The sequence below is a fragment of the Coffea arabica genome, chromosome 4c (genome assembly GCF_036785885.1).
Source record: "Coffea arabica cultivar ET-39 chromosome 4c, Coffea Arabica ET-39 HiFi, whole genome shotgun sequence".
Classification (NCBI taxonomy): domain Eukaryota; kingdom Viridiplantae; phylum Streptophyta; class Magnoliopsida; order Gentianales; family Rubiaceae; genus Coffea; species Coffea arabica.
The window spans coordinates 26717585-26861763 of NC_092316.1; positions in this window are offsets into that span (position 1 = coordinate 26717585).

A 144179-nucleotide genomic window follows, 5' to 3' on the forward strand; every position below is an offset into this window, starting at 1 on the left:
CCGGCAAGGGCCTGGACGATTAGATAACGAACCACAGTAGTCTGTTTTGGGATCTTTGGGTATTGAGACCCTTGATTCCGGTATACTCGAGTATTACCATTTCTGTTTCTGTTGAGGTGAGCGGGCCCGGTAAAGGGGTGTTTGGTGGACGGAATTTGGTGTAAAGTGGGGTCTACGGACGTGTTGGTTCTATATACGTTGACGGAGAGTCAACCGGCTTGGATCAAGTACTGCGCTGGAAAGCTGGCTCCTGAGAGCCACCTGTATCCTTCCTATTTGAGTTCTTGTGTTTACCTGTCTTACTTTATTGCGAGCATGTGTATCTGATTTGTAAAACGTGAAATGCCTGATTTTTCTGCTACATGTTTGGTACCTCATTGGGCGTAAGCTCACCCCCTCCTCGTTATCTTTGTTTTCCTTACAGGAACCTCTTTTGGAAATCATGATTTTGAGAAGCGAGTTGAGCTAGTTAGAAAATCTTTTGTTCTTTTGTATAGCTCCTCGAGAATTAGCAAACTCTAAATGTATTTCGTTTCACTGGTTCCATTTGAATTGTAAACCTAGCGACATGTATATATGAAAGCGTTTTCCCCATGTTTAAGCTTGGCGGTCTTCAATCGTTCATTTCTTTTGGGTCCTATCTCGCGTAATATCGGATTTGTGTGATTCGACTCCGTAGTCCTGGCGAGAGCTGGGCAGGCGGTCCGCTGAACCCTTTGGTTCACCTTAGGGTGAGGTGGGGCTGTCACATTGAGTCACAAGCTCGGGTCACAAACTTGGTTCACAACTGGAACCTATGAACTTGGTGACCTCAGACTAGGTTGGACTAGCTCCGACCGGCTCGAATAGTCCATCTAGATCTTGAGATCGGGCCCACAACTTCAACATATTTCACAAACTCACGAAAGTCACCCCGAGCTCCAAGCTCAAGGGGTTCAGCACCAAAATAATTCATATATACACATCTCATGGAGAAACATAGGTACAAACTAGGGTTTAGGTCGAGTGTGATAAAGTACACCCTCGCCTAAGTCCCCCTTTTCACATTGAAACACATAAGCAGTTTATACACATAAATGGCCTGAATACTTACTCAAAATACAAAAGTGGTACAAGAGCAAAATCACTTCGCGCGTGTTCGTTAGTAGTGGGCCCCACCGGCTCTGCCTAGCTCACCACTGTCTGAAATAGAAAATTGTATCACATATCATCACAAACGGACACTAACATGCCCAAAACAAGCAAAACGGCAAAATCGGCACATGCAAGTGCGGAAACGGCAAAATGGGTACACGCACGCGCGGAACGGCAAACGGAAATGGCGAAATCTGCCATCTCAAACCGTTTTGATCAAAAGTTAGGCTAGGAATGCCAGATCAAGGTGACCGAGACACCGTTTCAAAGCTATGAGGAAGGGATACAATTATCCTGCAGACACCTTAATCTAGATCTGAATGGAAGCAGGTCGAAATTATGGAAAACAGTACCAGAAATTTACGTCGTAGGATGACGAACAGGTTTTGTTTGCTGGACCATAACTCACAGCTCACAAGTCCAAATCAAGAAATTCCAAAGGTGTTGGAAAGCTAGGACATAAGGCTATAACTTTCATGTTTGGATCAAAAGCTGAATCAATACAGAGCATGGAGGAAAATGGATCCAAACATTCCTGTCAGAACTGTCCAATTCGAAGGCAGTTCTGACAACTGATCTTGTTTTGGTCATAACTAAAGCTACAAAACTCGGATTTGGATGCACTTTATACCATTTCGAAGCTAAGACCAAGATCTACCTTTCTTATGAAGACACAAACACCCAGTTTGTGACAGCCCCACTTTCCCCTAAGGCGAACCAAAGGGGTGAGCGGACTGCCTGCCCAACTCTCGCCAGGACTAACGATGCAGACCAGAACTATCTATAGCGATCCGGAACTTACAAACGAGCGTAAACAAGTCAAAATGGTAAAATAACCCAAAATAAAAAAAATGAAATCCGGAGTCGACCATGAATAGTAACCGACCCGTCAGAACCCAACCGAAATAGCTAACAAACATTCACATCTGAACTTTAGCGTTTACAAATCAAAATGACATACAAAAGTTTTCAAAAGTTAATATATACACATGGTTTGCCAAATCAAAAGAGAAAACGCCCCCAAAAGTACACTTAGGGTTTTAATACATGAGCTATACAAAAGATATGTTCGACTAGCTCAATTTGGCAGCCATTTGTCAAATCCAGACCAAAAGGGGTTTATTTTCCTGTAAGGAAAACAAAAGGAACAGAAAGGGGTGAGCTTGCGCTCAATGAGGTACCAAACATATAGCAGAAAAATCATGGCATTTCACATTTTACAAAATCAGATACACATGCTAGATGTAAAGCAAAGGAATCAAGGATTCAAATCAGAAGGATACGGGTGGCTCTCAGGAGCCAAATTTCCAGCGCCGTACTTGATCCAAATCGGTTGACTCTCCGTCAACGTATATAGAACCAATGCGTCCGTAGACCCCTCTTTACACCGAATTCCGTTCACCAAACACCCCTTTACCGGGCCCGCTCACCGTAACCGAACAGAAATGGTAATACTCGAGTATACCCGGAATCAAGGGTCTCAATACCCAAAATCCCCGAACAGACTATGTGAGAACCCGTAAATACCCTAAAAATTTTCCTAGGGTTTTAGTTCCCTTAATTGCATAATTTTTGCATTTTCTGGCTTAGAAACATTTTCTGGGTTGATTTTATGAGCAATTATAGTTTTTAGATGATTTTTCTAGTATTGGTGAGTTTTTAGAAAATTAAGAATATATACTGGACGTGGGACCCATTAGTGCGAAAAGTTCGAAAAAATTCGGCCAATTAGGTTAAATTCCGGATACTGTGTAAATTTTATCAGGTGTTAAGAGATAAGTAGAGTGTGTGAAGTGATTGATGTGAGAGAGAAAAGAAGTGATAAGAATGCATTAAATAGAGTGACAAGTGTCACCATGTTATTGGTTTTCCTTTAAGATTTACTATTCACAATTTTGACTTTTTTGACCAAAGGATTAAATATCCAAAAATTGCATAAAATTCACAATTTTTCTTCTCTTGTTGGCCGGCCCTCTCTCTCAAGTTCAAGGAAGGAAGAAAACCTCTTCAAGTCTTGATTTCTTCTTGCTTCAATCCATAACTCAACCAACTAAACTAGTTTCTACTCCATAAAATCTTTCTAGTTGGTGTTAGTGGTTGATTTGGTGAAGTTTTTGGAAGAGCTAAGGTGTCCAACACCTCTACCTCTCTTGTTACTAGGTGAGTGGTGTGTGTATCTTCCTCCTACATCTAATGATGCTTAAGTTATGCTTATTAGTGATTAAAGTGCTGAAATTTCTGGTTTTTATCTTGACTTGAAGTGATTTGGTGAAGTTTTCCATTTATTGATGATTTTTCTGGTTTAATTGGATTATGATGGTGTGGTTGTTTGTGATGATTGGCAATGGCCTATAATAACTCTAGTGGGTGTGAAATGTGGATAAATGCAACCAATTTTGGATTTAGAATGAAAACTGAAAAGTTAGGGTTCTTAAATCCCCAATTCTGTCCGGTTTTGGATCATAGGGTTATAGGCCGAATTTGACTTTGCTCAAAACATGAAAGTTGTAGGTATTGATGTGTTTGAGGTTCCTGTAAAATTTCAGGTCATTTGGATTAATGTGGAATGAGTTATGACGAAATTACTGTAGCTGTTCTGCTTTGGACAGAATGCGAAAACTGTACTGGTTATTGGCCATTTTGACTGGAATTGGTTTGGATTTAGTTGTTGGTGTCTTCTGATGAAATGTAGCTGGATGTCTTAGCTAACATATGCCTTTGGAATTTCGGCATTTGGACTTGTATAGACTAAGTTATAGTAATTACAGTTTTGTGTGATTTGCAAACCTGTTTTGGTAATTCTGGTATAGTATTTGGCATTTTCGACCTTTTTAAGCTAGGAACTGGATTGAGTGACCTTCTTCATTGTTGTAACCCTGTTCCATAGCTTCGAAGCGGTGGGTCTTACACCCCCATCCAATAATCGTAGTGAGAGTTGTGCCATTAACGCATTATGAGGTCGAATCCGGTTTTCTTTCCAAGGCCTAAGTTTAAGGCCTTTCTTAATTCCTGGTTTGCTATCATGCTTGTATATGTTTATAAAACCCTATTGGGGTTGTGATTGGCATTGCTATATGACTCGTTATCGAGTCTCATTGCATTTGTTTACTTGTTCTAGGGCGTGACGGTGGTTCACGACATTCCCCTGACGGAAGTGCATGAAATAGCACTTATTTGATTTGTGAGTATACTACTCACTTAAATGTTACAATGTGGCTTTGTTATATGTGTAATTGATGCCTTGAAGGCTTATTTGCTTATTGGAAGTGATTAAGGTGAGGGTGTACTTGACCGCCCTCACCCCTTGTGATTTTATTCATGGTTAATGACTGTTCACTGAAATACTGTACTGGTTATATGAAATACTGAATTCCACTCATGGAAACTGATTTGGTGTCGTTTGGATGAATGTCCAACGGCTTTACTGTATCACTGAGCTCAACCCCGTTTGGTAGTCAATTGGATCGATGCCGGCGAGGGCTTGGTCGTGAAAATTGTCTTGCCACGGGGACTGTACTGAGGAACCTTGTAGTAATGAGACTCTTGGTTCCGGTATACTCGAGTATTACCAAAAGTGACTGAATGGAGTGCGGGCCCGGTTGGGGTATGATTGGTGGAAGGAAAGGAAGTAAAGTGAGGTCTACGGTTTTGGTACTTTTAACATTGACGGAGGGTCAATGAGGTTGGATCAAGATTGCAAGTGTGGAAATGGGCTCTTGAGAGCCAACCGTATCCTTTCACTGGTTTGATTTATCTCTTAATTGCATTTTTGAACTGAACGGTTATGATTACGTGATCTTGACTGCTTTTGTGTGATAGTTGCTCACTGGACTTTAGCTCATACCGTGCCATTTGTTTTCCTTACAGGAAAATGACCACTTTTGGAAAGAATGTGCTAGTTGGTTCAAGTTGAGCTCATGTGAATGTATATTTTGAATAGCCCCTTGAGGGTGAAAACCCTAAGTGTTTTGTTGCAACCAATGGTTGGCTTGTAAATGGTTATTTGTACATGTATGAACTAGTTGAATATTTGATATGCCGTCTTGGCTTGCAAATGTTGGTTTCCAATGTATATATATGTTTGGTCGATGCTTGGTTGGATTTCGAACTGATACGCGTTTCAAACGAAAAAGAAAAAAAAATTTGGAAAAGGAAAGGGCCAAATCCGGCCGGATTCTGACGTGTCCTCTACTGTTCATCGCGGCTTCGATTTTCGTTTTTTTTTATTTTGTGATTTTGACCTATTTGCACGCATTGGTAAGCTCCGGAGCGCATTAGATCGACGTTAACTGATCCGTAGTCCTGGCGAGAGCTGGGCAGGCAGTCCGCTAACCCCTTTGGTTCGCCTTAGGGGAAAGTGGGGCTGTTACAGACTACCGTGGTTCGTTATCTAATCGTCCAGGCCCTTGCCGGCCCGACTCGAATAACTTAGCCACAGGATTGAGCTCATAGGTCATAGAAATCCGAACAGATGCAGACACAGATAACAGATTCAGATACAGATACAGAATAGCAGATTCAAATAGCAGATTCAGATAGGCACTCAAAATTGGCATATGGACAGACAAGAGAACGAGTGTGATAAAGTACACCCTCGTCTCCAACAATTAAACAGATTGCAGAGCAAAAATCAAGTTAAACAGCAATGGAGGGGAGTGGTACACTCACCGGCTCAACTTCAAAAGTTTTCACTTCAGATTGGCCTTAATCGCCAAGAAACCCTAAAATAATCAAAATAAACCAATTGAAGGTTTTACTTCCAGAATCGAGTAAACAGAATGCACATGTGAGGCTCGACTACTAGTCGTATGCCTCGCCAAATAATTACTAATGCAAGGGTGTAAAACATGATTTTCTTGGAAACGAAAAGGTAGCATGAAGACCTAGGCGCAAACAACCCAAAAGCCTTTCATTCTACCAAAAGGCAAACCCAACTTAAATGAACCAAACGGCCTAGAAAATCGGGCAGCACTTCCCCTAAATTTCTTACTTTTCCAGCCATTAAGGCTTCATTCTATCCTCAAATCAGTCCCAACATCTCACACAAAATTCATCTCATTTCCCAAAAGCCGTTCACTAGGCTCAAAGTGGTACAAGTACAAAAGTTAACTAGGAAACAACCGAAATGAAAGCAAGCCCTAAAAGAGACTCGATAACGAGTCATAAACCAATGCCAACCACAACCCCAATAAGGTTTCATATGCATATATAAGCATCATAGGTAACCAGAAATTAACAAATGGCTTTAACTTAGGCCTTAACAAAAAAACGTATTTGACCTCATAATGCGGTAATGACACCACTTTCACTACGGTTATCGGATGGGGGTACAAGACCCACCGTTTCGAAGCTATGAAACAGGGATACAACAACGTAGAAGGTCACTCAATCCAGTTCCTGGCCCAACTAGGTCAAAAATGCCAAACACTAAACCAGAATCACCAAAACAGGTTTGCAAAACACAGAAAACTGTAATCGGTATATCTCAGTCTATACAAGTCCAAATGCCGAAATTCCAAAGGCATAAGTTAGCTAAGACATCCAGCTACATTTCATCAGAAGACACCAACTTCAAAATCCAAACCAATTCCAGTCAAAAGGGCCAATTACTATCGCAGTTTTCGCATTCTGATCAAAACAGAACAGCTACAGTAAAAACGGCATAACTCACTCTACACTCATCTAAATGACCTGAAATTTTACAGGCACCTCAAACACATCAATACCTACAACGTTCATGTTTTGAGCAAAGTCTAATTCGGCCTCTAACCCAGTGATCTAAAACCGGACAGAATTGGGATTTTATGAACCCTAACTTTCCATTTTTCACACCAAATCCAAAATTGATTGCATTTAACCACAATTCACACTCACTAGAGTCATTTCCAACCATTACAATTCATCATACAAGCCCCCAACATCAAGATCATATTAAACCAGAAAAATTCCCAATAAAATAAAAACTTCACCAAAACAAGCCAAATCAAGAGATAAATCACATTTTCAAACACTCAAGCCACTTCTAAGCATCATATAACCATTATTAGAGGTAGTAGGGTATTCAAGCATAACTTACCAAGAAACAAGAGATGTAGAGAGGTGTTGGCCACTTAGCTCTTCAAACAAACTTCACTACAACCCTTACTAGCACTAGAAGATAGGATTTTATGGAGTAGAAACTAGTTTAAGTAATTTTCTTGGAAGATTTGAGCTATATGGAGGCTAGAATTTGGAAGAGTTTTCCTTCTTTTGAGCTTCAAGGTGGCCGGCCAAGAGGGAAGGGAGAAGAGTGAATTTTTTTGTAATTTTTGAGATATTTAACTCAAGTGGTAAAAGTCAAAAAAAATTGTCAAAAGGTGAATAGTGTTTCTTAAGTCACAACCAACCATATTGTGACACTTGTCACACTCATTAATGCATTCTTATCTTTCTTTTTCCCTCTCACATCAATCACTTCACACATTCTACTTATCTCTTAACACCCGATAAATTTCACACAGTATCCGAAACTTAACCTTATTGGTCGAATTTTTCCAAACTTTTCGCACTAGTGGGTCCCACGTCCACTATTTACTCTTAATTTTCTAAAATTTCTCCAATGGTAGGAAAATCATCTTAAAACTATAATTGCTCATAAAATCCACTAAGAAAATATTTCTAAGCCAGAAAATGCAGAAAACATGCAATTAAGGGGAAATAAACCCTAGGAAAATAATTAGGGTTTTACGGGTTCTCACACAGTTCGTACGTTATCAAAACGGACAAAACAGGGTCAGAAGCTAAATCCAGAAACACGGCAGAATCCGAAGTTTAGAATAGATGCGACCATTTTGGCCATAACTCAGGCTACATAGATCCGTTTGAGGTGTTCTTGGTGGCGTTGAAAAGCTAAGACCGATTACTGAAACTTTCATGTTTCGCCAACTGTCGCGCCCCATTTTTTGATAAATAAAAATAAATGGTTTGAGAAAGATGTTTTTGATTGAATTTTGATTGAAAAAGATATGGGTCTAATATGGGACTTGAAAAAGCGACGATTCGACCCAAAAATAGTTTTTAAAAGGGTTTTGAATGAGAAATTGGAGTCGCCACTTGGTAATGATTAAGGTGTACCAAGTCACCTAAAAATAAATTTTTTAAAGACAAAATAGTAAAACCCTTTTAAAAACGACTCCTAGTCCACGTAAGCCAAAGAAAAAGGTTCGGGGGTCACGTTTGACAAAGGGGAAGGCAAGGATAGAATCCAAGGCACCCCTTTGACCTAGCCAAGGCTAGTTGCGCGACTTAACCTTACCTTTCCTAATTTTCTACCAAATGTATGTATCGCACGTTGGACATGACTATATGAATGCAAAACGAAAAGGAAAATGCAATCCTAAATTCTATGATGTCTCTTGTGAGGCTTTTGGTCCCAAACCACATGAATTGTGGCGGCCAACAAAGGAAAACCTCATAGAGGTCGATTAATGCAAATGAGAGTTCAAATTCAAGTGTGCAAGTGTGAAAGTGTATGAAAGATGCAAGAAATGTAAGTGCAAGTGTGTGAATGTATAAAAAGGTGCATGTGTGAAATTGTATAAAATTCAAGTGTTTTGTGTGTGCATGTGAAGAGAAAGTTCACGTGTGAATTTGGATGAAAAATCAAAGTATTAGTGTGTGAGTGTGTAAAGAAAGTGCACGTGTGAATTTGGATGAAAAATCAAAGTACTAGTGAGTGCAAATGAATGAAGATAGAATAGTACATATATAAGTGAAACTTGAATTTCATTTGTGAAATAAAGTAAATAAATGATAAAGATGTAGTGAAAAAATATGGATTGAGAAATGTAAGAGAAATGTGATTAAAAGAGTATGGAAGTGATAAAAATGAAAGTATGACCCTAGGGGAATGCAACAAGTCGGGTACGGGGGTTGACTCCTAACTTTTCGACTTCTATTTTCCCTTTGATTAGAAGGCAAAACTAGCGTGCTAAGGCTATCGAGTAGCCACACTCGCTCGTTTTCCTTATCGGAAGGGGATACTCAAGCAAAATGAACCCTATAGCTAGCATGAGATGCAAAACCTAAAGTGAAGAGAAAAGGGGTTCGAGGCTCATGCCAAATGATAAAACTAAGGAAAATGCGTGATATGTGGTGAACAAGCAAATGATGTACTAACAAGGGAAAAATCCTAAGGGTCTAGCGTTGGACTAGCCCATTCTATGAATTCCGACTAGCGTTGGACTAGTGGAAACGATAAAAGAAGCCACAACTAGTGTTGGACTAGTGTGGTGACGCACATTCATCCATTCCATTCATCCACACTATAAAAAGCGAGTAGACATGCGAATCACTTATAAACACATAGCACATAACACTTAACATGCTTGACTAGATGCAAGGCCCTAATAACGCAAATTAACACTTAACACGTAGGCATGCAACCAAGCTAATGGACCTATTACATTCACTAACTAAAACAAAAGGGGAAAGGGAAAATGGACCAAATTGCTCGCCACAGCCCTATCTATTACAAGCCAAGAGGTGTACACATACCCCATTAAAAGAATAACTTAATGAAAACAAAAAGTAAATGACATAAGTAAAAGGAATTAAAGAAAAGCTAGGAAAGCAAAGTAGGCATGCAATTCACTTAACACGTTGGGTCACATAGGAGAGAAACAAAAGGGATAAAAGAAATTATACCGCCCCTTTGAATGGTGTCCAAATGAAAGAAAAATGGCTTCAAAACAATAAAAAGGTCAAGGTACCTCAAATAGTAAAGTATAACAAAGTCACCAAATCTCTCCTAATTGTAATTTAAATGGAATCAAATAATACATAGTTTCCAATAAAGGGATTCACCAAAGACCCAATTGCAAGCATTAATCAACCATTCAAAGCCAATTGAAACATTTTAAAAGCTTCAAAGGTCCCAAAAGATAATAAAAAGTCAAATAACGACTCAACTTGCATCCACCTTAGGACCTAATTGCAAGAAAATGGAATGTAATTGGGTCATAATGCATTGCTGCAAAAGTCACAGGGACCCAATTGATTGATATTCCAACTATTTGGTCCATGGTAGGACAAGGGGAGACTTGGGGGGTCAAAGGGAATTTTCTAGAAATTATTTCATGCAATCTTCATGCAAGCTACGTGAAAGAACAAGAATGAAGGTCTGCTGCATTTCTCATTTCCAAGCTTTGATCAAGACCATTCCATCTAAGCATATAACCATTCCAACATTACAGGATTAAGACAACAACGCTTATTGCAGGATTAAGACAGCAAATTTGGGATGATGGCTGCTAGGGGGCAACGGCAAAACAGAATGCAGCAAAAGACAGGATGATACTAGCAGACTTGAACTTATTCAGGGATGCATTTCTGCAATGTTTGCTACGCTTTTATTCTCAGCATTTCGAACCCAAAAACCACAATTTCAGTCCAAATTCTTTCAGCCAGGCAACAAAACTTTGACTAACAACAAGATTCACGACTTCAATATCCAACACAAGCCAAAACACAGAAGGGAAGTCACGCAAATGCTGGAGAAGTTTGTGCAGAAATGGTTTAGCAATCATGACTCGTTTCTTTTCAGCAAGCATTTGATTATAGCCTAAGCATTCTTTTAAACCCCAAACACGCAAACCCGATACCAAATCATTCCATTCCCTGCCCTCCACACCAGATTTAGCATGCAGCTTAAGTATAAGAACTCGATGAACAGCTACGGAAAAGAAAAACAGAATAGAAAATGCAATCTCCTTTTCTCTTTGCTGCGGAATTTTCTGCTGCTAAGGGCATCAAGTCTATTACACACCCATTACACCATGCTACTCCAAAATAAGAGAAAGGACCAATGCAACCCAGGAAAAACAACAAGTTCTCAGAATTGAACAAACAGAAACAAACTTTAGCAACCCAAGAGAAATAAAAAAACTGTTCGCTAAGTAGCAATATGATCGAGAGGACTTTTGATTTCTTTAAGCTTTAATGTAATGTCTTAAAAGGGATTAAATACAACTCCTAACTCACTCCAGCACAAAGCTTGGGACAACGGGGAGAGGGAAGATTAAATGCAGCAATGTGACACGAAATGCAGCAGGGAAAATCAAGACTTGCAGCGCGCATAAATAACTCACAGCAATAAAATACCCAACAAGGATGAACCTTTCAAGTATGTCAAAACTTCAATGCAACAGAGGAAAAGGAAACTATGACATGATATTTCAAAATGGTTGGTAAATCAAAACCTCCACCTAAACATATCAGCAATTAAAGAAAGAGCAATCTGCCCGTGCGTATTGCTGCCACAAAACCCAGCATTTCAAGTTTGTGGTGGCAGACTCTAAAGCTGACTCTTAAGGGTCCTAACAGCTATAACAAATGACGTTCCAGACCATTACTTGATCAAATCAAGGGACAAGCATAAAGGATGCAGGGGCAAAAGTAGTTGGCTTGCTTTTTTTTTTTTGAGGAGACCCATAATGATATCATCGGAAACTGACTGAAAGTTTACAGCTTTATCATCAGAAAAACCAAGAGGATATTCATGACACAGATCCATCATCTCCCAAGATGCACAAAAGATAGTAACATGAAGGAAGAAAGCTCACTACAAGTTTTAGCTACAATTCCATTTAAAACCCAGATGAATGGCCTGATGCTTGATGAACGAGAGGGCAGAGAATGAAAGGTTACCTGCGCTCCCTTGAATTGCAGAAAGACGGCGTCGGGATGGAGGAACAATGAATCTCAGCGCAAGCAGAACAAAGCTGGGAAAAGTTTCATCTTTTTGCTGCAACTGCCTTCCAGATTCCGCATCACCCCTCTTCTCGTTGAGTTGCCCGTTTCTTTCACTCGGTAGTTTCTCTCTCGGCTCTTCGTTGTTGCCCGTCGCTATTTTCCTTTTTTCCTTTGCTCAGCCTCACTCTCCCTTTCTATCCAAAACCCTCGGCTCTCCTGGTAAGCTTTCCTTGGTCTTTCTACCTTAGCCTCTCTCTATCTTCCCCCCTTGCGGCTGATGCTTTTCTTTGCTCTTTTATATGGAACTCCAAGTTCCTTAAACCCTCCACTGAATGGTCAGGATGAAGGCCAGCCTCTGCCTTCATCTTGCCCCTCCATGGCACGCATGAAATGTCCTTGGCAAGCTGCAAAAACAAATGCAGCCTGCCTGCCGCAAACGTTTTCTCTTTTTTTTTTTTTTTTTTTTTTTAAGAAAACAACTTGAAGATTACAGAAAATATAAATAATAAAATAACAATAACAATAATAACAAAATTACACAAACCAGGTAATAATAAGAATAACAAAACAAAAATAATTTTAAACAAAAGAAACTAAACAAAAATGGCCATTTTTAAAATTTCCAAATTCTCATTTTTCATCATTTTCTTTTTATCAAAATAACTTAATAAAAATAACTAATGTGCCCAAAGATTGAATTTAAAGAAATAAACATATTTTTATGAACAAATTTTCCTTTTTTTTCTTTTTCTCTTTTCTCATTTTTTATGATTTTTCATTTTCATTTTTCTTTCAAGAAAGCATTGAATAAAAACAAAATGACTAAAATGGTTTTTCTTTTCTTTCTAAAACTCTATAAACTTAAAAACTAAAAAACTAAAAAACTAAAAACTAAAATCTAAAACTTAAAAGTAATTAAAACCTGAAATGACAAAATAAAAATGAATAGACAAACTAAAAGGGCAAAAATGAATAAAACTAAAATAAAATAACAACTAAAAATGCAAAACACTCAACAATGAACTAAATGCAAGCGATCTAAGATAAAAATCATGAAGTAGAAGCCACATACAAATTATTCAAAATTTGGTGTCTACAGTTTGCCCCTCTTTGTCTGAATTTTGAAAAAACTTGAGACAAAGAAATGGACACCAAATACTTACCTGTGTTATTGGGCTGCAAAAAAAATTCGACGAACAGGAATTCTAATACGAGACTAACCTGAACATGAAAAATAAGACGGGACTGACCCGAACAGGAATTTAAACGGGACTGACCCGAACATGAAAAATAAAACGGGACTGACCCGAACAGGAATTTAAACGGGACTGACCCGAACAGAATTTAAAACGGGACTGACCCGAACAGAAATTTAAACGGGACTGACCCGAACAGAATTTAAAACGGGACTGACCCGAACAGAAATTTAAACGGGACTGACCCGAACAGGAATTTAAACGGGACTGACCCGAACATGAAAAATAAAACGGGACTGACCCGAACAGGAAAAATAAAACGGGACTGACCCGAACATAATTTAAAACGGGACTGACCCGAACAGAAATTTAAACGGGACTGACCCGAACAGAATTTAAAACGGGACTGACCCGAACATGAAAAATAAGACGGGACTGACCCGAACATAATTTAAAACGGGACTGACCCGAACAGAAATTTAAACGGGACTGACCCGAACAGAATTTAAAACGGGACTGACCCGAACAGAAATTTAAACGGGACTGACCCGAACAAAAATTTAAACGGGGCTGACCCGAACAGGAATTTAAAACGGGACTGACCCGAACATGAAAAATAAGACGGGACTGACCCGAACAGGAATTTAAACGGGACTGACCCGAACATGAAAAATAAAACGGGACTGACCCGAACAGGAAAAATAAAACGGGACTGACCCGAACATAATTTAAAACGGGACTGACCCGAACAGAAATTTAAACGGGACTGACCCGAACAGAATTTAAAACGGGACTGACCCGAACATGAAAAATAAGACGGGACTGACCCGAACATAATTTAAAACGGGACTGACCCGAACAGAAATTTAAACGGGACTGACCCGAACAGAATTTAAAACGGGACTGACCCGAACAGAATTTAAAACGGGACTGACCCGAACAGAATTTAAAACGGGACTGACCCGAACAGAAATTTAAACGGGACTGACCCGAACAAAAATTTAAACGGGGCTGACCCGAACAGGAATTTAAACGGGACTGACCCGAACATGAAAAATAAGACGGGACTGACCCGAACAGGAATTTAAACGGGACTGACCCGAACATGAAAAATAAAACGGGACTGACCCGAACAGGAAAAATAAAACGGGACTGACCCGAACATAATTTAAAACGGGACTGACCCGAACAGAAATTTAAACGGGACTGACCCGAACAGAATTTAAAACGGGACTGACCCGAACATGAAAAATAAGACGGGACTGACCCGAACATAATTTAAAACGGGACTGACCCGAACAGAAATTTAAACGGGACTGACCCGAACAGAATTTAAAACGGGACTGACCCGAACAGAATTTAAAACGGGACTGACCCGAACAGAAATTTAAACGGGACTGACCCGAACAAAAATTTAAACGGGGCTGACCCGAACAGGAATTTAAAACGGGACTGATCCAAACATGAAAAATAAGACGGGACTGACCCGAACAGGAATTTAAACGGGACTGACCCGAACATGAAAAATAAAACGGGACTGACACGAACAGGAATTTAAACGGGATTCACTGGGGAAGTTTGAGACAATGAGTTGAATTTTTACCTGAGAGTAGTTCAAATGTTTGTACCTAGAGGGAGATTGGATCTCTGTAGTTGAAGCGATGGCTGGTGTTGGTCCTTATAATCCAACTTTGCAAATAACATTGCTTTAGGTTTGAAAAAGAGAATGATCGCTTTCATTTGTGACCGCAGTGTTCCTGCAAGAAAAGAATAAATAATAATGGACTTGCCACCATTATTTGATCCGGTTTGCCTTGAGAATCGTGTAAACATGAGTCTTGTACTATTTTTGCCTCTGTTCTGCGGCATCCGTCTTGGTCGAACTTGTGACTTTGCAAATTCTAAGACTGATAAAATACGGATTGACCACGTCACCCAATCCAGGTGGTAGCTTTGTTGCATGTTACTCCCTGTATCTGATGATTGAATCCCCTACTTTTGCTCAAACCTTTGGGTTTATCACTCATTTGAATTCAATGGTAAAAGAATGATGCGTGAAAATTTGTCATATAACAATCAATGTACATGCAAGATTATTTCCTATGTCGGGCAAAGATGAGCATGCAAAAGAATGTAGACAATCATAAGCAGTCATACACAAATAATTGAAAACAACCAAAAGATTCATAAAGATACATTTTGCAAAAGAATATTTGTAAAGAACAATACAAGTTTAGCCAACGAATATCATATTCAAGACTTTGGATATTTTGCTTCGGAATCCGATACTGACAAAAGTATCACAAATATGAGGAAAACCCTAAATGAACCAGGTCACCAGCTGTTCCTTCTTGAGCTCGACCGTTGTAAAAAACCCGCCTTGGCGCCCTTTCGGGTTTTCACCAAGGTTGCCCCTACCCTTTTGTTTTTGCTTTTTCTTTCTTCTTTCTTCTTTTCTTTTTTTTGTTTTTGTTTTTTTTCTTTTTTTTTTTCTTCTCTTTTTCAAGGCGCCCTTTCGGGTTTTCACCTAAAGAATAAAGATACATCTCGACCATGATCGACTCAGAAATATGAGTTAAAGGTTTCAGGCATCAGTAAAATGCACTTCCCTTGTAGATTAGGCGAAGGCATTACGGACATCATTTGCCAGTTGATTATCAAATCTTGCTAATAGAAATGCAACAAATGACGGAAGCCAGGACTTTGGGTTTTGTAATGAGGTCAGGTGGGGTGTTTTTCCAGAAAGGTTAAGGCTTGAAAGCAAATTCGATGCCAGGGGTAAAATAAACTGAGATTGCTCTATTCTGAAATCATTTCCGATTTTGAACGAAACCGGGGAAAATTTACCCCAGTTTGATCGGATTTTCACTCTTTGCATTTTCTTCATTGCATTTTCCTCACTCTTGCATTTTTCTTTGAAAACTAAATTTGCCCCAGTGTAAGGGTTCTTTCTTCTCTTTTTTTTTTCCGAAATAAATTTGCCCCAGTGTGGGGTTTGCAATTCTCAAGGGTTATCAAACGAAAATTTTGTCAATTCTGATGGCTCAAAGGGGACAAGTAGGGATAAAATATTTTAAGTGTAAAAGAAGATGGCCTGACTTGCATTTCGCCATTTGCATGAATTTCTGAAGAAAATTTGCATTATCAAATGAAAAACTTTTTGCACATATCTGAGTTGATAGGTTGAGGAAAAGTTCGTCCATCCATTTCTGCTAAAATAAGCGCTCCGCCAGGTAATACCTTTTGGACAATGAACGGCTCTTGCCAATTTGGAGCGAATTTGCCTTTAGCTTCATCTTGCATCGACAAAATCCGCTTCAGTACCTTATCACCTTCTTCAAATGCCCGCCGATGGACTTTTTTGTTGTAAGCCCGGGCCACACGTTTTTGATAGCACTGACCATGACAGATAGCATTGAATCGCTTTTCATCGATCAAAGTCAATTGTTCATGGCGCTGCTTGATCCAATTAGCTTCTTCCAATTTAGCTTCCATAAGGATTCGCAACGAAGGAATTTCAACTTCGGCTGGTAATACAGCTTCCATTCCATACATCAGTGAATATGGCGTTGCCCCAGTCGATGTCCGGATAGAAGTCCGATACGTCATTAGTGCATAAGGCAACTTGTCATGCCAATCGCGATGCCTTTCTGTCATTTTGCGGATAATCTTCTTCAGATTCTTGTTTGCAGCTTCTACGGCTCCATTCATCTGAGGCCTATAAATAGCAGAATTGCGGTGTCTGATCTTGAACTGCTCGCATAATCCATCCACCATGTCATTGTTCAAATTCTTGGCATTGTCTGTGATAAGTGTTTCAGGTACTCCAAATCGACAAATGATATGATCTCTCAAGAAATTGGCAACTACCTTCTTCGTAACATGTTTAAACGATTCCGCTTAAACCCACTTGGTGAAGTACTCGATCGCCACCAATATAAATCGATGTCCATTTGAAGCAGGAGGATTGATTGTACCAATCACGTCCATACCCCACATTGAACAGGGCCACGGGGCGGTCATGCTATGCAACTCAGTGGGTGGAGCGCGTATAATGTCACCGTGCATTTGGCATTTTATACATCTTCGGACAAAGTCTATACAATCATGCTCCATAGTAAGCCAGAAGTATCCGGTTCTCATGATTTTCTTCGCCAGCAAATGGCCATTCATGTGAGGTCCACAAACGCCACTATGCACTTCTTTCATCATATATTGAGCTTCATCTTCATCAATGCACCTTAAAAGGTTCAAATCCGAGGTTCTTTTGTACAAGACTTCTCCATTTAAGAAAAATTTTGAAGCCATTCTACGCAGAAAACTCTTGTCTTTTGTACCAGCATGCTGAGGGTAGGACCCAGTTTTGAGAAACTCTTTAAGATCATTAAACCAAGGAGTAGTATCCGAGGACTCGTCTGCAGCCCAGCAGTGGGCTGGCTTGTTTTGAAGTTGAATTTGGATTGGTTCGATCTTCAATTCATCTGGATATTGGATCATGGAAGCCAAGGTGGCCAAAGTATCAGCAAATGCGTTTCGGGCTCTCGGGAGATGTCTAAACTCCAAATTTTGAAACTGCTTGGCCAAAGTGAGCAGACTACAATGGTAGGGTAGAATTTTCGAATCTTTGGTTATCCATTGCTTCAAAGTTTGGTGTACGAGCAAATCTGAATCACTAAAAGCTATCAACTCCTTGATTTCCATCTCCAAAGCCATTTTGAGACCAAAAATGCAGGCTTCATATTCAGCCATGTTATTCGTGCAAGCGAATTGCAATTTGGCAACGGCAGGGTAGTGCTTCCCTTCGGGTGACACCAAAACAGCTCCAATTCCGGCTCCGAGAGAATTCGAAGCTCCATCGAAGAAAAGCCTCCATTCAGGACTTTGTTCACTTATATCATCTGCAGCGCCTACAAATAGGACCCTCTCGTCAGGGAAATAAGTACGGAGTGGTTGATAATCATCATCCCTTGGATTTTCCGCCAAATGATCAGCTATAGCTTGCCCCTTGACCGCCTTTTGTGAGGTGAAAACAATATCGAATTCTGAGAGAATTATCTGCCATTTCGCCAAACGCCCAGTCAGCATCGGCTTCTCCAAAAGATACTTCAAAGGATCAGACCGGGAAATAAGATACGTGGTATGACTCAACAGATAGTGTCTCAACTTCTGGGCTGCCCAGGCCAATGCACAGCAGCTTTTCTCAATGAATGAATAATTAGCCTCGTACTGCGTGAACTTCTTGCTTAAATAGTAAATGGCTTGTTCTTTCCTTCCAGAGTCATCGTGCTGACCTAGAACACACCCTACTGCTCCTTCAAGCACGGATAAATACATAATCAAAGGTCGGCCCGGTTTGGGCGGCACTAAGACTGGTGGATGCAACAAATAATCTTTAATCTTGTCAAAAGCTTGTTGGCACTCCTCATTCCAATACAACGGCACGTTCTTCCTCAATAATTTGAACAACGGCTCGCATGTGGCAGTTAGTTGGCCGATGAACCTCCCAATAAAATTGATCTTTCCTAAAAAGCTTTTCACGTCCTTCTGAGTTTTTGGCACTGGCATGTCTCGAATTGCTTTGATTTTCGCCGGATCTATTTCTATGCCCTTCTTGCTAACAATGAATCCCAACAGCTTACCCGCAGGTGCTCCGAAGGCGCATTTCGCAGGATTCAGCTTTAAATTGTACTTCCGCAACCTCTCGAATAATTTCTTCAGATCAACCAAGTGGTCCTCTGCCCTTTTAGACTTGATTATAATATCATCCACGTAGACCTCCATCTCCCGGTGGATCATATCATGAAATAGGGTTGTCATGGTCCTCTGATATGTTGCTCCAGCATTCTTTAAACCGAAAGGCATGACTCGGTAGCAAAAGGTACCCCAAGGGGTAATGAAAGCAGTCTTCTCCCTATCCTCCTCTGCCATCAAGATTTGGTGGTAGCCAGCAAAACAATCGCAAAAGGTTTCAATCTCATGTCCGGCAGTATTGTCTAAGAGAATGTGAATATTTGGTAGAGGGAAATCATCTTTAGGACTGGCTTTATTAAGGTCTCTATAGTCAACGCAAACTCTCACCTCTCCACTCTTTTTTGGAACAGGGACTGGATTTGAAAGCCAAATTGGGTAATGGGAAACAATGATAATGTTGGTTTTGAGTTGTTTTTCAATTTGCTCTTTTATTTTGAGGCTTATATCTGGTTTGAATTTTCTGGGTTTTTGTTTTACGGGTGGAAAAGTAGGGTCTGTGGGTAACCGGTGCACTACCACATCAGTTGAAATGCCAGTCATATCATCATAGGACCATGCAAAGACATCCTGGAACATGGTCAAGAATTCAAGCATCTCCTTTCTCTGCCTTTCATTCAAATGAATACTTATCTGCACCTCCTTAACTTCATCCTCAGTGCCAATGTTAACCTTTTCTGTTTCTTCCAGGTTCGGTTTTGGTTTTTCCTCATATTGTTCAAGGTCCTTTGCAAAAGAATCGAATACCTCCTCATTATCACTCTCGCTTTGGAGTTCGGATTCACAGACCTCCAAGTCGTGAGTGATATAGAAATTGCCATTATCGTATTCCAGAACTGTGATATCCAAAGGGTCAAATAATTTTATTTTTGGCCATCTGAAAGAATTAACGAATGTGGGATAATAAGCAAATAAGCATACAACAAACAAATGAACAAACAATATGAATATAAACAAGCGAATAAACAACAATGACAAGAACAACTTGTGCATTTTCATAAAACCTTTGATTGAAAGCAAATGGAAATGAAAACTTAACAATATTTACATGCACAAACGTTAGTCAAAAAGGAAAATTATTTTCATTGGCTATTTACAGATGCAAAAGTATTTTCATGAATTCACATGAATGATAAACCCCTTTCAGTTTACCGAAACTCCTTCCGAACGGGCAGGGACTCGGCTGTCCAATTAGAAATTGACCCTTCAGGGATGTCAGGAAAGTCAGCCTCATCTGGAAAACTATCTTCAAATGTTGCCCCTACGAACAATTGGGCCAAACTAGCTTCAATTTCTTCAACTGGATTAACCTCTGATGTGACAACCTCTGTTGGTCGTGGAAAAGTATACCACAGTGGTGGAATGTCAAAAACCCTTTGCCTGCCCTCTTTCTCTGCTCTTTTGCGCTCCTTCATCTCCTTGAAATCCTTGGCAGTTGGTCTGAAACCCAAACCGAAGGTATCCCTCTTTTCTACTATTTTCACTGGCTTCAGGATCCCTTGCAGTTCACGCCCCAACCCCTTGTCGAATTTGTATCCTCCACGAATCATTTCTCTGGCCATCATTACACTGGCCTTTGAGAGAGTTTGTTCCTCCGTGGTTATCCAACTTACGGAGACTATATCGGATGTGCTGTGAGGGGACATGGTAACACTTTGACTACCCTCCTCTTTAACTCCAGAATCGGTGATCACCAGGCAGTCCTCTTCAGCAAAGATAGTGATTAGTTTGTCATTTACCACGAACTTGAGTAATTGATGCAACGAAGACGGCACGGCCCCAGACTTGTGAATCCATGGCCTTCCAAGTAAGATATTGTAAATGCTCGGGAAGTTCATGACTTGGCAAGTTATTTGAAATTGGGCCGGCCCCATCTCGATTACTAAATCTGCCTCTCCTATTGGCTCCCTCTGCGCTCCATCAAACCCTCTAACGATAGTCCCTGAAGGCCTCAACTTAATGTCTTGCAATCCTAGCTTCTCCAAGGTACTCCAAGGACAGATATTAAGTGCGGACCCGTTGTCAATTAGCACCTTCGGCAGCATTTTTCCATTGCACCTCACTGTTATGCACAACGCCCTATTATGTCCGATGCCCTCCGTCGGCAATTCATCGTCAGAAAAAACAATTTGCTTGTTGAATAATACGCTCCCTACCACGTTTGAAAAATTATCAACAGAAATGTCTCTCGGAATTTGAGCTCTTGTTAATACGTCGATCAATGCATCCCTATGCACGTCCGAAGAGAAAAGTAGGTCCAACATGGTTATCTGGGCAGGTGATTTGCTTAGCTTTTCCACTATGTTGTATTCACTTCTCTGGAGTCGTTTAAGGAAATCCACGGCTTCTTTCTCGGTGATTGTTGGTTTGATGGGTGGCTCAGAACTATTGGCTTGAATTGGAGTAGTAGTCTCAAATGGATTTACAGTCTTCCCCGATCTGGTAACTACTGACACTTCCTTCTTTGCGGTTGAATTCTCCCCGATCTGTATGCTAGGCTCATCGTAATTCCACGGCACTTGTTGCAGACTTAATACGGGCTCCTGCTTCGGGAATTCGATGACTACCGGTTTCAAAGCTTCATTCTCTGCTGGCGTGAGGTCCAAGACAAAAGGCTTGTTATCTTCTTCGAATGGCAACTCTATGACAAACGGTTGGTCCGTGACCCCAAACACTTCAGCTTCTATTGCCAATTTCTTGATTTGTTCCTCGTACTCCGCATCGTCCATAATAACCCCAACATGCTCTGGCAAGGGGTTTTGATTTACGTTTGGCCCTTGTGGCTCCCTCTTTCTGATCACGATTTCTCCAGACTCAACCATATCCTGAACTTTATGCTTTAGCGCCTTGCAATCCAAAGTTGCATGCCCAGGGGCCCCCGAATGATATGCGCAAACAGCTTGCGGGTTATACCAGGCGGGCATGCCATACGGATAGGTAGGAGGGGGTACTGTGCCAATTTTTCCGGAGGCCCTTAACTGGTCATATAATTGGTCTAAAGGCCTGCCTAAATTGGTAAAAGTACGGCTTGGGGGTCTGTTGTAGGGTTCAGTGGGTTGAGGATAGTTGTAAGCAGGTCTATTTGGAGGAGGAAATCTTGGGTTAAATGGAGGTCGAGGTCGGTTTTGGGGTGGATTTGGTTGAGAAATTTGAAAAGGGGCTGAAGGTGGGTTAGTATAGTTTGGGCGAGGTCGAGGGTGGTGGATGTTGGTAGTATATACAGGGTGTGGGTTTGAGTAGTAATGGTAAGGTTGCTGGTAGGTTGGGTTGTGTTGGTATCGGGGTCGGGGTGAAGGGTTGTGGTTCCAAACAAAGGTTGTATCTCCTTCTTTCTTTTTGAATTGTGGTTTCTTTTCACTGCTTCCTCGCCCTTGCAAAGCTTCCACTTGCGATTTCAGGGCAGACACATTAACAATTTTCCCGGCTCGTACAAAGTCGTCGAATTCTTCAAGTTTATTTACAATTGCCGCGAATGAACATCCAGTCATACGGAAAATTTCTTCAAAATATGGAGGATCATGGGCCTTGATGAAAGTACGGATGATTTCTTCCTCGGTCATTGGAGGCTCCACCTTGGCAGCTATTTTCCTCCACCTCTTGGCATAAGTCTTGTGATCTTCGGAGGGTTTTCTTTTGGTTCCTTCCAAGGTGGTTCTAGTCGGTGCCAACTCACAATTATACTCATATTGCCTTACGAAAGCCTTGGACAAGTCAATCCAGGTTCTTACGTCTTCAGGTTTTAGATTTGAATACCAGTCAAGTGCGTCCCCTTCCAGACTTTCGGGGAACAACCTTAGAGGCAGGTTTTCATCGTCCACAGGCTTTCCTAATTTGTTTGCAAATAGTCGGAGGTGCGTCTTGGGATTACCCGTCCCATCGTACTTGTTAAACTTAGGAGTTTTAAACCCCTCAGGCAGTTGCACATTCGGAAAGAGACACAGCTCATCGTAATCCAAAACTCCTTGCTTGTTCAGCACCTGACTCTTCCTCATGAATTCATCGAAACGGTCCAGGCGCTTTAATAACTTCACATCAATGGGAGCAGAGGATCCTCCCACCTCTGGTTTGGTTTGAATAAAATGGTCTGGCAGATAAGGCTCAGTGGTGGGGTAATAAAAAGCTTGTGTCTCAGGTGGTATATTTGCAGTGACTTGAGGTTGTGGGCCTTGCATATGAGTAGGGAAAAATGAAGGATTAGGAGGGTAAGTGTATGGCAGATGAACGGTGGGGTAGGTGAAAGTCCCTTCGGGTGGACCTTGCATGGGATCAGTAGTTTGAACTGTAGGAATAACAAAGGGTTCAGATTGCAGTTGTATTACGCGCGGAAGCTCCGGCTGTACCCCGCTACTGACAAGCTCATCTATTAATTTCTTTTGGGTGGCCATTTCAGAGGCCATTTCCCCAAACTTAGCAAGTAACTCGGCCAACTGGACTCCAGGACTCGTGACTTCCGGCTGTGTAGTCGCTGTAGTCTTATCGGATGATTCTGGTTGAATATTCATGTTTACACGATTCCTTTGAGCTTTACTTCGGGATCGCGTAATAATGGGGCTTTTCCGGAAAGCTATTTTTGGAAATTTTACCTGAGAATGTAAAAGACTGCTTTAGATAAACCAATCGTTATTGAATTTCTGCAATTCATTCAAAAGAGAAAAAGAAAAAGAAAAAGACATGAGTTAGTAACTATTTGAACAATTCGGATGCATGTCCTATTTGGGGGGCCCTTTTGTGCCAAGGGTAGGCCTAGCATGATGCAACACTTTCGGAATGAGACCCATTAATCAAACCTGTTATTTGACAAACACTTTGTGAAAAGAGATTCATTTCATTGCAGAAACCAAATACATCTGTTTACATCATATCGCGAAGGCGATTTCGTACAAGATCACCAAAGTTCCTAAGTCTATCCAACACAGAGTCTTTACTTTCTCTAGCATATGGCATCTGGACACGGTCGGCTTGATCATATAATTCCCCACATTTCCGCTTCATCTCTTGGCGCCTTTCTCGCTCCTTCTCATATAACCTCTTGTTTTCTTCTGCCTTTCCTTTGTGCACTTCGATGGATTTCTTTAACTGTACCACCTCCATGTCCTTGGCTTTAATGATGGCTCTCAGCTTCTCAATTTCCTCATACGGCTCATGTTGCAACCCTTGCGTGGTGGAATCTTTCAACCAATCCTCGTATGGTGCGGTCATTACCCTTTTACCCTTTTAGGGTGATTTGGTCGATTTTTGCATAAATCATCAATCTCCATTTTATTCATTGGACCAATTTACTCATTTCTTAGGTCAATTCAATCAATTTTGAATAAGTCATCCGATTTCATTTGACTAGTTTACCCCTTTTAGGGTGATCTAGTCAATTTTGAATCAATCATTCGATCCATTGGACCGATTTGCCTAGTTTTAGGGCGAGTTGGTCAAATCATCATTTCACTCGATCTGTTTGATCAATTGACTTCATTCAATTCATTTGATTAGTTTAATTCATTCTTAGGGTTATCCATTCAATTTTGAATAAATGCATTTGACCATTTTACCCTTTTATGAAGGCGATTCGGTCGATTTTTGAATAAATCATCCATTTTATCCAATCCATTTTGTCAATTCATTCATCATTTGACCAATTCATTCATTTGACCAATTTACCCTTTTTAGGGTCATCAGGTCGATTTTTGAAAAATCATCCATTCATTTTGACCAATTTACCCTTTTTAGGGTCATCTGGTCGATTTTGAATAAATCATCAATTCATTTGACCAATTTACCCTTTTTAGGGTCATCCGATCGATTTTGAAAAATCGTCAACTCATTTGACCAATTTACCCTTTTTAGGGTCACCTGGTCGATTTTGAATAAATCTTCAATTCATTTGATCAATTTACCCTTTTTAGGGTCATTCGGCCGATTTTTGAATAAATCACTAATTCAATTGCATTCATTTTGCCAATTTACCCGTTTTTAGGGCAATCTAGTCGATTTTCTGAATAAATCACCAATTTTTCCATTCTTGGGGCGATCTTATCGATTTCGAGTAAATCATTAATTTCGTCCGATTCGTTTGACCAGTTTACCCTTTTTTGGGCGATCCGGTCAATTTTGAATAAATTCTCGATTTCATTTGACCAAATCCCTTTTTTAGAATGATTCGGTCAATTTTGAGTAAGCTTTTAAATTTCACTCAATTCATTTGACCCGATTCCCTTTTTAGGGTAATGCGGTCGATTTTAAATAAAATTGTCAATTTCGTTCAACCCATTTGACCAAGTAGGGTTTCAATGACGAATTTCAATTTGGAAACCTAGTCGGTTTTGAGAAAACCATTCATTGCATCCAGACATTTGATCAGTTGGAGTTTTGACCCGTGCTTCACTGAGAAAATTTTATCAAGGAATTCCAATCTCTTCGATAGGAAGTTCGTCAAGGTCAAACCCGTGCGTTTTTGCAAATATCGATCAAAGGTGATCAATCCCTTCGGACGAGGTCCTCTTTTTGACAAAGTGTCTTTCGTCTCTCCAATTGACCAAATTCTTCAAAATTATTTTTCACTCAATGAATTGATCAGATCCATCAGGTATTGTATAGTGCCTACTTTAGCGGATTGCATTTTCATGCTAGGCCTACCCTTGGCACAAAAAGGGTTCCCCCATAGGACATGCATACCGATTTTGCAGTTTTGCCTACTAACTCTAGGTATTTTTCTTTTGTTTTCCCCCTCCCCTGCATTCATAAAAATGTTTCAATAAGACGAAAATATTCTTCTATATCTGATGCTAATTTTAATCCCATAAAGTTTGAAGATTACAAGTGTTATTTGATTCTTGGGCAGATCCTACGATTAAAACATAAATGATCCATCTGGAAGCTCTACGCTAAAGCCTCTGAGAGATGTCGTAATTGTTTTCCAAAGGGAAATTCTGTTTATTTGATTTGTTAAATTTTGTTCCAAAAGAAAAGGAAACAATAAATTCTCTTCTCATTTGTATCATAATTGAACGAGAAATTTTGTTTCAAATTGTTTTTCAGCAATAAAATTTTTGGACAATTATTGTTTTATGTACATTTCATTTTTTATTCTTACTCATTGGAGATTTCATGATAAATTTTGAGAAATAAGACCAAATTGAGATATTTTTAATCTCCAGCCTGAAAATTCACAAGTGAATGTTTCCTAAGATCCTTACACTCGATTGGTGATCCGAGTTATACAATAAGAATGCTCAGGAAAAAAAGTAAGAGGTCACTCGAAAGGCCCAATGAGATACCTTTTCTCCTTCATTTAACCCCAAAATAAAATCAGTCACATTGATTGATAAATTGCAAATTGGGACAATCTTTACTTGAAAAATGTCCATTGTGTCTAAATAGATTCAATCTACATCTCAGTGAAAGCAAAATGGTGCACTATCCTTATCTATTTTTGGGAATTTGGGATGATATTTCAAGCGTTTGTTTCTCTATCCATATAGCTTTTATCATTTGATCTCCCATTTGAGCCTTTGAAAGAATAATTTCGTTTCAAATAAGAGCCTTAATGATCACTACCCTACACGGGAAAATTTTTCAAATATCAAAAAAGGGAATGAATTTTCAATGAGCAATTCGTTACTTTGGTTGTCATGGAGTGTAAGAATGATACTTTGGCCATCGTTTCTACAATTTAAACACAATTTACCCATTGCATCCTCATTTGAGCTAAAATCGGTGGTTCTTTTCAAAGCACTAATGATCGCACCCCCACATTGGGGAAGGAGATTGGAGAATTTTCCAAAAGGAGAAAAAGCAAAAATGCTAAAATTAAAAAAAGGAAAAGAGGGAATCATAAATCGGAGGAATTTGATTCTACTTGAGCTTCAATTTTGAAAGAAAAGAAAAAAAAGAAGAAAAAGAAGAGTTTTGCCCGACGAACCACTTATGGAGAGTCTTCCTCAGTCAATTAATTCAGATACATGCAAAAAAATTTTCGCATTGACGAAAGTTTCCTTTCAGAGTTATTGTAAGGGACGGAACAAAGGTCAGGCCCTCTTCTTTTCCAATCGAACATTCTATCCCTAATTATCCCTTTTGAGCTTTCAGAATAAATTACTTCGTTTGGCAACCCCTGAGAATCGCAAACCCCACACTGGGGTAACTTTGAGTTGGAAAAGGAAAGAAAAGTTCCAAGAGGTGAAAAGTGCTAAGGCAACAAAAGCAAAAGAAAAGAGAACCTCAGTTCAAAATAAACTGGGGCAAATTTTTGAAAAATTTCAAAGGAATGGCAAAAGGCCGAGGAAAAAACGAAATGAAAGAGAAAAAGCCTCAATTGAGCATAAACTGGGGCAAATTCTGATTTAGCCCTAAAATAGGGTTGGCGCAGCAATGCGATCTCAGATTATTCAAACCACTTTTGAAATCCGCTTTCAAGCCTTAACTTTTCTAAGCACCCCACCAGACCCCATTACAAAAGCTGAAAAGTCCTGACTTCTGTTCTTTGCAATGGCCCTGTCAAGAAAATTTCTGATGCCGAAAATTTTAGCTGTATTTCTGAATTGTTTGGGTATGAGGTTGACGCTACTCACCATGGAAAACCCACCAGATCAAAGGAAAAAACGGAAAAGCAAAAAGGAAAAATGAAATACAAAGGATTCGATGGTGAAGTCCCTATTGAGTGATCGAACAAAGTTCAGAATCTTCGAGTTCAAAATAGGGGCAATTTTGGGAAAATGCGATCTTCGGTGCAATGTCCTTGAAAGACTTATCCTTCAGCTATCGTTTCAAGCCACATTACAAGTTAATAAAGTCCATCGTTGACTTATTCCTTCATGACAATCCAAAGTGAGGATTATGCTCGTAAGAAATCCATCAATCATTTGTGATCATGGGGGTATAACCAGTTTCCACATGTTTAGCTATCACTTCTGCCCATACGTTGCATGCCTAGAAAGCTTGTATGTTGACTAAGTTTTCTTGAAAATAGGGGTGACAAACTCTTTGCTTTCACTAAGATGTGGTATTGAAGGAATTACAATTTTGGGCACAAGAACCAAACAAATCTCATCTTCTCATTTCCCTTAACCCCCTCAAAAAATCAAATCACTTGATTGGTCCTGACAGAGGAACCAACAAGAAATAGTGACCCATTACCTAAAGCATTGATGCTAAAGTGGGGAAGAAATCTTTCGTAATTTGGCATTATTTTGAGAAATTCATATATCAGTTTAAGCAAGACATTCAATTTTCTTCATGTTAGAAAAAGCAATTGCTTACCCTGTGCAAATAAATGGAGAAGCATCCAAACCAATTTTTACAATCAAATGGGCCCATACTGGGGCAAATTTTTATTCATGGGATTTCACAGAATAAGCCCACACTGGGGCAAAATTTTTATAGTTCATTTGAGGATTTCGTCCAAGAATCAAATAATGCAAATCAATCACGCTGTTTCTTTTCATGAAATTCAAGTGCATGTCATATTCTGGTAAACCCCTGTGCAGGTATTCATAGTTGAAATCGACGAAGGAGCATCTGGCGATGTGGAAAGCCGACGCCGAAGAAAGAAAAGAAAGAAGGGAAAAAGGACCCTACACTGAGGGCAAATTATTTTGAAAAAGATTCTCTCGAAAAATCTGAAAAAATTCAAAATTCAAAAAATCAAGAAATCAAGTTCAAATTCTTGTTTCTTGGAAAATCAAATTTCTTGTTTCTTGACAATCACACTTAATTTCTTGACCAATTGGAGGCAGGAGTGGGTCTTATCCCACTGGCCATTCACAAATATCACATTGGGCCTGGATTTCGTGCCGCCAACCTTCCAAAAATCAAGTTGGGCCTGGATTTCGTGCCGCCAACCCTCCAAAAATCACGTTGGGCCGGGATTTCATGCCGCCAACATCACAAATCACGTCGGGCCTGGACTTTGTGCCGCCGACATCCTATTGAGTCTGAAATTTGTGCCGCCAGTGCAACCAAGGCAGGCTTGAGTGTAATCCCACTAATCAATTCATCATACTGGGGCAAATTATTTTGGGAAGTTTTTCAAAAATCAAAAAATCAAATCAAAAAAAAAAATCAAAAAAATCAAGAGTTTATTCGGGTCAGTCCCACGATCAAAAGTTTATTCGGGTCAGTCCCACGATCAAAAGCACTTTCGGGTCAGTCCCACGATCAAAAGCATTTTCGGGTCAGTCCCATGATCAAAAGCTTATTCGGGTCAGTCCCGCGATTCAAAGTTTATTCGGGTCAGTCCCGCGAGTCAAAGTCTGTTCGGGTCAGTCCCGCGATTAAAAGATTATTCGGGTCAGTCCCGCGATTCAAAGCCTGTTCGGGTCAGTCCCACGATTCAAAGCTTATTCGGGCCAGTCCCGCGATTCAAAGCCTGTTCGGGTCAGTCCCGCGATTAAAATCTTATTCGGGTCAGTCCCACGATCAAAAGCTTATTCGGGTCAGTCCCACGATTCAAAGCTTATTCGGGCCAGTCCCGCGATTCAAAGCCTGTTCGGGTCAGTCCCGCGATTAAAATCATTTTCGGGTCAGTCCCCAGATTCAAAGCATTTTCGGGTCAGTCCCATGATTCAAAGCTTATTCGGGTCAGTCCCACGATTCAAACCTTATGCGGGTCAGTCCCACAATTCAAAGCCTGTTCGGGTCAGTCACGCGATTCAAAGCTTATTCGGGTCAGTCCCGCGATTAAAGCTTGTTCGGGCCAGTCCCATGATTTGAATTTCCTTCTCTAGTCAGTCCCAATTTTAATTTTTCTGTTCGGATCAATCCCGTTTTAAATTTCTGTCTGGGTCTATCCCATTTAAATTTCTGTTTAGGTCTATTCCGTGGGTCTATCCCATTTACATTCCTGTCCGGGTCAGTCCCGTTTTCAATCCATGTTCGGGTCAGTCCCGTTTAAATTCTGTTCGGGTCAGTCCCGTTTAAATTTCTGTTCGGGTCAGTCCCGTTTAAAATTCCTGTTCGGGTCAGTCCCGTTTAAATTTCTGTTCGGGTCAGTCCCTTTTTCAATCCATGTTCGGGTCAGTCCCGTTTAAATTCCTGTTCGGGTCAGTCCCGTTTAAATTCTGTTCGGGTCAGTCCCGTTTAAATTTCTGTTCGGGTCAGTCCCGTTTAAATTCCTGTTCGGGTCAGTCCCGTTTAAATTCCTGTTCGTTTAAATTCCTGTTCGGGTCAGTCCCGTTTAAATTCTGTTCGGGTCAGTCCCGTTTAAATATCTGTTCGGGCCAGTCCCGTTTTCAATTCTGGTTCGGGTCAGTCCCGTTTAAATTTCTGTTCGGGTCAGTCCCGTTTAAATTCTGTTCGGGTCAGTCCCGTTTAAATTCCTGTTCGGGTCAGTCCCGTTTAAATTCTGTTCGGGTCAGTCCCGTTTAAATTTCTGTTCGGGTCAGTCCCGTTTAAATTCCTGTTCGGGTCAGTCCCGTTTAAATTCCTGTTCGTTTAAATTCCTGTTCGGGTCAGTCCCGTTTAAATTCTGTTCGGGTCAGTCCCGTTTAAATTCCTGTTCGGGTCAGTCCCGTTTAAATTCTGTTCGGGCCAGTCCCGTTTAAATATCTGTTCGAGCCAGTCCCGTTTTCAATTCTGGTTCGGGTCAGTCCTGTTTAAATTTCTGTTCGGGTCAGTCCCGTTTAAAATTTCTGTTCGGGTCAGTCCCGTTTAAAATTCTGTTCGGGTCAGTCCCGTTTAAATTCCTGTTCGGGTCAGTCCCGTTTAAATGTCCGTTCGGGTCAGTCCCGTTTTAATTTTTGTTCGGGTCAGTCCCGTTTTAATTCTTGTTCGGGTCAGTCCTGTTTAATTTCTGTTCGGGTCAGTCCCGTTTAATTTCTGTTCGGGTCAGTCCCGTTTTAAATTTCTGTTCGGGTCAGTCCCGTTTAAATTTCCGTTCGGGTCAGCCCCGTTTAATTCCTGTTCGGGCCAGTCCCATCTTCAATTTTTGTTCGGGCCAGTCCCGCTTTTAATTTCCTGATCTAAATCAATTACACTTTAAAGTTCTGTCAAGAGAGGTCAGTCCCCATTTCTAAAAACGTCCACCGTTCATGACGTTCGCCACCAAATAAAGCAGGTAGGTATTTGGTGTCTACTTCTTTGTCTCAAGTTTTTTCAAAACTCAGACAAAGAGGGGCAAACTGTAGACACCAAATTTTGAATTAATGCTTTGTGTTTAGATGATTTGCGTTTTAGTTCATTATTTGTTTGTCTAGCCCTTTTAGGTTTATTTTATTTTAGTTTTATTCCCTTTTTAGTTTTTAGTTGTTCTTGTAGTTTTTATTTTGTAAGTTTAGCGTAGAATTTTTAGAGAAAAAAAGAAAAAAAAAGGAAAAGTGAAAAATGAAAAAGGGGGGGAAAAGAAAAGAGAAAAATGATGAAAAATGCAAAATGAAAATTGCACTTGTTTTTTATTGTTTCTAGTTGTTTTTATCCAGTGTTAATTTTACTATTATCATTTATTATCATTTTTGTTAAATTACTTTTCAAAAAAAAAAAAAAAAAAAAGCCGCGAAATGCAAGCTGCAATTTTTTGCAGCTTGCAAAGAAGGACCTGTGCGGCTCCTTAGCTGCAAATAAAGTTGGAGTGTTTGAGGGTTTAGAGGGTTAGGATTTCCGATATAAAAGGAAAGGAAACAAGCAGCCGCAAAGGAGAGGAAGAGGATTCTAGGTTTCACGAAAAAGAGAGGAAGAGAGGAGAGAAAGTGACGGACGAACAAAAGGGGCTGAGAAAGAAAAGGTTACGGGAGGGAGCAAAAACAGAAAAAGAGAAAACAGAGGAGTTTGGCGGAGGTTTTTTGACCAAGGAAAAACACAACGGAAAAAAAGAAAAACAGCAGAGGGAAGAACCGAGAGGGGTCTTCGGCTGAGAAAATGGCAGAGAGGGAGAAATTGAGGGGCGGCTAGAGAGCAAAACAGAACAAGAAAAACAAAGAGGAAGGCTTCGGCCACGCCAGGGGGGGAGGAATAGAAAAACAGAAAAAGAAAAATCAAAAAAATGAGAAAACAAAAAGGGAGAATCGGGGATGGCCGGCTAGGGAGAAACAAGGAGGTCAGAGGCTTCTGTCTGATGGAGAAAGGAGACAACAAAAACAGAGAAAGGGAAGCTACGGACGAACCATAGGGGGGCCGCGGATAGAAAAATGGGAGATTTGGTCTGGGCTTGGGAAGAAGAAAAAGGTCGGCTGGCAAGAAAAAAGGAGAAAAAGGAAAAGGGTTTGAGAGCTGAAGAGGATGGCGGCAGAATTCTGGGGGCGGCTGGGGTTCTTGGCCATGAAAGCTTCGGGGGAAGTGTAAAGGAAAAGAACTGGGCGAGAAACAGAGGAGCCGCCGCCATCCGGAGTCGTCATCACTGGAATTTGCCGCTGCCGCCGTCAGAATCTACTGCCATCACCGACGAACCGTCACTGAGAGGATAAGGTAAACTATCCCTTTCCTTCAAATTTCATGCTCAGACTCTTAAAGCTCAAAGCAGATTTGTTTTACCACAATTTTCCAGCGATTATCCGCAATTTTGGACATGCCTGTCTTATGTATTGATTGGATTGAAATCTTTTTGTTCTAGAAATTTTGGGCTAATCGTAGTCTCAATCGAGCAAAACAATTCGATGAAATTTTGATGCTCCTGACCTGTTCGATGAAATGCCCAACTAAGATTCTTAATTGAAAGATAACTTGTCTGCAATTTTTGCGTGAAGAAACTGGACATGTTAGCAAGTTCAATTCTTTGCATTTGAGAAACTCTGATGAATTGGTGTTTTTGCATTTTCTGTTTTTCTGTTCTACTCCGAATTAATATTTGGAGATGAAGCTTTCGCTTAGGCGAATTTTGTTACATGTTGGGACTGATTGCAATTGAAACTAGATTTCCTGGTATTGCTGCCCGAAAAGGGAGCTAAAATGCTAAACTGATATCGAGCTCGGTGGAGAAGACAATCAATTGTCTAAAATTGCATTCTTAGCCCCTCCGTTTTTGCTTCCGCTGTGATATAACCCCAAAGTTGTTAGAACTTCATAATTTGCCCCCCGAAACTGTTGTAATTCCTTCAATTAGATCCCTGTTTTGTTGCGTTTGAACCCCTCAAGTTCTCCCCTTATTCTGATATGACCCAAAGATTAGAAAGGTTGAACTTACCTCATCCTTTTGAATTTTAATCATCATCTCATTTTTCTTAAGTAGCCTTTTGGGCTTGATTAGTTCTTGTTTATGGGTCATAATTGTGGCTTAATAATTTTAATTGATTTGTTCATCTTGTTGGGTTTAGTGAAATAAGTGTTGTGGATTGAGAGGTTATTTTGTTTGGGTTTTAGAAATGGGTTGTTGACTTGTTTTCTGGGTTTTGATTTGGGCTTAGAAGATTGACATCTAACACTTTTTTTGGTTGGGTTTTGATGGTGAGTCTATCTGTGTTGATTTGGGTTTAGTTTATTATTCTTTTGGGCTCTGGTTTGGGCTAGGGGGGAGAAGTCCACCAATTTTGTTGATTAATCTTTGTGTCAAAATAATAGACTGGCCCACTTCTTTTACCCTGGGTTCTCCGGTTGGGCTTGGGAAGTCTTAGCCCACGAAAATAAATACAAAGGCCCAATGGCCTATCTGACTAAGGATCTGGTAACCATATTTGCAAATCAGTCCCTGGACTTCTTCTTAACTACACTATGGCCCTACAAACTTTCAATGCTGTCAGTTGGGTCCTTAAATTAATTGCAAATAGGTCCCTGAACTTTATTTTCCTTTGATTTTGACCCCAAGACTTTATTAATTTTTGCAATCAAGTCCTTTCTTCTTTTGACTTCTTAAATGTAAGTTGTCTACATGATTTAATTGATTCAAATTCATGTTTGTTTTTGTCGTTTGTGATTATTTGTCAAATAAATTGGCACCTTGACTCCTTTATTATTTTGGAGGGTAAATAAGTTGATTTCACTCCATTAGAGCTTCATTTCAAGGGAGGTATAATTGCTTTTATCCCTTTTGTCTCTCCTATGTGATCCAATGTGCTAAGTGTGAATCGCATGCCTAATTTGCTTTCATTACCATTCTTTAGTTCCATTATTTCATTCATTCTTGCTTTTATTAAATTACTCTTTTAAATGGGGTATGTGTACACCTCTTGGCTTGTAATAGATAGGGTTGTGGCGAGCAATTTGGTCCATTTTCCCTTTCCCCTTTTGTTTTAGTTAGTGAATGTAATAGGTTCATTAGCTTGGTTGCATGCCTACGTGTTAAGTGTTAATTTGCTTTGTTAGGGCCTTGCATCTAGTCGAGCATGCTAAGTGTTACGTGCTACGTGTTTATGAATGTTTGGCATGTCTACTTGCTTTCCATAGCTATGAATGAATGTGATGGATAAATGCACGTCACACACTAGTCCAACGCTAGTTGTGACCCCTTTTTCCGTCACCGCACTAGTCCAACGCTAGTTGTGGTCCCTTGTTACGTTCCACTAGTCCAATGCTAGTAGAAATTCCTAGAAAGGGCTAGTCCAATGCTAGACCCAATAGGCTTTTTCCTTTCTTTTCATTAGTGCATCATTTGCTTGTTCACCACATATCATGCAACTTTCTTTAGTTTTATCATTTGGGCATGTTCCTCGAATCCCTTTCCCCCTCACTTTAGGTTTTGCATCTCATTCTAGCTATAGGGTTCATTTTGCTTGAGTGTCCCCTTTTGATAAGGGAAACGAGCGAGTGTGGCTACTCGATAGCCTTAGCACGCTAGTTTTGCTTTCTAATCAAAGGGAAAATCGAAGTCGAAAAGTTAGGAGTCATTCCCACACCCGACCTGATGCATTCCTTTAGGTTCATTCATTCTCATTTATCACTTACTCATTTTTTTCAATTCACATTTCCTCATCACTTTTCCTTTCCTTATTGTTCATTTTGATTTCTACTTCACAAAATTGCACTTAATTACACCTATATGCAATTATCACTATATTTCATACACTTGCACACAAACACTTGGATTTTTCATACAATTTCACACGTGCACCTTTTTGTACACTTGCACACTTGCACTTTAGCCATCATTTGCATTAATCGACCTCTATAAGGTTTTCCTTTATTGGCCGCCACAATTCATGTGGTTGGGACCAAAACCTTACAAGAGACATCTTAGAATCTAGGGTTTTGCATTTCATGTAGCACATCCAAATGTAATAAATTCTTTGGTTAAAACAAGAAAATCTTTGATTAAATCACGCAACTAGCCTTGGCTAGGTCAAAGGGGTGCCTTGGATTGTATCCTTGCCTTCCCCTTTGTCAAATGTGACTCCCGAACTTTTTTTTTTTTGGTTTACGTGGACTAGGAGTCGTTTAAAAGGGGTTTCTTACTACTCTTTCCCATTTTTTCCTTTAAAAAATTCATTTTTAGGTGACTTGGTACACCTTAACTCATTACCAAGTGGCGACTCCGTTTTTTATTTCAAAAACCCTTTTTAAACCATAATTTTTGGGTCAAATCGTCGCACTCTCAAAACCCCCATTTAGGCCCATTTTCCTTTTAAATCACAATTCATTTTCCAAATCACAAATTGAATCAAAAAATACATTTTTAAACCATTTATTTATTTATCAAAAAATGGGGCGCGACACACTTGTAGCCTATATAAGGCACCATATTACATCAATAAAGGTAGACACTTTTGTGAGAACCCGTAAATCCCCTACTAATTTTCCTAGGGTTTATTTACTTTAATGGCATGTTTTCTGCATTTTCTGGCTTAGGAAAATTCTCCTGGTGAATTTTATGAGTAATTATAGTTTTTAGATGATTTTTCTAGTATTGGAGAGTTTTTGAAAAATTAAGAATCTATTGTGGACGTGGGACCCACTAGCGCGAAAAGTTCGGAAAAATTCGGCCAATTAGGTTAAGTTTCGGATACTGGTTGAAATTTATCGGGTGTTAAGAGATAAGTAGAGGTTGAGATGTGATTGATGTGAGAGAGACTTAAAGGATGGAAATGCTTTAAATGTAGTGACAAGTGTCACTTGGTGAGTGGTGGCACTTGTAGGACAACTATTCATTTTCTTGACTTTTGACCAATTGCTTAAATATCTCAAAAATCACACAAAATTCATTCTTGTCTTCAACTTCTTGGCCGGCTCTCTCTCTAGGAAAAGAAAGAAAACTTCTCCAATTTTCAAGCTTCCAACTAGCTCAAATCCTCCAAAACAATTGCTTAAATTTGTTTCTACTCCATAAAATCCCTCCATTTGGTGCTAGTAAGTGATTTTGTGGAAGTGTTCAAGGAAGCTAAGGTGTCCTACAACTCTCCCTCTCTTGTGTTCTCGGTAAGTGGTGTTTGAACTTCCTCCTACACTTAATGAAGCTTAAGTTGTGCTTAGTGGTAGCTAAAGTGCTGAAATTTGTGGTTTATTTCTTGGTTTGAGATGAATTGGTGAAGTTTTTAATTTATTGGTGATTTTTCTGATTTAAATTGATCAAGATGCTGTGGCTATCCATGATGATTGAAAATGGTATATAATGATTCTAGAAGGTGGGAAAAGTGGAAGATTACAAGTAATTTCTGTTTTGGAAGAAATCTGGAAAATTAGGGTTCTTTGGTTCTTCATTCTGTGCGAAATTTTAGGTCATAGATAGAGGCCGAATTGGCCTTAGCTCAAAACATAAAAGTTGTAGGGAATGATATTTTATAGGTGTCTACAAAATTTCAGGTCAATCAGAGTAGTGTAAAATGAGATAAGTCGAAATTACTATTGCTGTTCTGGTTTTACCCGAAATTGGGATTTGCTTCTGTAATTGGTTGTTTTGGTCTGGATTGCTTCCGAATGAGTTGTTGAGGCCTTCTGATGAAATTTAGCCCTGTTTCTTAGCTTTCAACGGGTTTTGGAATTTCTGGATTTGACCTTGTAGAGCCTGAGTTATGATATTTCCGCTAAAATGCGTTTTGGTGAATCTGTTTTACATTTTGATGTAGTATCTTGCATTTTTGACCTGTTTGCACTCAAAACTGGGTTGAGTGACCTTCTGTGATGTTGTATCCCTGTCTTTTAGCTTCGAAATGGTGGGTCTTATACCTTCATCCGATAATTCTAGGGCATTTGGTGCCATTACCGCAAAAAGAGGTCAAAAACTGTTTTTTCAAGGCCAAAGCTAATTGCATTTCCGAATTTTCTGGTTTTCTCTAATGTTTGTATATGTTTATGGAACCCTATTGGGGTCATATTTGGCATTGATTTATGATTCGTTATCGAGTCTCATTGTACTTGTTTACATGTTTTAAGGCTTACTCTTATTCCGGTCATTTCCTAGCTAACTTTTGTACTTGTACTACTTTGAGCCTAGTGAACGGCTTTTGGGAAATGAGATGAATTTTGTGTGAGATGTTGGGACTGATTTGAGGAAATAATGAAGCCATGATGGCTGGAAAATAGGTAAAAACAAGGGATATGCTGCCGAAATTTTACTTGAAGGCTAGTTGGATTTACTTGTGATTTGAGCAAAGGGCTTTTGGGTTGTTTGCGCCTAGGTCTTCATGTTACCTTTTCGTTTCCAAGAAAATCATGTTTTCCACCCTTGCATTAGTATTTATTTGGCAAGGCGTACGACGTGTAGTCGAGCCTCACATGTGCATTCTGTTTACTCGATTCTGGAAGTGAAACCTTCAATTGGTTTATTTTGATTATTTTAGGGTTTCTTGGCGATTAAGGCCAATCTGAAGTGAAAACTTTTGAAGTTGAGCCGGTGAGTGTACCACTTCCCTCCATTGCTGTTTAACTTGATTTCTGCTCTGCAATCTGTTTATTTGTTTGAGACGAGGGTGTACTTTATCACACTCGTTCTCTTGTCTGTTCATATGCCAATTTACTATACAAAATTTGAATCTGTTATCTGTGTCTGCATCTGTTCGGATTTCCATGACCTATGAGCTCAGTCCTATGGCTAAGTTATTCGAGTCGGGCCGGCAAGGGCCTGGACGATTAGATAACGAACCACGGTTGTCTGTTCGGGGATTTTGGGTATTGAGACCCTTGATTCCGGGTATACTCGAGTATTACCATTTTGTTCGTTTGAGGTGAGCGGGCCCGGTAAAGGGGTGTTTGGTGGACGGAATTCGGTGCGAAGTGGGTCTACGGACGCGTTGGTTCTATATACGTTGACGGAGAGTCAACCGGTTTGGATCAAGTACTGCGCTGGAAATTTGGCTCCTGAGAGCCACCTGTATCCTTCCTATGTGAATCATTAGTTACTTTACTTTACATCTGGCATGTGTATCTGATTTGTTAAATGTGAAATGCCATGATTTTAATGCTATCTGTTTGGTACTTCATTGAGCGCAAGCTCACCCCATTCTGTTCCTTTTGTTTTCCTTACAGCAAAATAAACCCTTTTGGTCTGGATTTGACAAATGGCTGCCAAATTGAGCCAGTTGAACATATCTTCTGTATAGCTCATGTATTAAAACCCTAAGTGTACTTTTGGGGCGTTTTCTCTTTTGATTTGGCAAACTGTGTATATGTATTAACTTTGGAAATCTTTTGTTTGTCATTTTGGATTGTAATCGCTAAAGTTCAGATGTGAATGTTTGCGTGCTCTTTCGGTTGGGTTCTGACAGGTCGGTTACTATCATGGCCGACTCCGGATTTCATTTTTCTTATTTTGGATTATTTTGCCATTTTGACTTGCTTACGCTCGTTGGTAAGTTCCGGAACGCATTAGATAGGTCTAATCTGCACCGTTAGTCCTGGCGAGAGCTGGGCAGGCGACCCGCCGAACCCTCTGGTTCGCCTTAAGGGGAGGTGGGGCCGTCACAACTTTTATGATAAAAATATTGAGAGAGTTTTCTCCATAGCTTTCGAGCAAACCTTGAACAACTTAGAGTTATACTCTAGTGTTCTTGTTCGGCTTATCAATTCAAGAATCGCACTTGAATTGTGGCACTTTCTACACTTGCCTGAGGTTCACTAATTCGTTTGGTTACGGGTTGATATAATATCAACAAGTTCGTAGTCACGAGGATTAGAGGGGTCGTAGGGTTTCCGCTGCTACCGTTCTTGCGTTCGAAGTCAAATCCAACAAGTGATCTTGGGTCGCGAATCTTCTCTCCAACGAGATTCGTATCAGCTTCAAAAGTTTCCTTCCAAATGATGACTTTGGTCATCGTCAGATCCTAATAACAACCCAGGTAAAACAATTATGGTTTCCCCCATCCAAAACCCCAGGAAACGGAATACACAAATGAGGCTCGACTACAAGTCGTATGCCTAGTCAAGTTAACTACTAGGGCAAAGAAATAACAATGTGGGTTTGGAGTAAAAAGGTAGCGGTTGGTCTTAAAACATGAACAGCCCTAGGACCTTTCATTTCTAGCCAAAATCAACCCAAACTCAAAGGAATCAAGTAACCTTAAAATTTTGGACAGCATGCCCTTTGTATTTAGCTAATTTCTAGCCATTTATGACTTCATTATTTTCCTCAATTCAGCCCCAAAATCACACATAAGAAATATTAACACAATAGCCCTTCAACTAGGCTCAATGTTATCCAAGCACAAGACAAGTCTAACAATGTGACCGAAAACCAATTTTAAAGGCAAATAGCTAAACAGCAGATTTGACGTCATATAGCATTTTGGTCACAACTGAAGCTATGCCTATCAGTTTGGGGTACACTTTATACCATTTTGAACGTAAGACAAAGGGTTACAACTTTCATGAAGACAACTCAACCCAGTTCATAGTTGATCTAGGTCTAATTCGCAGATTACAGAACCAGAATTTCATTGTCAGTCTGGTTGTCAGCACTGGATTTAAATGGCAATAAGTCAGGCTACAAAAGTACGGTTGAGGCGTTTTCAGATGCATTGGAAAGCTGAAACATAGGACTACAATTTTCATGTTTTGGCCAAATGTTTATTTGATACAGATCAAAGTGAAAAATGAAGCCAGAAATGTGAAATCTCAAAACTGTCCGTGAAATAGGGCATTTGGCAGTCAGGGGTATGTTGGTCATATTATATGCTACAGTACTCAGATTGAGCTGAAAATTTGCAGGCAACTCTATAACTCCATTCCCTACAACTTTTATGTTTTAACATAGGCCTGATTTGGCCTCTAACATGGATGAACTACACAGGTCAGAAACAGGACAGCTAGCTCCCTAAAGCTTGAAATCAACCACACAAGCTGGAATTTTTGTAAGCAACCAAAACCAACATATAAAAAGCTTCAATTTTACACATAACAAAGCTATCATTCCATGGTCATCACTAATCATGACATGAGGGCAGAAAATTCACCATAAAAACTGAAATTTATCATAACACTACAACCCATGAAATTTCTTACAAAACTACATATTTAACAACTCTACTTCACTAATTTGTAATTATTAAGAGCAAAGAGGGATTTCTAGACAAGTTACCTTGGAACCTTAAGAAAGATGGTAGCTTAGGGTTTCTTCTTCCAAAATCACTCCACCAAAAGCTCTAAACCTTCTTAGTGAGTAACTTTTATGGAGTAGTTTGCAATTAAATCAGTTGGAACTCAAGATTTGGACAAGAAATTGAAGAACAAGATGGAGTTTCTCTCCCTTTCTCTCCCTCAAAGTTTCAGCTAGCACAAGGTGAAGAAATAAAGGAATTTTGGTCAATTTTGGAGTTTTAGGAAAGGTAAGAAACCTTGGGTCAAAATTGGTTGGATTGCCGCCACTTGTCACAACAAGATTGAATCTTAAAATTGTCTTTTCTCTCTCTTATTCTTGGTCAAAGATTGTGGCTGGTTTAAGGGATATTTTAGGGTTAATTAGCTGAAATAAAAGCAAGGATATTAAGGTAATAAAGTAGTGTTCAAGTGGTGTACTCACTCGGTAGCAAACGGTGCATGTCGGTTGAAGCTTATTTTCCTTAACTCGCGTGTACTAATGTTTTCACTTATGATTCACTCACTTATTATTAACACTTCTAATCACACATTTTTTCTTATATAAAACTCACTCGTAACCACCAAATTTAGTACACACACCTTACCAAGTGATCACACGGCCAAAATACGCGAAAACCCTAATTTACGCTAACTATAAAACTAAAGGTACAACTCTTAAATCTTTTATTCATTACAACTATTGAGGGAGTAAATGAGTAGTAAAACTATCGTAAAGTAATTGAGTCAAAATAAAAGGAAATTTTAGTCACATTTTTGTATTTAGTAGAAGTAAAAAGGTCTTGGTCAAAGTCCACCATCCATTGGTTTCGCGACAAATGGTGCACTAGGGTTTATTCTCATCCTTTTGGCTACCAATGGTTAATTTACCTAACTAACCTCTAATTATCCCGGAGCACCTTGTCAAAATAATATTCCCTAATACAACTTCACCTAGTCGTCAAAATTTTATCGCACTAACGGGTCCCACGTCCAATATACACTACTAACGTCACATAGACTAACTTGTACCGGAAAAATGTCATAACAACTAAATTTCCTTATAAAATCTCTCAAAAATTAATATAATAAAGAAATTTTCAGGTTCTCACAGATTATCCTTTCTTATATGTATATATTGATGATATCCCAATAGCATTAGATTCAATAGATGAACATTTAGAGCATTTAAATATATTTTTTAATTTATGTCTAAAACATGGAATTGAATTATCAGAAAAGAAAGCAAAAATTGGATTAAAAGAAATTAATTTTTACGTCTAGAAATAAATGGTGATGGAATAAAGACGCAACTACATATTTTAGAAAAATACAAGCATTTCCTGATAAACTAGAAGATAAAAAAATTGCAAAGATTTTTAGGTACATTAAATTATGCATCAGATTTTATCTACAATTTAGCGAAAAAAAGAAACGAACTACAAAAATTGGTGAAGAAAAATAATAAATATGAATTTTCTAAAAATCATATAGCTCTAGTAAAGGAAATAAAAGAGTAATGTAAAAATTTATCATTTTTTATTTTATGATATGATGAAAAGAATTTTATACTAGAAACTGATGCTTTCGAGGAAGTATATTATGTAGATATGTTAATTGAGTGCAGTTTTAAAGACAGAAAATAATTTATTATGTAGATATGCATCATGAATGTTTTCAGATATAAAAAAAAGATATTATATAAATGAAAAAAATGCTTGCATTAATAAGAGGATGTTATAAATTTTACCTCCTTTTATTATCAAAGAAATTTTAAGTTACGAATGGATAATTCTCAAGTAAGAGTGTAAAAACCCTCACTTAAATTATAAATTCTCCTAAATCACTTGCATTACCCGAAGACTAAATAAATTGTAACATTTCCTTGCATTGCATTGTATTGCCTTTCTACATGAATTGTAACATCTCCTTAAATTGACATCATTTTATTTCATTATATGCACTAGAACCAAATACCTTTTAATTGTGTTTTAAACCTTATGTGAAAGTTTAAGGGTGCTAATTAGACATTTGAAGCACTTGGAGGGAAGAAACATTATTTGGCAAAGTTTAAGGAAAGGATTGGCCAAGATAGGTCCAAGTGTCAATGTCCCAACCACTCAAACAAATTGACCAAGGAAATTAGCAAAATTTAAGCCTTTTGGCTCCATTTTTTTCTTTGCTTGGTTGGTCCTCTTGAGCTCCAAAGAGAGAAGAAAAATTCCATTTCCTTGCTTGAAACCCTAGCTTGGACTTTGAGGAAAACCAAAAAGAGAAGGAACCTTAGTTAGTTTGAGTAAACTATCTTCAAGGCTTGCTTGTGATTCAAGCTTAGAACTCTTTCTTTGGTGGAATTTTGGGTGGTTCAAACTTCATTTAAGAGAGCTAATTGATCCTTAAACCCTAGCTTTATTGTTTAATATCAAGTGTTTAAGGTATTGATGACAAACTAGAAGTTGGGTTGATGTTGTTTGTGGTTAAATTCTTTGAGCTAAGTGGAAGTAAGGTTGGATGTATGGCATGCCATGTGTTTGATTCTTTGCCTAAACTTTGTTGTGATTTTCCTTGATGTATTAGCATGTTAATGAAGCCTCTTAATGTTAGAAATAACTCTTGAAATGTTGGTTAAGTTAAAAATAATGAAAGGATGGAGTTTGGTGGTGAATGTGAGCTTGGGACTGTTCTCTTTTCTCCTTGCTAGCTGGCCATGGATTGGATGTAACAGCCCCACCTCCCCCTAAGGCGAACCAAAGGGTTCGGCAGACCGCCTGCCTAACTCTCGCCGGGATTCACTACAGTTCTCAAATAAATGTGAAAACACATAAGACCACAAGAACAAGTGTAACAATAATTCCAAACTTAAAACATATACTTGTATACATTTCTATCTCAAAAGGAATACAACTCAAATATACAAAGGTTCTCAATTCTTCACACATCTAACCCTTGCCAAGCGCTAGGGCGAGAACCATTACAAAAATTCAAAAGAACTAGACTAGGCTAGTCTGTACAGATCTCTCGTCCTTGCTCGCATCCCCTGTTAAGGAAAACAAAACTAATGGAATGAGCTAAAAGCTCAGTGAGGTTCCAGACACATAATCAACTTAAACAAGGATATTAGTCATGTAATAACAAGTAATCCAGGAAACATTTACAATATAAAGCAATGATAACACATTTATTAAAAGGATACATGCTCACATGGAGCCTTTCATTCTTTCATTCACCTTTCTTTTCTTTATTCTTCCAATCATTTTAAAATGCATTTTGTAAGTGAAAACCCCTCCATTGACATTGTCACTCGTTCATTCATTTCATTCTTCCTCCTTCTGGACATTGGCCAGACTCCACCTGACAACATGGTAATACTCGAGTATACCAAACTTTCACCCAAGATCACCAAATCACTCGACCGAGTCCTCTTCTGGCTCGAGTCGACCGGCAATGAATGGCAAGGGCCCAGTTCAACCACAAGGCTTACATTCATGCACAACTACCGTATAATCAAGTAATCATTGAAAATTTCACATTTATTTAGGTCGAGTGCGATAAAGTACACACTCGCCTAGCAAAACTCAATTGCAGCAATCATTAAAACAATTAATAGTTAATTAATGGTCAATTTGCTATTTGGAACATCACTGAGTTTTAGCTCACTCTATTAGTTTTGTTTTCTTTACAAGGGGTACGAACGAGGCATGAGACGTGTATAGACTAGCGTAGTCTAGTTGTTTTGAATTTTGTAATTGTACTTACACTAGTCGCTCGATTAGGGTTGAATGTATTGAGAACTTAAATATTTTGATGTATTTGGAATTGTATGGATGGTTGAGATAGAAAAGAATGTATTTGTATGTTCGAAACTTGGGAACCATTAATTCGTTTATTATTGAGGTTGCATCCTATTTTATTTGATGTGAGTGAGTGAGACCTGGCGAAAGCTGGGTAGGCGGTCCGCTAAACCCTAGAGTACGCCCCAAGGGGAGGTGGGATCGTCACAGATGGTATCAGAGTTCTTAATGAGCTCAAGCCAAGTCATAGATGGTATCAGAGTTCTTAATGAGCTCAAGCCAGGAGAGGGCTCTCGGACTGTGGGGAATGGCCTATTTAGTGTTGAATTAATTACTATTGTTAAGAGAACTAGATATGTATGTCAGGTAGGAATCTCAAATATAGGTGAGTTACTCTTGGGACTGGCCAGCCTGAGCTGTGAATTATCCTATTGTCAGATTCTTGTACCCGAATACCAGATATTTCATTCAATGGTGTATTTGCAAATTGTGAAGAATTTAGTATATTGCATTATGATGGGACTAGAAAGCATGATTAAATTTGGCAAAGTAGAATCGAAAGGACCAAGTCTAGTTTTTGAAAGTTAAAAGTGAAGAGCCAATAGTGAGATCTTGAAGATTAGTGCCAATTCTATTTTTAAGATGAATAATTTTAATAGTCATTCAATGGTCAATGGAATATATGCCATCTCTTACCCAAAATATAGGTTTAGACTTAGAATTTGAGTGAAATCGTAGTTTAAGTAAGAACTATGCAGTTGTGAATAGTTTTAAACCTTGAGGAGAGTTTTCAAAATTGAGGTGAGAGAAGTTTGACGAATTTGCCATGTGAGGTGAGTTCTCGATAACATTGTGGCTCCTTAAATTTTATTGGAGGATTATTTGGGGCTAATGTCCAATAGGATAAAGATAACTAGTTGTTAGGTTATTAGAAAAGCCAATGTATGAAATGTTTGAGATCATGTAGAATACTTAAGAGCCATTGATGTACTTAAGTAATGATCATATTATTTGATTTGATATTAGACGTAGTAGAACTACAATTTACTAAGGAATTTTGATTAGTGTTAGTGATGGGGTAATTGGATTAGTAAATGCACTTGAACGATTGCCACCTTGACTATGTTGGGATGATTATACACAGTAGTCAGTATAAAATAAATGTCTATCAATGGATAAGAGTAATTCAAGACTCAAGTTAATGGTGCTTTAACTATTAAGGCAAGGCTTAGATGGATGAAATAAGAAAATGAATTATTTTGCAGTGGAATTCAGAGAAATGTAATATATGGAGTAGGTGGTGATTATTAGGGCAATGATGTTATGGTGAATCGTTGCAGTTTATGAGTCTAAAGAAATATTTATCGTAACATGTTTACAAGTTGTGGATATAACAATTATTGGTAACAAGAAGCAGGAAAGGGTGAGAACATGAATAATATGTTAAAGTTAGTAAATTTGATCTATTTGTCAGCTCATACGTTTAGAAGAAAAGACAGACTAATGATGAAGCCATGACTTGATAGATCTAGTGAATGGGATGATATTATTGGGATATTTGAACATAAAAAAAAAACTGAACTTTTGTGAATAAAGGTAGGAATTTCAGGGATCTACCAGCTCTATTATGGATACAAACCAATAGGTTGGGATGATTGAGTCGGAACTTTGCCATGTTTGGATATTGAATGTACTTAAAAAGACTTGTTTGACTTCTTAAGTGTACCTGAGCTTCATATATGTGGTAATTGACTTTGTTATATGTTTATCTCAATTCATATCTTTTGATGATTACAAAACATTTGGATGTTACTAATACTTTTTGTAGAGATCCTTTTCAGAAATGACACCAAACAGGAAAAGAAGATCAAAGAGAATGAAGAGTGCTGAGGATGATGTCGGACGCACAAAAGGAGATTATCGGACATCGGACATCCTTTGAGTATCTTCGAACGTGTGAAAAACTCAGACTCGGACGTCCGAATAAGACAAGCCAGGGCTTCTATGATTACTGATCATGATCGAACGCTCAACACCTGAGTATCGGACGTCCGACAACCGTTGCTGCTCTTCGGACGCAACACTCTGGACGCATCGGCCGTCCGAAGGAATTGAAGAAGAAGTTCCAAGTGTGCATCCTACCCTCGGACGCATGATGATAAGGGATCGGACGTCCTAAGAGATTCAAGAAAACTTCCAAAACTCATTGATCTCGTTCGGACGCATAAAAACTAAACATCGGACGTCTGACAGCACCAACTGCTAGTTGACTCTTCAGTTGCCTTTTGCCCGTTGACAGTATTAATTGAAGAATTTTCTGGTCTCCTATAAATAGAAAAAAGTCAACCACCTCAGGAGAACTTTGCACATCAAGTCTACATCAAATCGTGAGTGATTCAAGTGTTAGAATACTCTAAAGGAACATTTGTACTCTTAGCTTGTGCAATCTTCTTGTAGTTTTTCAAGTGTGACACGGCTTTTTCAATAGTGTAGCTTAGTAAGGATTCTTCGTGTGTTTGTAAAACTTCCTTGCTTGACCAAGTGTGGTTTGGGGTAAGAAGGAAGTGATCCCTCCCTTATACACAAGATATTGGTTGCAAGACAGTTCAACTTGAAGTAACTTGGTATATAAAAGTGTAATTCAAACCTCAGTTGTGTTTGAAGCCTGGTTTGTTTCTCTACTTTCATTTACTGCTTTTCTACATAAACTGTTCTCCTCTTCATCTCACGAATACCTGTGCTCTCTTGTTATCTGGCCCATTGGGTGGTCTTTGAAAAAAGAAAGGTAGACTTTTAAAAAAGTGGCCTATATCTTAGCTGTTTTTTTGAAAACCTAATTCACCCCCCCTCTTAGGTTGTCTTCGATCCTTACAATTGGTATCAGAGCTTGGTCTCCTAGAGATTAAGCTCAAGCGGCTTGGAGTAAAAATGACAACCAATCATGCCATGTTTGTTGAGGGACAATCGGTCACTTGACCTCCCATGTTTACTGGTTCCAATTATGTTAGTTGAAAAGAAAGAATAATTATCTTCTTGCAATCCATTGATATTGAGCTATGGTTTATTGTGAATGAAGAACCGCATGATGCTAACTTTCTTGATGCAGAAACAGGTTTGTTATGGCCAAAAACAAGAGCTGAGATGAATGCTCAAGATAGAACCAATCTCACATTGAATGCCAAAGCCATGAATGTTCTTTATAGTGCCTTAGACTCAAATGAGTCAATTAGAGTAAAAGGATGTAAATCTGCCAAAGAAATGTGGGATAAGCTAAGAGAAATTCATGAGGGTAGTGACAACGTGAGAGAACAAAAAAAGTCCATTCTGGTCACTAAGTATGAATCTTTTAAGATGGAGCCTCATGAAAACATCGACAAAATGTATTGTAAATTCAATGATCTGATCAAGGATTTAGAGGTGCTTGAGAAGGAGTACTCTCTAGGTGAAAAGAACAGGAAAATTCTGAATGCTCTATCAAAGGATTGGGAAAGCAAAGTGACTGCCATAGAGGAAGCCAAGGATCTAAACTCCTTATCCATTGAATCTCTGATTAACTCTCTAACTTCTTACGAACTGAAACTTAAATCTAAGATGCAGGATGAAGAAGACACAAAAGGAAGAAAGAGTATTGCTCTGAAAGCTTCACAAGATGAAGATGAAACAGCTTCACAGGATGAAAATGATTTGGAAGGTGATGACAGTGATGTTGCACTCATCACAAGAGGCTTCAAAATATTTCTCAACAAGAGAAGATTTAAGAAAGACGGATCCAGCAATTCCTTCCCAAATCAGTCTAATGACTTCAGAAACAGAGGGAAACTGGAGTTCAACATGAAGCTAACTGATAAATATTTTGAATGTGGCCAACCAGGACACTATGCAAATGAGTGTCCAATGAAGAAAAAGAAGGAAAACAAAGTTGAACGAAAACCAAAGTTCAACAATTTCCAGATTACCTGGAATGATTGCAACTCAGAAGGCGAAGTTGAAGAAGAAGAGGAATCTGCTCAAGTGGCTTTCATGGCCATTGGAGATGAAGAGGTAACACAATGCAACTCTCAAACCGATAGTGATAGTGAATCTGATGATGATGTTAACTCTTTTCTAGAAAAAATGCATAACAGCTTGAAAGAATCCTATGTTAAAAACAAGGAACTAAAGCAAAAAATTAGCTTTCTAATACAAGAAAATGCAAATCTTTTTCAACAAAACAAGTGTCTTAAGCATGAAAATGATAACCTGAAAAGGACTGAAACTGATATGCTTGCTGAACTTTACAAAAAGAAAAATTTCTGTGACACACTCAGAAGTGAGCAATGTAGCTTAAGAAAAAGGATGGATGATTTATGTCAATTGTTACACCATTTGAAACAGAACCATCTTCAAAAGAATGACACTGTACCTTATGTTAATACTCATCAAATAAGACTGAATCAAAATGCAAATGAGTTTGCTATTCACAGGAGAAGGCAAGTCAGATTCATTAAACCTGTTCATTTGATTGATCCAATGTCAGTATGCAATTTTTGTTGTCAATTTGGTCACATGAATAGTAACTGTTATGTTAAGAAAAACATGAGGAATGGCATGAGATGCATGTGGGTAGTTAGACATAAGACTAACTCTCAAGGACCCAACATGTAAAGGGTACCAAGTATTATCTTGTGGGTTTGTGTGTAGGTGAATCAGGATAACATTGCTAAAGAATCAAAATGGTTCATTGATAGTGGATGTTCAAGACATATGACTGGTGATGCATCACAATTCATTAAACTCAAGCAAAAAGCAAGTGGAAAGGTAATGTTTGGAGATGATAACAAAGCCAAAACTGTTGGTATTGGTGATGTTGGTAAGAATGGTCAAACCTTTATCCACAATATTCTTCTCGTTGACAATCTGAGCTACAATTTATTAAGTGTTAGCCAATTGTATGATAGGAATCTGTTTGTATTGTTCAAAAAGCTTGAATGTCTAATATTTGACTCAAAGTTCAATATTATTTTCAAAGGAAAAAGAGTTAATGATGTCTATGTAGTTGTTCTTGAAAAAATTGATTCCTCCTATCTCAAATGTCTCAAAGTAGCAAATGAGGACCCATGGTTATGGCATAGAAGGCTGTGTCACTTCAATATGGATTTGCTAAAAGAAATATCTAAAAAGGAACTTGTTAGAGGTCTCCCAAAAATCAGATTTGAAAAGGACAGGATTTGTGATGCCTGCCAATTTGAAAAACAAGTCAAGGTTTCTTTTAAACCCAAGAAATGTGTCTCTACTTCAAAACCACTTGAACTTTTGCACCTTGACCTGTTTGGTCCTACACAAACTACAAGCTTTGGTGGTAAGAGATATTGTTTTGTGATTGTTGATGATTATTCTAGATATACCTGGGTGATATTCCTTGCTCATAAAGATGATGCCTTTAAGAATTTTACCTCATTATTGTAGACACCAAATTTTTGGTGTAATTTCATTTTTATTTTTTTTTTTAGTTTTTTATTTGTCGTGTTAGTTTTATTCGCTTTTTAGTTTTTAGTTTCTAGTTTTATTTTTTTTATTTTAAGTTTTTTGCATAGAATTTCTTGAAAAGGAAAAGAAAAAAAAAAGAAAAAGAAAAAAAAAGAAAAATAGCAATTTTGTTTTATTTAGCTTTATTTATCTATTTTTAGTCAATTTTACTTAATTTATCTTTTATTTTTGTTTATTGATTGTTTGGTTCTTTTAGAAAAGAGAAAATGATGGAAAATAGAAAATGATTTAATTTGTTGTTAAGAAAAATGTTTTGCTTAAATTGTTGTTTTTTTTTACTTTACTTAATCTTATTGCCAATTTAGTTTATTTTTTTTCTTTTCTTTCAAAAAAAAAAAAAAAAGTTAGGCGGCATGCAAGCTGCGTATTGTCGCAGCTTGCAAACAGAGAATTGGGTAGCCCCTTTAGCTGTAATTTTAGGAAAATGGCTGAGGGTTTTAGGGGTTGGAAGTTCCCGTATAAAAGAAAAGAAATGCAAGAGGAATGGGTTTTTTTTGGAACAGCCGCAAGGGGAAGAGGGGGATTTTTTACGGCTAAAACAAAAGAAAGCAGAGAGAGTTTGAAGGGTGGAAGAACGGCAAAACAAAAAGGAAAAGACTGGGTCTTTGAGGGCTGAGGAGAGAAAATAGCTAGCAGGGACCGAGAAAGAGCTAAGGAGAGAGGGGAGTCTGGGGGAGACCGAGAGAGAAAAAACAAAGCGCAAGAAGAAATCTGGAAATCTGTGGCGGCAGAGGAAGAAAAAACCAGAGGTTGAAGCTACGGGGAGAGGAGAGTAGCGGTGCACAAAGTCAGACGGCTAAGAAAAAGAAAACAAGGCTGAGATAGAAAATCAAAAGAGGGATAAAGAGCTGGGGGGTGTGACAAAAAGAAAAAATCGAAAAGAACCGAGAGGGAACCAAGCAAGGGGCAAAAGGATAACAGCGAAAAGAGGAGAAGCAAGATAATCAGGTACCGGCGCTGGTTCCGCTTCGGCCGTTGCTGCTGTCTCTGCCGCTGAGAAGAGTAGAGGAGTCAGAAAAAAGTGAACTTGGACGGTGGGCTGAACAAAGACTTCATCTTCCGAACATATCAAGCTACGACCTGCTTTGCTCCAAAGGCTAGAGGTAATATTTCATTTGTTTTTCTGTCCATAGATCATTAAAATCATGTTAGAAAGTTGAGATTTTGCTGCGATGCTTGTTTCTGTTTGCCCTCTACCGTGGACGTTTTGCTTGTAAATCTGTCGGTGGGGGAAAGAAACTAAAACTATGGGTTTTATATTGTGAATTTTCCAAGTAAGAATCTGCAAGTGGGTTTAATCTGAGGTTGTTTTCAATCATGCGAATGTTCTATTCATTTTTCATGGCGCGAGTTCGGCATCAGGAAATGTCGCGCCCCATTTTTTGATAAATAAAAATAATGGTTTGACAAAGATGTTTTTAATTCAATTGTGATTGGAAAATGATTTTTGTGAGTTGAAAAGACATGGGTCTCAATGGGACTTGGAAAGCGACGATTTGACCCAAAAAATAGTTTTAAAAAGGGTTTGAAAAGAAAAGTTTGGAGTCGCCACTTGGTAATGATTTAAGGTGTACCAAATCACCTAAAAATGAGATTTAAAGCCAAGTAGTAATAAACCCTTTTTAAAACGACTCCTAGTCCACGTAAGCCAAAGAAAAAGGTTCGGGAGTCACGTTTGACAAAGGGGAAGGCAAGGATAGAATCCAAGGCACCCCTTTGACCTAGCCAAGGCTAGTTGCGCGACTTAACCTTACCTTTCCTAAACTCTCTACCCAGGGTATGTATTGCATGTTGGATTATGCCTATATGAATGCAAAAACGAAAAAATGCAATCCTAAATTCTACGATGTCTCTCGTGAGGTTTTTGGTCCCAAACCACATGAATTGTGGCGGCCAATAAAGGGAAACCTCATAGAGGTCGATTGATGCAAATGGTGACTCAAGTGCAAGTGTGCAAGTGTATGAAAAGATTCATGTATGAAATGGTGTAAAAAAACAAAGTGTTTGTGTGCGCATGTGTAAAGAAAGTGCACGTGTGAACTTGGATGAAAAATCAAAGTATTAGTGTGTGAGTATGTAAAGAAAGTGCACGTGTGAATTTGGATGAAAAATCAAAGTATTAGTGTGTGCAAATGAATGAAGATAGGATTATAAATATATATATGAAACTTGAATTCTACTTGTGGAGTAAGATGAGTAAAACATAGTGAAAAATATGGATTGAGAAATGTGGAAAGAAAAAGTGATTAAAAGAGCATGGAAGTGAGAAAAAATGAAAGTATGTCCGTAAGGGCATGCAACAAATTGGGTACGGGGACGACGCCTAATTTTTGACTTTGATTTTCCCTCGGATTAGAAGATAAAACTAGCGTGCTAAGGCTATCGAGTAGCCACACTCGCTCGTTTCCCTTATCAAGAGGGGTTTTTCACGCAAATGAACCCTAACTAGCATGAGATGCAAGTCCTAAAGTGAAGGGGAAGGGGTTTGAGGAACATACCAAATGATAAACTAAGGAAAAATGCGTGATATGTGGTGATCATGCACTTAATGAAACAGGAAAAAAAGAACCTATTGGGTCTAGCATTGGACTAGCCCATCCTATGAATTCCGACTAGCGTTGGACTAGTGGAAACGATAAAAGAAGCCACAACTAGCGTTGGACTAGTGTGGTGACGTACATTCATTCATTCCATTCATCCACACTATAAAAAGCGAGTAGACATGTGAATCACTTATAAACACGTAGCACATAACACTTAGCATGCTTGACTAGATGCAAAATCCTAATAAAGCATTTAACATATAACACATAGGCATGCAACCATTACATTTGCTAAATAAAACAAAAGGGAAAGGGAAAATGGACCAAATTACTTGCTACGCCCTATCTATTACAAACCAAGAGGTGTACGCATACCCCATTAACAAAAAATCAAAAGTAAATGAAATAACTGAAAGGAAATAAGGAGAGGCCAGGAAAGCAAGTAGACATGCAAATTTCAATTAGCACATTAGTCCACATAGGAGAGAAACAAAAAAGATAAAAGGAATTATACCGCTCCCTTTTGTAGTGTTAAATGGACGAGACTCAAACTGGGCTAAGTCACCAACTAACGGGATAACATGTGCTAAAACCATTCAAAGCAAAGGATTAACGCACCAATTTAATTATAAGATATAAACAAAACAATTGGAATCCACCAAATCATCAAATTTTCCCCCAATTACAACTTAATGAAGTAAAAAGCTAATTAAAGACCAAGCAAAGACATGATCCTCCAACCTCCAAGCATAACATCCACTAAAGACCCAAATGCAAGCACTACTCAAATCATTTGAACCTAATTGAAGCATTTAAAAACTCAAAGGTCCCCAAGTAAAAATTAAAGTCCAAGCAAACATCATATCTCAAGAATCCAAGAGTGAATGAAGGTCCATGAATGGTTTAAACTTGCATTTCTAGGACCCAATAACGACCACTAATCAATCACAATCAACGTAAAAAATGAATCATCAAAGAGCTTCAAAGGTCCCCAAAATAATAAAGATCAATTAATGATTCAAATGCAAACACCTTAGAACCTAATTGCAAGACATTGGAATGTAATTGGGCCATAATGCATTGCTGCAAAAATCACAGGGACCCAATGGATTAGCTTTCTCAAATTTGTGGGTCATAGGGGAACAAAAGGAAACTTGAGGGGTTAAAGTGCAAAATTTGAAAGTTGTTTCATGCATGCATACGAATGGTTTCATTCATTTCTGATTGCTGATTTTCTGCCAAGGTTTTCCTTCCATTTCAACATGCAAAACATTCACCACATGCCAAGATTCTGATTATTAATCATCAACTAAACATGTAAATTCATTGAATCGAGAAAAAGGAGCTAATCATCAAGGCTAGAAAGAAACTTAAACAGCAAAAGAAAGAGGAAGACTGCTGCAATTTAACTTCAGCAACTCCCCTTTTCCGCAGCCAAAGTTCATGCCATTTTCTTTACTCAAATTAAACGCAATTCATGCCAACAAACCAGGAAGAAACATGCTGGGACTATCATCTAAACCAAATCTTATAGCTTGGGACCAAAAAGGAAGAAAACAATAAGGCAAAGCCATGAATTTTTGATTCGGCAAAAATTGAAATGCATTTTCCAGCAAGAACTTGAGCATGATTCAAATGTCTTAAGAGCTCACACATGCAAACCGAAAACACTCTTCCCTTGCCCTTTTTCACACAAGACTAAATAACAAATTAGAAAAAGGCTAAAACTTGGTGGATAGTCACGGAAAGGGAGAACAGCAAAAAAAAAAAAAATAATGCAGCAACATGATTCGATGGCTGCAACGAATGGGATTGCTATATTGCAGCTGAACTCTATTTCAAAACATAACTCTACTTCACATCATACATGCATACGGTACCCCAATCAAGTGGTAAACAAATCAAACACTTTAACTATGCAAAACTTCAACAAACGGACATGCAAGCCTGCTGCATTTTTTCATTTCCAAACTCAAATTTCAGACCCAAACATTCGGCTTTGTTAAAAAAATTCAGGTTTTCTGGTGTGATTTCTTTTCTTCCGAACACCACAAAGGACTTAAACAACACAGCCTTGGACTTGACATCCAATCAAGCAAAAACTTAGACAGAAATGACGCAAACTCTTGGAAAACTTTTATGCAAAAAAAAATGCGATTGAAGCTGCGTCCTTCAGCAGAGGACGACAACTTCATCTAGCCATCCTTTCACTCAAACCCGGCGTTTCAGACTCAGATAATGAAATATATCAAGGACCCACACAAACACTAACTAATCAGGTTCTATCATGCACCATTAGGTGACAGAAAGATAACAGGTCAAGAACCTGTCTGCCACTCTAGATAGATTTCCAAAGTAACAATAAAAAACCATGTGAAATATGAATCAAGAAAGTGAATGTTACCTTCAATGAAGAGGCTTGCGGAAAAAAGGTTCTGACTTTAGAACAAATCTTTCCATTTTGCTATTTTCCTTCCACAGATTTTCCGTTTCAAACCTCCCTTTTCGAATCCCCTCGGCTGCAGCTTTCTCCTTCGTGCGCAGTCTGCAACCTTTTTCTATCCGCAAGTTTTCTTTTTGTTTGCCCCAAGATTTATGGCTATCCTTTTTCTGGTTCCTCTCTACCCAGTAGCCCTCAGCCGTAGCTATCTCATCTCTATCCGTCTCTCAGTTTTTCCTTTTTCCTTTCTCCTTTCTAATTCCACCGCCGCACCTCTATCTTCTTTTTCTTTCCAGATTGGCAGCCACCACCCTCACTCTCCTCTTTTCTTATTTCTTCTCCTTTGTCTGCCCGAAACCCAGCTCCTCTATTTCCTTCCTCAGTTTTTCCTTAAGTTTTGCAGCCGTCACTTGATGCCTATTCTCTCTGATTTCTGTTTTGCTTCAGAATTTTTCTTTCAGCCGTGCTCTCTATCCCCCCCTCTACGGCTGAACCTTCTTGTTGCCTTTTATATGGAACCCCAGGCCACTAAACCCTCACCCCAATGGTGAGGATGAAGGCTTGTCCTTCCCTTTCCATCCAGCCATCCGATGGCTATCCGTGGCTGTCCTTTGCACGCTGCAAAAAATTGCAGCGTGCATGCTCCGCTATTTTTTTTTTTTTGAAACTAATTAATTAATTAAACAACAAAAAAAGATAATAATAAAACAATAATGATTAATAACGAAAACAACTTAATTAACGTTAGATAAAAATAAACTAGAAACAACAAAAACGCAACTTGACCATTCGGCCAACAAGAAAGGAAAAACTTTCCAGTTTTCCAACATTATTGCACTTTGGAAATCAGATCACATCTCACTCAATACAAGTTCAAATTAAAGAATGGTTGGTGGCGTTGGAACTAGGTTCAAAATTCTTTAATTCCTCAGAAGAAAATGTTTTCAAAAGCAGTTCACAAGTGAGAGAAAATAGAGCCACAAGATGCAACTTTGCTATTCCTCTCAGATAGACAATTAGAACAGGTCAGTCAAGTTTGTTGAATCACTACGGTCCACTCAATTCGAACTAGCAAATAAATTTTATACCATTAGAAAGCTACAGATGTCTAGTTTTGAATTTTTTTAACTGCACACAATTTCGACTTTTGTACAGCAAGTTATGTTTGAATGAAGAGGTACTGTTCGGCTGCCCAGATTACCATTTCCAGATTTCTTTCTTTTTCGAAAACTCTAGTCTTAATTAAAATGATTTTTGGAAAACACTTTGTACACACCATATACAACATATATCAACCAATTTCACAGTCAAACAACCAACAAAAATTTGAAATACAAGCAAGATAACCACAGGACAGTTTCGGCCAGCTTGCACTTCCATTCTTCCTTCGATTTTTCCTTCACTTTCTAACCGTATTCATCTCAAATAACACATAAACAACCACAATCAACTAATTACACCGCAAGTCAGCTACCTATAATCCACCTCAAGACTGCTAGCCTAAAGATTAAAGCAAGATAAAATGGATTTCCTCAAGTCCTCTACCTATTTCTTGCTTAGGGTTGTAAACCCATGCAATCTAAGCTTGATTCTTGAAGAAAATGGAAAGATTCGAGGAAGGTGAAGGGTTACCTCTTAACCCTTGATGAAACCAGAAATTTCTCACCTCAAAACCTCCAAGAAACTCCACTAGATGATGTCTTTTTCCAAGCTAAAGTTGATCTCCAAGAGATTTTGAAGTTGGGTGCAAATTTGGAAGTGAAATGGAGCAAGATGAAGTGAAGCTTTCTTCTCTTATTTTCCTTTGCTGTTCGGCCGAGAGAGAGAGGTGAGAGAGAGAAGGGTTTGTGTTGTGTGAAGCTTCCCTTGGAAGCTTGAAGAATTTGTGGCCAAAACCTATGCAAAAGTCAACTACGAATAGTGCACGAATAATGTCCCGTACTTGGAAATAGATTTGGATATTTTTAGTTGAATTTCTTCTTCTACTTCCCAAATTGCTTTCTCTAGTTCGTGGTTCCTTCAAAGAACTTTCACCAACGGGATTCGCTTATTGCTCAATTGTTTCACTTTACAATCTAGAAGCTTTATCGGTTTCGCCTCATAGGTTAATGTCTCGTCGATCTCAATATTTTTCGGTTGCAGGACATGAGATGGATCAGGATGATATTTTTTGAGCATGGACACGTGAAAAATGCTATGGATCCGAGATAAACTAGGTGGCAATTGTGATACCCCGAATGTTAGGGGTTTGTTTTTAAAGAAGGTACTAAGGTTATTTCTTTGGATTTGATTTAAAAATAAGAAGGACTAGAAACCCTAAACTTTACCCAAAAAACCCTAATTGGGTGTGTATTTCAAAGTTTATTGTGTAACAGCCCCACTTTCCCCTAAGGCGAACCAAAGGGGCTAGCGGACTGTCTGCCCAGCTCTCGCTAGGACTACGGATCAGTTCACGTCGATCTACTACGTTCCGGAACATACCCACGCGTGTAAACAAGTCAAAATCACAAATAAAACAAATAAAAAAAATGAAAATCGAAGCCGATGATGAACAGTACCGGCCACATCAGAATCCAGATACTAGGCCGAGAGTAGCCAAAATTTTTCCTTCTCCGTTTGAAATGAGTATCGCTCCGAAATCCAACCAAACATATATAAACATTAAAATTCAACATTTACAAGCCAAAACGGCATACCAAAATATCCAAAAGTTCATACATGTGCAACTAGCCACTTACAAGCCAACCATTGGTTGAAACCAAACACTTAGGGTTTTCACCCTCAAGGAGCTATTCAAAATATACATTTACATGAGCTCAACTTGCTAGTACAACCTTTCCAAAAGTGATCATTTTCCTGTAAGGAAAACAAATGGAACGGAATGAGCTTAAGCCCAGTGAGTTACTACCACATAAGCAACAAAGATCACATAAGCATAATCTTTCATTTCAAGTACACAATTAAGAAGTAAAACAAGTCGGTAAAAGGATACGGACGGCTCTCAAGAGCCCATTTCCACGCTTACATTCTTGATCCAATCTCATTGACCCTCCGTCAATGTTTAAGAATACCCGACCGTAGACCTCACTTCACTCCATTCCTTCCACCAAACATACCCCAACCGGGCCCGCACTCCAATCAGTAACTTTTGGTAATACTCGAGTATACCGGAATCAAGAGTCTCATTACTACAAGATTCCCCAGTACAGTCCCCGTGGCATGACAATTTTCACGACCAAGCCCTCGCCGGCTCGATCCAATTGACTACCAAACGGGGTTGAGCTCAGTGATACAGTAAAGCCGTTGGACATTCGTCCAAACGACACCAAATCAGTTTTCCATGAATGGAATTCAGTATCTCATATAACAAGTGCAGTATTTCAGTAAAACAGTAAGCAGTCATGAATGAAATCACAAAGGGGTGAGGGCGGTCAAGTACACCCTCACCTCAATCACTTTCAATAGCCAAATAAGCCTTCAAGGCATCAATTTCACATATAACAAAGCCACATTGTAACATTTAAGTGAGTAGTATACTCACCAATCACGTAAGTGATACTACATGCACCGTCGTTAAACGAACGTCGTGCACCAACGTCACTTCCTAGAACATGCAAACAAATGCAATGAGACTCGATAACGAGTCATATAGCCATACCAATTATAATCCTAATAGGGTTTCATATGCATAAATAAGCATCATAGGTAACCAGAAATTAAGAAATGGCATTAGCTTAGGCCTTAACAAAAAAACAGTTTTCGTCATACTTTTGCGGTAATGGCACAAAGTCCACTACGATTATCGGATGGGGGCGTAAGACCCACCGTTTCGAAGCTACAAAACAGGGCTACAACAATGTAGAAGGCCACTCAATCCAAATCCTAGCAAAACTAGGTCAAATATGCCAAATACTGCACCAGAACCACCAAAAACAGGTTTACAAATCACACAATGCTGTAATCAGTACAACTCAGTCTATACAAGTCCAAATGCATTGATTCCAAGGGCATATGATAGCTAAGACATTCAGCTACATTTCATCAGAAGAGACCAACAACAAAATCCAAACCAATTCCAGTCAAAATGGCCAATTACTAGTGCAGTTTTCGCATTCTGATCAACCCAGAACAGCAACAGTAAAATCGACATATCTCACTCTACACTAATCCAAATGACCTGAAATTTTTCAGGCACTTCAAACTCATCAATACCTACAAATTTCATGTTTTGAGCAAAGTCCAATTCGGCCTCTAACCCTATGATCCAAAACCGGACAGAATTAGGGGTTTATGAACCCTAACTTTTCATTTTTCAATCCAAACCCAAAATTGGTTGCAATTATCACTAATTCACACCTACTAGAGTCATTCCCCCTCATCATCAACCATCATAGATGACCACAACATCACATTCATATTAAACCAGAAAATTCACCAATAAAATAAAAACTTCACTAAATCACTTCAAATCAAGAAATAAACCACAAAAGGCTTCACTATCACTACCATTAGGCACAATTTAAGCATCATTAGGTGTAGTAGGATGTTCAACCATCACTTACCTAGGAAACAAGAGAAGAGGAGTTGTAGACCACCTTAGCTCTTCCAAAAACTTCACCAAACTCACCACTAACACAAAAAGGCAAGATTGTATGGAGTAGAAACTAATTTATGTGATTGATTTTGGAGGATTGAGCTAGTTGGAAGCTTGAAATGTTGAAGAGTTTTCTTCCTTCTTGCAAGAGAGAGGGCCGGCCATCAAGGAGAAGAAATGGTGAATTTTTAGTGATTTTTGAAGATATTTAACTCAAATGGGTCAAAAGTCAAAAAAAGTGAATAGTAACTCTTAAGTCAAAACCAATGTAGTGGTGACACTTGTCACCTTCATAAATGCAATCTTATCTTTCTTTTTCCTCTCACATCAATCAAATCTCACTCTCTACTTATCTCTTAACACCCGATAAATTTTACACAGTATCCGGAATTTAACCTAATTGGCCGAATTTTTCCGAACTTTTCGCACTAGTGGGTCCCACGTCCGTTATTTATCCTTAATTTTTCAAAAACTCTCCAATACTAGAAAAATTATCTAAAAACTATAATTGCTCATAAAATTTACCAGGAGAATTTTCCTAAGCCAGAAAATGCAAAAAATGACGCCTTTAAATGGGAAAAACCCTAAGAAAATTATTAGGGAAAATACGGGTTCTCACATATTGTGTAATTTTGTTCATGTGTGATGAAGTATGTTTTTATAGGTCATTATAGTGATTGGGTGATTAGTGGAGCAATTGAGATATAATTAGGTTTTTGGAATATATCAAGTATGTAAATTGTGGAGTAAATTGGTAGGATTGTGAATTTAATTGGGCCATAGTGTGACTTTTGGATAATCACAAGTTGCTAGACTTCCTAAAGGTTCCATGAGATTCCTAAGCTTTATTTTGATTGGCTAATCGAAAAGGTAGTTGGACTTTGACCAAGTGACTTAGTATTAATCTAACTTAGCAAGACAAGCCAAACAAACAAGGAAAGTTTCAGCCAGCTTTTGGGAGAAAAGAAGGAAGAAAAAACCGAGAGAAAATAAGAGGAAGAACAAGAAAAAAATTCTGGTTGTGTGCAACTCATCTAACAAGCTTGGGAGTTAGAGCAAAAGAAAGCTAAGGAACTTGGTTCTTCAAGTGCAACCTTGTGAACCAACCTTTGGAAGGTAAAGCAGCCTTGAACTCTTGTAAAAACTTGTAGTAATTGAGTAGAAATGTTGATTTTGATGTTGTAAGATGCTAATAAGGGTTAATGATGATTGATATATCACTTTTGTGGGTTTGTATGGAAGATTTGGTGATTTCTATGGTGGTTTGAGAAAATTCCAGCAAGTGATACAAATTTCCAGTTTTGATGCTTTAAATTTCTGTTATGATGGATTGTATGTGTTTATATTGGTTGGATTGAGCTCAAAATGTGAAATTTGTAGCTCAAAATTGTGGGTTTGTGGTGAGTAGAAAACCGGCCAGCAAAGGGGTTGAAAAGCTAGGGTTTGGCCGATGCAACTTAGTGTTGATGATGTGTTATGGATTAAGGGGATGGTGTATGGTTCATTTGATGTGGTTGCATGATTCAAATTTGTATAGATTATGGTTGTGAAGATGCGGACAGCTTGTGGAGGTCAAGAAGTGTGGCTGGAATTGTGGTGCATCATGGTGCAATGGTGGTTGGAATTGTGGTGCATGTGTAGTTTTGTTGCAAAACCTAAGTGTGGGTTGATGTAACCTAGCTCTAGGTAGTGTATGATAGCTACATTGATGGTATTGCATGTGTTTTGGTTGTTTATAAATGTGTTTGAAGTCACAAATGTGACTTAAGTTTGGTTAGGGCATTTTGGTGCCAAACCAGAAAATCTGGGCAGTGTGAAGCCCAGCTTTTGGCTTCATTTTCTGATATGAATCGTATCTAATCTGTTTTGGGTCAAAACATAAAAGTTATAGCCCTATGTGAGAGCTTTCTAAAATGGCAAAAATCACCCCAAACGGATTCGTGTGCACCGAGTTATGCCCATTGAAAGTCAGACTGTCGGACATTTTGTCCTCAATTCTGACAAGGCAAATTCTGAGACTGTCATTTGCATTTTTGACCAAGCCAAAGTGTAAACTGAGTTGAATGGTCTTCATAAAAGTCGTACAGTTTTGTTTTAGCTTCAAAACGTCACCTTGTGAATCTTGGTCCGATAACCATAGCTCCAGTTATTGCTATTTGAAATCAAATCTGACATGGAACTTACCATGACTGATTCGCTAATGTAATTTGCATTTTGTCCCAGATACCTTCTGATCTGGGTTAAACAATCTTCATAAACCTTGTAGTTCTTTGTCTTAGGTTCGAAACGGTATCTTGTACTCCTTAAACTGACGACCACAGCTTCTGTTATAATTAAAACTGTAAAAGGTGTCAAAACTATGAAATGTCCGTTTGCACCTTTGGGTGCGGACGCGCGACAGTTTTCATTTTCGCGCACGTGTATTTCTCAACCGTTTTTGCCGTTTTGGACCGTTTAGGACTATTTTTGTTATTTTGTTACCATTCCAGCCATTTCAGCCGATTTCGACATTCTTTTGACCTTAATGTCGTTTTTGACCGTTTTTTATTATTTTTGACCGTTTTCGATCGTTTAAGTTATAAACTGCTATTGTATGGCCGTTTCACTTATGTGTGTATATAATTTGTCAATACAAACTGTGAGGTTTTTTATGGTGATGGTCAAGCTCAGTGAATTGTATCGTTTTTCGTGCCAAGCTTTATCAAGTGGGTAATTGGGTTGTTTATTGATGTGAAATTGTTAAAGTGCTTTGTATATGTTAAATGGGTACTTAAGCGAGGGTGTACTTTATCTCACTCCACCTAACCCCATCCTTTGTTTTGATTTCATATGTGAGAATACATGCCTTATGTTGCGTATCACCCTTTTGCTGAGTGCTGATAGGGGTGATTACATGACTTGAATTGAATCCATTTTGCTGTGTACTGTTTGGGGTAAGTACTTTGTTGTGCATTTTGTTGAGAGATATCATCTATTGAGAGATCGGATATCTCAGGGTTTGGTTCTAGCCCGATTCCAAGGGTAGATGAACTATTCGAGCCAGCCGGGGTTTGGTCGAAGATAGTTACATGCTAACCTTGGAATTTAATTCTTTGTTAAAACTTTGATTAAAGCTAAGTTATTTTGTTTCGCTTGAGCTGCTGTGTGCTGTTGACTGGCCAGTGGGGTTGATAAGGTGAACGGGGAAAGTTAAGTGGTGTCTACGGTCTATGAGTACTTTGGTTGACGGAGTGTCAACAGGCGTTCAAGCTCGGGGAATTGAACTGGCTTTGGAGCCACCAGTATCCTACCATTGTGATGTTACATTTTTGTATTGATGTGAAATATTTGGATTTATATGTTTATTTGAATGTGTTTTTACATTTTATCCCCAATTATTCACTAAGCATATAACTTACCCCGTTCCATTTGTTTTCCTTAGCAGGAGGCCCACGCGGGGATCGCTCGGAAAGGTGTATAGACTTTTGGTGATAGAATAGTTGACTTTGTACCTGTTATAAGTTGACTAGTACGATGTATGTGTATGTTGTGGTGGTTGTAGTTATCAGCTTTCCTAGAGTTTACTAGAAAGTACTAGTGGTGTGTATGGCTCGATGTAAAAGTTTATCCAACTTTTGAAGAAGTAATGGTATATATAGAATTTTCTTTTAGCGTGAAATCTATTTTAACGTTTTTGGAATCGAGTCTTGGCGTGAGCTAGGCAGACGTCCCGTCGATACCCTCGGGTTCGCCCTTGGGAGAAGTGGAGGTGTCACAGCAATTCCAACTTATACGCCACATTCCCTACACGTTGAAGAATCTTATAAGGTCCTACAAATCTCGGTTGTAATTTCTTTCCTTTTCCTGCCATCAAACTTGCTTTCAGAGGAGTAATCTTAAGAAATACTTGGTCTCCAACTGTAAATTCTAAATCCTTCCTTCGGTTATCCGCATAACTCTTCTGACGACTTTGAGCAGTTTGTATCCTTTGGCGTATCAACTTCACCTTTTTGTATGCCTCCTCAATCCAAGGCACTGCAGTCGAGTCTAAAACCTTTCGTTCTCCTACTTCACCGCAACAAATTGGAGATCTACACTTTCGACCATAAAGCGCTTTATACGGAGCCATTTGAATGGATGAATGGAAACCATTATTATAAGCAAACTCCACTAATATCAGATACTTACTCCAATTTTCACCAAAATCCAAAATACAGGTTCTCAACATGTCCTCAAGAGTTTGAATTGTCTTCTCAGATTGTCCATCGGTCTGAGAATGGTAAGCAGTACTAAAATTCAATCCCCAACACTTGCATTTTCTGCCAGAATCGCGAAACAAACCTAGGGTCTCGATCGGAAACAATACTTACAGGTATACCATGTAGCCTTATAATCTCATCCAAGTATAATTTGGCTAATTTCTCCAATAGGTACTTCATACTAATCGGCAGAAAATGAGCCGATTTGGTCAATCTATCCACTATTACCCAAATGGCGTCGTGACCTCTTTGCGTCCTAGGTAATTCAGATACAAAATCCATAGTGATATTTTCCCAATTCCACTCGGATATCTCTAAAGGTTGTAATAGACCAGATGGTTTCTGATGTTCGACTTTAACCTGCTGGCAAATCAAGCAAGTTTGGACAAACTGAGCAATCTCCTTTTTCATGTTCTCCCACCGGTACAAACTCTTCAAGTCCTGATATATTTTATTCCCTCCAGGATGTACCGTGTACTTAGATCGGTGTGCTTCTTCCAAAATTTCTTTCTTAAACCCTTCGTCCTTTGGCACCATGATACGATTTTGAAATTTTAACACGCCATTCACTCCCAGATTAAAATCCGACTTTTCTCCCTTTTTGACTTTTTCCAACCACTTTTGCACTTCAAAATCTTTCTCCTGAGCTTTCTTGATACGTTCCAACAAAGTGGATTTCATGACAATGTTCCCCAAAATCACTTTTCTCGATTCGAGTCGGGGATTCCAACAACTAACCTCTTCAAACAAGTGCAATTTTTTAATCATCAATCCTGCCACTTGCACTTGACGACTTAAAACATTAGCTACTACATTAATTTTCTCTAGATGATACTTTATCGTGCAATCATAATCCTCCAAAAATTTCATTCATCTACGTTGCCTCAAATTCAACTCCTTTTGAAAAAACAAATACTTAAGACTCTTGTGGTCCGTAAAAACCTCGAATGTCACTCCATATAGATAATGCCTCCACTTTTTCAATGCAAATACTATAGCCGTTGACTCTAAATCATGAGTTGGGTAATTTTCCTCGTGCGACTTTAATTGCCTAGAGGCATATGCAATCACCTTATTATTCTGCATTAATACACACCCCAAACCTTCTTTGGAAGCATCTGTATATACTACAAAGCCATCCTTTCCATTAGGTAAAACTAACACAGGTGCTCTCGTCAACCGTCTCTTTAATTCTTGAAAATTCTCCTCACATTTCAAACTCCATATAAATTTCCCGCTTTTCTTCATCAACTCGGTCATGGGTCCAGCAATCTTAGAAAAATTCTTGATGAATTTCCGATAATACCCTGCTAACCCTATAAAATTTCGAATTTCAGTAGGGTTTTCGATTGCTTCCACTTAGAAACCGGTTCAACTTTGGCTGGATCCACCTTAATTCTGTCCTTGAAAATTATATGACCTAAGAATGTTATTTCTTTCAACCAAAACTCACATTTGGTAAACTTAGCATATAATTGATGTTCCCTCAACGTTTGTAAAACAATTTCCAAATGTTTCTCATGATCCTCCAAAGTCTTCGAATATACCAGTATATCATCGATGAACACCACCACAAACTGATCTAGGTAAGGTTTAAAGATTTTGTGCATTAAATCCATAAAAGCTGCAGGTGCGTTCATCAACCCCAACGGCATTACTGCAAATTCAAAGTGTCCGTACCTCGAGTTAAAGGTAGTTTTGAGTATATTTTTTTTCAAAATTCTCAACTGATAATAACCCTGCATGAAATCCAACTTCGAGAATACTACCACCCCTTGCAATTGGTCAAACAGCTCATCAATATGGCGTAAAGGGTATTTATTCTTAATAGTAACATCGTTCAAGCCTCGGTAGTCTATACACAGTTTTAAACTCCCATCTTTCTTTTTAACGAACAATACCGGGGCTCCCCAGGTGAATCACTCTCCTTTATAAAACCTCACTCTAGTAAATCCTGCAATTGCAATTTCAACTCCTTCAATTCAGCTGGAGCTATTCTGTATAGCGTCTTAGACATAGGTGCTACTCCTGGAGTCACATGATCTTAAAAGCTATTTCCCTTTCTGGAGGTAAAGACTCTAATCCTTCAGGAAAAACATCCAGATACTTCTTTACTATGAGCATATCTTTCAATCTCACCTTATCACTATGAGTATTTATAAGAAAGGCCAAATATCCTTCAGCTCCCTTACTCAACATCTTTCTAGCTCGAATTCTTGAGATAAGAGCAGATGAGACTAATCTACCCATTACATCCAATTTTAGGGTTGCCTGTCCAGGAATGCACAACTCTACCGCTTTCGTCTTACAATTCAACTGTGCATTGTAGTGAGTTAACCAGTCCATTCCTAAGATAACATCATACCCCTTAATCGCTAAATCCATCAAATTGGCTAATAATTTTCGTTCTCCAATCCATATCTCACAATCTCTATACACCAAATTAGCGATTCAACTTTGATCCTCTGTGACGCCCAGAAAAATAGGGTTTTCATTTTTATGTATATTTTGTTGGATGAGCGGAGAAACACAGCTTTTCAACTCGGAAAAGAAAAGAAAAGTTTCGAAAAATGGCAGTGGCCAAATCCGGCCGGAAATCCGGCCAGTTTCTGGCCGGATAGCTGGCCGGATTGCCCTGCAGTTTTGAAAAAATTTTGATCAGCCTCGGCCTTGTATCCGGCCAGGAATCCGGCCGAAAATCCGGCCAGATTCCGGCCGGATTGTGACGTGTCACAGCCGGTCAGAAGCTTTGACCGGCTGTTTCCTTCATAAATATCTGGTTTTTGTTGTCTTTTTCTTCCATTTCTGTTCCTGCTCAACCGAGGCTTTGAGAGAAAGAAAAAACTCTTCAATTTTCTAGTTTTGATTTCTTGCTCAATCTTGAGTTTTAACCGATGGTTTTGCCAAATATTTCACACAAGTGCTCTCAAGGGTGGTTTAAGGCTCTTGATGGATTGGATTTGGATGGGGTGCTCCATGTTGATAGCTTCTTGAATTTGTGAGGTAAGATGTTTAAGAAAGGTTTTTCTTGTTTGGATAATGCTATATTAGTAACTTGTAGAGGTTGAATGTGTTATATTGTGGAGTATTTCATGGGTTTAAGGAAACTATGGTGAATTTCTAATTTATTGGGTATTTCTCTGATTTTGTATGCAAGGTATGATTAGTGTTGGATTGATGGTTTGAAATGGTGTTAAATGGAACCGTTATACGTTAATTACGGTTGTTTACGGAAAATTTCCGCTTGTGATGTGATTTCCGGTTTCTAGGGTTTAAATTGGGGATTTTCTTATGATTGGTTTATTGGCTTTGATTAAGGGGTATTGTGGCCCTAATTGAGTATATTTGTTAGTCTATAAATTGTATGTAAAAATGGGATTGAATGGAGGTATATTTGGTATTGAATGGTAGGTTGGAAATGTGTAAAATTAAGGGGGAAATGTTGTCCCTTTTGGAGAGTATATGATTGATTTGAATTTGTGTGATCTTGATTAAACTTATAGAAATTCTTGTAAATTGGAAGTTGGGCTGTTAAGAGTCCATATTGGTGACATTTCTAAGCTTTGTTTAAGTTTATTCATCCTTGTTTTGGCATGTACAAGACTAGTTTAGGCTAGTCTCATGTTAAGTGGGGATTTCTAGCCCTTAATTGTGGTGAGTGATGGGTACTTGCAAAGATTGGTTTGGAAGTGTAATTTCAGCTTTTGTTGTATTATTTCTGCCCTCATGTGATAAGTGGTAGTTGTCCATAGCATGATAGCTGGATATTGGGATAAATGAAGCTTTGGTATACTAGTTTGGATTACTTAAAAGAATTTTCAGCTAGAGTACATGAATTCTAGCTTACGGTTAATCTGCCCTGTTTTCGTACTGTACATTTGACCATGTTAAAGACTGATTCGGCCCTTGCTCGAAACATGAAACTTGTAGATATATGAGTTGACTACTTGCCTGCAAAATTTCAGATTTATTGGAGTACTGTGGCTTGTGAATTGACCGAAATACCCATGACTGCCCCGTAACCCCTGTTTTATGACAGTTTTCGTTCTTTCTCCTAGATTTCGATATTTGACCCCGAAATTGTACGTTTTGACTTTGGAGATCTTCATATAAAATGTTGGTATATGTCTTAGCTTCGTAACGCCATAAGATTCGTGTAAATCGGATAAGTGTATTTTCACTTGTGATTAAAATGCCAAAAGGTGGCAGGAACTTGTTAGGTTTAGAATGCCTTTTATTTGACATGCTATTTGTTATCTAGACTTGATCAAGGCAAGGATGTATGCTGGAAAAAGTTCGGGTGCCGTGGTTGGTGAGTGAACCTTAACTATTACTCCGAAAGTTACTTTCGAAATAATTCTTGCATTGATTACACGACTGCATCTCATTGTGTATGTGTGTGTGCCATAACATTTTGGCTCCGATGAGATCTTGGGGAAAATCTTGTGCTTAGAACCAACGTTTCCACTACTGTTTATGCATTCTTGGAGCACGATGACTCCTTGTTTCTGTTTATCTGATTACTTGATCTAAGGGAGCGTTGGATATTTAAGTACAAGGATTTCACTGGCTCTAAAGAGCAATATACGCATCTTTGATCACTGATTCATGACATCATTTACATGCACTACTGTAAAGTTTATTTGATTATTGATTTTACTGTTCACTCGCTGAGCTTTTAGCTCACCCCCAAATGTTTTCTTCTCCCCACAGGGATCGAGGCAAAGGAAGCGCTTGTATTACGTTATGTGTATAACCGGATGGCTTGTAACTTGTATAGTTTAGATTTGGATTCGTTTGTGTAATTGTTGGGCTAGGGTGACTGCTTGGAATTGGAATGGATGGACTATACCTTGTACGGTTTGAATTTGGATTGTCTCTTGTGTAATAGCTGAGTAGTAGGGTTTGTAATGGATGATTGGACTTGAATGGATGTACGTGTACATTCCGCTGTGTGTGTGATATGTAATTCTTGGAGAATTTGATGTATATATCTGAATCTTATATTGTAATTTATTGGGGAACTGTAGTGATTGACTGAGTCCTGGCGAGAGCTGGGCAGGCGGCCCGTTGGCCCCTCTGGTTCGCCTTAGGGGAAAATGGGGTCGTTACAATTGGTATCAGAGCTTAGGCTTCAGATCTCTGTGTCGTATCCTAGACCTGAAATTGAGAATGCCTGACTGTGAGATTAATTTGAATATTATGTGAACGAGGATCTATTGTATCCTAGTGGGTCAAAGGAAATGATTATTTGAAATTTCCTATTTGGGACTTGTAGGAAAAATTGAGGAATTTGATGACTAGTGAAAGATTGGACGAATTTGAATTATCCTGATACTTCTAAGTGTGGAAAGAGTTGAGGTACTTATTGTACGGGCTATGGAGGATAAGAGACCGAGATTTGATAGTTAAATTCCATGGGTGATGATTTTGAACCAAGGAAAATATACCAAAGGAATAACATGCATTTTTGCCACATACCTTCTAAAGAAATTCTGCTTTGGGATTTTAAAGAAAAACTAGGACGTACTAGTTTTATTTGCAAGCGATGATTGGAAATGAGATATATATGCCTTATATATGTTAATGTTTTGATTTTGGTAAAAATGTGAATTTTGCTTGAATTTCAAATTTGAAAATGTGTGAATAACTGATGAGTTGTTGAATTTTGTATATGATGGGTTAATACAAGGATAATAATTTCTAAACTAAGTTTTCCCCTTGATTGTATACTGGTGTAATTTCATACTTGAATTTGTCCATGCTTTACATGAAGGAAGAAAATATATATAACCTGAATTTTCGAAAGAATGGCAAGCTTATGGTTAATAATGTGAATCCTGAACTTGATAAAATTTCTGATTACTTTAAATACTCTTCTTATGTTTTAAAATTCTTGATTTTCAAGAAGAGTGAGCTAATTTTTAAAATGTACGGACTGAGGAACTTCAAGATATAGGGTGACTGTATTCAAGAGTATAGGTTAGTGTGAATTGATTTGGTTTCCATTTGACACGTAAGTTAGCAAGTTGTACTTATTTCTTGGGTTTGAACTTGGAACTGAAACTCTAACTTGGAGCCTGGTTATCCTTAGAGATGATGGTGCTCTGACTGGTGGCTTGTTTATTAAAGATTTTGAATTTCGAATGGATAATTTTGGGTTTTAGCTTGTGTTATGGTTCGATTGAATCTGATTTCGTAAAGGCGTGTGATCTGATTGATATTAGTGATGTCCGGACCCTTTGGGCTTAACTATGGACTTAGAAAGGATTGTACACGTCGTGAGGCTTTTGTATTCTGTTTGTATGTACTTCTGTAGTTTTGTGGCACTTAATTGCTTATGTACAATATTGGACATATTGGTCTTGTTTTACGACTTTTAGGTCGTGTTATAATTTTTGATACCTATAAAGAATCATGTCCTGATTCAAAATTTTTATATACCTTGTATAGGTATTAAGCTCTTTTATGCTTAATTATGCCTTTTCCTGTGCTTATAGACTTTTATTAAGTAGGGCAGCAGGAATGGGAAAAAGGGAATCGTGGCCGAAGGCTTAGACAACCCTGTACGAATGTGACAATTTAATAGGTCCCTAGTACGGAGTATGAATCGAAAATAAATCCGAAGATCAGATCTACTAGTGTGTAATGGATTAATCTAGTCGGAAACTTGGTGAAATTTTCTTGTGCGCAACATATGTTATGGTTGGTTCTGTGCCAATATTACAACCTTAGGAAGTTTGAACTCCGAAAGTATTGTACTGGGTTGATAAGAGAACTCGAACTGCCTGAAACCGATTAGACTGAGCTTACTTGAGGCTTGAACCTGTTTAGGCTAGTGTGCCTTACGTACCTTGATGGACCTAATTTGATTGAATATATGGAATGTGAATTTGAATCTTGTGACTGCTTAAGAATGTGATTTGCTGGGCATAAGTTAGACGAGCGAGTTCTTAATTGTACTGGTGCTCCATGAACCTAAAGCATTTGACCCTGCTTTTGAACCTCTTTCTATTCGTGCTTCATGAACCTGAAATATTCCGTCCTGTTTTGAACCTATTTGTTTGAACTCTACTGTTACCCTACTCGTGAACTTACTTGTACTCATATGGTTGTAGACCGGCTACTACTCTTCTGTAGCGGTTGAACTGAACCTCTCTGGTGGGGCATTGCCTGTTGTGTTGTCCAGCACCGCCATTCTTCTGGCGAGGCATGCCTGTTGTGTTGTCCATCACCACCAGAGATGGAATTATGAACTGAGGTTCTCTGGCGAAGTTTAGCCGATGTGCTAACTTGTTGTGTTGTCCAGCACCGCCAGGGACGAATACTTGAACTGAGGTTCTCTGGCGAAGTTTAGCCGATGTGCTAACTTGTTGTGTTGTCCAGCACCGCCAGGGACAAATACTTGAACTGAGGCTTTTGGTGAAGTATAGCCGTTGAGCTAGCTTGTTGTGTTGTCCAGCACCACTAGGGCCAACTTACTGAACTGAAATTCTTTGGTGAAGCATAGCCGTTATGCTAGCTTGTTGTGTTGTCCAGCACCACCAATGATGAGTTTTCGATCTAAAGCTTTGTTATATCCTGGATTTCTTCCAAATACCTGGGACTTTACGTCCGATTTCAAGCCTTTTGCCTGTTTATCTGGGTACGTGTTTAACTCCCTACTGAACCGTGACTATTTCATAAGTTGGATTGGCGTGATATTTAGTGCTTGAATTTGATAAGTGATTATCCAATAAGCCATGCTTTACTAGATCATGAATTGCGATAAGTGAGATTGGAGTGATTCCTAGTATTCAACCGACTTTGGGGACACTAATTGGACCAGGTGTATACAAGTTGGATTAGATTGAATTCTAATGCTTGATTGGTTTCTGAGCGATATCTTGACCGGATGTATAGGAGTTGGAATGTCGAGGACGACATTCTTTTAAGGGGGGAAGATTGTGACGCCCAGAAAAATAGGGTTTTCATTTTTATGTATATTTTGTTGGATGAGCAGAGAAACACAGCTTTTCAACTCGGAAAAGAAAAGAAAAGTTTCGAAAAATGGCAGTGGCCAAATCCGGCCGGAAATCCGGCCAGTTTCTGGCCGGATAGCTGGCCGGATTGCCCTGCAGTTTTGAAAAAAATTTGATCAGCCTCGGCCTTGTATCCGGCCAGGAATCCGGCCGAAAATCCGGCCAGATTCCGGCCGGATTGTGACGTGTCACAGCCGGTCAGAAGCTTTGACCGGCTGTTTCCTTCATAAATATCTGGTTTTTGTTGTCTTTTTCTTCCATTTCTGTTCCTGCTCAACCGAGGCTTTGAGAGAAAGAAAAAACTCTTCAATTTTCTAGTTTTGATTTCTTGCTCAATCTTGAGTTTTAACCGATGGTTTTGCCAAATATTTCACACAAGTGCTCTCAAGGGTGGTTTAAGGCTCTTGATGGATTGGATTTGGATAGGGTGCTCCATGTTGATAGCTTCTTGAATTTGTGAGGTAAGATGTTTAAGAAAGGTTTTTCTTGTTTGGATAATGCTATATTAGTAACTTGTAGAGGTTGAATGTGTTATATTGTGGAGTATTTCATGGGTTTAAGGAAACTATGGTGAATTTCTAATTTATTGGGTATTTCTCTGATTTTGTATGCAAGGTATGATTAGTGTTGGATTGATGGTTTGAAATGGTGTTAAATGGAACCGTTATACGTTAATTACGGTTGTTTACGGAAAATTTCCGCTTGTGATGTGATTTCCGGTTTCTAGGGTTTAAATTGGGGATTTTCTTATGATTGGTTTATTGGCTTTGATTAAGGGGTATTGTGGCCCTAATTGAGTATATTTGTTAGTCTATAAATTGTATGTAAAAATGGGATTGAATGGAGGTATATTTGGTATTGAATGGTAGGTTGGAAATGTGTAAAATTAAGGGGGAAATGTTGTCCCTTTTGGAGAGTATATGATTGATTTGAATTTGTGTGATCTTGATTAAACTTATAGAAATTCTTGTAAATTGGAAGTTGGGCTGTTAAGAGTCCATATTGGTGACATTTCTAAGCTTTGTTTAAGTTTATTCATCCTTGTTTTGGCATGTACAAGACTAGTTTAGGCTAGTCTCATGTTAAGTGGGGATTTCTAGCCCTTAATTGTGGTGAGTGATGGGTACTTGCAAAGATTGGTTTGGAAGTGTAATTTCAGCTTTTGTTGTATTATTTCTGCCCTCATGTGATAAGTGGTAGTTGTCCATAGCATGATAGCTGGATATTGGGATAAATGAAGCTTTGGTATACTAGTTTGGATTACTTAAAAGAATTTTCAGCTAGAGTACATGAATTCTAGCTTACGGTTAATCTGCCCTGTTTTCGTACTGTACATTTGACCATGTTAAAGACTGATTCGGCCCTTGCTCGAAACATGAAACTTGTAGATATATGAGTTGACTACTTGCCTGCAAAATTTCAGATTTATTGGAGTACTGTGGCTTGTGAATTGACCGAAATACCCATGACTGCCCCGTAACCCCTGTTTTATGACAGTTTTCGTTCTTTCTCCTAGATTTCGATATTTGACCCCGAAATTGTACGTTTTGACTTTGGAGATCTTCATATAAAATGTTGGTATATGTCTTAGCTTCGTAACTCCATAAGATTCGTGTAAATCGGATAAGTGTATTTTCACTTGTGATTAAAATGCCAAAAGGTGGCAGGAACTTGTTAGGTTTAGAATGCCTTTTATTTGACATGCTATTTGTTATCTAGACTTGATCAAGGCAAGGATGTATGCTGGAAAAAGTTCGGGTGCCGTGGTTGGTGAGTGAACCTTAACTATTACTCTGAAAGTTACTTTCGAAATAATTCTTGCATTGATTACACGACTGCATCTCATTGTGTATGTGTGTGTGCCATAACATTTTGGCTCCGATGAGATCTTGGGGAAAATCTTGTGCTTAGAACCAACGTTTCCACTACTGTTTATGCATTCTTGGAGCACGATGACTCCTTGTTTCTGTTTATCTGATTACTTGATCTAAGGGAGCGTTGGATATTTAAGTACAAGGATTTCACTGGCTCTAAAGAGCAATATACGCATCTTTGATCACTGATTCATGACATCATTTACATGCACTACTGTAAAGTTTATTTGATTATTGATTTTACTGTTCACTCGCTGAGCTTTTAGCTCACCCCCAAATGTTTTCTTCTCCCCACAGGGATCGAGGCAAAGGAAGCGCTTGTATTACGTTATGTGTATAACCGGATGGCTTGTAACTTGTATAGTTTAGATTTGGATTCGTTTGTGTAATTGTTGGGCTAGGGTGACTGCTTGGAATTGGAATGGATGGACTATACCTTGTACGGTTTGAATTTGGATTGTCTCTTGTGTAATAGCTGAGTAGTAGGGTTTGTAATGGATGATTGGACTTGAATGGATGTACGTGTACATTCCGCTGTGTGTGTGATATGTAATTCTTGGAGAATTTGATGTATATATCTGAATCTTATATTGTAATTTATTGGGGAACTGTAGTGATTGACTGAGTCCTGGCGAGAGCTGGGCAGGCGGCCCGTTGGCCCCTCTGGTTCGCCTTAGGGGAAAATGGGGTCGTTACATCCTCAGTAGGTGTTCTAACCTCCAAATCATAAAGTAACTTAATTGGTTTCATATCTATCCCACTTATAAAGTTATGATTCATAAAATAGTGTGTCGTACCCAGATCAATTAAAATCTTAGTTAAACGTTGAAAAATATGGATTGTACCTTCGACCACCTCAATAGCATCGGGAATCTACTGATAGTCCAATGCATAAACCCAAGCAGGTACCTTTGGTCGACTTTTTCCAGCACTAGTTTGCTTAGATGTCGATTTCTTTGGCTGTTGAGTATTACCTCCTACTTTTGGCGCAATCGGACAACTTCCGAGTTGGTGCTCGGCACTACCGCAGTACATGCACTTTTTCAATTTCCTCCAACAATCATTCTTCGAGTGATGTGACTTGCCACAGTAGCCACAACTAACTTGGAGAGTTACGGCCGGACCAATAAAAGGTATTCCTCTTACTTGGCCTTATCCACCACGACCTCCTCTTGATAAAGCCCCTTTTGGAGCTCTAGCAGTCCTTACTCCTCCTGTTCCCCTCCCCATCTTGGAAGGTAGGGCACTTTTACTAACCTGTCTAGAAGAGTAACTAGGAATGTTCCTTTTCTTAGTATGGAAGTCCGTAACTTGCAACCTTGCACTTTCAACCCTTTGCACTTTCTCCAAGGTTTTAGTGAATGTAGAGATTTGGGCTACTGTCAACCCCTCCTGAATCTCCACATTAAGTCCTTGTACAAAACGTCTAATCCTTCTTCGCTCATTAACCACCAACTCTGAAGCGTACTTAGAAAGTTTAGTGAACTTCCCTTCATACTCGACTACACTAGAGGTTCCTTGCCTCAACTTTATAAATTTGTCCTCCTGCTTCTCTTGAATTAGAGGCTGAAAAAACTTCTCATTAAACTCCCTCGTGAAGTTTTTCCAAGTTCAAGGGGTCTGCGCTCTTTCCCACTTTCCCCTTATCACGTCTCACCAAGCACGAGCGACACCTTCAAACTAAAAGGCAGCAAAGTTCACTAGCCTCTCTTCGGTATAGTCTAAGGTGGAGAAAATATTAGTCATCCGCTCTAGCCAGTTCTCCGCTAACTCAGGATCAGGTCCTCCAATGAACTTAGGAGGATTAAATTTCAGAAACCTTTCTAAGGATCTATCTTCCCCTCTGTCTTGGGTCTCGGGTTAGTTAAATAGCCCTGAACTCTGTCGCTCTGCTAATCGTTCTAGGATATAAGTCATCCGATTAATGGCAGTAACCACTTGGTTACTCTCTACATTTTCTTCTCCTTGGGTCGATCCAGTTACCGATCCCTGATCATCCCCTTGAGGTTGGGTTTGCTTAGTCCCACGCCCATGACCTCTACCACTCCGTCGTCCATCCACAATCCTAATTATGCCTAATGCAAGAAATAAAATAATTACCCGAGTAAATAATCAAATAAGAGCCAACACGAAACCCTTGAAAATAACAATAATTAACATGTATTAACACTTTAAAATTCATACAATTAGCAAATCATGGGGCATTTACAAAAATATGGCACACAGGTGCTACAAAAGTACATTTAGTCAGGCACGACAAAAGTAGGCTCAAGTGCCTCAAAAGTAAGCCACACAGTTAAACAAAATACAATGGCCTTTGAACTAGTATCATCCCAGCTATTCCTAGTTACAAAAGTCAAAAAAGAGTCATTACTCCTAATCTAATTTTCAGCAGGACTATCAGGCGGAACTTTCTCCTCAGGGTCCTCCTCCGGATCTTCCTCGAAAGGCTCCTCCTCAGTGTCGTCCTGAATCGGACTCTGCACAACATCCATCACCTCATCAATCAACATAGTAGTGTCTGCCAAAATCCCAGAAGCCCGATCTTGGATTTCTTCGCCTATTCTAGTCAGACGAGCTCTAACCCTCTAAAGCTCATCACGAGCGACCTCAGCCCTAGCCATCTCACCCACTACAGTCTCCTCTAACTCTACAATCCTATCATCCTAAGCGTTCACCATAATGCTGAGCTCCTTGACCTCCTGGAGTACAACTCTGTTGGTATTCACTAATTGACGATACTGTGATGCCCCCACTTCTCCCTAAGGCAAACCAAAGGGTATCGGAGAGATGTCTGCCTAGCTCTCGCCAGGACTCAGTACAATTCCAGTTCAAGCTTAAAGGATAACGACTAATAACAAAAGTAGAAATAAGGACAAGAAGTCATTTCCATACATGAATATTCCATCTTACATCACAAGTTTCAAAATACAACCACTTTCTCAAAATACACAAATTCCAAAAGATGTCTAGTCCAATACATTCAAAACCTTAATTAAAAGTTCCTCAAGTCAGCTTCTCCATAACTTTTTCCATCTCGGCCCCTGCAAAGGAAAACAAATCTAATGGGATGAGTTAACGCTCAGTGAGGCCAAGAAAACATGCAAAACACATAGTTCATATAGCAATAACATTTAAGCAACAAATAAAGCTGTAACATTCAAACAATTCACAGTTTCAATTAAACACATTCAATGAGGATACAGGAGCTCTTAGGAGCTAGGTTCCACTTGTTTCGCCAAGGCTCGATAGAATACCTTCCCGCGATGACACCTTGTTAACCGGGTCAGCATTTAAGTCCGTAGAACTCCACTTAATGTCAATTCCGTCCACCATACACCGCACCGGACCCAAACTTCTATAAAAGGCACTACTACGCGAGTAGGCAAAGCAAGATCCCTCAATAGATCAAGTTTACAGTTATCTCATGGTTCACCAAACTCCTCGACCAAGCCCTTACTAGCTCGAGTCGCAAGGTCGGTCAATTGAGATTTGGGCGTCCCCACAGTTCAATCATAAGTCAAGGAGATTCACTCCAATGATGAGGAAATTCACTCCAACGACATCCAGTCATACAAATACAATTCAGTTATGAGTAGTTCAGTTGTACAATCAGTTAAAAGAGAACGAGTGCGATAAAGTACACACTCGACTCAACAGTTGTAAACCATTCAGTTCATAAGAAGCAATTCACATAATTTCAACAAATCATGCACTTGACACTCACCAATCAAAACAGGGAGTAAGTGCTTAAACAACTTTTAGGCGTCCGCTTCGAGATCCTCTTGAAGTTCCCCTTGAGCGCCTGAGTAAATAATAATTGACTATCACACACTATTGCTTATAAACCACTTGTTAACACTGAAGATTATAAACTTGTACAATACTAAAAAAATATCATGAAAGAGAACCTTAATTACTCGTAAATCGAGACTCAAAAGTGAGATTTAATAATACAAGAAAAACTGATTTCCGTCATGAAATCATGTTTAAAATGGTCAATCAATATCAAAGGATAGGGAAGAGTTTTCAAAACTCATTTCCCTTCGAGTCGGAAAAATTTCAGTTTTGCACGTCAAATTTAGAAAAATCAGAACTTGCACTCAATAGGTCCAAAATTGAAAAATTTGTACCGTTGAAATCTTGGTTCAAAATACTAAAAATTTCTAAAAGACACCTTTCCAAGATTCTAAATGGAATACATCCAAATTTCAGCTCAAAGGGGCTGATTTGAGCAAACAAGACAGTTTCGGTCATGTTTTTTTTGGCAAATTTTGAAAATTCGGCAAAATTCATAGAAAGTGAACTAACCTCTAAAATTTTTAACACAATGAGAATTTCAATAAAGGTTTCAAACACAACAATCGGAACTAAATTCTGAGTTTTGGGTGCCAAAATATAGCAGCTCAAATTTAGCCAAAATCGAAGACAGTTCAGTAAATTTTCTAAGTTTGAAGAACAACTTTGGCACATCATTTGTATATCGATATGGTATTAGATTGACACCAAAATTGGTACAATTTAACTTCCATATAAGGAATATTCCTCTATCAAATTTCACTTGAAAACTCGTACGGAAAGGTAGTTAACAAAACTACCAAAGTTCAAGGAATTTTCAAGACAAATCTGTCTTCTTGCTTTCTTTTCCTTTTCAAATATTTTGCACCATGAAATCAGTCCCATTTTGGTTCATTTGTAGCCAAGGTCTAAGAAACATTTCATAAGTAGTTCATAGTTGGTTGACATCAAAATTTTCAAAGCAAAGCATCTAACAAACAACCAAATCAGTTGTCCAGCAAAAAGTAGAGTTTTCCAGCTCTGCTGTAGTTTACAAATTGTACCATATCTCACTCAATACAATTTGGAATGATCAGTGGCATTAAAAAATAGATTCAAAAGTCTACATTTCATCAGAACAAATTGTTTTGAAAATCAATTATCAAGTGAGGGAAAATAGAGCCACAAAATGTAGTTTCTACCTTTCTCTCGGATAGACCAACAGAACAGGGCAGCAACTTTGCCGACTCACTATGGCTCACTCATTTCGAACAAGTAAGTGAATTTTATACCGTTGGAAAGGTACAACTGTTTAGTTTCAAATGCCACAAACAACACTTGATTTCAACGTCTGTACAAAAAGATATGTTTGATCAAAGGGACACTGTTCAAGCTGTCCGAACACAGTTTCCAAATTTGATTAAATTTCAAAATTTCATGTTTTTCTCAACCAATTCAAATGATTTTTGGTAGAAACTTTCTACACACCATATAAAATATATATACATCAGTTTCATAGCAAAACAATCCACAAAATTTTGAAATAAAGGCATGGCAAAACAGGACAGATTTGGCCCAACATTCCTACGCAATTTCCTTCGATCTTTCCTTTAATTCTCTATCCATAATCATCTTAAACAACCCTTAAACAACTCAAACCAAGCATTATATCGTCATATCAACCCATATAACCAAGGTGGGAATTCATAGAGCCCACTTCAACCAATCCAATCCAAGTAATAACAACAATAATGAAGCTACAAGCTTCAAATCCAAGGATAAAACCCATTAAAGCCAAGAATGAAAGATTGGATGGTGTTGGATGGTTTCCTCCTAGCTTTCAGAGAAACCAGAAATTTTTGGCACCAAAAGCTCCAAGAAAACTGCCAAGATGAAGTCTTTCTTCTAGCTTAAGTGAATTCCCAAGTGGTTTGTGAGTTGAATGCAAAGTTTGAGATGAAATGGAGGAAGATTGGTGCAAGAATGGTGGAGAGCTTCTTCCTTCTTCCCTTGCTGCTTTGGCCAGCCAATATGAGAGAGAAAAGAGAGGTTTTGTGTGCTAAAACTTGGGGAGAAAGAATGGAATAGTAGCTTTAGGTTGTGTGCAAAAAGTCAACTCTCAATAGTGGTCGCGCGCGAGGTTCGTAACACCAATTTCTCTCGATTTTGTTACACTTGTGCACTAAACCTCTAATGTAGTTCCTTTAACCTTATAATTATTCACTCTTAGTAGTCTAGAATAAATTTTTAAAATTTTTATTTAACCGTTCCGGCTCGATATACTTGAAATTTCAATTCGCGCGCGATAAGGCGAACTTTAAAAGGAAGGCGAACTTTAAAAGGAATTCATGTAACGATGATATAATTAACTATCTCTAGGGTAATTAATTATAAAAATGACTATTTTAAAAATAAAACATGAGTCCTCACAAATATTAATTCCTCAAGTCTCCAAAATCATTGCACTCTTAGATCGACTATCATCTCGAAGATGTGTATTTGTTATTCCTTAATAAACGAGCCTTCGAAAAATTTAAATTTGTTAACAAGACGTTTTAAAAGTATAAATAAGACATGGTTCAATAAAAATGAATTTAAAATGGTTGAAATAAATTATCCGGAGAAAACGGGTAACTAAATAATTAAATAAACCAGTAATATAAGATAAAATGAGAAAATTTTCAGGTCCTCACATCCTTCCCTCCTTAAAAGGAATTTCGTCCTCGAAATTCACATCCAAGATTACATTATACCCCTTAATAGCTAGATTTATCGAATCAATCAACAACTTACTCTCTCTCCAGTCCATATCTCATAATTTCTATCCACCTAATTAGCAATCAAACTTTGATCCCTAATAAGCGTTTTAACTTTCAAGTCATAGAATAACTTAATCAACCTCATGTCTACCTTACTCATGAATTTATGATTTTCAAAAAAATGTATCATATCATAGTTACTTAGAATCTTAGCTAAGTAAATTCCACCAATGTCAATTACTTTCTGCAAAACCAAGATACATGATTCCAACATGTCGTCAAAGTTCTGAATTGCCTTCTCTGACTGTCCATTAGTCTATGAGTGGTAAATGATCGTACAGTCATAGTCCTTCGAAACCCCACCCATCTTCGCTACCTCAAGTTCAACTCTTTTTGGGAAAAACAAGTACTTAAGACTCTTGTGATCCATGAAATCCTCAAAAGCCACTCCATACAAATAAGATCTTCATTTTCCAATCTAAAATCTTTACCGCCCCCTTGTCATAGGTCAAATTCTCATCAAGTCCTATTTCTTTCATTCGAACTCACACTTATTGAACTTAACGAAAGTTGGCGCTCTCTCGGGGTTTGTAAAACTATCATAAGGTGTCTTTCATGATCTTCTCAAACCTTAGAATATACCAATATATCATTAATAATTGCCACCACAGATTAATCCAAATACGGTTTAAAACTCCGATGCACTAAGTCCGTAAATGCTGCTAGTGTATCAATCAACCCAAAGGATGTAACTGAGAATTCAAAGTGCCCATATCTTGGTTTGAAAGTGGTCTTAGGCACATCAATTTCTAGGATCCTTAACTGGTAATAGCTCTACTTTAATTCCAACTTGGATAGTACCACAGCTCTTTACAGTTGATCGAATTCTTATCCATGTAAGGCAAAAGGGTATTTGTTCTTAATGGTCACATTGTTCAAGTCTCGATAGTCTATATATAGTCTCAAACTTCCATTCCAAATATTATATCATGTCCCATAATTGCTAGGCTCATTAAATCTATCAAATATTTCCTTTCACTAACCCAAATCTCACAATTTTAATATATCAAATTGGCAATCAAGTATTGGATCCCAGTTTTAACCCTAAGTTCTCAATTTTTGGTCCACCGCCGATTCCTAGTCACCTCCAAGACCTCAAGTTTGTCTACATCTCAAGTATAATCTCGACCACGTCTACTGCCGTCCATGTCTTATCACCAATCTAAAGGTGTGGGGTAAAGTTTAAATATACATGTAAGTCATAAAATCAATTAAAAGTGAAGTAAATTTTCATATGTCATAAAGATCATAATAGTTACATCCAGTTGGAAGAGGTTTATCAAATCATTTCAAAAGAAGGAGGGAAACGACAAGGTCATAACAAAATGTGCCGAGTTGTCAAGATACAAAACAACAGAAAGATTTTCCTAAATACAAAAGATTACCACCTCCAAAAGTGTCAGTCTAGAATAGGGTAAAACTACAACCTCTATCCCTTGAGTGGAGTCAAATCATCTCTGTGGGAACCGAAAATTTTCATATTTTCTAGGCATTATTTTATTTTTGCCTACATTTTTATACTTGCCTTTAAAATATTAAAGTTTCTATACATTTTTATAAGTAAGTACAATTTTAAATAATTTTCCTAGTAAACGTTAGTGTACGTTAAATTTGAAGTGCATTATAGACCTAGGACCCGCAAGTGCGATAAAATTTTGGTGACTAAGTGATTTTTGTGCTAAATGTTATTATTTTATACGGTGCTAGGAGATGATTAGAGGTTAGTTGGATAGATTAATCATTGGGAAAAGGAAGATAAGCTTAAAACATTCAAGGTGCCACGTGTCGCGAACCGATTGGAAGTTGAACTTGACCAAGACTTTCTCACCTTTACTAAACCAAAATTTGACCAAAAATTCCTTTATTTTTCTTGCTTCTTGGCCGGCTATTTTGAGGAGAAAAACAAGAAGAGAAACTTCCTTTTCTAGCTTCCAAACTTGTTTAAATCTTGAGTTTTAGTCAACCAAATTGGAAACTACACCATACAAGTGCCCACTAAGGAGGTTTAAAGGTTTTGGTGGAGTTATTTTGGAGGAGGAAGGTCTAAGCTACCATTTTTCCTTATGGTCATAAGGTATATTGTCAAGAAAATCCTTCTTTACTTCTAGTAATGGCATATTAGTGGTTTAGAAATGAGAAATATGTAGTTTTATGAGGAATATTGTGATTTGAAGTAATGATTGAGGAATTTTCAGTTTTCTTAGAGAATTTTCTGCCCTCATGTGATGATTAATTGTTGGCCATGATTTATTAGCTTTGATATATGAAAAATCTAGTGTTTTGGTGTTAGTTTAATTTGCCTAAAGGAATTTTCAGGTTGGGTATCAAATTTCAGCTTTAGTAGAGAATTCTGCCATGTTCTGACCAGTTTCATTCGGCCATGATGGAGACTGAATTGGGCTTAGCTTATAGCAAATGATGTTTTATAGTTGCCTGTAAAATTTCAACTCAATCCGAGCACTGTAGCACATAAAATGACAAAAATACCCTTGACTGCCATAGGTCGAGTTTTGCGGATAGTTTTGACATTTCATCATTTTGACTTTGTTTTTCACCTTGATCTGTATTAAATCAGCAGTTGGCCAAAACACAAAAGTTGTAGTCTTATGTTTTAGCTTTCCAACGCATCCAAAAACATCTCAATCAGACCTGTGTAGCCTGAGTTATTGTCATTTGAACCCAGTGCTGTTATCCAGCCTAACAGTGAAATTCTGGTTCTGTAATTTGTAAATTCGACCTGGATAAACTATGAACCGGGCTGAGTTATCTTCATGAAAGTTGTAGCCCTTTGTCTTAGCTTCGAAACGGTATAAATTATACCCCAATTCTATAAGCTTAGCTTCGATTGTGACCGATACGCTAAGAGACGTCAAACCTGTCATTTTGTTCTTTACCTTAAACCTTATTTCCGGTCACTTTTCTAGCTTGGTTTTGTAATGGAATGACTTTTAACCTATTGAATGACTATTGTAATGACATTATGTGTGTGTGATTTTAGGGGCTGATTGAGGAAAATAATGAAGCCATAAATGGCTGGAAAATAGGTAAATACAAAGGGCATGCTGTCCAAATTTGCACTCGAGAGCTAGGTAGATGTACTCGCGACTTGAGTAAGGGTTGAGGATGAAACTAACTTGAATCATCTAAGATATTCAAGTCTTCTTTATTAGAGGTATATAAGTTAGAATCTGACCAAAACTTATAACCTTGAAAAAATGAATGTCGCGCCCCATTTTTATAAGAAAAATAAAAGACGAGTTTAGGAAAATAGCTTTTGATTCCATTTTTTTATTGAAAAATGAATTTTTGATTTAAAAACAAAATGAAAAATATGGGTCTAAATGGGACTTGAAAATGCGACGATTTGACCCAAAATGGTAGTTTAAAAAGGGTTTTTTTTTGAATGAAAAATGGAGTCGCCACTTGGTATAGAGTTAAAGTGTACCAAGTCACCAAAAAATGAATTTTTAAAGAAAAAAGTAGAAAACCCTTTTTAAACGACTCCAAGTCTACGAAAATCGGAGAAAAAGATTCGGGAATCACATTTGAAGAACGGGAAGGCAAGGATAAGTATCCAAGGCACCCTTTCAACCTAACCAAGGCTAGTTACTCGATTTAGGCAAAGATTTTCTTATTTTAACCTAAAGATTTATCACATTTGGATGTACTATATGAATGCAAACCCTAGACCTAAGAGGGTATCGGGGGGTCGAAATTTCTCTCCAAAACTTAATTGGTGCCAATCACATTAATTGAGATGCCCAATGTGGACTCTTCGAAGAAGTCACGAATAATGCAAGTCATGAGACTTGAAAGAAAGAAAAAGTAAAGAAAATAATAATATACAAATGTGTATGACCTAAAGGAATGCATCATAATGGGTATGGGGGACTTATACTCGTGACTTTCAATGTTCCCTTTTATAGAGGGAATACGAGCGTGCTAAGGCTAGAAAAGCCAAACTCGTCCATATCCCATATCCAAGGGGTTATCCCTAATCTAATCAAGCAAGATGGACTAATCCACCCCTAATTTCCTAAATGAGATGTAAATCTATATGTTATATGTACATAGGGGTAAGGGATATTTTTATTAGGGAAAATATTATGTGAAAATGATAAGAATCCTAAAAATGAAAAAATATGCATGACATGTAATGTAATCATACAAACCTGATCTAGCGAGGAAGGTCCCTAAGGGTCTAGCATTGGACTAGCCCATGTCTATGAGTTCTCACTAGCGTTGGACTAGTGGAAAATCGGAATGAAGGGCCACAATTAGCGTTGGACTAGTGTGGTGACGACATGCATTTGCTATAGTCTAATAAATCAGATAAAGCATAATAAAGCAAATAAACACGTAAATCACATAAAGCACATAGCACATAGGTATAATATCTAGATGCAAGACCCTAAGAAAGCGGATAACACGTAACACATAGGCATGCAAAAACACACAAGGCAAATAAAGCAAATAAAACCCTAACTATTACATTCGGGGAGCCCTACTACAACCTAAGAGGGGGAAATGACAATAAATAGTTAAAATAAATACCTAACTATTACAATTGTGGCATTTCATTGCCTTTCAAATAATTACATTAGAATAATCCCACAAAAATTAAAATAAATGCAATAACCCAAGAAATAAATAAATAAATAAATGAAAATAAAACATTCAAAATCATGCAATTACACACATAAGAAATATAAGGCACATAGAGTCAAATAAAACAAAAACAAAAACAAAGGATAGAATGTACCTCCCTTGAATTGAGACCCTAATGAAGTAAATTCACTTATTTATCCTCTGTAGACACCAAATTTTTTCGTTTCGAATTTGATTTTTTAATTAATTCTGGATTTATTTGTTTCGATTTTAGATTTATTTTGGTTGATTCCTGTTTCGTGTCTCTTATTCTATTTTAATTAGTTTACGAGCATTTATTTAATCTACTAATTTCAAAAAAAAAGAGAAAAATGATGAAAATGAAAAAATAATGAAAAATGAAAAGAAAAATGAAAAATTGCCATTTTTGCTGTTTATTATTTCTAGTTTATTCATTTTTATCCGATGTTATTTATAATGTTGGTTTTCATTTAATTTTATTACCATTTTGTTAAATTACTAAAAAAAAATGGAAAAATCGCAACTTTGTCGTTATTTCCAATTTGTTTATTTTTGTCTGATGTTTCTTAAATTAGTGTTTTTCTTTACTTAATATCATTTTTCATTTTTGTATTAAGTTATTAAAAAAAAAAAAGGACTCGCAGCATGCAAGCTGCGTTTCCGCAGCTTGCAAGGACAGGCACATACCATCGGATGGCTGGAATTTTCATATGAGAAAACCTTTCATCCTCACCATTCGGGCGAGGGTTTATAGATTAGGGAGTCCTATAAAAGGGAAGGGAAACTGTGACGGCCCCACCTAACCCTAGGGCGTACCAAAGAGTTCGGCGGGTCGCCTGCCCAGCTCTCGCCAGGACTCACTCACTCGTATCATGTATATACATCCATAGACAATAGATGCTCAAGTAAAAGATAAGAAACTTCTACACACCAGAAGTCTTCAAAGTGTTTACCATTCAAGTACAAACATCGAATATACGAGGGTTCTCATTCCTCATACAACCAGCCCGTGCCAAGCACTAGGGCGAGAACCATTGCAAGGCCAAAGAACTAGATCAACTAGACTATACAGAACTCTCGTCCTTGCTCGCCTTCCCCTGCTAAGGAAAACAATTTACGTGGTATGAGCTAAAAAGCCCAGTGAGGTTCTATATATATAAACAAGTAATTAAACAAGGAACATTAGTCATGTAATAACATTTAATCCAGAAAACATGCCCAATATAAAGCAATGATAATACATTCATTAAAAGGATACAGGCTCACAAGGAGCTATTTGTTCGTTCGTTCGTTCCCTTGACATTTCCCCTTATTCCTCCAATGATTTGAGAATTTCCTTTTTGAGAAGTAAAACCCTCGTGCCTGCGTTCGTTCATTCATCCCTTTCCGGACGTTGGCCGGACTCCACCCATCCGGACGTTGGCCGGACTCCACCCATCCGGACGTTAGCCGGACTACAAGGTAATAATCGAGTATACCAAATTCACCCAGGTCACCATATCGCCCGACCGAGTCCGCTTCTGGCTCGAGTCGATCGGTAACAAGGGCAAGGGCCCGTTCAGCCAAAAAGGCTTACATTCATGCGCAACTAGTATTTCAACATTTAATCACCGAAAATTTCATATTTATTTAGGTCGAGTGCGATAAAGTACACACTCGCCTAGCAAAAGTTCATTTTAGAAATCATAGAAAACAATTAACATTTAATCAAATATTCACAAATAACCACATAGTCACAACAATCCACATAATCATAGAAACAAAACGTATATAGAACACTCACCTATTTACGCACAACAACGTGCAAAATATCCTTCCGGATATTATCTTTAGTCACTGAGAAAACCTAAAATTAAATGAAAAGAATATTACCACTCATTTATCACAAACAATTAGGTGCAATCAAAGAAGCTCGACAAATGATGAGTAGAACGTATAAAAGACTTTAAAGTGGAACGAGGACATTTGGACCTGTGGACAAAATAACTAGGGTTTCCTAGACCATACGTAAAACCAAACTCAAAAGGGTTATAAAATTTTCTAATGGAAACACTTGAACTAAAGACAAGTCAAAATCCAACTAGATAGACTAAGAAATACCGTTTTCGGAATCGTTTATATGGTTGAAACTTATCTCATTTTCAAGTAGATATTATAGACTAATTGTCTTAATGAAATTCATGAAAAAGAAAGGACAAAATACTCAAGAAAATCCTAAACCACTCCTCTTTATTTGGTAAGAGTAAGTAAACATTTGGAGTTTCCAATTGAAGAAGGATCATGTTTTTAAGATGGAAAAACGGTCATAGTATTATACAAGTTCAAATAGAACTTAGCTTTCGGGCGAAAATTTGGGCAGCATGCCCTTTGTGTTTACCTAATTTTCCAGCCATTTATGGCTTCATGATTTTTCTCAGCCAATCCCAAAGTCATGTACACCACAAACTCATCATAATAGCCATTTCATAGGCTCAAGACAATATAAGAACAAAAATTAAAGTAATAACAAGTGCAGAAATGCAATTTGACAAAAGACAGTTTTGACGGGTTCAGGCATAACGGTCACAACCGGAGTTACACTTATCGGATTGGGATGAAACTTATGCCGTTTCGAAGGTAAGACACAGGGCTACAATGTTGAAGAAGGCCACTCAGTCCAGTTTACCCTGTATCTAGGTCGAATTTATCAAAATGATCCCAGATTTTCTAGTTCAAGGTTTACTGTGATAGTCTTGATTCATCCACTCTGATCTCAGCACACATAACTCCAAATCCAGTAATTTCAAAGCCATATGAAAACTAAGACAAATGTATACAATTCTCATGAAGATGACTCAGTCAGATTTACAATGCAATCTAGTCAAATTCCCACTTTACAGATTCAAAATCCAACTAGTCGGTTAATTAACAGCACTGCATTCAAATGACCATATCCCAGTCTACCGAGGTCCGTTTAAGACGTTCTTGGTGGCGTTGAAAAGCTAATACAGGATACTAAAACTTTCATGTTTTGACAATTGGCTAAATCTGAACGGATTATAGTGATCAAACACAACCAAAGAGACTGAACTGTCCACGCGGAATTCTGGAAAGTAACCTAGATCAGTGAGAGTATTTTTGTCTTTTCACAAGCTACGTTGTTCCGATTGAGTTGAAATTTTGTGGGCAACTATAAAATACCATTCTATACAACTTTCACGTTTTGACCTAAGACCAATTCGGCCTCTAACATGAAGAAACAAAACCGGACAGAAAGGGGAAAGAAATTTCCAGAAATCTGGAATTTTTGATTGTTAATGGAACCTTTCTTGATTTCTTGCTCCCATCATCACTACAACCACTTATCTAAGCTTAGATACAACATAGATCATCCATATAGCAAGTATAGACAGCACATACCTCAAAACAAAGCTTGCAAGAGTACCACTTCATTTCCTCTTGAAAATTTTAGCTTCCCTAGCTTCCCAAGATCACAATTCACACTTTAATCAGTTTAGAATTTGTTTCTTGCACTTGGATGGTGCAAATCAAGAAGAAATTTTGTTTTCTCTTGCTCTCCCTTTCCTCTCTCTCCTAGCCCAGCTATGCAGCAGAAAATTGGGGAAGAATGAAGCTTAATTGGTCTTATAAGAAGACAAGAAGATTAGAACAAATTGTGTCCACAAGTTTAGCCAACACTTGGCTTGATTTCCACCACAAAATTTTCTCTTTCCTTTCTTGCATTTTAGCCCTTTAATTTCGGCCAAGATGTCATCATGAGAGAGGAGATATTTTGCTCCATTAGTAATAAACTTGTATGGCAAGAAAGTGGTAGTCAAGTGGTGGTTCAATCGGTAGTGCACGGTACACGTCGGTGTGACGCGTTTTCTCTTAAATCGCACGTACTAGGGTTTTTTTCTTCCAATTCACTAACTTTTTATCATTGCTTCTAATCACATATTATTTCTCACTTAAAAGTCACTCTTAAGCACCAAATTTGATCCTTACTCGGTACCGGATAATTATACTGCGGTTACACGAAAAAATCCGATTTCACCTTAAATTGAAAACGAATAGGAAAACCCTAATTTCCTATGGTCATTGGCACTTTTCTAGGGTGATTGAACTATGGATAACATGAAATAATAATTTCCAAATAATTTTCAAATAAAAGGGAATTTTTGAGAAATATGTAAGGAATTTGCGAGTCCTCACAGAAACAGCAGCCGCAAGGTTTTGGAGAGGGTTGACGGCTAAGGAAAACTGAGAAGCGGAGAGAGCGGGAGAAAACCAGAAAAGCTACAGAGAGATTGAAGGAAACTTCAAGGAGAAAGCGGAGAGAGGGCCGAGAGTAAGGAAGAGCTGGAAGGTTGGAAAAGTTACGGGGGTTTTGAGGGAGAACCGAGAAGGAGTAAGGATCTGGAGGCTGAGGAAGGTTGATGGCAAGAAAAAGGAGGGCTCGTTAACGGCTGAGTTTGGGGGGTAGCCTTGAGGTGTGAGCCGAAAACAGAGAGAGAACGATCGGGCAAAGGAAACAGAGCATCCCAGTGATGACGGAAAACGAAAAACCAGCAAAGGAAGCTACCGGAGCAAGAGGAAAGACCGAAGCTTTCACTTTCTCTCCATCGATCAAAAACTTCAGGTATCTTCCTAAAACTGGTTTCCTTAGCCTCCCCAATTTTAGCCTCTCCAATTTCCTTCGTGACTGAGTTGGACTCTTGCTTTTAGTTTTCTGTTTTGTTGTTTGTTGCCGTCATCTCTACCTGCTTCAATCTGGCCTGTGGAGTGTGTATCTCCAAATTTTGTTAGGCAGTGAGTTTGAACTCTAGAGTTTTGTGGGTTTGTTGATTCATTGGGTTTATTATATCGGATAAAAACTGCAGAAAAATAGCCAAAATTTGCATCTTTTGTTTTCGGATTTTCTGGGAGGGGGAAAGGCAGCAACCGTAGCTATGGTTTTATATCATGATTTGGTTGTTTTGGGTTCAAAGTGATTTGAGTTGAGTTTTGTGGAATCAGTAGACAGGCTTACACGTTTTGAGTTCATGCTCATGGTCGTCTTCCTGCGCATATAGAAGCTGAAACATTTGCAGAAATGAACCCATGAATGAGTTCAAACTTACTAGTTGTCATGGTCTTTCTTTGCTTGCATGTTACTGTCGCGTGAGACTGCTAAATGGTAAAACTTCAGAATTTTTGCTAGGACCGCATGGTTTTCCTTTTGATCAGTGTGTCAACATCTGAAGTTTTATGGGGAAAAGTAGAGAAAAGGTTTGCCGTGAGTGTCATTTGGCCTCTGCTGCAATTTCACATTTAGTTGCATTATAAGACTACTGGTGCTTATAGTCCCTTTTTCTGATGCATGAAGTTTCGAACGATTCCTCTCTGCTCTGTGCTTTGGATCCTTTTCATTGCTTTAATCTAGCCCATGAAGTCTTTCATCATTGGTATGCTGTTAAGACGAGAATTTGGAATTCTTGGTTGAATGCTGGAAAGATGCATGTCGTCCTCATTTTTATGTTCTTCCTTCTTCACGCAACAAACTACAAAACTGGACTTTCATCATCTTGTTTGCATACTCCATCTTGTGTCAATAAAGGTTGTAGAAGAGTTAATGAAGCGTGAGTTGTATTTAAGTTTTTGCCATCTTGTTGAGTTGCTAAATAGGATTGCAAAAGAGGAATTTCGGCTTGCAGAAAGTCTCTTTAGTTGCTGCATTTGTTTTAGCAGAAAACTTTGCCTGAATTCTTGGTTCAAGGTTTAGGGGTTTGGTTTAAAAAGTTTTGATCAACTTTGATGTTCAAATTTGAAGTACCCGTTGGGAAACAAAGTTGCAGCAGTTTTTCTTGTTATCAAAAGCTTATCCAGGCCTTTTGCATGAAGTTTGTTTCAGTATTTGTATGATCTCTTTTCATGATTCTGCTTGTTTGGATGCCAAGAGCATGTTTTTGTTTAAAGTGTGAGATCAAACCTGAATTTAGTGTTTGAAAGTGAGAAGGAAGTTGCAGCAGAAATGATAGAAGCAAAAGAAGGAAATTGTTTCAGTTTTTGCTGAGAACACTTCATTTGCATGCATGGATACTTTTCAAAATTGCCTTTTAACCCCATCAAGTTTCCCCTTATGCTACTATGACCCAAAAAATTGGGAAAACTAATCAATTTGGTCCCTGTTATTTTGCAGCAATGCTACAAAGACCCAATTACATTCCAATCCCTTGCAATTGAATCATAAGTTGATTGTAATTTGACTCGTTATTTGGCTTTTTGGACCTTTGAAGTTTTTAAGCATTGCATTTGGACTTGAATGATTGGTTAAAGGTCGTTTTGAGCTCCCATTAGTTGCTATATTTGGGAATTTTGATGAGTTATTCCATTTTTCCTTGGTCATTATGTATTTCTTTAATTAATTGCAATTGAACAAGGATTCGATGTTGGTGGAATCAAGTTGGTTTATATATGTTTTACCACTAAATTGGTGCATTAATCCTTTGCTTTGATGGTTTTAGCCTAAGTTATCCCTTTTTTGGTGACCCTAGTCCAAATTGAGTCCTTTTACTCTATCAACGTCATGAATGGGAAGGTATAATTTCTTTTATCCTTTTTTGTCTCTCCTATGTGATCCAACGTGCTAAGTGAGAATTGCATGTCTAAATTGCTTTCCTTGCCTTTCTTTAGTTCCTTTATTTCATTTACTCTTGCTTTTTGTTAAGTTATTCTTTTATGGGGTATGTGTACACCTCTTGGCTTGTAATAGATAGGGCTTGGAGGAGCACTTGATGAAGACCTATTGAAGATGTGTGCCTAGCTAGCAAATGTAATAGGTTCATTAGCTTGATTGCTTACTTTTGTTGTTATGTGTTAATTTGCTTTATTAGGCTCTTGCATCTAGTCGAGCATGCCAAGTGTTATGTGCTATGTGTTTATGAGTGTTTGGCATGTCTACTTGCTTTCTATAGCCATGGATGAATGTGATGGATGAATGTACGTCACCACACTAGTCCAACGCTAGTTGTGGCTTATTTATAGAAAGGGCTAGTCCAATGCTAGACCCAATAGGGATTTCCCTTTCATTAGTGTATACCTGCATGTTCACTACATTCCATGCATTTTTCTTAGTTTTTTTATCATTTGGCATGCTCCTCCAATCCTTTTCCCTTCATTCTAGGCTTTTTGCATTCTCATGCTAGTTATAGGGTACATTGCTTGACGAGTCCCCTTTCGATAAGGGAAACGAGCGAGTGTGGCTACGAAATAGCCTTAGCACGCTAGTTCTCCCTTCTAATCAAAGGGAAAATTAAAGTCACAAAGTTAGGACTCCCCGTTCCCGTCTTGATGCATTCCTATAGGATTCATGCATTTTACTCATTCACTATCACATACACTTCTACTTTATATTCTAATCCTTTTTCCACATTCTCACTTCACACTACTTTAATTTTGCACGTTTTCACTCAACTACTTACACTTTATAATATCACTCGCACACATGCACTTTATGTTATCTCACATACATTTTCACATTATTACTTTACTTACCTTATCTTGTATATCCATTTGCACACTTCCACTTACACACTCTTGTTTTTATTACTTTTCTCACTTCACACAAACTTACATTTTCACATGGCATGCATTCCACTCATTTTTACGTCATTTAGGATTATGTGTGACCTCTCCAAAGGATCATTATTGGGCTTCACAATTAATGTGATTGGCACCACTCAACCTTTGAAGAGAAATTTCCCCCATGTCCCCCTAGGTATAGGTTTTTGCATTCATATAGTCATATCCAACACGCGATACATACCTTGGGTAGAAAAATTAGGAAAAGTTGGGTTAAGTCACGCAACTAGCTTTGGCTAGGGTAAGGGAGTGCCTTACGCTCCGCCTTTGCCTTCTCCCTTACCAAACGTGACCCCCGATCCCTTTCTTTGGTTACGTAGACCTAAAAGTTTTCAAAAAGGGTTTGTTTACTTTTTTTATTCAAAAACAAAAATCATTTTTGGGTGACTTGGTACACCCTAAATCTATACCAAGTGGCGACTCCATTTTTTCATACAAAAAACCCTTTTGAACTTTACTTGACCAAAACCGTCGCATTTCACAATCCCACGGTCTTTTCTTTCACTTCTACACACGTTCACACACACCACACACACTACTCACACCAACATTCAAAAAGTGGGGCGCGACAACTTGTAGACTCCACTGGGGACATCCTAAGTGGGTCCAAGCATTTGATTTAGCCATTTTTTTCCTTTTTCTACCCCTTTTATGCATTGCATCTTGGATATTAGGGTTGCATTTTCCCTTTTTAGGACTCTTTGCCTCACTCGCGTCTCAAATTACTCCCTCGCTCACGAATATATGATTGGTTGATTGGATGTATGTTTACTTGTTTTATCTCGCGCTTTGCATTGCATTTGGGTGGGGGGACATACCCTAGAGTCTCGCGTGGGTTCTTGATCCCTCCCCTCCAAACGAGCACTAGCATACATGCATACGCTTTAATTTTTCACCCTCCATTTATTTTTCTTTTAGTGGCTTGTCACGCCACTCCACCCTATTAGGATTTTAGGCGACCTACTTGGACGTGTGATCGTGACACGACGTGTGCGTAGCACGATCCGAGGGGTCACTTAATCTTCCACTTTAAGCTTTGGGTTAATAGCCTATAGCTTTTAGTCGAATATTGAGGATTTTTGATAGATTCACTCAGACATGTGGCCGTGACACGACGTGTGCGTAGCAATGTCTGGGGAATCGCTCGAGCCACCGACAAAGAACCTTGGGATTGATGACCCTTGGTTTCCAAGTCTGAAGACTCGGGGACCTAAAACCTATCGAATCTAGCTGCATTAGTGAGCCAATACCTCATGCATCCATGATAGCTTGCCTAGGGTAGAGTCTGCCTTGCCTTATTAGGGACACGATTCACGAGGGGAGGGGTCCAACCCCTTTTTCTTTTTTATTGCTTTATTTCTTTGTGTTGATTTCGTTGCTATAATGTGTTATGTGTATTTATCTGCTTGAACTAACTTTTCTTGGTTTTGTGTCCCCATTGCATTCACAAACCCCAACAAATAAGAGGTCTGGCATGACCTTCTTTTAGGGCCTACCCGTGTAGATAGGATATTGTACGTTTAAAAGTTTTGGTATATTTCATTCATAAGTTAATAATGTCATATCATTTTAGGCCTACCCTGGCAAATAAAGGGTCCTTTAGGTCATGTTTCGTTTCAAATTGCATATTTTACTGCTTTAATAAACCGGCATCACGCATAAACCATAGAAAGGGAATGCCATTTAGGGAATCCCGCACTAGGGATAAGCCAACCCTATATTCCCGTGGGTACTTAACCCCATCTTGGGAATTGCACGTTTAAATTCATGTTTAACCAGAGAAATGGGACCCGTAGGTAAGGTATTTGACACCGGTTTTTGTTCTTAGATGGAAAGCCCTCGCCGAGTCCAACAGATGTTGGTAGTACCGTCGGAGGTACAAAGGTGGCCCACATTCCTTTCACATAGTGAAATCAGCCAAGTAGCCGCTCGATTAGGACCCGTTGGGGATTTCAAAGACATTAAATCCGATGGCTACTTGGTGGAAGCCTTGGTGCATTTGTGGGATTCCACTTGTTCCGCATTTAGACTTGGGGAAAAGGAAATGACCATAACAATTGAAGAGGTTGCCGGATTTCTTAATTTGCCAATTCAGGGAGCTGCCGTGACATTTCCACTAGTATCTAACAAGGCCAAATTTTGTCGTTTCACCGGATTAAAGGAATCAGTAATTCAAGGGTCGGACCAAAATATAGATGCAAAGTTCTTATTTGATCAATTCGCATTAAGGGATGGTTTTGAAAGGCACCGGGGAGATTTCTCGTTTACTTCCAAGGAAATATGGGAACGAAAGAGAGTTTGGGTATATGGATTGGTCATGGTTGGAACCTACTTTTTCCCTAGGAAAGACAAAAAGATAGCCTTCAAGCTCACTAAAATCTTGTATGACTTGTTTCTAGGAATAAAAGATAAACAGTGTTCTATTGTTCCAACTATTTTGGCCGACATCTTCGTAGCTTGCACTACCTATCAGAGAGGGGAAAAGTTCTTTTGTGGTTCAAATTTGATTTTACATGTGTGGGGGATGGAGCACTTCATGAGACGACCGTCTATTCCCGAGAGTGTACCAATGGCCGGATATAACTGGGTAATCACACATCACAAGAGGATCAATAGCAGTAGTTTGCCGCATAATGCATCCGAGTTTGTGAACTTTTTGACGAATGTGACCAATCAAAATGTAAGATGGGTATTGGATTGGACCAATTGTGTCAAGCCTGTTCTTCGCACCAAGGCATCCGAGCTTGTTTCTTTATTGGGTACTCGGGGTATCATGGCATACAATCCAAGAAGGTTCCTCCGACAATTAGGGCGAGTTCAAGATGTGCCGTCTGCAGTTGATCTGACTACATTTACCATCATTTTCGACAAAGGGATATGTCCGAGAGAAATTCCGATGAAGATCCTTCTTAATGAGGCCTGGGAGACGTTGTCCGACGACGAACGCGTCAAGTACGTTCCGGAACTCAAACAAAGGGGATTGACCACTCCGCAATACGAAGACTGGGTGAGAAGGTCCGCCACACAAGAAACACAAGATGAGCCAGCTGAGGAGGTGAAAAGGTTAAAGGCCATTGTCGAAGCAAAAGATAAGGAAATTCTGCAGTTAAGTAAGTCTGCCGAAGCATACAAAGGGATGGCCGAGCAAAGCAAGCAATTGTATGAAAATGAACGAGAAAAGCGTCAACAGCTGAAAAGGAAATGTGGAGAATTGTATGACCAAACTGAACGCGTTAGAATTCCATATGCTAGGGAAACAAAGGACTCTGTATTAGATAGGTTTAGAAGTTTTGGCAATCTTGTACGGAATCGTCTTCGTGACATGATGTAAATATTGGCAAGTTTATTAATGAAAGTGATTTTTATTTTGCCCTCATTTGGAATTGTTGTCAAAAACAAGTTTGTGTTACGGGTTCCATTTCGAAGGTGTTGCATCATGCTAGGCCTACCCTTGGCACAAAAAAGGCCCCCCTTGATAGGACATGCATCCGAATTTTTTGGAACATCTACTAACTCTTGTCTTTTTCTTTTTCTTTTTCTTTGTTTTGTTTTTGTTGAAAAAGCTAAGCCAGGGCTAAATCTAAAAGCGAGCCATTTCATGTTTTCAGGTAACATTTCAAAATAACTTTTCGGAAAAGCCCCATTATTACGCGATCCCGAAGTAAGGCCCAAAGGAATCGTGTAGACATGAGTACTCAGTCAGAATCGTCCGATAAGGCCGTTGCAACTACCCAGCCGGAAGCCGCAAGTCATGGGGTTCAGTTGACTGAATTACTCACCAAATTTGGGGAAATGGCGGAGTGCAACCTGAGCCTGTGCCCGCCACACAACCACAATCCTAACCATTTGTTATTCCGCCAATTCAAACCACATTACCATTTGTTATTCCTTCAATTCAAACCACGTTTGAGGGAATTGTCAACCCACAATATGCTTATACTCAAAATCCTCCGTTCTATCCTCCTTATGGGCAAGGGTTTCAGCCTCAAATCGACCCAAACATGCATCCGAATCCACAAACTTTTTACCAGACTACCGCAGAGCCCGTTGTGCCGGAGCACACTTTTCAAAACAAGCCAGAAATGGGAGAGTCGTCTACCCCAGTTGATATGAAGTTACTTAAGCGCTTGGATCGTTTCGATGAATTCATCCGAAAAAGCCAAGGTTTAAGCAAACAAGGGGTGTTAGATTACGATGATCTGTGCCTGTTTCCAAACGTACAACTGCCGGTGGGGTTCAAGACCCCTAACTTTAACAAATATGATGGAACAAGCAACCCTAAAACACACCTGCATTTGTTTGCCAACAAGTTGGGCAAGCCGGTGGATGATGAGAACTTGCCATTGAGGTTGTTTCCGGAGAGTCTAGAAGGGGACGCCCTCGATTGGTACTCAAATTTAAAGCCAGAGGAGGTGAAGACCTGGCTCGATCTGTCCAACGCTTTCATCAGACAATACGAGTATAACTGCGAGCTAGCACCAACCCGGACTACTTTGGAAGGAACGAAGAGGCGACCATCTGAAGATCATAAGACATATGCCAAAAGATGGAGAAAGATAGCTGCGAAAGTGGAGCCACCGATGACTGAGGATGAAATTATTCGCACATTCATAAAGGCGCATGATCCTCCATACTTCGAAGAGATTTTCCGTATGACCGGATGTTCGTTTGCTGCAATTGTAAATAAACTTGAGGAGTTTGATGACTTTGTGAGAGCCGAAAAAATTGTTAGCGTCTCTGCCCTGAAATCACAATTGGAAGCTTTGCAAGGGCAAGGAAGTAGTGGGAAAAAGCAGCCGTTCAAAAAGAAAGAGGGGGATGCAACCTTTATCTGGAACCAAAACCCTTCGCCTAGACCCCGATATCAACACAATCCAACCTACCAACCACCTTACTCTTGTTATTCAAACCCACACCCTGTATATACTACTAACATCCACCACCCTCGACCTCGCCCAAGCTATCCTAACCCACCTTCAGCTCCTTTTCAAATTTCTCAACCAAGTCCACCCCAAAACCGACCTCGCCCTCCATATAACCCAAGATTTCCTCCACCAAATAGATCTGTTTACAACTATTCTCAACCTTCTGAAACTTACAATCGACCCCCTAGCCGTACATTTACCAATTTAGGCAGGCCTTTAGACCAATTGTATGACCAGTTAAAGGCCGCCGGGAAAATTGGTACGGTACCCCCTCCTACCTATCCATATGGCATGCCCGCTTGGTATAACCCGCAAGCCGTCTGTGCTTATCATTCAGGGGCTCCCGGACATTCAACCATTGATTGCAAGGCCCTTAAGCATAGAATTCAAGACATGATTGAAGCCGGAGAAATCGTAATCCGAAAAAAGGAGGTACAAGGGCCGAATGTAAATAGGAACCCCTTGCCGGAACACGCTAATACCATTGGGGTCATTCTGGACGATGCAGAGTACATGGAACAAGTCAAAAAGATGGTAAGGGAAGCTGAAGTGTTTGGGGTCACGGACCAGCCATTTGTCATAGAGTTTCCATTGGAAGAAGACGAAAGGCCTTTTATTTTGGATCTCACGCCAGCCGAGAGTGAGGCTTTGGAGCCGGTGGTTATTGAATTCCCGAAGCAGGAACCTGTTTTAAGTCTGCAACAAGTGCCATGGAATTATGATGAACCTGTCATACAGATTGGGGAAAAGTTAATCGCGAAGAAAGAAGTGTCAGTGGTCACCAGATCGGGGAAGATTGCAAGGCCATTTGAAACTACCATTCCGATTCAAGCAAATGACTCTGAGCCGCCTGCTAAACCAACAATCACCGAGAAAGAAGCCTTGGATTTTCTTAAAAGGCTCCAAAGAAGTGAATATAATGTGGTCGAGAAACTAAGCAAGTCGCCTGCCCAGATATCCATGTTGGATTTACTTTTTTCTTCGGATGTACATAGGGATGCATTGCTCGAAGTGTTGACTAAAGCTCAAATCCCTAGGGACATTTCAGTTGATGATTTCTCACATGTAGTTGGGAATGTGTTATTCACCAAGCAAATTACTTTCTCAGACGATGAATTGCCGGTGGAAGGCATTGGACATAACAAGGCCCTGTACATAGTTGTGAGGTGCAACGGAAAAATGTTGCCGAAAGTTCTGATTGACAATGGATCTGCGCTTAATATCTGTCCTTGGAGCACCTTGGAAAAGCTAGGATTGCAAGACGTCAAGCTGAGGCCTTCAGGGACCGTAGTCCGAGGGTTTGATGGAGCGCAAAGAGAGCCAATGGGAGAAGTGGATTTAGTAGTTGAGATGGGGCCCACCCAGTTTCAAATAACCTGCCAAGTCATGCACTTCCCTAGTGTTTACAATGTTCTGCTTGGAAGGCCATGGATTCATAAGTCTGGGGTTGTGCCTTCTTCGTTACATCAATTGCTGAAATTCGTAGTAAATGACAAGCTGATAACCATCTTTGCCGAGGAGGATTGCCTTGTAATTACTGATTCCGAGTCCAAAGAAGAGGGTAGCCGAAATGCCACCGTAACCCCTCATAGCACGGCTGATATTGTCTCCGTCAGTTGGATAACAAAGGAAGAGCGAGCTCTGTCGAAGGCCAGTGTCATGATGGCTAAAAAAATGATCCGTGGAGGATATGAGTTTGACAAGGGGCTAGGACGAGACCTACAAGGAATTCTGAAGCCAGTGGAAATTGTGGAGAAAAAGGATTCATTTGGTTTGGGTTTCCGACCAACCGCTAAGGACATCAGAGAGATGAAGGAACGCAAGAGAGCGGAGAAAGAAGGAAAGCAAAGGGCCCTTGACATTCCACCACTGCATTATACATTTCCACGACCAGCCGAGGTGATCACATCAGAGATTAATCCAGTTGATGAAATCGAAAATAGTTTGGCCCAGTTGTTCGTTGGGGCAACATTTGAAGACGGTTTTTCAGATGAGGCAGAGTTTACCGACATCCCCGAAGGATCAATTCCTAATTGGACAACCGAATTTCTGCCCGTTCAGAAGGAGTTTCGGTAAACCTAAAGGGGTTTGTCATTCATGAGAATTCATAAAAAATACTTTCGCATCTGTAAATAGCCAATGAAAACAATTTTACTTTTGACTAACATTTGCGCATGTAAATATTGTTAAGTTTTTATCTCATTTTCATTTGCTTTCAATCAAAGGTTTTATGAAAATGCACAAGTTGTTCTTGTCATATTGTTTTGTTTATTCGCTTGTTTATATTCATATTGCTTGTTCATTTGCTTGTTGTATGTTTGATTGCTTATTATCCCACATTCATTAATTCTTTCATATGGCCAAAAATAAAATTATTTGACCCTTTGGATATCACCATTCTGGAATTCAATAATGGCAATCTCTATGTCACTCACGACTTGGAGGTCTGTGAATCCGAGCTCCAAAGCGAGAGTGATAATGAGGAGGTATTTGATTCTTTTGCAAAGGACCTTGAACAATATGAGGAGAAACCAAAACCGAACCTGGAAGAAACAGAAAAGGTTAACATTGGCACTAGGGATGAAGTTAAGGAGGTGCAAATTAGTATTCATTTGAATGAGAGGCAGAAAAAGGAGATGCTTGAATTCTTGACTATGTTCCAGGATGTATTTGCATGGTCCTATGATGATATGACTGGTATTTCAACTGACGTGGTAGTGCACAAATTGCCCACCGACCCTTCTTTTCCCCCCGTAAAGCAAAAACCCCGAAAATTCAAACCAGATATGAGTCTCAAAATAAAAGAGCAAATTGAAAAACAACTCAAAACCAACATTATCATTGTTTCCCATTACCCAATTTGGCTTTCGAATCCAGTCCCTGTTCCAAAAAATGGTGGAGAGGTGCGAGTTTGCGTTGATTATAGAGACCTCAATAAGGCCAGTCCTAAAGATGATTTCCCTCTGCCAAATATTCACATTCTCTTGGACAATACCGCCGGACATGAGATTGAATCTTTTTGTGATTGCTTTGCTGGATACCACCAAATTTTGATGGCAGAAGAGGATAGGGAAAAGACTGCTTTTATCACCCCTTGGGGCACCTTTTGCTACCGAGTCATGCCTTTCGGTTTAAAGAATGCCGGAGCTACCTATCAGAGGACCATGACCACCTTGTTTCATGATATGATCCACCGGGAGATGGAGGTCTACGTGGATGACATCATAATCAAGTCTAAGAGGGCAGAGGACCATTTGGTTGATTTGAAGAAGTTGTTCGAAAGGTTGCGGAAGTACAATTTGAAGCTAAATCCTGCAAAATGCGCCTTTGGAGCACCCGCGGGTAAGCTGTTGGGATTCATTGTTAGCAAGAAAGGCATAGAGATAGATCCAACAAAAATTAAAGCAATTCGAGATATGCCAGTGCCGAAAACTCAGAAGGACGTGAAAAGTTTCTTAGGGAAGATCAATTTTTTTGGGAGGTTCATTGCCCAGCTAACTGCCACATGCGAGCCGTTGTTCAAATTATTAAGAAAGAATGTGCCGTTGTATTGGAATGAGGAGTGACAACAGGCTTTCGACAAGATTAAAGATTATTTGTTGCATCCACCAGTCTTGGTGCCACCGAAGCCGGGTCGACCATTAATCATGTACCTATCCGTGCTTGAAGGAGCAGTTAGTTGTGTTCTCGGGCAACATGATGACTCTGGAAGGAAGGAGCAAGCCATCTACTATCTAAGCAAGAAGTTCATGCAGTATGAGGCTAATTATTCATTCATTGAGAAAAGCTGTTGTGCATTGGCCTGGGCGGCTCAGAAGCTGAGACACTACCTGTTGAGCCATACCACTTATCTTATTTCTCGATCTGATCCTTTGAAATATCTCTTGGAGAAGCCGATGCTAACTGGACGCCTGGCAAAATGGCAGATAATTCTCTCAGAGTTCGATGTTGTTTTCACTTCACAAAAAGCTGTCAAGGGGCAAGCTATAGCGGATCATTTGGCGAAAAATCCAAGGGATGATGATTATCAGCCACTTCATACTTATTTTCCTGATGAGAAAGTTTTATTCGTAGGCGCTACAGATGATATAAGTGAGCAAAGCCCTGAATGGAGGCTTTTCTTCGATGGAGCTTCGAATTCTTTCGGAGTTGGAATTAGAGCTGTTCTGGTGTCACCCGAAGGGAAGCATTACCCTGCCGCTGCCAAATTGCAATTTACTTGCACAAACAATATGGCTGAATATGAAGCCTACATTTTTTGTCTCAAAATGGCTTTAGAAATGGAAATCAAAGAGTTGATAGCTTTCAGTTATTCAGATTTGCTCGTGCACCAAACCTTGAAACAGTGGATAACCAAAGATTCAAAAATTCTGCCCTATCATTGCAGTCTGCTCACTCTGGCCAAGCAATTTGAAATTTGGAGTTCAGACATCTTCCGCGAGCCCGAAACGCATTTGCCGATGCTTTGGCCACCTTAGCTTCTATGATTCAATATCCTGATGAATTGAGGATCGAGCCAATTCAGATTCAACTTCAAGACAAGCCTGCCCACTGTTGGGTTGTAGACAAGTCCCCCGACAATGTTCCTTGGTATAATGACCTTAAGGAGTTTCTCAAAACAGGATCTTACCCTCTGCATGCTAATACAAAGGACAAGAGTTTTCTGCGTAGAATGGCTTCAAAATTTTTCTTAAGTGGAGAAGTTTTGTACAAAAGAACCTCGGATTTGAACCTTTTAAGGTGCGTCGATGAAGATGAAGCTCAATATATGATGAAAGAAGTGCATAGTGGCATTTGTGGACCTCACATGAATGGCCATTTGCTAGCGAAGAAAATCATGAGAACCGGATACTTCGGCTTACTATGGAGCATGATTGTATAGACTTTGTCCGGAGATGTATAAAATGTCAAATGCACGGTGACATTATACGCGCTCCACCCACTGAATTGCATAGCATGACCGCCCCATGGCCCTGTTCAATGTGGGGTATGGACGTGATTGGTACAATCGATCCTCCCGCTTCAAATGGACATCGATTTATATTGGTGGCGATTGAGTACTTCACTAAATGGGTTGAAGCGGAGTCATTCAAACATGTCACGAAGAAGGTAGTGGCCAATTTCTTGAGAGATCACATCATCTGTCGCTTTGGAGTATCCGAAACTCTTATTACAGACAATGCCAAGAATCTGAACAATGACATGATAGATGGACTATGCGAGCAGTTCAAATTCAGACATCGCAACTCTGCCATTTATAGGCCTCAGATGAATGGAGCTGCAGAAGCCGCAAACAAGAATTTGAAGAAGATTATCTGCAAAATGATAGAAAGGCATCGCGATTGGCATGAAAAGTTGCCTTATGCATTAATGGCGTACCGGACTTCTATTCGGACATCGACTGGGGCAACGCCATATTCACTTATGTATGGAATGGAAGCTGTATTACCAGGTGAAGTTGAAATTCCGTCGCTACAAATCCTCATGGAAGCTAAATTGGAAGAGGCTGATTGGATTAAGCAGCGCCATGAACAATTGACTTTGATCGATGAAAAGCGATTCAATGCTATCTGTCATGGTCAGTGCTATCAGAAACGTGTGGCCCGGGCTTACAACAAAAAAGTCCATCGGCGAGCATTTGAAGAAGGTAATAAGGTACTGAAGCGGATTTTGCCAATGCAAGATGAAGCTAAAGGCAATTTTGCTCCAAATTGGCAAGGGCCGTTCATTGTTCAAAAGGTATTACCTGGCGGAGCTCTTATTTTGGCAGAAATGGATGGACGAACATTTCCTCAACCCATCAACTCAGATATGTGCAAAAAGTTTTTCATTTGATCACGCAAATTTTCTTTAGAAATTTATGCAAACGGCGAAATGCAAGTCAGGCCATCTTCTTTTACACTCAAAACATTTTATCTCTACTTATCCCCTTTGAGCCATCAATGTTGACAAATTTTCGTTTGATAACCCTTGAGAATTGTAAGCCCCACACTGGGGCAAATTCATTTTGAAAAGAGAGATGATCAAAAAGGAAAAAGAACCCCACACTGGGGCAAATTTAGTATTTTAAAGAAAAATACAAGAGTGAGGAAAATGCAATGAAAAAATGCAAAGAGTGAAAGTCCGATCAAACTGGGGCAAATTTTCCTCAGTTTCGTTCAAAATCGGAAACGATTTCGAAATAGTGCAATCTCAAGTTGTTTCACACCTCGCCTCAAATTTGCTTTTAAGCCTCAACTTTTCTTGAAAAACACCCCACCTGACCTCATTACAAAGCCCAAAGTCCTGGCTTTCGTCACTTGTTGCATTTCTATTAGGAAAATTTGATAATCAACTGGCAAGTGATGTCCGTAATGCTTTCGCCTAATCTTACAAGGGAAGTGCATTTTACTGATGCCTGAAATCTTTAACTCATATTTCTGAGTCGATCATGGTCGAGATGGTTCATTGTTCTTTAGGTGAAAACCCGAAAGGGCGCCTCAAAAAAAAAAAGAGAAAAAGAAAAAAAAAACAAAAGGGGGTGGGGGCAACCTTGGTGAAAACCCGAAAGGGCGCCAAGGCAGGTTTTCCCAACAAGACGAGCACAAGAAGAAACAGTTGGTGACTTGGTTCATTTAGACTTTCCCTCATGATTGTTATGCTTCTGCCAGTATCGAATTCCGAACAAAATATATCCAAAGTCTTGAATGTGATATTCATTGGCCAAATTTATATTTTTCAGTACAAATATTCTTTTGCAAAATGTATCTTTGTAAACCTCTGGGTTTTTCTCAATTATTTACGTTCAACTGCTATTGGATTGACTGCATTCTTTTGCATGCTCATCTTTGCCTGACATAGGGATCATCTTGCATATATCATTGCTTTGCATGCATCATTCTTTCACTATTGGACTCGAATGGATGATAAACCCTAAGGTTTGTGCAAGGATAGGAGATTCAGTCATCTATTACAGTGGGTAACATGCAACAAAGCTGCTACATAGATTTGGTGACGTGGTTAATACGTACTTTATCAGTCTCAAGAATTGAAAGGTTTCAAGTTCAACGCCGTAGAACAGAGGCAAAAGTATCACAAGACTCATGTTTACACGATTCTCAAGGCAAACCGGATCAAATAATGGTGGCAAGTCCATTATTTTTTTTCTTTTCTTGCAGGGACATTGCATTTACAAACAAAAACAGCCACTTTCCTTTTGGCACCTAAATCGATGTCAGACAAGGCTTCCCGGTAAGCAAGGATAATGTTATTGGCAAATTTTGATCATAAGAAACAACATCAGCCATCGTATCGGCCACAGAGATCCAAATCTCTTTCTTGGTACAAAAGTTTGAACCACTCTCAGGTAAAGACTCAATTCATTGTTTAAACTTCCCCAGTGCAGTCCCGTTTTAAATTTCCTGTTCGGGTCAGTCCCGTTTTAAATTTCTGTTCGGGTCAGCCCCGTTTTAAATTCATGTTCGGGTCAGTCCCGTTTTAGATTTCTGTTCGGGTCAGCCCCGTTTTAAATTCATGTTCGGGTCAGCCCCGTTTTAAAATTCCTGTTCGGGTCAGTCCCGTTTTAAATTCATGTTCGGGTCAGTCCCGTTTTAGATTTCTGTTCGGGTCAGCCCCGTTTTAAATTCATGTTCGGGTCAGTCCCGTTTTAGATTTCTGTTCGGGTCAGCCCCGTTTTAAATTCATGTTCGGGTCAGCCCCGTTTTAAAATTTCTGTTCGGGTCAGTCCCGTTTTAAATTTCTGTTCGGGTCAGTCCCGTTTTAAATTTCCTATTCGGGTCAGTCCCGTTTAAATTCCTGTTCGGGTCTGTCCCGTTTTAAATTCCTGTTCGGGTCAGTCCCGTTTTAATTTTCCTGTTCGGGCCAGTCCCGTTTTAAATTCATGTTCGGGCCAGCCCCGTTTTAAATTCCTGTTCGTCGGAATTATTTTGTGGCCAAATAGCATAGGTAGGTATTTGGTGTCTATTTTTTTATCTCAAATTTTTTCAAAACTCAGACAAAGAGGGGCAAACTGTAGACACCAAATTTTTTCGTTTCGAATTTGATTTTTTAATTAATTCTGGATTTATTTGTTTCGATTTTAGATTTATTTTGGTTGATTCCTGTTTCGTGTCTCTTATTCTATTTTAATTAGTTTACGAGCATTTATTTTATCTACTAATTTCAAAAAAAAAAGAGCAAAATGTTGAAAAATGAAAAAATAATGAAAAATGAAAAGAAAAATGAAAAATTGCCATTTTTGCTGTTTATTATTTCTAGTTTATTCATTTTTATCCAATGTTATTTAGAATGTTGGTTTTCATTTAATTTTATTACCATTTTGTTAAATTACTAAAAAAAAAGAAAAATGGAAAAATCGCAACTTTGTCGTTATTTCCAATTTGTTTATTTTTGTCTGATGTTTCTTAAATTAGTGTTTTTCTTTACTTAATATCATTTTTCATTTTAGTATTAAGTTATTAAAAAAAAAAAAGGACCCGCAGCATGCAAGCTGCGTTTCCGCAGCTTGCATGGACAGGCACATACCATCGGATGGCTGGAATTTTCATATGAGAAAACCTTTCATCCTCACCATTCGGGCGAGGGTTTATAGATTAAGGAGTCCTATAAAAGGGAAGGGAAACAGCAGCCGCAAGGTTTTGGAGAGGGTTGACGGCTAAGGAAAACTGAGAAGCGGAGAGAGCGGGAGAAAACCAGAAAAGCTACAGAGAGATTGAAGGAAACTTCAAGGAGAAAGCGGAGAGAGGGCCGAGAGTAAGGAAGAGCTGGAAGGTTGGAAAAGTTACGGGGGTTTTGAGGGAGAACCGAGAAGGAGTAAGGATCTGGAGGCTGAGGAAGGTTGACGGCAAGAAAAAGGAGGGCTCGTTAACGGCTGAGTTTGGGGGGTAGCCTTGAGGTGTGAGCCGAAAACAGAGAGAGAACGATCGGGCAAAGGAAACAGAGCATCCCAGTGACGACGGAAAACGAAAAACCAGCAAAGGAAGCTACCGGAGCAAGAGGAAAGACCGAAGCTTTCACTTTCTTTCCATTGATCAAAAACTTCAGGTATCTTCCTAAAACTGGTTTCCTTAGCCTCCCCAATTTTAGCCTCTCCAATTTCCTTCGTGACTGAGTTGGACTCTTGCTTTTAGTTTTCTGTTTTGTTGTTTGTTGCCGTCATCTCTACCTACTTCAATCTGGCCTGTGGAGTGTGTATCTCCAAATTTTGTTAGGCAGTGAGTTTGAACTCTAGAGTTTTGTGGGTTTGTTGATTCATTGGGTTTATTATATCGGATAAAAACTGCAGAAAAATAGCCAAAATTTGCATCTTTTGTTTTCGGATTTTCTGGGAGGGGGAAAGGCAGCAACCGTAGCTATGGTTTTATATCATGATTTGGTTGTTTTGGGTTCAAAGTGATTTGAGTTGAGTTTTGTGGAATCAGTAGACAGGCTTACACGTTTTGAGTTCATGCTCATGGTCGTCTTCCTGCGCATATAGAAGCTGAAACATTTGCAGAAATGAACCCAAGAATGAGTTCAAACTTACTAGTTGTCATGGTCTTTCTTTGCTTGCATGTTACTGTCGCGTGAGACTGCTAAATGGTAAAACTTCAGAATTTTTGCTAGGACCGCATGGTTTTCCTTTTGATCAGTGTGTCAACATCTGAAGTTTTATGGGGAAAAGTAGAGAAAAGGTTTGCCGTGAGTGTCATTTGGCCTCTGCTGCAGTTTCACATTTAGTTGCATTATAAGACTACTGGTGCTTATAGTCCCTTTTTCTGATGCATGAAGTTTCGAACGATTCCTCTCTGCTCTGTGCTTTGGATCCTTTTCATTGCTTTAATCTAGCCCATGAAGTCTTTCATCATTGGTATGCTGTTAAGACGAGAATTTGGAATTCTTGGTTGAATGCTGGAAAGATGCATGTCGTCCTCATTTTTATGTTCTTCCTTCTTCACGCAACAAACTACAAAACTGGACTTTCATCATCTTGTTTGCATACTCCATCTTGTGTCAATAAAGGTTGTAGAAGAGTTAATGAAGCGTGAGTTGTATTTAAGTTTTTGCCATCTTGTTGAGTTGCTAAATAGGATTGCAAAAGAGCAATTTCGGCTTGCAGAAAGTCTCTTTAGTTGCTGCATTTGTTTTAGCAGAAAACTTTGCCTGAATTCTTGGTTCAAGGTTTAGGGGTTTGGTTTAAAAAGTTTTGATCAACTTTGATGTTCAAATTTGAAGTACCCGTTGGGAAACAAAGTTGCAGCAGTTTTTCTTGTTATCAAAAGCTTATCCAGGCCTTTTGCATGAAGTTTGTTTCAGTATTTGTATGATCTCTTTTCATGATTCTGCTTGTTTGGATGCCAAGAGCATGTTTTTGTTTAAAGTGTGAGATCAAACCTGAATTTAGTGTTTGAAAGTGAGAAGGAAGTTGCAGCAGAAATGATAGAAGCAAAAGAAGGAAATTGTTTCAGTTTTTGCCGAGAACACTTCATTTGCATGCATGGATACTTTTCAAAATTGCCTTTTAACCCCATCAAGTTTCCCCTTATGCTACTATGACCCAAAAAATTGGGAAAACTAATCAATTTGGTCCCTGTTATTTTGCAGCAATGCTACAAAGACCCAATTACATTCCAATCCCTTGCAATTGAATCCTAAGTTGATTGTAATTTGACTCGTTATTTGGCTTTTTGGACCTTTGAAGTTTTTAAGCATTGCATTTGGACTTGAATGATTGGTTAAAGGTCGTTTTGAGCTCCCATTAGTTGCTATATTTGGGAATTTTGATGAGTTATTCCATTTTTCCTTGGTCATTATGTATTTCTTTAATTAATTGCAATTGAACAAGGATTCGATGTTGGTGGAATCAAGTTGGTTTATATATGTTTTACCACTAAATTGGTGCATTAATCCTTTGCTTTGATGGTTTTAGCCTAAGTTATCCCTTTTTTGGTGACCTTAGTCCAAATTGAGTCCTTTTACTCTATCAACGTCATGAATGGGGAGGTATAATTTCTTTTATCCTTTTTTGTCTCTCCTATGTGATCCAACGTGCTAAGTGAGAATTGCATGTCTAAATTGCTTTCCTTGCCTTTCTTTAGTTCCTTTATTTCATTTACTCTTGCTTTTTGTTAAGTTATTCTTTTATGGGGTATGTGTACATCTCTTGGCTTGTAATAGATAGGGCTTGGAGGAGCACTTGATGAAGACCTATTGAAGATCTATTGGGGATGTACATTCCATGCATTTTTCTTAGTTTTTTTATCATTTGGCATGCTCCTCCAATCCTTTTCCCCTCATTCTAGGCTTTTTGCATTCTCATGCTAGTTATAGGGTACATTGCTTGACGAGTCCCCTTTCGATAAGGGAAACGAGCGAGTGTGGCTACGAAATAGCCTTAACACGCTAGTTCTCCCTTCTAATCAAAGGGAAAATTAAAGTCACAAAGTTAGGACTCCCCGTTCCCGTCTTGATGCATTCCTATAGGATTCATGCATTTTACTCATTCACTATCACATACACTTCTACTTTATATTCTAATCCTTTTTCCACATTCTCACTTCACACTACTTTAATTTTGCACGTTTTCACTCAACTACTTACACTTTATAATATCACTCGCACACATGCACTTTATGTTATCTCACATACATTTTCACATTATTACTTTACTTACCTTATCTTGTATATCCATTTGCACACTTCCACTTACACACTCTTGTTTTTATTACTTTTCTCACTTCACACAAACTTACATTTTCACATGGCATGCATTCCACTCATTTTTACGTCATTTAGGATTATGTGTGACCTCTCCAAAGGATCATTATTGGGCTTCACAATTAATGTGATTGGCACCACTCAACCTTTGAAGAGAAATTTCCCTTATGTCCCCCTAGGTATAGGTTTTTGCATTCATATAGTCATATCCAACACGCGATACATACCTTGGGTAAAAGAATTAGAAAAAGTTGGGTTAAGTCACGCAACTAGCTTTGGCTAGGGTAAGGGAGTGCCTTAGGCTCCGCCTTTGCTTTCTCCCTTACCAAACGTGACCCCCGATCCCTTTCTTTGGTTACGTAGACCTAAAAGTTTTCAAAAAGGGTTTGTTTACTTTTTTTATTCAAAAACAAAAATCATTTTTGGGTGACTTGGTACACCCTAACTCTATACCAAGTGGCGACTCCATTTTTTCATACAAAAATCCCTTTTGAACTTTACTTGACCAAAACCGTCGCATTTCACAATCCCACGGTCTTTTCTTTCACTTCTACATACGTTCACACACACCACACACACTACTCACACAAACATTCAAAAAGTGGGGCCCGACATCCTCCAAAAACAAAAAAAGGGTCAAGGCATCACTTTAATTAACGATTAATTACGTAAAAAAAATGAGAATTAAGCACGGAATGAAAATTAAACAAAAATTAGTCATAAAATGGAATCACTTAAGGTATTTACATAAAATAAATCATATATGCTCAAGAAATTAAAGCAAACAAAACCCAATAATCAAAAAGTTCTAGAATGAGGTACTAAAATTAGTGACTTAAGATGGAATTTGTCCAAATCGAATACTCAACTTCACAAAAGAATGGATAATCGATTTATTATAGTTAAACCACAAAATTACCCAAAATTCTACCAAAATCCAAATCAAGACTATAAATCTACCAAAGAAATATTAAACCTTCAAAATTATCCTACAATTCACTGAAAACCTATCCAAAAATCACATTAAATCACTTCAAAGAAAATTAACATTTTTAAAGGGCAAAATCGATTAAATTTTCCAATTTTATGGGTCATAATAGGATAAGGGGAAACTTAGGGGGTTAAAATGCAATTTTTCTGAAAACATCCATGCATGCTACGAAGGCTTTCTCTTCTTCTGCAATTCGAGAAGCTTTCTTTCTGGGTTCTTCGAATGCAATCTCCTTTCCATCCCAACACAACTAATCTCAACCAAATATCAAAGCCTTAATCTAAGACCAGACAAACACCAACATTCAGCATTCAACCATACAAAACTTGAATTGAGATCATGCAAAGACAAGTTTTCCTTCAAAGCTATTCTCTCCATTACTGATTCTTTACCCAAAAAGATCCGATCATGCAACTGGACAACAAGAAGACAGCTCGGGGTGAATGCATACATGGTATACCCATTAAGCTACAAGTGAACCAAACACTTCAAATGAAGCCTAAACTGCAACAAGCAAAGAAAGGAAAAGGATCTGTCCAGAATTTTGTGCACCAATCTGAATGCAAGGCAAATTAAAATCCAGGCGACATGATCATCCAACATTCCTCCTATTTCTATCAAATGCAGCAATGTAACTTAACTACGAAAACACATCGAAGATGCCAAAAAAAAAAAACCTAGGTAAACATGTTCATGATAGACCAACTCGATAACACACCAACACGGACTTCAAAATGAATCAAAACTTTGGCAATGAAGGAAATGACTATTGCTGCAACAAATTGACCTTGTTGCGGCCTGATGCTACATCGCAAACCACTCCCTGATGCTACATCATTTACTGCCCTTATTCAACACCCTTATTCAACAGAACAACTCCAATCAACAGCAAAACAAAAGCGTGAACATGACAACCACTACAACCCAAAGTAAAACAAACAGACGGATTGATCAACACTGCGGCAACAAATTTGCGCAAGCCGAGAGTTTCAAAACTGTTGCAACGGAAGCTTAATCCCTTCTAAAAATCCTGATCTACCCAAATATGATAAAGGATCCTAGAACAGAGGGGCATAAAGCCCTATTCACTAGAAATTAACAACATCAATCATAACCATGACTACCCTAGATCAGAAAAGTGTAAACCCTCATATAACGCATCGAACCTGGAAGCTACGATAAAAATTTTACCAATAACCAATGTAGACACCAAATTTTGAATAATTTGTATGTATCATCTATTTCATGATTTTCATTTTAGATTGCTTGCATTTTAGTTCGTTATAGAGCGTTTTGCACTATTAGTTGTTATGATGTTTTAGTTTTATTCATTTTCGCCCTTTTAGTTGACCCATTTCATTTGCTATTTATTCTTATTTACTTTTAGTTTTAGTTTTTAGTTTTAGCTTTTAAGTTTAAGATTAGCATAGAGTTTTTAGAAAAAAGAAAAGAAAAACATCAAAAATATGTTTTAGTCATTTTGTTTTTATTCAATGCTTTCTCGAAGGAAAAATGAAAATAAAAAATTATAAAAAAAAAAAGGAGAAAAGAGAAAATTAAAGAAAAGAGGAAAAAGAAGAAAAAAAAAATAGGCTTTAGTTGGATTTGAAAAATGAAAAAAAAAGAAAAAAAAGGAAAATTTGTTCACAAAATATGTTTATTTCTTTTAAATTCAGCTTTTTGGCATTTTATTTTATTAAGTTATTTTTTTTAAAAAAAAAAAAGTGAAAAAGTGAAAAATGAGAAAAATGAAAAAATGGAAAATTGCATTTTTTGTTGTTTTTAGTTTATTTTTATCTAATGTTAATTAAGTTGTTTTCATCATTAATTATTATTGTTTTATTATTATCATTTTTGTTGTTTAATTGATTAGTTAAAAAAAAAAAAAAAAAACCGCATCATGCACGCTGCAATTTTTTGCAGCGTGCCAAGCATAATTTCAGCAGCACCATCGAAGGGCTGGATGGAAGGCAAGGACAAACCCCTCATCAGCACCCTTCGTATGAGGGTTTAGGAACCTAGGAGCTCCATATAAATAGAAAAGAGAGGGCAGCAGCCGACGGGAGAGAGAGAGAGTCGGGGGGGAGAATATAGAAGGAATGACGGCTGGAACTGGGAAAATTCTAAGAGAATTTTTGGTGAGCAAGGGGGAGAGAGTTTGAAACGGCAAAAGGAGGTGCGGCTGAGAGAGTGGTACGGGGGAGAGATAGGACAGAAAAGCTGGGTAGCTGGCGTGGAGTTTTGGTAGGGAAGCTGAGGGAAGAAGAGAGAGGGAGGTGGACGAAAAAAAAGGGAGAAAGCTTGACGGTTGAAACAAGAGAGCAGACCGCGAGGGTTTTGAAGAAAAAAAATCAGAAAACGAGCTGAGAGAGGAAAGTGACGGCTGAAAGGCCTGGGAGAGAAAGCATCTAATAGCGGCTGGGAAAGGCTGAAACTGGCAGGAATCAGCAACCGCATCATCATCGTTCTTCCGTTGAATGTCCGCTGAATCGTTCAAGTTCTTTCTTCATTTCAGGTATCGATTTCTTCTTTTAAAGGTCAAAGTTTTTTTTAGTTATTTGTTTGCATCTCTGTGTCCTTGTTGATTCTGGTCTGGCTCCAATATGACTAAGATATCTCGTTTTGGGTTTGTTAAAATCTGGAGTTTGGGTGGGGGGTTGATATTTCACATATGGGTGTTTTGGGCGAGAGAAAATGGTTAAAGTTTCCAACTTTGGTTGGTGGTTCGTCTTAGGTTGAGTTTTGGGTTGCAAGACTAGATTTTTCTTGTAAGTTAGTGTCATAGATTCTCATTTTGAGTATTGCTGCTGTCCATGTGAGGAACAAGAACCAAACCAGAAAAATGGAGTGCTTCTTCGGCAAGTTGAATTTCTGACTTTTATTTCGTTGATTTCCCTTTTCGTTCTGTGAGTTTGTAAGCTGTTTTTGGGTAGTTATAGGTATAAAATGCATGTTTTGTATGTTTGGGGGCTGAAATACCTGATTTGAGATCCAATGCTTGCTGGGTAATGTACGAAATCTGCTTGTTGGTTTTGCTAGACTCCTGTGTTACACGCATGCTTTCCAGAATCCTTCTGTGTGATATTTTTCTGAGTTTCCTGCTTGTTTGAATCATGGTGGAGGTGTAGTTAGTGGCTTGGTCTAGGATTGTGATGTTGGGTTTAAAAACATCTAATCAAAGTTGGCATAAAAATCTGCTGCCATGATTCCTATTTACTATCAATTGGTTGTAGCAGCCTTTGATTTGTTTTATGGCTGAGGTTTGTTCGTTAATTCTGGGTTGTGCTTGTGGGGGCAGTGGTTTAATGGTTATGTTTGTTGTGGTCTTAATGGTATGTTATTATTTCTTTTCTTGTTGTGTTTTTGCAATCAGCTATGAGCAGAAATTTGCTGCAGTTCTCTTTCTCTTTCTTACTGATCAAACCAGATTTGTGATCTTAATCTTGTCGACAAAATCTCATGTTTTGATTTGGGTCAATAGTTTCTGTTTTGAGGAATTTGTTTGTATGATGAAATAGATGTAGTTGCTGCTGGAAATTGCCGCAAGTTTGGAAACCAAAAAATGCAGCAGTTTGGTTTGTTTTGTTGCAGAAGTTTTTGCTTTCTTTTGTTATATGAAACTTGCATGAAAGTATTCTCATAATCCCTTCGTTGTCAAGTTGTATCCATGTTTGATTGGGGATAGATCAAAAGGTTGCATGAATCTTACTGGCCGAGAGTTGCTTGGGGTTGTGGCAGCTTTTGTTTTGCTTTGTTTGCACGAGAGTTTTCCAGAGTTTGCATGATATCAGCTTCAGTTTGTATGATTGGAATGATGAATGTTGCTGTTGGTTTGGTTTTAGATTAAAACTCTGATGTTTGTTTGAAAAGTTTTTTAGTTCAAAATGGTGTTTTGAAGTTGAAATCCACTTGCGAAAATGGAAATTGCCGGACTGCTTTACTTGTTGAAACATTGTTGCAGAAATCTTCTACGTTGCATGCATGGATAATTGCTACAAATTACTCTTTAACCCCCCCAAGTTCCCCTTTGTCTCACTATGGCCCAAGTAATTTGAATACTTAATCAATTTAAATCCTTCAAGCTTCTCCATGTTCCACAAAAGCCCAAGCATGTTCTCATTTCTTCACAATTAGGTCCTAAGGTGGGTGTACTTTGAGTCATCATTTGGCCTTTCATTATTTTTGGGACTTTTGAAGCTCTTAAATTTTTCAATTGGTTTTATTTGGTTGATTAATGGTTGCTATTGAGTTTTCAAAATGCATGTTTAAATCATTCATGGCCCTTGTTCACTCTTGGACCTTCGAATTTCCATAAATGTTTGTTTGAATCTTGTTATTTACTTGGGGAACTTTTTGTGTTTTTAAATGTTTCAATTAGGTTCAAATGATTGAGTAGTGCTTGCTTTTGGGTCTTTAGTAGATGTTATGCTTGGAGGTTGGATGATCATGCCTTTGCTTGGTTTTTAATTAGCTTTCTACTTCATTAAGTTGCAATTGGGGGAAAATTTGATGATTTGGTGGGTTCCAATTGTTTTGTTTATATCTTATAACTAAATTGGTGCATTAATCCTTTGCTTCGAATGGTTTTAGCACATGTTATCTCGTTAGTTGGTGACTTAGCCCAGTTTAAGTCTCGTCCATTTAACACTACAAGAGGGAGTGGTATAATTCCTTTTATCTTTTTTTGTTTCTCTTATGTGACTAATGTGCTAATTGAAATTTGCATGTCTACTTGCTTTCCTAGCCTCTCCTTATTTCCTTTCAGTTATTTCATTTACTTTTGATTTTTATTAATGGGGTATGTGTACACCTCTTGGCTTGTAATAGATAGGGCGTAGCAAGTAATTTGGTCCATTTTCCCTTTCCCTTTTGTTTTAGTTAGCAAATGTAATGGTTGCATGCCTATGTGTTATATGTTAAATGCTTTATTAGGATTTTGCATCTAGTCAAGCATGCTAAGTGTTATGTGCTACGTGTTTATAAGTGATTCGCATGTCTACTCGCTTTTTATAGTGTGGATGAATGGAATGGATGAATGTACGTCACCACACTAGTCCAACGCTAGTTGTGGCTTCTTTTATCGTTTCCACTAGTCCAACGCTAGTCGGAATTCATAGGATGGGCTAGTCCAATGCTAGACCCAATAGGTTCTTGTTTTCTTTTTTTTCATTAAGTGCATGATCACCACATATCACGCATTTTTCCTTAGTTTATCATTTGGTATGTTCCTCAAACCCCGTCCCCTTCACTTTAGGACTTGCATCTCATGCTAGTTAGGGTTCATTTGCGTGAAAATCCCCTTCCGATAAGGGAAACGAGCGAGTGTGGCTACTCGATAGCCTTAGCACGCTAGTTTCGCCTTCTAATCCGAGGGAAAATCAAAGTCGAAGAATTAGGCGTCATCCCCGTACCCGACTTGTTGCATTCCCCTAGGGTCATACTTTCATTTTTATCACTTCCATACTCTTTTAATCACATTTCTCTTACATTTCTCAATCCATATTTTTTCACTACATCTTTATCATTTATTTACTTTACTTCACAAATGAAATTCAAGTTTCACTTATTTATGTACTATTCTATCTTCATTCATTTGCACACACTAATACTTTGATTTTTCATCCGAATTCACACGTGCACTTTCTTTACACACTCACACACTAATACTTTGATTTTTCATCCAAATTCGCACGTGAACTTTCTCGTCACATGCGCACACAAACACTTTGTTTTTTTACACCATTTCATACATGAATCTTTTCATACACTTGCACACTTGCACTTGAGTCACCATTTGCATCAATCGACCTCTATGAGGTTTCCCTTTATTGGCCGCCACAATTCATGTGGTCTGGGACCAAAAACCTCACAAGAGACATCGTAGAATTTAGGATTGCATCCTTTCCGTTTTGCATTCATATAGGCATAATCCAACGTGCGATACATACATTGGGTAGAAGATTAGGAAAGGTAAGGTTAAGTCACGCAACTAGCCTTGGCTAGGTCAAAGGGGTGCCTTGGAGTCTATCCTTGCCTTCCCCTTTGTCAAACGTGACTCCCGAACCTTTTTCTTTGTTTTACGTAGACTAGGAGTCGTTTTAAAAAGGGTTTATTACTACTTGACTTTAAAACTCATTTTTAGGTGACTTGGTACACCTTAAATCATTACCAAGTGGCGACTCCAAACTTTTCATTTCAAAACCCTTTTTAAAACTATTTTTTGGGTCAAATCGTCGCTTTCCAAGTCCCATTGAGACCCATATCTTTTTCAACTCACAAAAACCATTTTTTAATCAAAATTGAATCAAAAACATCTTTCTCAAACCATTTATCTTTCTTATCAAACATCTTTATTTATTTATTCAAAAAATGGGGCGCGACAGTTGGCGACTCCACTGGGGACTTCCTAAGTGGGTCCAAGCATTTTGACTTAACCATTCGTTTCCTCTTTCTACCCTTTCTATGAATGGCTTGTGGATATTAGGATTGCATTTTTCATTTTTAGGACCTTTTGTCTTATGTACGTAATCAAATCAATCCCTCGATTCACGAATGTATGTTTGAATGAATGTTTATTTGTTATCTCGCGCTTGCATTGCATTTTGGGAGGTATGGGTCACCCTAAAGCCTCGCGTTGGTTCTTGACCCCTCCCCTCCAAACGAGCACTAGTATACGAGCATACGCTTTACTTCTTTTATCCCTTTTATTTTCTTTTAGTGGCTTGTCACGCCACTCCACCCTGTTAGGATTTTAGGCGACCTACTTGGACGTGTGATCGTGACACGACGTGTACGTAGCACGATCCGAGGGGTCACTTAATCTTCCGCTTTAAGCTTTGGGTTAATAGCCTATAGCTTTTAGTCGAAGATTGAGGATTTTTTTATAGATTCACTCAGACATGTGGCCGTGACACGACGTGTGCGTAGCAATGTCTGGGGAATCGCTCGAACCACCGACAAAGAACCTTGGGATTGATGACCCTTGGTTTCTAAGTCTGAAGGCTCGGGGACCTATGACCTATCGAGTCTAGATGCATTAGTGAGCCCTAACCTCATGCATCCATGATAGAATTGCCTAGGATAGAGTCGGCCTTATCCTGAACTAGGGACACTATTCACGAGGGGAGGGGTCCAACCCCTTTCTCCTTTTTATTGCTTTATTTCCTTGTGTTGATTTCGTTGCTACAATGTGTTATATGTATTTATCTGACTGGGCTAACTTTTCTTGGTTTTGTGCCCCATTGCATTCACAAACATTAGCAAATAAGAGGTCTGGCATGATCTTCTTTTATGGCCTACCCGTGTAGATAGGACATTACACGTTTAAAAGTTTTGGTATAATGCACTCATAAGTTAATAATGTCATATCATTCTAGGCCTACCCTGGCAGATAAAGGGTTCCTTAGGTCACGTTTCATTTCAAATTGCATTTTTTCCTGCTTTAATAACTGGCATCATGCACTAAACCCTAGAAAGGGAATGCCATTTAGGGGATCCCGTGTTAGGAATAAATCACCTTGTGTCTCGGATACTTAATCCAAAAAGACTTGCACGTTTACATTTTGTACCATCCAAAGGGGTAGTGCACAAGGTAAGGTAGGATCCGATCGTCTTCATAAGAGCAATTTTTGGAATATGAGCGTCTAATAATCACTTTTTGGCCATTTTATCAAAATTGGTAAAATTCCCTTGCGTAAAAGGACATTAATTTGAAGAAATTCACAAGTAATTCCTCCCTATTGAGACAATAAATAAATTGAGGCCAAATCGTGATTTTAGAAGGCTCATAGACTAATTTTTTGAAGCCACCAATGGCCATACGATTCAATCGATCCATTTTTGTCAATTCAAAATCAATTTTGAATAAACCATTCATTTGACCAATTTACCCTTTTTAGGGTCATCCGGTCAATTTTTGAAAAATCATCCATTCATTTCATCAATTTACCCTTTTTAGGGTCACCTGGTCGATTTGGAATAAATCGTCAATTCATTTGACCAATTTACCCTTTTTAGGGTCATCCGGTCAATTTTTGAAAAATCATCCATTCATTTGATCAATTTACCCTTTTTAGGGTCACCTGGTCGATTTGGAATAAATCGTCAATTCATTTGACCAATTTACCCTTTTTAGGGTCTTTTGACCAATTTACCCTTTTTAGGGTCACCTGGTCGATTTTGAATAAATCGTCAATTCATTTGACCAATTTACCCTTTTTAGGGTCATTTGACCAATTTACCCTTTTTAGGGTCATTTGACCAATTTACCCTTTTTAGGGTCATCCGGTCGATTTTGAATAAATCGTCAATTCATTTGACCAATTTACCCTTTTTAGGGTCATTTGACCAATTTACCCTTTTTAGGGTCATCTGGTCGATTCTGAATAAATCGTCGATTCATTTGACCAATTTACCCTTTTAGGGCGATCTGGTCAATTTTGAATAAATTCTCAATTTCATTCAATTCGTTTGACCAAGTTCCTTTTTTAGGATGATTCGGTCAATTTTGAGTAAGTTTTAAATTTCACTCAATTCATTTGACCCGTTTCCCTTTTTAGGGTAATCCGGTCGATTTTTAATAAATAGTCAATTTCATTTGACCAATTAGGGTTTCAATGTCGGATTTCAAAACTTAGTCGATTTTTGAGAAAACCATCCATTGCATCCAGCCATTTGATCAGTTGGGGTTTTGACCCGTAATTCACTGAGAAATTTTATCAACGAATTCCAATCTCTTTGATAGGAAGTTCGTCAAGGTCAAACCCGTGCGTTTTTGCAAAAATCTTGTATTGATCAGAAGTGGTCAATCCATTCGGACGTGGACCTCATTTTGCAAAAATTACTTTCACTCAATGAGTTGATCAGATCCATCAGGTATGGTATGGTGCCTACCCTAGAGGATTGCATTTTCATGCTAGGCCTACCCTTGGCACAAAAAGGGTTTCCCCATAGGACATGCATCCGAATTTTCTGGATATCTACTAACTCTTGCCTTTTTCTTTTCCTTTTCTTTATTTTCTTTGGAATAACTAAGCAAGGGTTGAATCTAAAGGCAATTCCTTTCAAAATTCTCAGGTAATATTTAAACATAGCTTCTCGTCGAAGCCCCATCATAACACGATCCCGTAGTCAAGCTCAGAGGAGTCGTGTAAACATGAGTCCGCAACTGGAACCATCAGACAGGTTTGTTACTACCGCCCAGCCTGAGACCACAAGTTTGGGGGTTCAGTTGACTGAGATGCTCACTAAGTTCGGTGAGATGACCACTGAGATGGCGGCCCAGAGGAAATTAATCGATGAGCTTATCAGCAGTGGAGTTCAACCTGAGCCCGTGCCCGGCAGGCAGTCTGGGTCAGAGCCATTTGTCATACCTTCAATTCAAGCCACTGTTGCTCCATCTTTCCCTATTCCAACCGAAGGGACTTTCACATATCCCACCATACATTTGCCATACACTTACCCTCCTGATCCTTCATTTTTCCCTGCTTACATGCAAGGTCCACAACCCCAACTTACTTCAAACATACCACCAGAGCTACATACTTTCTATCACACTGTTGCTGAGCCATTCCTGCCGGACCATACTTTTCAAACCAAGCCAGAAATGGGGGAATCTTCCGCTCCCGTTGATATGAAGTTGCTTAAGCGCCTTGATCGTTTTGATGAATTTATAAGGAAGAGTCAGGGGCTGAACAAGCAAGGAGTCCTGGATTACGATGAGCTTTGCCTTTTCCCGAATGTGCAATTGCCTGAGGGGTTCAAAACTCCGAAGTTTAACAAGTATGATGGGACGGGCAATCCCAAGACACACCTCCGACTGTTCGCCAACAAGTTGGGTAGGCCAACAGATGATGAAAATCTGCCTTTGAGGCTATTCCCAGAAAGTCTGGAGGGGGATGCACTCGACTGGTATTCCAAGCTGAAACCCGAAGAAACAAAGACCTGGGTTGACTTATCTAATGCTTTTGTGAGGCAGTATGAGTATAATTGTGAGGTGGCTCCAACACGAACCACGTTGGAAGGGATGAAGAGAAAACCCTCCGAGGATCACAAGACTTATGCCAAAAGATGGAGGAAAATAGCTGCAAAAGTTGAGCCACCAATGACGGAGGACGAAATCATACGCATTTTCATTAAGGCACATGATCCGCCATACTTTGAAGAAATTTTCCGCATGACTGGATGCTCATTTGCCGCAATTGTTAATAAGCTTGAGGAATTCGATGATTTCGTGAAGGCTGGGAAGATTGTTAATGTCTCCGCCCTCAAATCCCAGTTGGATGCCTTGCAAGGACAGGGGAATAGTGGGAAGAAACAACAATTCAAAAAGCAAGAGGGGGAAACTGCTTTTGTCTGGAGACGAAACCCTATTCCAAGGCCCAGACCTAGACAATACAATACCTACTCAAACCCTTACCCTTACTATTCAAGTTCTCAACCTGTTTACCACACCAATACCACTCATCCTCGACCTCGCCCTAATTACAACAACTCGCCTATGGCCCCTTTTCAAATATCTCAACCTCACTTCCAACAAGTTCGACCCCGACCTCCTTACAATCAACAATTTCCCCGACCAAACAGACCCATCTACAACTACCCCCAACATACTGAAACCCACGTTCAAAATCGTTCTCGAACATTCACCAATCTTGGCAGGCCTTTGGACCAATTATATGAACAATTAAAAGCCGCCGGTAAAATCGGCGAAATTCCCCCTCCAGCCTACCATGGTATCTCCGGCGGATATAACCCACAATACACTTGTGCCTATCATTCGGGAGCACCTGGCCACCCAACTACTGATTGTAGAGCACTTAAACAGAAAGTCCAAGAAATGATCGAGGCCGGGGAAATATTGATTAGAAGAAGTGCAGAACAAGGACCGAACATAAGTACAAACCCCTTTCCCAAACACAGTGACACCTTTGAAGCATCCACCTCCAATGACGAAATTTGAAAATCCTGAAGGAGCTCTGCACAATTTGGATGGCTGATTATCCTCCCTCTCAAAGGAAATTTCGATGAATCTAGGGGTTTGTCATTTACTAAAATTCACGAAAACTTTTTCTTGCATATGTGAATAGCTTAACGAAAGCATCTTTTGCAATTGAGTTTTGTCTTGTTTCTGCTTTGATTTGGAGTTTCATGAAATGCACAATTTGTTTTATTTGTTTATTTGATTATTTTCCTGAATTTTTGTTAATTCTTTGAGATGGCCAAAGATGAAATTATTTAATCCTTTGAATATCACTGTTCTGGAATCTGATGTAGCCCTTCATTGAAAATCCCTTCATTAAAAATCCTTTCGTTGAAAATCCCTTCCTTGGAAAAGCCTTCATTGAGAAAACCATTGAAAACCCCTCCATTAAAAATCCATTCATTGAGAAATCTCTTCTTTGAGAGACCCCTTCATGGAGAAAGCCTTCGTAAAAAGAAAAAAGCCTTCATTGAGAAATTCCTTCATTGAGAAAATCCCTTTCCTGCCAGGTTGTAAGCTGATTGGTTAAAGCAGTGTCATTAACGATTGATTCTGATTAATGAAAAGCAGTTGAATGCTATGTGCCATGACCAACATTGTCAAAACGCATGACCTGTGTTCATAACAAAAGGATCCGCCACCGATCTTCTGAAAAAGGAAACAAAGTGCTAAAGCGATGAAAGACGAAGTCGAAGGCAAATTTGCTTCAAATTGACAAAGCTTATTGGGTGTTCAAAGGAGAGATGGAAGGACAGACATTCTCTCAACCTATCAACTCGGACATGTGTAAGATGTTCTTTATTTGATTATGCAAAGTTTCTTTTAGGAAATCATGCAAGAGACGAGGCAAAAGTCAGGCCATCTTCCTTTCCAATCAAAACATTTCATCCCTAGTCGTCCCTTTTGAGCTATCAGAACAATAATTTTCGTTTGGCAACCCCTGAGAATTGCAAACCCCACACTGGGGCAAATTCATTTTGAAAAATGATCAGAAAGAAAAGAAAAACCCCACACTGGGGCAAATTTATCTTTGAAAGAGATCTGAGGAAAAGAAAGAACCCCATACTGGGGCAAATTTGTTTTGAAAGAGAGATGAAAAGGAAGAAAGAACCCCACACTGGGGCAAATTTAGTTTTGAAGAAAAATGCAAAAGAGAAGAAAATGCAATGAAAAATACAAAGAAAGAAAAATCCAATCAAACTGGGGCAAATTTTCCTCGGTTTCGTTCAAAAATTGGAGATAATTTCAAAATGATGCAATTTCAGGTTATTTCACACATTTCATCAGACCTGCTTTCAAGCCTCAACTTTTCTTGAAAAACACCCCACCTAACCTCATTACAAAAGCCCAAAAGTCCTGGCTTTCGTCACTTGCTGCATTTCTATTAGGGATTTTGCTAATCAACTGGCAAGTGATGTCCATAATGCCTTCGCCTAATCTTACAAGGGAAGCGCATTTTACTGATGTCAGCAATCTTCAGTTCATACTCTTGAGTCGATTATGGTTGAGTTTTTCCATTGTTCCTTAAGGGAAAACCCGAAAGGGCACCTCAAAAGAAAAGGAGAAAGAAAAGGAAAAGAGAAAAACAAAAACAAAAACAAAAACAAAACAAAAGAAAAGGAGTGGGGGCAACCTTGGTGAAGACCCGAAAGGGCGCCAATGTAGGATTTCTGCAATGAGCAAGCACAAGGAGGAACAACTGGTGGTTTGGTCCATTTGGATTTTTCCTCATTTTTGTCATACCTCTGCCAATATTGAATTCCAGAACAAGGATATTCAGAGATTCAAATATGACATCCGTTGGCTAAAGCCGTGTCATTTTGTAAAACATTCTTTTGCAAATACATTCTTAGGAAGCTCATTTTTTTTAAATTACTTGCATTCATGGCATTTTTGTAGAATTTAAGCACAACTGTTAGGTGTGCATTCTTGTGCATATTCATTTTTACATGACATGTGAATTTTTTCTTGCATACCTCATTCTTTATCATTGAATTGTGGTGAATGACAATCCCCGTGGTTTATTGCAAAAAGTATGCTTGGATTCAGTCATCTTTTGGGAACAGTTGAAATTCAGTCAAGCCAGCTACATGGACTTCACAATATGGCAAAGCACATGCCTGGTCGGTTTGAAAATCGGAAAAGCCTTAGGGTGAGAAATCCAACTCAATCGGCTACCGCAGCAGAAGTTGATAAAGGCATTGAAAGACTCATGTTTACACGATTCTCAAAGGAAAACGGATCAAATGATGGTGGCAATTTCCTTTGTTTTTTCTCTTTTGTAGAAAATTACATGCAATCACACCCCGCACTGGAACCGGTGCCGGAAAGAGTTCTCCAGGGAATAAAGGCAGATCGAAAAATGTTGCAAGCAAATTCGATCAAAAGGTACAACAACACGGCAATGCAGAATCAACTATGGACTCAGGTTGCAAAAACTCAACCCACACAGGGGCAAATTATTTCGACAAGTCTCAAAAAAAAAAAAAAAAAAAAAAATCAATCAAAAATCAAAAATCAAAAATCAAAAAAATCAAAAAGTCAAAAATCAAATCAAGTTCACCTCGGCAGAACTGGGTTCTATCCCGCTGACCGTTTATCACGTTGGAGCTGGGTTTTATCCCGCAAACCTCGGCAGAACTGGGTTCTATCCCGCTGACCGTTTATCACGTTGGAACTGGGTTTTATCCCGCCAACCTCGGCAGAACTGGGTTCTATCCCGCTGACCGCTTATCACGTTGGAGCTGGGTTTTATCCCGCCAACCTCGGCAGAACTGGGTTCTATCCCGCTGACCGTTTATCACGTTGGAACTGGGTTTTATCCCGCCAACCTCGGCAGAACTGGGTTCTATCCCGCTGACCGCTTGCATCACGTTGGAACTGGGTTTTATCCCGCCAACCTCGGCAGAACTGGGTTCTATCCCGCTGACCGTTTATCACGTTGGAACTGGGTTTTATCCCGCCAACCTCGGCAGAACTGGGTTCTATCCCGCTGACCGCTTGCATCACGTTGGAACTGGGTTTTATCCCGTCAACCTCGGCAGAACTGGGTTCTATCCCGCTGACCGCTTATCACGTTGGAACTGGGTTTTATCCCGCCAACCTCGGCGGAACTGGGTTCTATCCCGCTGACCAATTCATTACACTGGGACAAATCTTGGATAATTTTCCAAGCAAGTTTTATACAGTTTTTTCAAACATACCAACATTTCATTTTCATAGCCACTGGAGCTGAGGTTTGTCCCGCCAGTGAGCTTTTCATTTTCATAGCCACTGGAGCTGAGGTTTGTCCCGCCAGTGAGCTTTTCATTTTCATAGCCACTGGAACGTGGGTCAGTACCGCCAGTGAACATTTCATTTTCACAGCCACTGGAACGTGGATCAGTCCCATTAACACTTCATTTCGCTTCTTTCATTTGCATCACCAATAAACATGGGTCAACCCCACCAATACTCCATCTCACTTCAATTCATCCCATTTAAATTTCTGTTTGGGTCTATCCCATTTACATTTTTTTGTCTGGGTCTATCCCATTTATATTTCTGTTTGGGTCTATCCCATTTAAATTTTTTGTCTGGGTCTATCCCGTTTAAATTCTGTTCGAGTCAGTCCCGTTTAAATTCTGTTCGGGTCAGTCCCGTTTAAATTCTGTTCGGGTCAGTCCCGTTTAAATTCTGTTCGGGTCAGTCCCGTTTAAATTCTTGTTCGGGTCAGTCCCGTTTAATTTCTGTTCGGGTCAGTCCCGTTTTAAATTTCTGTTCGGGTCAGTCCCGTTTTTCAATTCTTGTTCGGGTCAGTCCCGTTTTCAATTCTTGTTCGGGTCAGTCCCGTTTTATTTTTCATGTTCGGGTCAGTCCCGTGTTAGAATTCCTGTTCGTTGGAATCTTTTGCAGCCCAATAACACAGGTAAGTATTTGGTGTCTACTTCTTTGTCTCAAGTTTTTTCAAAACTCAGACAAAGAGGGGCAAACTGTAGACACCAAATTTTGAATAATTTGTATGTATCATCTATTTCATGATTTTCATTTTAGATTGCTTGCATTTTAGTTCGTTATAGAGCGTTTTGCACTATTAGTTGTTATGATGTTTTAGTTTTATTCATTTTCGCCCTTTTAGTTGACCCATTTCATTTGCTATTTATTCTTATTTACTTTTAGTTTTAGTTTTTAGTTTTAGCTTTTAAGTTTAAGATTAGCATAGAGTTTTTAGAAAAAAGAAAAGAAAAACATCAAAAATATGTTTTAGTCATTTTGTTTTTATTCAATGCTTTCTCGAAGGAAAAATGAAAATAAAAAATTATAAAAAAAAAAAGGAGAAAAGAGAAAATTAAAGAAAAGAGGAAAAAGAAGAAAAAAAAAAAAATAGGCTTTAGTTGGATTTGAAAAATGAAAAAAAAAGAAAAAAAAGGAAAATTTGTTCACAAAATATGTTTATTTCTTTTAAATTCAGCTTTTTGGCATTTTATTTTATTAAGTTATTTTTTTAAAAAAAAAAAAAGTGAAAAAGTGAAAAATGAGAAAAATGAAAAAATGGAAAATTGCATTTTTTGTTGTTTTTAGTTTATTTTTATCTAATGTTAATTAAGTTGTTTTCATCATTAATTATTATTGTTTTATTATTATCATTTTTGTTGTTTAATTGATTAGTTAAAAAAAAAAAAAAAAAAAAAACCGCATCATGCACGCTGCAATTTTTTGCAGCGTGCCAAGCATAATTTCAGCAGCACCATCGAAGGGCTGGATGGAAGGCAAGGACAAACCCCTCATCAGCACCCTTCGTATGAGGGTTTAGGAACCTAGGAGCTCCATATAAATAGAAAAGAGAGGGCAGCAGCCGACGGGAGAGAGAGAGAGTCGGGGGGGAGAATATAGAAGGAATGACGGCTGGAACTGGAAAAATTCTAAGAGAATTTTTGGTGAGCAAGGGGGAGAGAGTTTGAAACGGCAAAAGGAGGTGCGGCTGAGAGAGTGGTACGGGGGAGAGATAGGACAGAAAAGCTGGGTAGCTGGCGTGGAGTTTTGGTAGGGAAGCTGAGGGAAGAAGAGAGAGGGAGGTGGACGAAAAAAAAGGGAGAAAGCTTGACGGTTGAAACAAGAGAGCAGACCGCGAGGGTTTTGAAGAAAAAAAATCAGAAAACGAGCTGAGAGAGGAAAGTGACGGCTGAAAGGCCTGGGAGAGAAAGCATCTAATAGCGGCTGGGAAAGGCTGAAACTGGCAGGAATCAGCAACCGCATCATCATCGTTCTTCCGTTGAATGTCCGCTGAATCGTTCAAGTTCTTTCTTCATTTCAGGTATCGATTTCTTCTTTTAAAGGTCAAAGTTTTTTTTAGTTATTTGTTTGCATCTCTGTGTCCTTGTTGATTCTGGTCTGGCTCCAATATGACTAAGATATCTCGTTTTGGGTTTGTTAAAATCTGGAGTTTGGGTGGGGGGTTGATATTTCACATATGGGTGTTTTGGGCGAGAGAAAATGGTTAAAGTTTCCAACTTTGGTTGGTGGTTCGTCTTAGGTTGAGTTTTGGGTTGCAAGACTAGATTTTTCTTGTAAGTTAGTGTCATAGATTCTCATTTTGAGTATTGCTGCTGTCCATGTGAGGAACAAGAACCAAACCAGAAAAATGGAGTGCTTCTTCGGCAAGTTGAATTTCTGACTTTTATTTCGTTGATTTCCCTTTTCGTTCTGTGAGTTTGTAAGCTGTTTTTGGGTAGTTATAGGTATAAAATGCATGTTTTGTATGTTTGGGGGCTGAAATACCTGATTTGAGATCCAATGCTTGCTGGGTAATGTACGAAATCTGCTTGTTGGTTTTGCTAGACTCCTGTGTTACACGCATGCTTTCCAGAATCCTTCTGTGTGATATTTTTCTGAGTTTCCTGCTTGTTTGAATCATGGTGGAGGTGTAGTTAGTGGCTTGGTCTAGGATTGTGATGTTGGGTTTAAAAACATCTAATCAAAGTTGGCATAAAAATCTGCTGCCATGATTCCTATTTACTATCAATTGGTTGCAGCAGCCTTTGATTTGTTTTATGGCTGAGGTTTGTTCGTTAATTCTGGGTTGTGCTTGTGGGGGCAGTGGTTTAATGGTTATGTTTGTTGTGGTCTTAATGGTATGTTATTATTTCTTTTCTTGTTGTGTTTTTGCAATCAGCTATGAGCAGAAATTTGCTGCAGTTCTCTTTCTCTTTCTTACTGATCAAACCAGATTTGTGATCTTAATCTTGTCGACAAAATCTCATGTTTTGATTTGGGTCAATAGTTTCTGTTTTGAGGAATTTGTTTGTATGATGAAATAGATGTAGTTGCTGCTGGAAATTGCCGCAAGTTTGGAAACCAAAAAATGCAGCAGTTTGGTTTGTTTTGTTGCAGAAGTTTTTGCTTTCTTTTGTTATATGAAACTTGCATGAAAGTATTCTCATAATCCCTTCGTTGTCAAGTTGTATCCATGTTTGATTGGGGATAGATCAAAAGGTTGCATGAATCTTACTGGCCGAGAGTTGCTTGGGGTTGTGGCAGCTTTTGTTTTGCTTTGTTTGCACGAGAGTTTTCCAGAGTTTGCATGATATCAGCTTCAGTTTGTATGATTGGAATGATGAATGTTGCTGTTGGTTTGGTTTTAGATTAAAACTCTGATGTTTGTTTGAAAAGTTTTTTAGTTCAAAATGGTGTTTTGAAGTTGAAATCCACTTGCGAAAATGGAAATTGCCGGACTGCTTTACTTGTTGAAACATTGTTGCAGAAATCTTCTACGTTGCATGCATGGATAATTGCTACAAATTACTCTTTAACCCCCCCAAGTTCCCCTTTGTCTCACTATGGCCCAAGTAATTTGAATACTTAATCAATTTAAATCCTTCAAGCTTCTCCATGTTCCACAAAAGCCCAAGCATGTTCTCATTTCTTCACAATTAGGTCCTAAGGTGGGTGTACTTTGAGTCATCATTTGGCCTTTCATTATTTTTGGGACTTTTGAAGCTCTTAAATTTTTCAATTGGTTTTATTTGGTTGATTAATGGTTGCTATTGAGTTTTCAAAATGCATGTTTAAATCATTCATGGCCCTTGTTCACTCTTGGACCTTCGAATTTCCATAAATGTTTGTTTGAATCTTGTTATTTACTTGGGGAACTTTTTGTGTTTTTAAATGTTTCAATTAGGTTCAAATGATTGAGTAGTGCTTGCTTTTGGGTCTTTAGTAGATGTTATGCTTGGAGGTTGGATGATCATGCCTTTGCTTGGTTTTTAATTAGCTTTCTACTTCATTAAGTTGCAATTGGGGGAAAATTTGATGATTTGGTGGGTTCCAATTGTTTTGTTTATATCTTATAACTAAATTGGTGCATTAATCCTTTGCTTCGAATGGTTTTAGCACATGTTATCTCGTTAGTTGGTGACTTAGCCCAGTTTAAGTCTCGTCCATTTAACACTACAAGAGGGAGTGGTATAATTCCTTTTATCTTTTTTGTTTCTCTTATGTGACTAATGTGCTAATTGAAATTTGCATGTCTACTTGCTTTCCTAGCCTCTCCTTATTTCCTTTCAGTTATTTCATTTACTTTTGATTTTTATTAATGGGGTATGTGTACACCTCTTGGCTTGTAATAGATAGGGCGTAGCAAGTAATTTGGTCCATTTTCCCTTTCCCCTTTGTTTTAGTTAGCAAATGTAATGGTTGCATGCCTATGTGTTATATGTTAAATGCTTTATTAGGATTTTGCATCTAGTCAAGCATGCTAAGTGTTATGTGCTACGTGTTTATAAGTGATTCGCATGTCTACTCGCTTTTTATAGTGTGGATGAATGGAATGGATGAATGTACGTCACCACACTAGTCCAACGCTAGTTGTGGCTTCTTTTATCGTTTCCACTAGTCCAACGCTAGTCGGAATTCATAGGATGGGCTAGTCCAATGCTAGACCCAATAGGTTCTTGTTTTCTTTTTTTTCATTAAGTGCATGATCACCACATATCACGCATTTTTCCTTAGTTTATCATTTGGTATGTTCCTCAAACCCCGTCCCCTTCACTTTAGGACTTGCATCTCATGCTAGTTAGGGTTCATTTGCGTGAAAATCCCCTTCCGATAAGGGAAACGAGCGAGTGTGGCTACTCGATAGCCTTAGCACGCTAGTTTCGCCTTCTAATCCGAGGGAAAATCAAAGTCGAAGAATTAGGCGTCATCCCCGTACCCGACTTGTTGCATTCCCCTAGGGTCATACTTTCATTTTTATCACTTCCATACTCTTTTAATCACATTTCTCTTACATTTCTCAATCCATATTTTTTCACTACATCTTTATCATTTATTTACTTTACTTCACAAATGAAATTCAAGTTTCACTTATTTATGTACTATTCTATCTTCATTCATTTGCACACACTAATACTTTGATTTTTCATCCGAATTCACACGTGCACTTTCTTTACACACTCACACACTAATACTTTGATTTTTCATCCAAATTCGCACGTGAACTTTCTCGTCACATGCGCACACAAACACTTTGTTTTTTTACACCATTTCATACATGAATCTTTTCATACACTTGCACACTTGCACTTGAGTCACCATTTGCATCAATCGACCTCTATGAGGTTTCCCTTTATTGGCCGCCACAATTCATGTGGTCTGGGACCAAAAACCTCACAAGAGACATCGTAGAATTTAGGATTGCATCCTTTCCGTTTTGCATTCATATAGGCATAATCCAACGTGCGATACATACATTGGGTAGAAGATTAGGAAAGGTAAGGTTAAGTCACGCAACTAGCCTTGGCTAGGTCAAAGGGGTGCCTTGGAGTCTATCCTTGCCTTCCCCTTTGTCAAACGTGACTCCCGAACCTTTTTCTTTGTTTTACGTAGACTAGGAGTCGTTTTAAAAAGGGTTTATTACTACTTGACTTTAAAACTCATTTTTAGGTCTTGGTACACCTTAAATCATTACCAAGTGGCGACTCCAAACTTTTCATTTCAAAACCCTTTTTAAAACTATTTTTTGGGTCAAATCGTCGCTTTCCAAGTCCCATTGAGACCCATATCTTTTTCAACTCACAAAAACCATTTTTTAATCAAAATTGAATCAAAAACATCTTTCTCAAACCATTTATCTTTCTTATCAAACATCTTTATTTATTTATTCAAAAAATGGGGCGCGACAACCAAAGATAGAGACGGATTACCTTCTATTTCAGCAGAGGTTTTGGACGTGGGAGAGTCCCTCCTTCCAGCTTTTCTTGCTTGAAGCTCTTCCTCCGCAACTTGAAGCTTTTCCTCCTCTCAGTCTTTTCTAGCTTTCTTTCTTTTTAGGTTTTTCTCCAGCCCGCTATTCCTCTTTTTGTTCTTTCTTCTCTTCAGCCGACCGAAACCCTTCCCCCAATCTCTCTTCCCTCTCCTTTTCTTTCTTTTTTCTCTCTGGTCGCTCTTCCTCTAGTCATCCTCTGCTCTCTAGCCTTCCAGATTCTCTTCCAGCCCGTAACTCTCCTCTCTTGCTCTCCCTCTTTTGGTCAGCCTTGTTCTACCCCAGCTCTCTCTCTCGCTTGCTTTTTCCGTTTACTCTCCTTCCCCTCTTGGTTCACTCCTTCGTAGCTTCTCTTCCGCCCACAGCCGCTACTCCCAGCTCTCTGGTTTCTTTCTAACCTAGCCGTCAAAACTCTCAGCCTTTTTCTTCTCTCTTTTCCTTATCACTCAGTCGTTCCTCTCTCTCACTCTTTTCTCTCCCATCCTCCTCAAAGCTGCGTTCTTTTTCTTCTAAAACCCTTGTCGCTCCTCTCTCTCAGCCGCCCACTCCCCTCAGCTGCATCTTCCTTTGTTCTATTTATACCCAACCCACAACTTCAAACCCTCACAGCAAGGGTATCGGATGAAGCTGCATTTTCTCCCACTTTTTAGAGCCGTCTGATGACTTTTGCTAGAATATCCCCCGGAAGCCGCTGCCTTTTGTCTGAATGAGATACATAGAGAGAGTTTGGATCCTGTGCAGCTCACCCACGTGAGCTTGTTTCTTCACTTTTTTTTTGGTCGTATAATAATAATAAACAAAAATATAAAGAAGAAAAAAAAACAACTTAAGTAAAATTGAATAAAATGAGCGAAACTAGGCATAAAAAGATAAAAATGAAATGCTAATAATTTTTTTAATTAAATAAGAACGAACTTGAGTCTAAAAAAAAACTAAAGCATATTTTTGTGAATGATTTTCTTTTTTCCTGATAAATTCTATGCTAAAAAATAAAAATAAAAGACTAAAAGTAAATAAAAAGTAAAATAATAGTAAACAAAAATACCCTAAAAATTTGGTGTCTACAGTTTGCCTCTTTTTGTCTGAGTTTTGGAAAAATTTGAGACAAAGAAATAGATACCAAATACTTACCTGTGTTATTCGGCTGCGAATGTCTCGAACGATGGACGCTTTAGAAATAGAGACTGACCCCTTTGACAAAATTTTAAAATGAGACTGACCCAAACAAGAAATTTAAAACGGGACTGACCCGAACCAGAAATTTAAAATGGGACTGACCCAAACAAAATTTAAATCATGGGACTGATCAGAACAAAATTTAAATCATGGGACTGACCCGAATCAAAATTTAAAATCTGACCCGAATCAAAATTTAAAATCATGGGACTGGCCCGAACAAACTTTAAAATCATGGGACTGACCCGAACAAATTTTAAATCATGGGACTGACCCGAACAAACTTTAAAATCATGGGACTGACCCAAACAAAATTTAAATCATGGGACTGACCCGAACAAACTTTAAAATCATGGGACTGACCCGAACAAAATTTAAAATCATGGAACTGACCCGAACAAAATTTAAAATCATGGGACTGGCCCGAACAAAACTTTGAAATCATGGGACTGACCCGAACAATATTTAAATCATGGGACTGACCCGAACAAACTTTAAAATCATGGGACTGATCCGAACAAAATTTAAAATCATGGGACTGACCCGAACAAACTTTAAAATCATGGAACTGACCCGAAAAAACTTTAAAATCATGGGACCGACCCGAATAAAATTTAAAATCATGGGATTGACCCGAACAAAATTTAAATCATGGGACTGACCCGAACAAACTTTAACATGGGACTGACCCGAAAAAACTTTAAAATCATGGGACTGAAGGAAAGTGAAATAAAGCCCTAGTAGGACGGACCCATGTCTAACGATAAGATGCAATGCACATTTAATGGGACCTACCTATGTTTTGTGGCAATGGAAATGAAATGCACGCTAGTGGGACTGACCCATGTTTAGCGACAATGTAAATGAAATACACACTGGTGGGATTAACCCATGTTCAGTGGCGGTGCAAATAAAAATGCTCACTAGTGGGACTGACCCACGGTTAGTGGCAGTGCAAATGAAAAGCTCACTAGTGGGACTGACCCAACGGCTAGTGGCGGTGCAAAATGAAAGACTCACTAGTGGGACTGACCCAACGGCTAGTGGCGGTGCAAAATGAAGTACTGGTATGTATGAAAAACTGCATAAGACTTGCTTGAAAAAATTATCCAAAAATTTGTCCCAGTGTGATGTGTTGTCATTTTCATTTGAAACTTTCCTGCAAAAGAGAAATACAAAGAAATTGTCACCATCATTGTATCCGCTCGCCTTCAAAAAATCGTGTAAACATGAGTTTTCGTGCGACCTTTGTCAACTTTTGCCGCGGCATTTTCCAGACTGATCCAATATGCACTTTGCCATATTGTGAAACTTGCGTTGCCGGTTTTGCTAAATCTCAACCATTTCCAAAAGATGACTGAATCCAAGTATGCTTCGAGTAAACCATGGGGGTTGTTATTCACCAAAATTCAATGATTAAAGTGATGTGTGCATGGAAAATTCACATGTTATGTAGGAATGAATATGACAAGAATAGAACCATCTGTGCTTAAAGCCTACAAAATGCCATGAATGCAAGCAATTTGGAAAAAATGAGCTTCCTAAGAATGTATTTGCAAAAGAATATTTTTATAAAATGACACAGCTTTTGACCAACAGATGTCATATTCAACTCTCTGGATATCTTTGTTATGGAATTCAATATTGGCAAAAGTATTACAAAAATGAGGAGAAATACAAATGAACCAAGTCACCAGCTGTTCCTCCTCGTGCTCGCTCGCTGCAGAACCCTACCTTGGCACCCTTTCGGGTTTTCACCAAAGTTGCCCCCACCTCTATTGTTTTATTTTTCGCTCTTTTGTTTTTTCTTTTCCTTCTTTTTTCTCTTTCTTCTTTTTTTTTTGAGGTGCCCTTTCGGGTTTTCACCTAAAGAACAACAGAAAATCTTGGCCATGATCGACTCAAGAACGTGAGTTGAAGATTGCTGGCATCAGTAAAATGCGCTTCCCTTATAAGCTTAGGCGAAGGCATTATGGACATCACTTGCTAGTTGATTAGAAAATTTCTAATAGAAATACAACAAGTGACGAAGGCCAGGACTTTAAGTTTTTTGTAATGAGATCCGGTGGGGTGCTTTGAAAAAGGTTGAAGCTTGAAAGCAAATTTTGATGAAAGGTGTGAAATTACCTGAGATTGCATCATTTTGAAATTATCTCCAATTTTTGAGCGAAACCGAGGAATTTTGCCCCTGCTTGATTGGATTTTTCTTTCTTTGCATTTTCTTCATTGCATTTTTCTCACTTTTACATTTTTCTTCAAAAACTAAATTTGCCCCAGTGTGGGGTTCTTTCTTCTTTTCATCTCTCTTTCAAAATAAATTTGCCCCAGTGTGGGGTTTTCCTTTTCTTTCTGATCATCTTTTCAAAATAAATTTGCCCCAGTGTGGGGTTTGCAATTCTCAGGGGTTGCCAAACGAAAATGATTGTTCTGATAGCTCAAAGGGGATGACTAGAGGTGAAATGTTTTGATTGGAAAAGAAGATGGCCTAACTTTTGTCTCGTCCCTTGCATGACTTCCTAAAAGAAATTTGCATAATCAAATAAAGAACTTCTTACATATGTCTAAGTTGATAGGTTGAGGGAATGTCTGTCCATCCATCTCTGTTAGGACAAGTGCTCCGCCCGGTAATACCTTTTGATCAATGAATGGCCCTTGCCAATTTGGAACAAATTTGCCTTTGACTTCATGTTGCAATGGCAAATTCGCTTTAGCACTTTGTTCCTTTTTCAAAGGATCACCGATAGACCTTTTTGGGCCATGTGTTTATGGTAGCTTCAGCCGTGACATATAGCATTCAGACACTGTTTATCAATCAGAGCCAATTGTTCATGACGTTACTTTAATCAATCAGTTTCTTCCTATTTGGCTTCCATTAGAATACACAATGAAGGGATTTCAATTTCGGCAGGTGGCACAGCTTCCCTTTTTCTACTTTTCATTCAAATGTCTACTGATCTTTATCTCTTTGACTTCAGTCTCGGTGCCATTGTTAACAATCTCTGTCTTTTCTAGGTTTGATTTGGATTTCTCTTCATATTGTTCGGGGACTTTTGAAAAAAGAACCAGATACTTTCTCATCGTCACTCTCGTTTGAATTTCAGATTCCATAATCTCAAAGTCGTGAGTGATATCAAGATTGCCATCATCGGATTCCAGAACAATGATATCCAAAGGTCAAATACTTTTATTTTTGGCCATCTGAAAGAGCTTAGAGCGAAATTAAAACCAATAAACAATCAATATAAACAAAATGGTATCAACCAAAGTAATGAAAAGACTATACATGCTATTGCAAAATTCAAAAAACAACATAGGAATTTGATAATACAAAAATTGTTTTAGCCAAAACTTGATTGAACATAATAAAACTATTTACACAAAAGCAAATAGTGCCGATTTTCATGAATTTTAACAAATGACAATCCTCAGATTTATCGAACTTCCCTTCAAGAGGGAAGATACTCGGCAATCCAATTGTGCAAAGTTCCTTCAAGATTTTTAAATTTCCTCGTTGGCGGTGGATGCCTCAAAGGTGTCCTTGTGCTCAGGAAAAGGATTTGTATTTATGCTCGGTCCTTGTCCACCCTTTTTTCTTAGCAATATTTCCCCTGCCTCGATCATGTCTTGGACTTTGTGCTTAAGAGTTTTACAATCGGCGGTTGAGTGGCCAAGTGCTCCCGAATGATAGGCACAAGTGGACTGTGGATTGTATCCGGCAGGCATGCCATAAGGGTAAGTTGGAGGGGGAATCACACCTATCTTACCGGCAGCCTTTAACTGCTCATACAATTGGTCCAAAGGCCTGCCTAGGTTGGTGAAGGTTCGGGTACGACTTTGATTGTAGGTTTCAATGGGTTGGGGATAGTTGTAGGTGGGTCTGTTTGGTAGGGGAAAACTCTGGTTGAAAGGAGGACGAGGACGAGTTTGTTGAAAATTTGGTTGAAATATTTGGAAAGGGGCTGTTGCCGAGTTGGTGTAATTTGGGCGAGGTCAGGGATGAATAATATTGGTGTTATAGACAGGTTGAAAGCGTGGTCGGTATGGATAATGGGGTGAGTAGGTGGGATATTGCTGGGATCTAGGTCGAAAAGAAGGGCCTCGATTCGAGACAAATGAAGCCTCCTCTTCTCTCTTTTTGAACGGGGATTTCTTGTTATTGCTGCCTTGATTTTGCATCGCTTCCAATTGTGATTTCAAAGCCGGCACGTTAACAATCTTTCCTGTCCTCATAAACTCATCATATTCTTCCAATTTATTGACAATTTCGGCAAAGGAACACCCAATCATTCAAAAAATTTTCTCAAAATAGGGTGGGTCATGAGATTTGATGAACGTACGAACGATCTCATCTTCAGTCATGGGAGGCTCCACTTTGGCGGCCAATTTCCTCCATCTCTTCGCATACGTCTTGTGGTCCTCTGATAGTTTTCTCTTAGTCCCCTCCAATGTGGTTCTCGTTGGAGCGAGCTCGCAATTGTATTCATACTGCCTCACAAAAGCGGTTGATAGATCCACCCAAGACCTCATATCCTCAGGCTTCAAATTTGAATACCAATCCAATGCGTCGCCTTCCAGACTTTCTGGGAATAGCCTTAAAGGTAGATTTTCATCATCTATTGGCCTACCCAACTTGTTAGCAAACAGTCGGAGGTGTGTTTTGGGATTACCCGTCCTATCATACTTGTTAAATTTCGGGGTTTTGAACCCCATAGGCAATTGCACATTGGGAAAGAGACAAAGCTCATCATAATCTAGCACCCCTTAATTATTTAACCCCTGACTTTTCCTCATAAATTCATCAAAATGGTCCAGGCGCTTGAGCAACTTCGTATCAACAGGAGCGGAAGATTCTCCTATTTCTGGTTTGGCTTGGACAGCAGGGTCTGGTAGTAGAGGCTCTGCAGCGGTGGGATAAAAAGTATACTGCTCAGGAGGCATATTCGAAGTGACTTGTGGTGGTGGAATTTGCGTGTGAGCAGGAAGAAATGAAGGATTAGAGGGGTAGGTGTATGGCAAATTTGTGGTGGTATAGGTGAAAGTTTCTTCGGGCGGAATAGGGAAAGATGGAGTAACAGTAGTTTGAATCGGAGGTATGACAAATGGTTCTTGCTCAGGTTGTCCGACGGGTACGGGTTCGGGCTGAACTCCGCTACTGATAAGCTCATCAATCAATTTCCTTTGGGCCGCCATCTAGGTAGCCATCTCACTAAATTTAGTAAGCATTTCGGTTAGCTGAACCCCTAAACTCGTAGTCTTAGGTTGAGCTGCAGTAGCAGACCTATCCGATGGTTCCGGTTGTGAACTCATGGTTACACGATTCCTCTGGGCTTGACTACGGAATCATGTTATGATGGGGTTTCGACAAGAAGCTATGTTTAAGTATTACTTGAAAATTTTGAAAGGAATCGCCTTTATATTTAGCCCTTGCTTAGCTTTTCCAACAAAAGAATACAAAGAAAAAGAAAACGACAAGAGTTAGTAAACATCCAAAAAATTCGGATGCATGTCCTATAGGGGGAACCCTTTTTGTGCCAAGGGTAGGCCAAGCATGAAAATGCAATCCTCTAGGGTAGGCACTATACCATACCTGAGGGGTCCGATCAACTTATTGATATTTGATTAGAAAGTAATTTGGAAATTTTGGATCAATTGAACAGCGGGAGATCTCCAACAAAATGAGGACAAATCCAAATGAATGATTGGTTTTGGTTGGCACAAGAATTTATACAAATTAATTTAACTTTGACGAGCTTGTTATTGAAGAAATTTGAAATTTCCTAACACAGATCAAAACCCTAATTCATCCAAATCAAATAAATGCTATGGGTGTTTTTTTAAAAAACAACTAGGTTTCTCAATTTGAAATTTGACATTAAAACCCTAATTAGTTGACTGGGTTGGATGAAATTGATGATTTATTCAAAAATTGACCAGATCACCTTAAAAAGGGTAAAATGGTCAAATGCATTGAATGAAATTTGATTATTTATTCAAAATTGACTGGATAACCCTAAAAATGAATTAAACTAATCAAATGAATTGAATGAAATCAATTGATCAAATAGATTGAGTGAAATGATGATTTATTTAAAATCGACCGAATTGCCCTAAAACTAGGCAAATTAGTCAAATGGATCGGACGAAATTGATGATTTATTCAAAATTGATAAGATTGCCCTAAGAATGGGTAAACTAATCAAATGAATTGAATGAAATTAGTGATCTATTCAAAATCGACTAGATTGCCTTAAAATGGGTAAACAAGTCAAATGAATTCAAAATCGACTAGGTTGCCCTAAAAATGAACAAATTGATGAATAAAATGGTCCAATGAATTGAATGGAATTGACAGCTTATTTAAAAATCAATCTATCCATTGATAGTTTCAAAAATTTATTGCGATGCATTAGTCTATGAGCCTTCTAAAATCAAATTTTGGCCTCAATTTATTTATCATCTCAATAGTGAGGAATTATTTGTAAATTTCTTCAAATTAATGTCCTTCATGCAAGGGATTTTTACCAATTTTGATGAAATGACCAAAAAGTGATTATTAGACGCTCATATTCCAAAGAACGCTCTATGAAAATGATCGGATCCTACCTTACCTCGTGCACTACCCCTCCAGATGTCACAAGAATGTAAACGTGCAAGTTCCCATCGATTAAGTATCCGAGACAAAAGGTGGCTTATTCCTAATAAGGGATTCCCTATGTGGCATTTCCTTCTACGGTTTATGCATGATGCCGATTAATTAAAGCGATAAAATATGCAATTTGAAATGAAAACGTGATGTAAGGAACCCTTTATATGCCAGGGTAGGCCTAAAATGATATGCTATTATTAATTTACGAATGAAATATACCAAAATTTCTAAACGTGCAAATAGCCTATCTATAAGGGTAGGTCCTAAAAGAGAATCATGCCAGACCTCTTATTTCCTAACGTTTGTGAATGCAAAAGACAAGAGACAAGGAAAGTTAGTTCAATAAATAACACATAACATGTTGTGGCAATCAAATAATAAAATATAGAAAGCAAAATAAGGAAAGAGGGTTGGAATCCCTCCCCTCGTGCCTAGTGTCCCTAATTCAGGATAAGGTCAACTCTACCCTAGGCAATTCTAATATGGATGCATGAGGTTGGGCTTACTAATGCATCTAGATTCGATCAGGCTTCAGGCTCCCAAGCCTTCAGACCTAAAGGCGAAGGGTCATCAATCCCAAGGCCTTCGGTCGGTGGCTCGAGTGATCCCTTAGGCATCGCTATGGGTGCAGTGCACACCATCCGCATACCTAAGGCAATCGATCCTAATCCTGCTGGGAGATGTGGGATGGCGCCCACGAAAAAGAAAAAAAATAGGGTAAAAATTATGCATGCACGTATGAAGTGATTTTCCTTTTGAGGGGAGGGATTATAATACCAACACAATGCGGTCGACGGTTCTAGGGTGACTACCCCCCACCCAACAATGCAAGCGTAATACAAATAAATCATCCATTCATTACATACATAGTGTGTGAGGAGTGATTACACGCGTGATAGATGCAAAAACCCTAAAAGAGAAAAAAGGAAAAAAGAAAAGAAGAATGTAACCTACTACTCCAAACGTGATATATAAGAAGGTTAAAAGAAGAAAAGGTGGATTAAATCGAATGCTTGGACCCTCTAAGTCCCCAGTGGAGTCGCCAATTGTGGCGCCCCATTTTTATAAGAAAAATAAAAGACGAGTTTAGGAAAATAGCTTTTGATTCCATTTTTTATTGAAAAATGAATTTTTGATTTAAAAATAAAATGAAAAACATGGGTCTAAATGGGACTTGAAAATGCGACGATTTGACCCAAAATGTTAGTTTAAAAAGGGGATTTTTTTTTTGAATGAAAAATGGAGTTGCCACTTGGTATAGAGTTAAGGTGTACCAAGTCACCAAAAAATGAATTTTTAAGGAAAAAAATAGAAAACCCTTTTTAAACGACTCCAAGTCTACGAAAATCAGAGAAAAAGATTCGGGAGTCACATTTGAAGAAAGGGAAGGCAAGGATAAGTATCCAAGGCACCCTTTCAATCTAGCCAAGTCTAGTTGCGCGATTTAGTCAAAAATTTTCTTATTTTAACCTAAAGATTTATTACATTTGGATGTACTATATGAATGCAAATCCTAGACCTAAGAGGGTATCGGGGGGTCGAAATTTCTCTTCAAAGCTTAATTGGTGCCAATCACATTAATTGTGATGCCCAATGTGGACTCTTCGAAGAAGTCACAAATAATGCAAGTCATGAGACTCGAAAGAAAGAAAAAGTAAAGAAAATAATAATATACAAATGTGTATGACCTAAAGGAATGCATCATAATGGGTATGGGGGACTTATACTTGCGACTTTCAATGTTCCCTTTTATAGAGGGAATACGAGCGTGCTAACGCTAGAAAAGCCAAACTCGTCCATATCCCATATACAAGGGGTTATCCCTAATCTAATCAAGCAAAATGGACTAATCCACCCCTAATTTCCTAAATGAGATATAAATCTATATGTTATATATACATAGGGGTAAGGGATATTTTTATTAGGGAAAATATTATGTGAAAATGATAAGAATCTTAAAAATAAAAAAATATGCACGACATGTAATGTAATCATACAAACCTGATCTAGCGAGGAAGGTCCCTAAGGGTCTAGCATTGGACTAACCCATGTCTATGAGTTCTCACTAGCGTTGGACTAGTAGAAAATCGGAATGAAGGGCCACAACTAGCGTTGGACTAGTGTGGTGACAACATACATTTGCTATAGTCTAATAAATCAGATAAAGCATATTAAAGCAAATAAACACGTAAATCACATAAAGCACATAGCACATAGGCATGATATCTAGATGCAAGACCCTAAGAAAGCGGATAACACGTAACACATAGGCATGCAAAAACACACAAGGCAAATAAAGTAAATAAAGCCCTAACTATTACATTCGGGGAGCTCTACTACAACCTAAGAGGGGGAAATGACAATAAATAGTTAAAATAAATACCTAACTATTACAATTGTGGCATTTCATTGCCTTTCAAATAATTACATTAGAATAATCCCACAAAAATTAAAATAAATGCAATAACCCAAGAAATAAATAAATAAATAAATGAAAATAAAATATTCAAAATCATGCAATTACACACATAAGGCACATAGAGTCAAATAAAACAAAAACAAAAACAAAGGATAGAGTGTACCTCTCTTGAATTGATACCCTAATGAAGTGAATTCACTTATTTATCCTCCAAAAACAAAAAAAGGGTCAAGGCATCACTTTAATTAACGATTAGTTACGTAAAAAAAAATGAGAATTAAGCACGGAATGAAAATTAAACAAAAATTAGTCACAAAATGGAATCACTTAAGGTATTTACATAAAATAAATCATCTATGCTCAAGAAATTAAAGCAAACAAAACCCAATAATCAAAAAGTTCTAGAATGAGGTACTAAAATTAGTGACTTAAGATGGAATCTGTCCAAATGAAATACTCAACTTCACAAAAGAATGGAAAACCAATTTATTATAGTTAAACCACAAAATTACCCAAAATTCTACCAAAATCCAAATCAAGACTATAAATCTACCAAAGAAATATTAAACCTTCAAAATTATCCTACAATTCACTGAAAACCTATCCAAAAATCACATTAAATCACTTCAAAGAAAATTAACATTTTTAAAAGGCAAAATCGATTAAATTTTCCAATTTTATGGGTCATAATAGGATAAGGGGAAACTTAGGGGGTTAAAATGCAATTTTTCTGAAAACATCCATGCATGCTACGAAGGCTTTCTCTTCTTCTGCAATTCGAGAAGCTTTCTTTCTGGGTTCTTCGAATGCAATCTCCTTTCCATCCCAACACAACTAATCTCAACCAAATATCAAAGCCTTAATCTAAGACCAGACAAACACCAACATTCAGCATTCAACCATACAAAACTTGAATTGAGATCATGCAAAGACAAGTTTTCCTCAAAAGCTGTTCTCTCCATTACTGATTCTTTACCCAAAAAGATCTGATCATGCAACTGGACAACAAGAAGACAGCTCGGGGTGAATGCATACATGGTATACCCATTAAGCTACAAGTGAACCAAACACTTCAAATGAAGCCTAAACTGCAACAAGCAAAGAAAGGAAAAAGATCAGTCCAGAATTTTGTGCACCAATCTGAACGCAAGGCAAATTAAAATCCAGGCGACATGATCATCCAACATTCCTCCTATTTCTATCAAATGCAGCAATGTAACTTAACTACGAAAACACATCGAAGATGCCAAAAAAAAAAACCTAGGTAAACATGTTCATGATAGACCAACTCGATAACACACCAACACGGACTTCAAAATGAATCAAAACTTTGGCAATGAAGGAAATGACTATTGCTGCAACAAATTGGCCTTGTTGCGGCCTGATGCTACATCGCAAACCACTCCCTGATGCTACATCATCTACTGCCCTTATTCAACACCCTTATTCAACAGAACAACTCCAATCAACAGCAAAACAAAAGCGTGAACATGACAACCACTACAACCCAAAGTAAAACAAACAGACGGATTGATCAACACTGCGGCAACAAATTTGCGCAAGCCGAGAGTTTCAAAACTGTTGCAACGGAAGCTTAATCTTTTCTAAAAATCCTGATCTACCCCAGATCAGAATAAAGGATCCAAGAACAGAGGGGCATAAAGCCCTATTCACTAGAAATTAACAACATCAATCATAATCATGACTACCCCAGATCAGAAAAGTGTAAACCCTCATACAACGCATCGAACCTGGAAGCTATGATAAAAATTTTACCAATAACCAAAGATAGAGATGGATTACCTTCTATTTCAGCAGAGGTTTTGGACGTGGGAGAGTCCCTCCTTCCAGTTTTTCTTGCTTGAAGCTCTTCCTCCGCAACTTGAAGCTTTTCCTCCTCTCAGTCTTTTCTAGCTTTCTTTCTTTTTAGGTTTTTCTCCAGCCCGCTGTTCCTCTTTTTGTTCTTTCTTCTCTTCAGCCGACCGAAACCCTTCCCCCAATCTCTCTTCCCTCTCATTTTCTTTCTTTTTTCTCTCTGGTCGCTCTTCCTCTAGTTATCCTCTGCTCTCTAGCCTTCCAGATTCTCTTCCAGCCCGTAACTCTCCTCTCTTGCTCTCCCTCTTTTGGTCAGCCTTGTTCTACCCCAGCTCTCTCTCTCGCTTGCTTTTTCCGTTTACTCTCCTTCCCCTCTTGGTTCACTCCTTCGTAGCTGCTCTTCCGCCCTCAGCCACTACTCCCAGCTCTCTGGTTTCTTTCTTAGCTAGCCGTCAAAACTCTCAGCCTTTTACTTCTCTCTTTTCCTTATCACTCAGTCGTTCCTCTCTCTCACTCTTTTCTCTCCCATCCTCCTCAAAGCTGCGTTCTTTTTCTTCTAAAATCCTAGTCGCTCCTCTCTCTCAGCCGCCCATTCCCCTCAGCTGCGTCTTCCTTTGTTCTATTTATACCCAACCCACAACTTCAAACCCTCACAGCAAGGGTATCGGATGAAGCTGCATTTTCTCCCGCTTTTTAGAGCCGTCTGATGATTTTTGCTAGAATATCCCCCGGAAGCTGCTGCCATTTGTTTTTGTCTGAATGAGATACATAGAGAGAGTTTGGATCCTGTGCAGCTCACCCACGTGAGCTTGCTTCTTCATTTTTTTTGTAGTATAATAATAATAAACAAAAATATAAAGAAGAAAAAAAAACAACTTAAGTAAAATTGAATAAAATGAGCGAAACAAGGCATAAAAAGATAAAAATGAAATGCTAATAATTTTTTTTAATTAAATAAGAACGAACTTGAGTCTAAAAAAAAACTAAAGCATATTTTTGTGAATGATTTTCTTTTTTCCCGATAAATTCTATGCTAAAAAATAAAAAGAAAAGACTAAAAGTAAATAAAAAGTAAAATAATAGTAAACAAAAATACCCTAAAAATTTGGTGTCTACAATGAAATTTACGACTAATAGAAATACATTTTCTTCGTTTCTTCAACTCAAATGGAGATTTCAAAATTTTACGAGCGAGCATAAGTTTTACAAATATTTTACTCATGTCCTTTGGTTTAAATGTACTCTTTTCACTTCCAAAACTATACTTATACTTTGTACTAGTAGTTATTTAGATTTTCTTTGGTTCACCTAAACTTTGGATGGTTTAACTGTAATATTTTCTCTTGGTTATTATTAGGGTTCCTTGGTGATTGAGGGTATTATCCGGAAGGAAACTTTGGACGTTATTTTGCTTAAATAGGTGAGTATTCTTTGTCCGTTATGTTTCCAATGATTATGTGGATTGTTGTGACTATGTGATTATTTGTGAATATTGGATTAAATGTTAAATGTTTTCAATGATTTCTAAAAATGAATTTTGCTAGGCGAGTGTGTACTTTATCACACTCGACCTAAATGAATGTGAAATTTACAATGATTAAATGATTAAATGTTTAAATACTACTTGTACATGAATGTAAACCTTTTGGTTGAACTGGGCCCTTGCCTTTCGTTGCCGGTCGACTCGAGCCGGAAGCGGATTCGGTCGGGCGATTGGTGACCCTGGGTTAATGTTTGGTATATTCGAGTATGACCACAAAGTCTGGTAGAGACTGGCCATTGTCCAGTAGGGGGAAAATGAAATGAATGAATGAATGGCAAGAACAATGGAGGGGTTTTCACATACAAATATAATTTTTAATGACTGAAGGAATAAGGAAATGATTGGTGGAAGGAATGAACGAAGGGCTCCACGTGAGCATGTATCCTTTTAATGAGTGTGTTATCATTGCTTTATATTGTAAATGTTTTCTAGATTACTTGTTATTACATGATTAATGTCCTTATTTAATTACTTGGCTATGGGTATGGAACCTCGCTGGGCTTTTGGCTCATTTCGTTAGTTTTGTTTTCCTTACAGGGGATGCGAGCGAGGGCGTGATATTTGTGCATATTAGCCTAGACTAGTTCTTTTGAATTTTATTTTATTTTTTTTATTTTCTCGTGCTAGTACTTGGTTAGGGTTGCATGTATTGAGGATTTAAAACTTTTGTTATATCTAGGACTAAATGTTTTGGTTGAGATTGAAGAAAGTAAGTATACGTTTCAAGTTTGGGAATT